This window comes from Lathyrus oleraceus, chromosome 7 (genome assembly GCF_024323335.1).
Source record: "Lathyrus oleraceus cultivar Zhongwan6 chromosome 7, CAAS_Psat_ZW6_1.0, whole genome shotgun sequence".
NCBI classification, from domain to species: Eukaryota; Viridiplantae; Streptophyta; class Magnoliopsida; order Fabales; family Fabaceae; genus Lathyrus; species Lathyrus oleraceus.
The window spans coordinates 316,158,060-316,302,238 of record NC_066585.1 but is presented as its reverse complement, the minus strand read 5'-3'; positions in this window follow the sequence as shown (position 1 = coordinate 316,302,238).

Sequence of the window (144,179 nt, the reverse complement as noted above, 5' to 3'; positions counted from 1 at the left end):
CACACTTTCTATTTGAGTCATGCTCTCCCAGGCCAGGGATAAGAGCTGTGAGGTCTTACCCTCACTTCCTATTTCATCTGCTTCACCCTAACTCTCAATGTTAGGGTTAAGAGCTAAAAACACCCCATTCCAGTTGGCTTGTTTCTACAACCTAGCCTTGTGTGAGCCAATTGTTTGCATATAGTGTGTGTGCTTGCTTTATTGTGCTTGTACTTGTTTGATTGTGCTGTTTAGGATAGCTTGCTTCCTGTGCAAGTTAGGATAGAGACCTCAACATAGGGATCGTATGCATGACAACTTCTAGGCTCGAGTCGTAGTCTCCCTAGTAGCTTGTTATCTCCCTTGTCTCTGGTTAGGATAGAAGTTCTTTCCCTGTTCAGGGGAACTACGTCGCCCTGATCCTCATACCAGATGAGGTACGTAGGCAGGAGATGAGCTGATCTCTCCGGGCGCCCTTTTCTTTTTCAACCCCTTTGTGTGTGTTGGAGTCTGACGTAAGTCCAGTGATTGGCAGTTGGTTTCCTGTGTCTTGTTTGCTTGTTGGAGTCTGACGTAAGCCCAACGATTGGCAGTCGGTTTCCTGTGTGTGTTTGTTGGTTCGGAGTCCGATGTAAGTCCAACGATTGGCATTCGGTTTCCATGTTTGCCTGTTTGTGTGGAGTCTGACGTAAGTCCAGCGATTGGTAGTCGGTTTCCTGTGTTGGTTTTGTTTGGCGTGCGTTAGCCGAGCTACGAGTGCTCTGATTCTTCTCCGGTTAGAGAAGATACGTATGCATAGGATGCGGCATCCTAGCGAGCACGTTTCCCCTGTCCCGAACTACGTCGACTCTGATGTCTGTGCTTGACATACTACGTAGACCCAGGATGCGATATCCTGCCGAGTCCCGTTTCTTCCATCTTTCTGTGTTTGTTTCCAGTGTGTGTGCAGTGTTTGAGCAGTTTTTAGCAACCTTCTTTCTATTCCTTTCGAGCGTGGATCCCGTCGAGTACGACGGATGCGTAGGGGTACTGTCATACCCCAAAATTTGCCGGTTGATATTACGAGGCATTTTTCAAGACACTCCGACTTATTCTGCAAGGCACTGATCTTAAAGGAACAAAAGGCCAGCTCACAACAGACCCACTCCAGAAAAAGGCCCAAACTAGCTTGCTCGCTAGGCGAGCAATTCCTTCGCCTAGCGAACCCTTCGTTATGCGACTCGCCCAGCGAAGCACCCGATCCAGAAAAAAGGCCCAAACTAGCTTGCTCGCTAGGCGAGCAACTCCTTCGCCTAGCGAAGCTTGCGATATATCAGAATTTTCGGGCTCCATTCTGAGCCCATTAGGTCATCACAATCACTATAAATAGCCAAGTTTCAGTCACAAAAGGGGGACGAAAAAACAAACGAAAGGGAGAACGAAAACGGAGAGAGGAGAGCCCTAGCCAGCAAACCCTAACACTCACGGGAGACAAACCCTGAAGGAACTCGGCGGCACCAAGGTCTACCTCTGCCCAATTCAATCTGATTTGCCGATTCGAAGTCGCAATTCAGTTGCCAACAGGTTTACATTGCTATTACTGCCTTATGTTCTTAATTTGCATATGGCTTTATGATTAGATTTATGAAAATAGCTTAAGTTTGGCATGTGAACTTTAGTATGTACCTGAATACCTGAAATGATTAACCATATAATTGCGGTAATGAAAGCCATAAGGCATAAAATTGGTTGACAATGTACTGATATCAAAACCAGAATCCGCAGCCGCTCGCTAGCACATCGCTAAGCGAGCATGCAGCGAGTATTCGCTAAGCCTTCGCTAGGCGAGGCAGGAGCGAACGTGACAGTAGCTGACTTTTCTGTTCTGATTTTTCACTCATGTTTTATCATGCATCATTTATCCGACCTTATTTACTGTTGTGATCTTTTTTTCCTTGTGGTGTAATCCTCGATTGCACCCTGATTTGGTGTTCTGACATGTTTTGTTGAGTTTTGTAAAGGTTCGCATACCCCAGGAAAGGATTGCTTGTTAGGTATCCCACTTTATTTGTGGGGTACCCTTATGGAGATTCACCCTGAATTACTCAATTAATTTTAATGTATTGATTTTATGGCGAAGATCCACCCTAATGGCTTAATTGGTCTTAATGTATTAATTTTAATGTGGACCTAATTACCTACTTGATTACGGCTACCTAATTAATTGTAAAACTTTGCCTTTAAATAAGTGATCTCGGACCTCTCTTTGTTACCCTACGATTATGGTATTACGGTCATGTCCCGCGAATGTGGGGATGCACTTAGCAAAGACCCTTCGGTTAAATCATCATAGTCCCTCGAATGTTGCCTTCGTCCCTCGATGACCCTTCGGTGTAGCCTACGGGTAAATGATGATAGTCCCTTCGAATGCTAAGGTATCCTTACAACTGTTGCCTTCGATGACCAATCAATGATCCTTCGATGACCCTTCTACATCCAAAGGATGAAACTACTTACTTCTCAATAGTAAGGACAGTTTTACCCTCATAAGGATAGGAAATGCCCGTAAAGACCTCGGATAGGTATAACTCTTAATTGCTTATTCATAACCTAAAATATTTTTCGCACGCACCTCACACATTTCAAAACATCCTTTTTAGAAAATCACCACTTGGCATGCATCCATACTAGGATCATTGTCGAGTTATATTTTTCTAAACGACTTTCAAAACTAAACGAGATAACCACTTTGTATACATTCATACGAGAATCATTACAAAGTTAAATTCTCCTTTTCAAAACATTTCCCACACATTTCTCAAACACTTTTTTCAAGCTAGAAAAATATAAATGATTGAGCAATTAAGAGCCCATGGATAACCATGGATACAAAGGGTGCTAACACCTTCCCTTTGTATAATGTACCTCCCGAACCTAAGAATCTAAATTAAGGTCTTTCTTGTTCTTTTCCACCTTTCCTTATTGGATAAAAGAAAAGTCGGTGGCGACTCTTGCTAACCGCGACATTGCGATTAAAAACACATTAAAGTCAGTTCACCGTATGACAGAACTGGCGACTCTGCTGGGGACACAAAGAGAGGTCACCTTAAAAAATCATTTATGTTTTCCTAATTGTTCCTTCTTTTAAGGGAGTTTTTGTGTGAAAGATCCTACACCCGGATCTAGTGTACCTTAGGTAAGTAGCAATAGATCATCGCGACTATCCGGCCTATACTGGAATGGTTAAAATGATGGCTACGGTTAATGTGACACTTTTGATGTCCTGATGTTCCTCATGTTTACTTGAGGAAAAATTTGGCATTCGCGTGGTGTCATCAAAGCATTAACCAGACCTTTAGAACCCTAATTGACTCATCCTAGCCATTAGAAAGTAGTGAGATAACTGGCTTCGGTTCCGACTGAGGTTGGTTGAGACTCGATACTAAACTCTTTGAGATTGGACTTTAGGGAAGCTTCGGTCAACCACCTGATGTTGCACTGAAGTGGACTTAAAGAAAGGTCAATGATTGGAGATCCTTCTAGAACCCGGTTACTATTCTAGGACAGGTTGAACCAACCAAACTTCAGTGGGGAGGGTACTTACCTATGGAACTCATGCAAGCCTTAAAACCTAGGAATGATTGTTGTGTGATTTGCTTGTGCTTGTTATCATCATAACAACATAACATCATAACATCATAACATCATAACATCATGGCATTATACTAACCATTTCAAGGACTTAGGGATTTAACTTTGCTCTATTTTGTAAAAAAAAAAAAAAGTTTCCCTTTTGGTAGTTTATGCAAAGTTAAATTCCAAAAGTCCTTGAAAGCATTTCATACATTGCATAACAGGTACTCTAAAAGCTCAATGTTCTCACGGTCTTCCTTCCGAACAGAAAATGGACCTCGAACAAGCTGTCAAGGATCTCCAGGCTCAGAATGCTCAACTCCAGGAGATGATCTTGAACTTATCCAAGGGGCAGGAGGAACTGAAGGCTCTCTTGCTCGAGAAGAAAAAGGACAAGAAACCGGTGAGTTACATTAACCCAGGAAGAAGGCTTAAAGGGCAGTCTACAGGAGTCAAGATTAGGATTCTGAAGGATCAAGAAGAGGAGAATGTTGATCTCTTCAGCCTGGAGGATGACGATGAAAATGAGCAGTACTCTCCAAAAGGTGATAAGTATAAACTGCTGGAAGAACGTATGCTAGCTATGGAAGGTCAGAAGGTGCCCGGTCTGGACTTCGAAAGCTTGGGTCTAGTCTCTGATGTGGTCATTCCTCGCAAATTCAAGATCCCCACTTTCACTAAGTATGATGGGGCATCTTGTCCTCAGATGCATCTGAGAGCTTATGTGAGAAGGATTCAGCCGCACACCACTGATAGGAAGCTATGGATCCATTTCTTCCAAGAGAGTCTGTTTGGCACCCAGTTGGAATGGTATTATCAGCTCGAGAGCTCTAACATCCACACCTGGACTGATTTAGCGACAACTTTCTACAAGCACTACCAGTATAATTCTGAACTAGCGCCTACTCGGCTACAGCTGCAGAATATGACTATGGGATCTAAAGAAAGCTTCAAAGAGTATGCTCAAAAATGGAGGGATTTGGCTGGCAGAGTCAAACCTCCTATGACTGATCGGGAATTAGTAGACATGTTCGTGGGTACACTGACTGGCCCATTCTACAGCCATCTATTGAGAAGTTCCTCATCGGGTTTCACTGAACTTATATTAACAGGTGAACATGTTGAAAGCGGCATTCGAAGTGGAAAAATACAGGCGGCTACCTCTGATCCTCCGGAGACTCCTAATGACATCACTGCCCCTCTGCCTAACCTTGACGAGACTGTCAATGCGGTGGAAGATGATGATAGCGATTGCGACCTGGATAGCTGGATTTTCCCAACAATTGGTGACGGACTCGACAATTGGAAGGCTGAAGACACTATCCCGATTTCCTTTAGTCAAGAGTAACTGTTATTGCTATTTTAGTGTTTCAAAGCATTGTGTCTATACCCGGGGCACAATAGCTAATTTTTCAAGTGTTTTGTCATTCTCATAAGCATATCTACATTCAATAAATCAATGGACTTTTTGCATTCAAATATTGCGCTCTTTATCTTTCCTGTCATTTTTCAAACAAGCTATGTTTTCTTGCACACACTCACGTAACAATTTTCCGATCCATATCCACTCTGGATCATGTTGATAATAATTCTGCTACTGTTCATTACGACTTCGAAAATCCGATCTACCAAGCCGAGGATGGAAGCGAGGAAGATTGTGAAGTCCCTGGAGAACTTGCCAGACTGGTACTACAAGAAGAAAAGACCATACAGCCGCATGAGGAATCAATTGAAATTGTAAATCTGGGTACTGAAATAGACGAGAAAGAAGTCAGAGGTTTCTTGGGACACTTGAATTACATTGCCCGATTCATCCCACACTTGACTGCTACCTGCAAACCCATCTTCAAATTATTAAAAAAGGAAAAATCAAGAGATGGTATGGAATGATGAATGACAAAATCAAGAAATATCTCCAAGAACCTCCAATTCTGATGCTACCAGTTGAAGGAAGACCTCTAATCATGTATTTGACCGTGTTAGAAAATTCAATAGGGTGTGCTGGGGCAACATGACGAGTCTGGTCGAAAAGAGCATGCCATACACTGCCTTAGCAAAAGGTACCAATTGTGAAACAAGATACTCACAGCTCGAGAAAGCTTGCTGTGCTTTGGCTTGGGCTGCTCGCCGACTAAGACAGTATATGTTGAATCATACCACTTTATTGACTTCTAAGATGGATTCTATCAAATATTGATTTGAGAAACCTGCTGTCTCCTGAGAGAGTTATCACTGACAATGGTACTAATTTGAACAACAAGATGATTACTGAACTCTGCACGCAGTTCAAAATAAAACACCATAACTCTTCTCCGTACCGGCCAAAGATGAACGGCGCCGTGGAGGCTGCTAATAAGAATATCAAGAAGATCATACAAAAGATGACAGTAACGTACAAAGACTGGCATGAGATGTTACCATTCGCTCTCCATGGTTATCGCACTTCAGTGCGCACTTCGACAGGGGCAACTCCGTTCTCTTTAGTCTACGGAACGGAAGCCGTTTTACCAGTGGAAGTTCAGATTCCCTCTCTAAGAATCATGAAAGAGGCAGGCTTAGATGAAGATGAATGGATTCGGGCTCGACTCGACCAAATAAATTTGATTGATGAGAAGAGGTTGGCAGCTGTTTGTCATGGTCAGATGTACCAGAAACGGATGATCAAAGCTTTCAATAAGAAGGTTAAGCCAAAGGTATATCAGGCTGGTAACTTGGTAATCAAGTGTATCATACTACCACAGGGTGATCCTAGGGGCAAGTGGACTCCTACATATGAAGGACCATTTGTGGTCAAAAGAGTATTCTCAGGAGGTGCCATGATGCTCACTACTATGGATGGTGAAGACTTCCCGCATCCTGTGAACGCGGACATAGTTAAAAAATACTACGCATAAAAGAGACCCGCTAGGTCGATGTATCTAGGAAAAAGTAAGGGCATCCCGGCAAACCAAAAAGGTTCGGGCAAAAATTAGGGATAAACATATAAAAATGTACACCCGGCAAGTCGAAAACCTGAAAAGGCGGCTTGGGCAAAAATGGGTATCCTGGTGGACTGAAAACCTGAAAAGGCGGTCCAGGCAAAAATTAGGGATTAAAGCGTATGACTATGCCCCGTTCTCTGTCAGCTTCAACCAAGTTCAAGGGACTGAACAAGCCAATCACTTCTATCCGACAGCAGGAGATGAGATGCTTGAAGACATAATGACAGTAGTGGAATTAGAATCGATAGGACTTTTTCTGCATAGTTTTCTCTTTGTTTGCCTGACAATTTCCTCTTACTAGGATTTCTGTCTCCTTGTACACAAATTGCCTGTTTATAGGCCCTCTTTCAAAATCAGTACAATTTTATCTCCAAAAAAGATGCTTTTGTTTTCACTTTTTCTGTTTTGTTTGCGTAAACGTCCATTGATTTAATTTGAATTGATTTATGCATTTGAATATGATCAATGTTTACAAAAAATTGCATGCCTAGAATAGTAATAGAAATTACTATACGACTTCAGGATCGAGGAGAAGGTCTAACCATGCTTTCCAATGAATCTGTTGCCAATTCTATTCCCCGGCTAAGCCAGTTATTCCCCAGAAGAAATTGGCATCACTAGACGAATTGGTCATCTCTTCTATCCCCAGCCAGGCTCTGTCGAATGTTTCTACCATCAGACAGAAATCAAATACCCCCAGCTGAGACAGGGTCATCAATACAAATATCTCCGACCAGAAGACTAGATTTATTTCCCCAGTAGAGTCCCCTGGAAGAACGTTTCAGACGCATAGTGCATTCATTACATCAATTCACATCACATACCTGCATACAATGTTCACATTTATTTCATTCCGCATCATATACATTACATCGTTTCATAGCATGCACATGCATACCATGTTCGCAGGCATAAAACATCTCATGCACCATGACATTGCATGAAACTAACTTGATCTTTCAGGTTAATTATCCTCCTGATCACATTCAAGATTCGAATACAGCTCTCGGATATAATCCATGTGAAATACAACAAATATTATCAGATACAGCCTAACGTACGGTTCATTCTGATTCAGCCCAACATATGACTCCTTCAACTTGGATACGATCTAACGTACGATCCATTCTGACTTTCAGCAACTCCAATACGGTCTAACGTACGACCCATTTGGACCTTCAAATCCTCAGATACTGCCTAGCGTATGGTACATTCCGGGGTGTAGTCTAGCGTACGACTACTTTCTTCTTCAGATACAGCCTAACGTACGGTTCATTCTGCAACTCCAATACGGTCTAACGTACGACCCATTTGGACCTTCAAATCCTCAGATGCTGCCTAGCGTATGGGACATTCCGGGGTGTAGTCTAGCGTACGACTACTTTCTCCTTCAGATACAGCCTAACGTACGGCTCATTCTGCAACTCCAATACGGTCTAACGTACGACCCATTTGGACCTTCAACTCAGATGCGATCTAGCGTACGATCCATTCTGATTCCACCTTCGTCAGATACAGCCTAACGTACGGCTCATTCTGCAACTCAGATACGATCTAGCGTACGATTCATTCTGATCTTCCATCCCCAGCGAAGTCATCCGCCCAATGAACAACTCACTCTGGGATTCAGATGCAGTCTAGCGTATGATTCATTCTGATCCCTTATCCCCAGCAGCGTATAGCACACCCTGACTCCCCAGCAAAGTAAACAGCCTAATGGATAACTCACTATACGGTCTAGCGTATGACCCGGTATGACATCCATGGCTTCAGATATTGTCTAATGTACGACACACTCTGAAGTTTCCATCATCGAACTTCCCGGATGGCATCTTTAAGCCCATCTCCATCAGGAATAACTTCTGATTAACAAGTGCAAATTTTTGGGGCATTCTAGTGTTTAATATTCTTCCACCTCCAGACCACGAATGGTGTACATACCATCCTAACTCTCTCGGTTCAAGAATATTAAACAGGGGCAGCTGTCATACCCCAAAATTTGCCCGTTGATATTACGAGGCATTTTTCAAGACACTCCGACTTATTCTGCAAGGCAATGATCTTAAAGGAACAAAAGGCCAGCTCACAACAGACCCACTCCAGAAAAAGGCCCAAACTAGCTTGCTCGCTAGGCGAGCAATTCCTTCGCCTAGCGAACCCTTCGTTATGCGACTCGCCCAGCGAAGCACCCGATCCAGAAAAAAGGCCCAAACTAGCTTGCTCGCTAGGCGAGCAACTCCTTCGCCTAGCGAAGCTTGCGATATATCAGAATTTTCGGGCTCCATTCTGAGCCCATTAGGTCATCACAATCACTATAAATAGCCAAGTTTCAGTCACAAAAGGGGGACGAAAAAACAAACGAAAGGGAGAACGAAAACGGAGAGAGGAGAGCCCTAGCCAGCAAACCCTAACACTCACGGGAGACAAACCCTGAAGGAACTCTGCGGCACCAAGGTCTACCTCTGCCCAATTCAATCCGATTTGCCGATTCGAAGTCGCAATTCAGTTGCCAACAGGTTTACATTGCTATTACTGCCTTATGTTCTTAATTTGCATATGGCTTTATGATTAGATTTATGAAAATAGCTTAAGTTTGGCATGTGAACTTTAGTATGTACCTGAATACCTGAAATGATTAACCATATAATTGCGGTAATGAAAGCCATAAGGCATAAAATTGGTTGAAAATGTACTGATATCAAAACCAGAATCCGCAGCCGCTCGCTAGCACATCGCTAAGCGAGCATGCAGCGAGTATTCGCTAAGCCTTCGCTAGGCGAGGCAGGAGCGAACGTGACAGTAGCTGACTTTTCTATTCTGATTTTTCACTCATGTTTTATCATGCATCATTTATCCGACCTTATTTACTGTTGTGATCTTTTTTTCCTTGTGGTGTAATCCTCGATTGCACCCTGATTTGGTGTTCTGACATGTTTTGTTGAGTTTTGTAAAGGTTCGCATACCCCAGGAAAGGATTGCTTGTTAGGTATCCCACTTTATTTGTGGGGTACCCTTATGGAGATTCACCCTGAATTACTCAATTGATTTTAATGTATTGATTTTATGGCGAAGATCCACCCTAATGGCTTAATTGGTCTTAATGTATTAATTTTAATGTGGACCTAATTACCTACTTGATTATGGCTACCTAATTAATTGTAAAACTTTGCCTTTAAATAAGTGATCTCGGACCTCTCTTTGTTACCCTACGATTATGGTATTACGGTCATGTCCCGCGAATGTGGGGATGCACTTAGCAAGACCCTTCGGTTAAATCCTCATAGTCCCTTGAATGTTGCCTTCGTCCCTCGATGACCCTTCGGTGTAGCCTACGGGTAAATGATGATAGTCCCTTCGAATGCTAAGGTATCCTCACAACTGTTGCCTTCGATGACCAATCAATGACCCTTCGATGACCCTTCGACATCCAAAGGATGAAACTACTTACTTCTCAATAGTAAGGACAGTTTTACCCTCATAAGGATAGGAAATGCCCGTAAAGACCTCGGATAGGTATAACTCTTAATTGCTTATTCATAACCTAAAATATTTTTCGCACGCACCTCACACATTTCAAAACATCCTTTTTAGAAAATCACCACTTGGCATGCATCCATACTAGTATCATTGCCGAGTTATATTTTTCTAAACGACTTTCAAAACTAAACGAGATAACCACTTTGTATACATTCATACGAGAATCATTACAAAGTTAAATTCTCCTTTTCAAAACATTTCCCACACATTTCTCAAACACTTTTTTCAAGCTAGAAAAACATAAATGATTGAGCAATTAAGAGCCCATGGATAACCATGGATACAAAGGGTGCTAACACCTTCCCTTTGTATAATGTACCTCCCGAACAGAATCATTACACCTTCCTTATTGGATAAAAGAAAAGTCGGTGGCGACTCTTGCTAACCGCGACATTGCGATTAAAAACACATTATACAAAGGGAAGGTGTTAGCACCCTTTGTATCCATGGTTATCCATGGGCTCTTAATTGCTCAATCATTTATGTTTTTCTAGCTTGAAAAAAGTGTTTGAGAAATGTGTGGGAAATGTTTTGAAAAGGAGAATTTAACTTTGTAATGATTCTCGTATGAATGTATACAAAGTGGTTATCTCGTTTAGTTTTGAAAGTCGTTTAGAAAAATATAACTCGGCAATGATCCTAGTATGGATGCATGCCAAGTGGTGATTTTCTAAAAAGGATGTTTTGAAATGTGTGAGGTGCGTGCGAAAAATATTTTAGGTTATGAATAAGCAATTAAGAGTTATACCTATCCGAGGTCTTTACGGGCATTTCCTATCCTTATGAGGGTAAAACTGTCCTTACTATTGAGAAGTAAGTAGTTTCCTCCTTTGGATGTAGAAGGGTCATCGAAGGGTCATTGATTGGTCATCGAAGGCAACAGTTGTGAGGATACCTTAGCATTCGAAGGGACTATCATCATTTACCCGTAGGCTACACCGAAGGGTCATCGAGGGACGAAGGCAACATTCGAGGGACTATGATGATTTAACCGAAGGGTCTTTGCTAAGTGCATCCCCACATTCGCGGGACATGACCGTAATACCATAATCGTAGGGTAACAAAGAGAGGTCCGAGATCACTTATTTAAAGGCAAAGTTTTACAATTAATTAGGTAGCCGTAATCAAATAGGTAATTAGGTCCACATTAAAATTAATACATTAAGACCAATTAAGCCATTAGGGTGGATCTTCGCCATAAAATCAATACATTAAAATCAATTGAGTAATTCAGGGTGAATCTCCATAAGGGTACCCCACAAATAAAGTGGGATACCTAACAAGCAATCCTTTCCTGGGGTATGCGAACCTTTACAAAACTCAACAAAACATGTCAGAACACCAAATCAGGGTGCAATCGAGGAGTACACCACAAGGAAAAAAAGATCACAACAGTAAATAAGGTCGGATAAATGATGCATGATAAAACATGAGTGAAAAATCAGAACAGAAAAGTCAGCTACTGTCACATTCGCTCCTGCCTCGCCTAGCGAAGGCTTAGCGAATACTCGCTGCATGCTCGCTTAGCGATGTGCTAGCGAGCGGCTGCGGATTCTGGTTTTGATATCAGTACATTTTCAACCAATTTTATGCCTTATGGCTTTCATTACCGCAATTATATGGTTAATCATTTCAGGTATTCAGGTACATACTAAAGTTCACATGCCAAACTTAAGCTATTTTCATAAATCTAATCATAAAGCCATATGCAAATTAAGAACATAAGGCAGTAATAGCAATGTAAACCTGTTGGCAACTGAATTGCGACTTCGAATCGGCAAATCGGATTGAATTGGGCAGAGGTAGACCTTGGTGCCGCCGAGTTCCTTCAGGGTTTGTCTCCCGTGAGTGTTAGGGTTTGCTGGCTAGGGCTCTCCTCTCTCCGTTTTCGTTCTCCCTTTCGTTTGTTTTTTCGTCCCCCTTTTGTGACTGAAACTTGGCTATTTATAGTGACTGTGATGACCTAATGGGCTCAGAATGGAGCCCGAAAATTCTGAAATATCGCAAGCTTCGCTAGGCGAAGGAGTTGCTCGCCTAGCGAGCAAGCTAGTTTGGGCCTTTTTTCTGGATCGGGTGCTTCGCTGGGCAAGTCGCATAACGAAGGGTTCGCGAGGCGAAGGAATTGCTCGCCTAGCGAGCAAGCTAGTTTGGGCATTTTTCTGGAGTGGGTCTGTTGTGAGCTGGCCTTTTGTTCCTTTAAGATCAGTGCCTTGCAGAATAAGTCGGAGTGTCTTGAAAAATGCCTCGTAATATCAACGGGCAAATTTTGGGGTATGACAGCTGCCCCTGTTTAATATTCTTGAACCGAGAGAGTTAGGATGGTATGTACACCATTCGTGGTCTGGAGGTGGAAGAATATTAAACACTAGAATGCCCCAAAAATTTGCACTTGTTAATCAGAAGTTATTCCTGATGTAGATGGGCTTAAAGATGCCATCCGGGAAGTTCGATGATGGAAACTTCAGAGTGCGTCGTACATTAGACGATATCTGAAGCCATGGATGTCATACCGGGTCATACGTTAGACCGTATAGTGAGTTATCCATTAGGCTGTTGACTTCGCTGGGGAGTCAGGGTGTGCTATACGCTGCTGGGGATAAGGGATCAGAATGAATCATACGCTAGACCGCATCTGAATCCCAGAGTGAGTTGTTCATTGGGCGGATGACTTCGCTGGGGATGGAAGATCAGAATGAATCATACGCTAGATCGTATCTGAGTTGCAGAATGAGCCGTACGTTAGGCTGTATCTGACGAAGGTGGAATCAGAATGGATCGTACGCTAGATCGCATCTGAGTTGAAGGTCCAAATGGGTCGTACGTTAGACCGTATTGGAGTTGCAGAATGAGCCGTACGTTAGGCTGTATCTGAAGGAGAAAGTAGTCGTACGCTAGACTACACCCCGGAATGTCCCATACGCTAGGCAGCATCTGAGGATTTGAAGGTCCAAATGGGTCGTACGTTAGACCGTATTGGAGTTGCAGAATGAACCGTACGTTAGGCTGTATCTGAAGAAGAAAGTAGTCGTACGCTAGACTACACCCCGGAATGTACCATACGCTAGGCAGTATCTGAGGATTTGAAGGTCCAAATGGGTCCTACGTTAGACCGTATTGGAGTTGCTGAAAGTCAGAATGGATCGTACGTTAGATCGTATCCGAGTTGAAGGAGTCATATGTTGGGCTGAATCAGAATGAACCGTACGTTAGGCTGTATCTGATAATATTTGTTGTATTTCACATGGATTATATCCGAGAGCTGTATTCGAATCTTGAATGTGATCAGGAGGATAATTAACCTGAAAGATCAAGTTAGTTTCATGCAATGTCATGGTGCATGAGATGTTTTATGCCTGCGAACATGGTATGCATGTGCATGCTATGAAACGATGTAATGTATATGATGCGGAATGAAATAAATGTGAACATTGTATGCAGGTATGTGATGTGAAATGATGTAATGAATGCACTATGCGTCTGAAACGTTCTTCCAGGGGACTCTACTGGGGAAATAAATCTAGTCTTCTGGTCGGAGATATTTGTATTGATGACCCTGTCTCAGCTGGGGGTATTTGATTTCTGTCTGATGGTAGAAACATTCGACAGAGCCTGGCTGGGGATAGAAGAGATGACCAATTCGTCTAGTGATGCCAATTTCTTCTGGGGAATAACTGGCTTAGCCGGGGAATAGAATTGGCAACGGATTCATTGGAAAGCATGGTTAGACCTTCTCCTCGATCCTGAAGTCGTATAGTAATTGCTATTACTATTCTAGGCATGCAATTTTTTGTAAACATTGATCATATTCAAATGCATAAATCAATTCAAATTAAATAAATGGACGTTTACGCAAACAAAACAGAAAAAGTGAAAACAAAAGCATCTTTTTTGGAGATAAAATTGTATTGATTTTGAAAGAGGGCCTATAAACAGGCAATTTGTGTACAAGGAGACAGAAATCCTAGTAAGAGGAAATTGTCAGGCAAACAAAGAGAAAGCTATGCAGAAAAAGTCCTATCGATTCTAATTCCACTACTGTCATTATGTCTTCAAGCATCTCATCTCCTGCTGTCGGATAGAAGTGATTGGCTTGTTCAGTCCCTTGAACTTGGTTGAAGCTGACAGAGAACGGGGCATAGTCATACGCTTTAATCCCTAATTTTTGCCTGGACCGCCTTTTCAGGTTTTCAGTCCACCAGGATACCCATTTTTGCCCAAGCCGCCTTTTTAGGTTTTCGACTTGCCGGGTGTACATTTTTATATGTTTATCCCTAATTTTTGCCCGAACCTTTTTGGTTTGCCGGGATGCCCTTACTTTTGCCTAGATACATCGACCTAGCGGGTCTCTTTTATGCGTAGTATCTTTTAACTATGTCCGCGTTCACAGGATGCGGGAAGTCTTCACCATCCATAGTAGTGAGCATCATGGCACCTCTTGAGAATACTCTTTTGACCACAAATGGTCCTTCATATGTAGGAGTCCACTTGCCCCTAGGATCACCCTGTGGTAGTATGATACGCTTGATTACCAAGTTACCAGCCTGATATACCTTTGGCTTAACCTTCTTATTGAAAGCTTTGATCATCCGTTTCTGGTACATCTGACCATGACAAACAGCTGCCAACCTCTTCTCATCAATCAAATTTATCTGGTCGAGTCGAGCCCGAATCCACTCATCTTCATCTAAGCCTGCCTCTTTCATGATTCTTAGAGAGGGAATCTGAACTTCCACTGGTAAAACGGCTTCCGTTCCGTAGACTAAAGAGAACGGAGTTGCCCCTGTCGAAGTGCGCACTGAAGTGCGATAACCATGGAGAGCGAATGGTAACATCTCATGCCAGTCTTTCACTACGCCAAAAACTGGAATAGACATCGCCCCTTAGAGGGCGCTTTATTACAAAAGCGCACTCTAAAGTGAAGAGAAAAAATAAGGAGCATACTATTGGAATAGACAGCGCACTTTAGAGGGCACTTTTGTAACAAAGCGCATTCTAAAGTGAAGCGAAAAAATAATGAGGAAATGGAGGGACACCAATAGAGGACGCTTTATTGAAAGCGCCCTCTAAGGGTAACCTTAGAGGGCGCTTATAAAAAAGCGCTCTCTATGTCCATGTACATTTCCAGTTTATAAGGCGCTTTTGGAAAGCCTTAGAGAGCGCTTTTAGAAGCGCCCTCTTAGGCCCCCTTTAGAGGGCGCTTTTGTAACAAAGCGCCCTCTAAAGTGAAGCCAAAAAAAAAATGGAGGGACAACAATAGAGGGCGCTTTTGTGAAAGCGCCCTCTAAGGTTACCCTTAGAGGGCGCTTTTGAAAAAGCGCTCTCTAAGTCCATGTACATTTCCAGTTTAGAAGGCGCTTTTGGAAAGCCTTAGAGAGCGCTTTCAGAAGCGCCCTCTTAGGCCCCCTTTAGAGGGCGCTTTTTTTAAAAAAGCGCCCTCTAAGGTCCCCTTTAGTAAACATTAAAATTATAACATATACTGCATGTCTCTTTATTTTCCCTCTCTATAAGCTATTTCGTTTACGTAACTGGGTTTTCTCTTAACCTCGATTACTCTCTACTGCGATTACTCTCGTCCTCCGTTCGTTCTCCCTCCCTCACCGTCATCGTCGTCGTTCGTTCTCCCTCCCTCACCGTTCACGTTCACTGCGTTATCCTCTTCCACCGTCACTGTTCACTTTCTTCTCCATCGTTACCGTCACCTTTAAGGTATTTCTCTTCTCCATCGTTACCGTTCACTTTCTTCATGTGTTTGATTAGGGCATTTTCTAAACTTAGTTTTTCATTTTGTGCATTATGTTGATTAATGTTGTTTAGGGCAAACTGAGTTTTTTATTTCTGATTGAAAACTGATATATTTGAAGTGTGTTTGAGCTTGTGCTTGGAAGTTTGATGATTATGGATGCAAGTTTGTATTGGTCTTTTGCATGCAGTAGGTGTGTGTGAGTTTGTATTGGTCTTTTGCATGCAGTAGGTGTGTGTGAGTTTGTATTCAATAATGATAAAAAAAAAGAGTTTAGATTGTTGTAACATGAGAGAAATGGAAGGTATATGAATGTGTTGACGTATTGAATCATTGTCTTACTTGGGTCTTATTGAATCATTTCTATATTACAGATAAAATGGCTAACCAAGACGATACCCATGCCGCGAATGAATCACGTAATAATGTTGAAAAAGAAATCAAACGAGGATTGACTGTTATGAAGTCAATCATTCGTGCAAGAGACAAGGGTGTAAAATTTGAAGTACATTGGAGTGCTGAAGACCAACTAATTGAGCCTAACGGTTCAATGTTGGCAAGTTACATTGGTTTCCTTGTTCGCCAACATATTCCGATTACATGTGATAATTGGAGAAGTCCGGACTTGAAGGTTGGCAAGGAAAAAATATGGTCGGAGATACAGGTACTTACCATATATTGTTATATGTTTTTTTTGTTGACTATTTGTTAACCATATATTGTTATAATATTACTTTATAATAACACACTCCATTTGTATGTTTTTTAGAGATCCTTTCACATCGATGAAAGCCGGCAAAAATATTGTATTCAATTGGCCGGAAAAAGACTCCGAGGATTTCGATCCTTTTTGTGCAACAAATTTCTCAAGGATGAGGAAGGAAAATTTGTTGAAGGAGAACGGCCAATGAAGTATGCCGAGATTATTTCAGCCGATGAATGGGATAACTTTGTCGCCAAACGAAGAAACGAAAAATTCCATGTAATGTCTATTAATTATGGTATTATACAATTGTTAAGTTACTTGGTTCTAATATGCCTTAAACTTTTTTATCCAGGAAGTAAGCGACATAAATAGGAAAAGGGCATCAAAACCCGCGTATCCGTACAAAAAAGGGCGTACGGGTTATGCACGGTTACAACAAAGAATTGTGAGTATATTCAAATGCTATGAGCTTATACATTGTCACAATATGTTATAATTGATGATCTTATAATCTAATTCAATGTGTAGCTAGCCGAGGAGAAAAGTGACGCAACATCTCTTCCGGAGCACGTATTATGGAAGGCTGCTCGGGTTGGGAAGGATGGGGCTGTCGTTGAAGCGGTCCAAAATGTTTATGACGAATGTGTAAGTATATGTAACATTATTTCTTTAATTATATCGAAAATTTTGTTAGACATATAATTCATTTTTAATCTCCTCTAATAATATTTCAGGAGACTTTATCCCAAACCGTACCTTCAACCGAGGTCCAGGATTGCAGGAGCGTACTTAGTCGAGTACTAAATGTTCCTGAGTATTCCGGTCGTGTGAGGGGTAAGGGTTTTGGTGTGACTCCGTCGTCATTTTATAAAAAAACAAAAACGAAAAATCCTACCAACAAAGAGGTGATGGAGACCTTGGCGGAGTTAAGGGCACAAGTACTCCAACTGCAAAACGAGAATGCAAGGTATAGAGAGGAAAGGTGCGCTTCCGAGGCAAAAGATACTAGTGACCGAGCTAGTATCAATCATCAACCGAAATTTCCCGAGGTAATTATATATGTTATTATGAAATTAAAATAGCACTTTTTTACTTGACACATATACAAGTTAACAATAACATTTATTATTGGTTTAGGGAATTTCACCTTGTCAGCTGTATCTATCGTCACCAACTTATCGCATGGTTGGCAAGGGAAAAGTGCACAATACTTCGGGTGAATTACTTCACCATAATCCCCTCCCGGTGGGATTTATGAAAGTTTCGGTTGACCTCGTATTAGATACGGACGCCCGTCTACCATTACCTGACGTTGTTTCAGAGACAACGTTGATGCGAGATGCAGTCGGATCCTTTGTTGGTTGGCCGTCAGATCTAATTTTCCCTGATGCCGAGGTATATATGTTCTAAATGATTATGAATATTTAGTATTCACATTTCAATTCAGCTACAATTATGATATTTAATCAATTATATGGTAATGTTAGACTCCTACAAGACCCACACATAAAGTTGGTAAAGTTTCAAGACGCATCGAGTCGGTTGCATCTCAAAAAGAGGTACAAATATATATACCCATTGAATTATATACGCAACGATTCTGTTACATTACAAAAAGTCATGATTTATTTTATATGAATTTTTAGGTTCCCGGTCGAGAGTTGAAAAGCGCTGCTAAGGATATTCCAACGACGTCCGGGACAAAATCTCAAATTATGATGCGTCTTGAGAAAATGGTGGAGGAGTCCGATATTATGCATGGGAACATTCGTACTATAGATTTTGATGAAGGTGTTTTCGGAGCTGCTCATTTCGAAATAATTGGAAAGGAGGACTTCCAACAACTTTTTGAACACACCGAATTGGGCATCGCTGTCATTCATACATACATATGGTACTCCGATCAATCTATAATTTACTTAGTTGAACAATTTATTTACACATTTCAATGAGTAGTCTAATGTTTATTATGTTTCTATTTAAGGTATATGTATGTAACATTGATGCGGGGAACTGAATTGTGTAACCGTTTCAATTTTATTGCTGCTTCCCGTATCAATGCAACGTTAATAACGAATAATCCAACATCCGTAAAGAATGATCTAGTCGATAGATTCATGGCGGCCGGCGATAATACTACACCCAGTTTGTATTTTTTACCGTTTAATTCTGGCAACGGGTTAGATTTTCTTTCTAATAATTTCATTCTAATCTATGTATATCTTTTACGTAGAAAATTTTCAATTATCTAAATTTTTGTTTTATTTTACAGTGGTCACTGGGTGTTGGTTGCTATGGATCTTTCGAGACTAATAGTGTATTATCTCGATTCTTTATCGGGTGATTGGACGAAATATCCGAATATGAAGAAGACGGTTGACGCGTAAGTGAAATTCCCCTAAATATTCGTGTCTATTTGTATATTTAATTATGTCTATCAGATTGATCTCAATATACGTTTTTATTCTGTTAGGGCAATAATAAAATTTAGATTGAAAAAGAAATACCGCAATAGGAAGGACATTACCTGGATCAGAGTTCAGGTATATATTAAGTATCTTATTTTTGCTTATAATAGTGTTTGTTTTTTTGCTTATAATAGTGTTTGTAAGAAATTAACTATATATATATTGTTTGTTTTTCTGTGTAGTGTCCTCAGCAAAATAATTCGGTCGATTGCGGATTTTTTGTAATGAGATTTATGAGAGACATCATTGCGTTGAATCGTATAGACATCCCAAAAATGGTATGGAATAATAACTTAGGGTTTATTTTAATATTATCGAATATTTCATCTAATTTGTTACTAAATCATGAATATGTTTTATTCTCTTAATTGTAGTACTTTGAGGAATACAAAACTTACTCAAGAGCAAATTTGGATGAAATCAAGGATGAATTGTGTCAATTCATTGTTGATCAAAGAACCATATAGCTAGGTTGTATATTGTTGTACATATATGTATGGAATGTTGTTGTTGTATGCTGTTGTTGTATATATGTTGTATATTGTTGTTGTAATTTTACTAAATCATGAATATGTTGTTGTATATTGTTGATCAAAGAATCATATATTAATGTTGTATATATGGAGGATTAATGTTGTATATAAATGGATTCATGTTGTATATATCAATGGATTAATGGTGTATAACATTGGATTAAAGGATGAAATCAATATGAATTTTACACTTTTGCAGCATGCGCTTTACAGGTTACAGGTTACCAATATGAATTTTACACTTTTGCGCTTTACAGGTTACCAATTAAATATCCACTGTTTTTCAAACAATTTTTTTTAAAATAACTAACACTTTAGAGGGCGCTTTGTCCAGAAAGCGCCCTCTAAACACTTTACATTGACAACTTTAGAGGGCGCTTTTCCTGAAAGCGCCCTCTAAACACTTTACATTGTCAACTTTAGAGGGCGCTTTGTCTAGAAAGCGCCCTCTAAACACTTTACATTGACAACTTTAGAGGGCGCTTTTTCCTGAAAGCGCCCTCTAAACACTTTACATTGACAACTTTAGAGGGCGCTTTTTCCAGAAAGCGCCCTCTAAACACTTTACATTGACAACTTTAGAGGGCGCTTTTTCCAGAAAGCGCCCTCTAAGGTGTCCCTTTATGGACCACTCCAGAGGGCGCTTTTTTCTTAAAGCGCACTATAATGTGGCCACTTTAGACAGCGCTTTCTCCAGGAAAACAAAGCGCTGTCTTTACCTATGCCAGCGCCAGATTAGAGGGCGCTTAAAAGCGCTGTTATAGGCCAAAATAAGCGCCCTCTTTTCCCTTATTTGGCGTAGTGTTTGTACGTTACTGTCATCTTTTGTATGATCTTCTTGATATTCTTATTAGCAGCCTCCACGGCGCCGTTCATCTTTGGCCGGTATGGAGAAGAGTTATGGTGTTTTATTTTGAACTGCGTGCAGAGTTCAGTAATCATCTTGTTGTTCAAATTAGTACCATTGTCAGTGATAACTCTCTCAGGAGACAGCAGGTTTCTCAAATCAATATTTGATAGAATCCATCTTAGAAGTCAATAAAGTGGTATGATTCAACATATACTGTCTTAGTCGACGAGCAGCCCAAGCCAAAGCACAGCAAGCTTTCTCGAGCTGTGAGTATCTTGTTTCACAATCGGTACCTTTTGCTAAGGCAGTGTATGGCATGCTCTTTTCGACCAGACTCGTCATGTTGCCCCAGCACACCCTATTGAATTTTCTAACACGGTCAAATACATGATTAGAGGTCTTCCTTCAACTGGTAGCATCAGAATTGGAGGTTCTTGGAGATATTTCTTGATTTTGTCATTCATCATTCCATACCATCTCTTGATTTTTTCCTTTTTTAGTAATTTGAAGATGGGTTTGCAGGTAGCAGTCAAGTGTGGGATGAATCGGGCAATGTAATTCAAGTGTCCCAAGAAACCTCTGACTTCTTTCTCGTCTATTTCAGTACCCAGATTTACAATTTCAATTGATTCCTCATGCGGCTGTATGGTCTTTTCTTCTTGTAGTACCAGTCTGGCAAGTTCTCCAGGGACTTCACAATCTTCCTCGCTTCCATCCTCGGCTTGGTAGATCGGATTTTCGAAGTTGTAATGAACAGTAGCAGAATTATTATCAACAGGATCCAGAGTGGATATGGATCGGAAAATTGTTACGTGAGTGTGTGCAAGAAAACATAGCTTGTTTGAAAAATGACAGGAAAGATAAAGAGCGCAATATTTGAATGCAAAAAGTCCATTGATTTATTGAATGTAGATATGCTTATGAGAATGACAAAACCCTTGAAAAATTAGCTATTGTGCCCCGGGTATAGACACAATGCTTTGAAACACTAAAATAGCAATAACAATTACTCTTGACTAAAGGAAATCGGGATAGTTTCTTCAGCCTTCCAATTGTCGAGTCCGTCACCAATTGTTGGGAAAATCCAGCTATCCAGGTCGCAATCGCTATCATCATCTTCCACAGCATTGACAGTCTCGTCAAGGTTAGGCAGAGGGGCAGTGATGTCATTAGGAGTCTCCGGAGGATCAGAGGTAGCCGCCTGTATTTTTCCACTTTGAATGCCGCTTTCAACATGTTCACCTGTTAATATAAGTTCAGTGAAACCCGATGAGGAACTTCTCAATAGATGGCTGTAGAATGGGCCAGTCAGTGTACCCATGAACATGTCTACTAATTCCCGATCAGTCATAGGAGGTTTGACTCTGCCAGCCAAATCCCTCCATTTTTGAGCATACTCTTTGAAGCTTTCTTTAGATCCCATAGTCATATTCTGCAGCTGTAGCCGAGTAGGCGCTAGTTCAGAATTATACTGGTAGTGCTTGTAGAAAGCTGTCGCTAAATCAGTCCAGGTGTGGATGTTAGAGCTCTCGAGCTGATAATACCATTCCAACTGGGTGCCAGACAGACTCTCTTGGAAGAAATGGATCCATAGCTTCCTATCAGTGGTGTGCGGTTGAATCCTTCTCACATAAGCTCTCAGATGCATCTGAGGACAAGATGCCCCATCATACTTAGTGAAAGTGGGGATCTTGAATTTGCGAGGAATGACCACATCAGAGACTAGACCCAAGCTTTCGAAGTCCAGACCGGGCACCTTCTGACCTTCCATAGCTAGCATACGTTCTTCCAGCAGTTTATACTTATCACCTTTTGGAGAGTACTGCTCATTTTCATCGTCATCCTCCTGGCTGAAGAGATCAACATTCTCCTCTTCTTGATCCTTCGGAATCCTAATCTTGACTCCTGCAGACTGCCCTTTAAGCCTTCTTCCTGGGTTAATGTAACTCACCGGTTTCTTGTCCTTTTTCTTCTCGAGCAAGAGAGCCTTCAGTTCCTCCTGCCCCTTGGATAAGTTCAAGATCATCTCCTGGAGTTGAGCATTCTGAGCCTGGAGATCCTTGACAGCTTGTTCGAGGTCCATTTTCTGTTCGGAAGGAAGACCGTGAGAACATTGAGCTTTTAGAGTACCTGTTATGCAATGTATGAAATGCTTTCAAGGACTTTTGGAATTTAACTTTGCATAAACTACCAAAAGGGAAACCTTTTTTTTTTTTTTACAAAATAGAGCAAAGTTAAATCCCTAAGTCCTTGAAATGGTTAGTATAATGCCATGATGTTATGATGTTATGATGTTATGATGTTATGATGTTATGATGTTATGTTGTTATGATGATAACAAGCACAAGCAAATCACACAACAATCATTCCTAGGTTTTAAGGCTTGCATGAGTTCCATAGGTAAGTACCCTCCCCACTGAAGTTTGGTTGGTTCAACCTGTCCTAGAATAGTAACCGGGTTCTAGAAGGATCTCCAATCATTGACCTTTCTTTAAGTCCACTTCAGTGCAACATCAGGTGGTTGACCGAAGCTTCCCTAAAGTCCAATCTCAAAGAGTGTAGTATCGAGTCTCAACCAACCTCAGTCGGAACCGAAGCCAGTTATCTCACTACTTTCTAATGGCTAGGATGAGTCAATTAGGGTTCTAAAGGTCTGGTTAATGCTTTGATGACACCACGCGAATGCCAAATTTTTCCTCAAGTAAACATGAGGAACATCAGGACATCCAAAGTGTCACATTAACCGTAGCCATCATTTTAACCATTCCAGTATACGCCGGATAGTCGCGATGATCTATTGCTACTTACCTAAGGTACACTAGATCCGGGTGTAGGATCTTTCACATAAAAACTCCCTTAAAAGAAGGAACAATTAGGAAAACATAAATGATTTTTTAAGGTGACCTCTCTTTGTGTCCCCAGCAGAGTCGCCAGTTCTGTCATACGGTGAACTGACTTTAATGTGTTTTTAATCGCAATGTCGCGGTTAGCAAGAGTCGCCACCGACTTTTCTTTTATCCAATAAGGAAAGGTGGAAAAGAACAGGAAAGACCTTAATTTAGATTCTTAGGTTCGGGAGGTACATTATACAAAGGGAAGGTGTTAGCACCCTTTGTATCCATGGTTATCCATGGGCTCTTAATTGCTCAATCATTTATGTTTTTCTAGCTTGAAAAAAGTGTTTGAGAAATGTGTGGGAAATGTTTTGAAAAGGAGAATTTAACTTTGTAATGATTCTCGTATGAATGTATACAAAGTGGTTATCTCGTTTAGTTTTGAAAGTCGTTTAGAAAAATATAACTCGGCAATGATCCTAGTATGGATGCATGCCAAGTGGTGATTTTCTAAAAAGGATGTTTTGAAATGTGTGAGGTGCGTGCGAAAAATATTTTAGGTTATGAATAAGCAATTAAGAGTTATACCTATCCGAGGTCTTTACGGGCATTTCCTATCCTTATGAGGGTAAAACTGTCCTTACTATTGAGAAGTAAGTAGTTTCCTCCTTTGGATGTAGAAGGGTCATCGAAGGGTCATTGATTGGTCATCGAAGGCAATAGTTGTGAGGATACCTTAGCATTCGAAGGGACTATCATCATTTACCCGTAGGCTACACCGAAGGGTCATCGAGGGACGAAGGCAACATTCGAGGGACTATGATGATTTAACCGAAGGGTCTTTGCTAAGTGCATCCCCACATTCGCTGGACATGACCGTAATACCATAATCGTAGGGTAACAAAGAGAGGTCCGAGATCACTTATTTAAAGGCAAAGTTTTACAATTAATTAGGTAGCCGTAATCAAATAGGTAATTAGGTCCACATTAAAATTAATACATTAAGACCAATTAAGCCATTAGGGTGGATCTTCGCCATAAAATCAATACATTAAAATCAATTGAGTAATTCAGGGTGAATCTCCATAAGGGTACCCCACAAATAAAGTGGGATACCTAACAAGCAATCCTTTCCTGGGGTATGCGAACCTTTACAAAACTCAACAAAACATGTCAGAACACCAAATCAGGGTGCAATCGAGGAGTACACCACAAGGAAAAAAAGATCACAACAGTAAATAAGGTCGGATAAATGATGCATGATAAAACATGAGTGAAAAATCAGAACAGAAAAGTCAGCTACTGTCACATTCGCTCCTGCCTCGCGTAGCGAAGGCTTAGTGAATACTCGCTGCATGCTCGCTTAGCGATGTGCTAGCGAGCGGCTGCGGATTCTGGTTTTGATATCAGTACATTTTCAACCAATTTTATGCCTTATGGCTTTCATTACCGCAATTATATGGTTAATCATTTCAGGTATTCAGGTACATACTAAAGTTCACATGCCAAACTTAAGCTATTTTCATAAATCTAATCATAAAGCCATATGCAAATTAAGAACATAAGGCAGTAATAGCAATGTAAACCTGTTGGCAACTGAATTGCGACTTCGAATCGGCAAATCGGATTGAATTGGGCAGAGGTAGACCTTGGTGCCGCCGAGTTCCTTCAGGGTTTGTCTCCCGTGAGTGTTAGGGTTTGCTGGCTAGGGCTCTCCTCTCTCCGTTTTCGTTCTCCCTTTCGTTTGTTTTTTCGTCCCCCTTTTGTGACTGAAACTTGGCTATTTATAGTGATTGTGATGACCTAATGGGCTCAGAATGGAGCCCGAAAATTCTGATATATCGCAAGCTTCGCTAGGCGAAGGAGTTGCTCGCCTAGCGAGCAAGCTAGTTTGGGCCTTTTTTCTGGATCGGGTGCTTCGCTGGGCGAGTCGCATAACGAAGGGTTCGCGAGGCGAAGGAATTGCTCGCCTAGCGAGCAAGCTAGTTTGGGCCTTTTTCTGGAGTGGGTCTGTTGTGAGCTGGCCTTTTGTTCCTTTAAGACCAGTGCCTTGCAGAATAAGTCGGAGTGTCTTGAAAAATGCCTCGTAATATCAACGGGCAAATTTTGGGGTATGACAGGTGCTAATACCTTCCCTTCACATAACCGACTCCCGATCCCATCTTTCTCTGGTCGCGAGACCATGTCTTTTCCAGGTTTACTTCGAGCGTTTCCTTTCCCTCTTTTGGGATAAATAACGCACGGTGGCGGCTCTGTTGTTTCGTTTTCCCGCCGGTTTTTCGCGTAATGCGACAAATATCATTCATTCATTTTGGGAGATGGAATGTACATTCCATCAATCCCCTAAATCCGATGATCTTAACCTAACAAAGTCAAATCAACCTTGACCAAGGCCCAACAACACAAGTCAAACACACAAAGTCAATTAAAATGTCTATACATAATTAATTTGACATTTAATCAATTAAAAATATTAAAATAATGCATTAAATTAAATTATGGTTGGTCAATTTCCTAAAACCTCATCAAAACACCAAAGAAATGGCCATGAGATTTATCATAGGTCAAACAAGGTCAAAGGACCTTGGAGAAAAATTCTCATAATTTTTGGAAACTTAAAAGTAATTTTTAAATAATTAAAAATATTTATAAAATCAATTAAATCATGAAAAATATTAATAATGATCCAAAAAATAATTTTAATTCCGAAAATGAAAGAGGAATTTATTTAAAAAAATTTGGTGAGACTCTCATATTTTTTGGATCAATATTATATTTAAGATGAATTAATGAAAATAAAACAAATAAAATGAAAATAAAATAATCAGATAAAATGTGGACCACTTGATCTCCCTCATTAATTGAGTTGGCAGATAAAGTGGACCAAAACACGCGTTCCAAACAGTGAGATTCAAGCTCAATTTTCAAAAAAAAATTCTCAGGTTTTCCTTTCAAATGTGATGGTTAGAGGTTTTGGATTAAAGCTGGCGCGCCAAGGTCCCGAATTCTGATGCTAAAGGCTCTTATTTATAGTTGAAGAAAGTGATATTTGCACCTTCAAAGTTGTTTCCAAATTTAGAAATTGAGTGATGCATGCTTGCATGGGCGTGTACAGGCCCATGAAGCTACTCACTTAAGTACATAGTTACATGTAATTGAGTATGAAAGTGAATTGGAATGCAAGGCAAAAGTGTGCAGATGTTTGAAGTTGATCTTTGCCAAATGATGATACCATATTTAAGCCATGCGCATACCACTCAAACCTTATCCAAAATGAATGAAATTGGACTCTTTGGAAAGGTTAGGTCAAGAGGAACAACTCTTATGTTGAACACTTTTCCATTTGAATCTTGTATCATGATAAATTTTGAGGTGGAATTTTGGGAATTTAAACATATCAAAAAAAATTCTAAGTGTCAAGCCATATGTTCACTTATTCCACCTTGGCTAACTTTTTATGTGAGCTTCAAATGAGAAAAGTGTCTTCATCAAAGTTGTATTTCTTTCAAATACCTTCAAAATGGTCACAAATTTAACCTCATTTGAATTTGGGATGAATGCGTTATGCATTTTTGAAGTTGAGGAAAATCACTTGTTCAATGGTATTGGTCCAAAATGACCTATAATGTATCCTCATATCACATGCTCATAAAAGTTCAATTAGCTATTTCTACATACATAAAAGTTTAATTAGACACCTTGAATTTGATTTTGAAACTTGGAAATATTTCATATCATAAAATTTGAGCAAGTTATGGCCTTGGGAAGTTGACCTCCAAATTAGGGTTATGACAAAATGACCTATAATCTTTCAACATAAAAAAATGACTTTCCAAGCAAAAATAGCTCTAGACCTTAATATGAAAGTTGTTTGTAATGTAATTTAGAGTAACCTTTCTCTTGGAATAACTTTTATATGATGAAAAGTTTAGGAGATAGGGTCTAGGGGACCCCAGTTTTGATCAGATGAATTCCTCTGGTCAACCACCATAAATCAACTTGCTAGCTTGCAATTCTCTTGACTTTTGAGACTAATGGGAGATCATATATGCATAAGATGATGAAATTTGAAGTATCCCTTGAAAATTTTGATCAATTGTTGAATAAGCTTGTTGAAGAAGTTACACAAAGTACCCAGATGAACTAGGGTTTCCAAGGCAGACCAATTCCAAACTCTTGAAGAATTCTTCATCAAAATAACATGTAAAGATCAAAAGCACTCATACATGATTCCTAGAGCCATTGTGGATCATCTCTTGGTTCGAGCTTTTAGCAATGAGGGTCTTAAACCCTATAATGTGTGCTTGATAGATCAAATGTGATCAAATGCCCTACCTACAAAAGAGTTAGACAAATGCAAAGATGATAAATTACAAAGTATGATACAATAACATAGTGCTTGGTGATCTCTCCCAATACAAACCCAACGAATGAAGGGGTAAGGAGGATGCCAAGGTATGATCCCAATGTTAATGCATATGATGAGATAACATGAGGGACCTTAGGGTAAAATATGGGTTCTTACAGGTAGCAAGGATCTCTCTTAGAGGTCCATTATTTTGATTGCCTCTATGGACGACAAGGATCCCACTTAGAAGACCTGCGCTTTGATCATCTCTATGGGCAGAAAGGATTCCACTTAGGGGCCCAACATTTTGATCGCCTCTATGGGTGGCAAGGATCATGCTTAAGGATCAAACATTTCGATCTCCTCTATCAGCGGCTAGGATCCCATCTATGGGTCTAACATTTCAATCACCTCTATGGGCGACAAGGTTACCACTTTGGGATCTAGAATTTTGATAAGCTCTATGGGTGGCAAGGATTCCGCTTAAGGTTCATGTGTTTTGATAGCCTCTAGGGGTGACAAGGATCGTGCTTAGGGATCCAGCATTTTGATCACCTCTATGGGCGGTAAGGATACCACTTAGGGGTCTAGCCTTTTAATCGTCTCTATGGGTAACCTTTTCTCCCCCTCATAGATTTCTTGTAAAAATGTCATGACTAGAAAATATAAATTTACTAGGATGGTAAAATGAGGTGCCTCATTAAAAATCCCCACCCTATAAAAAATCACAGAGGTAAAATAGTACACCCCACGAAATAACTTGTCCTTACAATCGGCATATGTGTAATACTCGCCTATAAAAAATCAATAACAATATAACTAAACAGTTGTAAAGAAAAATGGATGATACAAATGAGGATGGTTCCATATGGAATTCCTTCTGGTCCCTCAACCTTTTATCTTTTCACTAGTTGGAGGGGGGGCATCCTCACCTTTTCAGGTTCCTCCTGGAGGCTTTATTCTTGAGCCCACCTTCTCGGATTTCATGCCTTTAATGCATACCCTTTTCATCTTTAGGCTATCTACGTAACATTTTTTGGAGATCTCTTGATCTCCTTGGATGACTCACACTCACCCATTCAGGAGTGGGTACTTCATGCATAAATAGATAATGGATATGGTGGTGCTCAACTGGTTAAACTTTGGTTTCCCTAAAATCATATTATAAGAAGAGGGGCAGTCAATAACCAAATAATTAACCTACTCTCCACAAGTGGTATTCATCATGATGTATCCCTTTACTTGTACTTGCTCCCCAGAGAATCCATAAGAAAATACTTAAATCCTTTTAGGTCCTCTAGGTTGAGGTGAAGTTTTTAAAATGCCTCTCAATATAGAATGTCTGCAGAATTTCATATGTCTACTAGGACTCTTTTGATCTCTCATTCGTTACATTTGAAACTATTAACCATTGGGGTACTCATGATGAGGGTGGATGTCAACTGCATCTTTCTGATATAATGAGATCGTGGCTTTTGGAAGTCATGCCTCGCCTTCTCCTTTGACATTTGGAAGATTTTTTATATTCAGGATTTGGCGAGCGTACCTTCTGCGGGAGGAGCTAGTCTCCCCACCCCCAGCGAATCCTCATGTTATAGTGTTGAGTGTGTGGTGCACTACTTTACTACCCTCACCCTGGGATCCCTATTTTTCTTTATTGGTCATAGAGCTTCCTACTTCATCTTTCCCTCACAAGTTGGACTTGTCTGACACATGGGAAGAATTGCTCTTTGCATATTTATTGAGGTGTCCCTCCTGGATTAGTCTCTCAATTTCTTTCTTGAGTTGGTAAAAATATTTAGTGTGATTCCCATTGACTCTATGGAACTTTCATAATCTTCCTAATTCAGGGTCCACTACCTTCGCCTTTAGAGCAGGCGGCGTAGGGTTGTTGTGCAGGTTAAGAACCTTGCACTAGATTTGTTCACGGTGAGTGTTTAAGGGTATGAAGTTCTCTTTCGCCTTGCCTACTCTCTTGAACGCACTCTTGTATTTTATGGGAGAGGTATAATTACTATTCCTCTGGTGGTGTGAACCCTCAGTGCTGGGAACACGCTCCTTAACATCACGCGCCTTTTTTTATGTGTTGCTCTCCCTGCCCTTTATGTAGCATTGTACTCTGGTGACCATATCTTCCAACAAAAGTGTTACCTTCTAGGTGAGAAACTCGTTGAGGTGTCCCATCTTGAGTCCATTCTTGAACGCTCTCACATGAAACTGCAGTCACGATATTATCATTTAGTTTTGATGTTTCAGTCAATTTGCATGTATGTGTTATTTAATTTTCCATATTTTTTTAATTTGATCATTTTTTAATTGTATTTTTTTTGCTTTGACTATGTAGTATTGTATCTTTAGTCCCTTCATTTTTCAATTAATTTGAATGTGGATCCATGATATTGTGTGTCTTTTTAGCCTGGCAGGTTGATTTTGTTTTTTTATCAAGTGTTTCTTGAATCACAAGTTAGAACACATGAATCAAAGTGTTAAGTTTCTTGATTCAAATCATGTAGATTGTCGACTCGAATCATACACTTTGTGAAAACTGGATTTTTATGTTGTGTGATATGATTTGAATCATAAGTTTAACTTGACTCAAATCATAACTTTCCATGAAAGCTAGAATTAGGCGTTGCCTGTTTTGATTCGAATCATGGATATCATGTGACTTGAATCACAACATTGAATGACTTGAATCATGGTATCCTTTTTACATAAGTCATGGGTTTGAATAGTGATTCTAATCATAATCTCAAAATTCCAAATTTCCATTTTAGATTTAAATAGTTGTTTCTTTGGTTCAAACACATAAATCTCTCATTATGAATTTTTTTCAAAATGAAAGATTAATGAAACGTTTGTTAGAAAAAATGTCAATTTATCTTTCCTTCTCTAGTGTGTCTATTCCTAGCACACTTTATATCTTTCTCTTGTTTAAAGAATAACTTCTGGAGTATAATTCATGTCAAATTACATACCCTTTTTGTTACACTTTGTGTGAGTAATTTTTTGTTGAGGGAGACAAGATAAAATGATTTGATTAATCTTATAATGATTCAATTTTGATAAATCTCATGATAACCATCAAGAACTAAGATCTATTTTACCCAGAAATTGGAGAGAACCTTTATATGTGCACTTCATTCACCAACTTTTATCTTCTTGTTGATACCTTAAAATTAACATACTAGAATGTGGGTCTTATGAGAATTGGTGTGTGTGTATGTGTGTGTGTGTGTATGTGTGTGTGTGTGTGTGTGTGTGTGTGTGTGTGTGTGTGTGCGTGCATGTGTGTGTGTGTGCATGTGTGTTTGTATCTGTGTGTCTGTGTGTGTGTATGTGTATGTGTATGTGTCGGTTTGAGATTCTTCTATAATTATTCATCACCTTCAACCTTAGTCTTAATGGTACATTAGGGTATCTAATGTTTTTGTGTGAAGTTTATTGTTTGTAACAGGTGCAATGATCGTTTCTTGAATGCAGATTAGACGTTTTGTTATCTATCAAGTAAAGGGTTTCATTTGAAGACTTGAAGCAGGTTAGATACCGGTGGGATCAAGGTGGATTTCCACATAAGAATACTTTGACCAGGTTATTATAGATACCAAGTTTATTGGATCAAGATCATTGAGGATCTTATTTTTTCTAGCAATTTGAGTATCTGCATCCACATATGGAATTATTGTGTGTGATAGTTCATTGTAAAAAAATGCTTGTATCTAAAACTGATGAAATAATGGAAAATAATGATTCTTTTCCAATTTTTTAACACCATTAAAGAGTGGAGTAGGCAAAGAGAGGAGGAACACCAAACCATTATATATCTATGTGTACTCTTCTTTCTTCCCTTATCTCCTTTAATTGTGTGCACTCATTACTGAAGTTATTGTACTAATGCATTGCTTATATGCCATTTATGTTAGATCTTACTTATAGTGATTTAATGTGTAAGCTTAGGTCTACAATGCATCAAGCCTATTGGATCATCATAAATCCAATTATGTTCTGAATGAAATTATATGTAAAAGTTTTTAAATCGCTTTGTTCCAAGCGACTTTTGTTATCTTGTTATCGATTTTCATTAGAAAAGATCATGACTTTAGTGATATCTTATAATACACTTATTAGATTAGTTCATTGAGAAGCTTTCAAGCTCTCTTTGTGTTGTGTTTTGCTTCTGTGTATTTTAAAATCTATGATTTTGTTTTGTGTGACCTAAATTATTTTTTAAATTATCTTTTTTGGGGTCGGTCTATTAACCCCCCTCTAGATCTTTTGACCCATATTCGCACTCAACATCAATAACATCTCTTGGTTTGGTGGGATGACTCTGATGCCGCCCTTGTTAAACAGGGAGAGATAGTACCTCAGCGACTCTGATGGACCTTGACGTATGTTGAATATGCTGGCGGTGGACATTTTTTTGTGGTTGGTTGGCGGCGAGCTTCCCTACCAGCTCCTGATAGCTGGAAATGGAGGTGCGGGGTAGACCCATATACCATCGCAGGGTGGCGTCCCTGAAGGTTCTCGATAGTAGCTTACACTTTAGGGAGTAAGATGCTCCTATGATGCCCATCTATGTCTTGATGGAGGTAGAATGTTCATAGGCATCGTTACAGCCATCAAACTTAGCCAAATAATAAAATGTAAATCGCTCAGGGATTGGTTCCCCCATATCTCGTCTGAGAGTGGATGGGGGTCTAATACAATGAGTAAGGTGATGGTGATGAAAAAGGTGTGGCCCAGGTTAGTTTTACTAGAGCACCATTGTACTGGTAAAAAATTATACATGTGCATGTCTCCCCTACAAAGGGCATGGTTGTTCATAGGCCTTAGTAGGTATATTACGCTATATGATGGTTATGACCTACCCACAATAACGATATTCCCTATACGATGGTGTTTTTGGTGGTTTTGAGGACCATCTCGCGTGAGGTAAGAGGTTTTGTATAGGAGTGGTATGCTTAGGTATAAGTCTATGTATGGTTTTATCTGTATGAGTAAGGATCTGTCTCTATCCCCCCTTGGAGAGAGGTATTTATATATGATCTTTTGGGCTTAGGGTTTCGGAAGCCCTTATGGGAGGCAACCGTTCCTTATGACCAGTGGAAGATATTGACCATTTAATCTTCGGTGAATCATGGTGGACTCCATCCCTTCTGACCAATGAAATTATACACCTCATTAGTTCCAAGGGCGGGCCCCTTTGCTCTGTGATGATATCTCCTAGGTGACATTAATCTTTGGAGAGGACACCCAAGCGGCCCTTGTTTAGCACTCTTACAAGTATAACACTACATGTGGTATCTTCATTTTCTTTACCTCGTGTAGTCATCTTCTTTTGATTGAAACTTGAATAAACGCATATATCATTTCAAGAGTATCCCACATTTCCTTGGCGGTTTTGCAATTCTGAACATAACATAATTTACTATCATCTAGAGACATTACTATAAAACTCTTGGTTTTGAAATCTATTTTCCACTACTCCAGTCTAATGGAAATTAGGTTTTTCCACTACTTCTCCATTTACTTGGTGAGTAAGGATAAACAAACCATTGATTATAGTTTCCAATAATTCATATTTAATACTTTGAATACATATTATAAACCTAATGTGCCATTGTTCAAACATAGTATTATCAAAAGGTGGTAGTGTGTTTAGAAAATATCCTTTTGAAGGTGTGTTCGAATTCATCTTCCTCCTAATATGATTAGTCGTTAAATAATAGTTAGGTTATAATGCCACTTATTGGACATGTGATTCCACACATAAGACATGGATGAATTGTAATTAGTTTGAAAAACTTTTCAGATTATTATCAAAGTTTGAAAATATTTTTAGAAATGGTTTAGAAATAAGTAGTAGAAAATAAAATTCATAAAGTAGAGTGCGGAATATAAAATTTGAATGAAGAGAGAAAAACACCTGAAGTTATAGAGGTTCGATCAAAAGAGAAAAATACCTACTCCTCTCCTCAAGATTTGATTATTAAGAGTATCCTATAATCTTAAGAGTTTTTAGTATGTTGAACTCTCGAACCCCCTTATACAAGAAAAATTAAGTTTATGGCTAACTTCCAACCAAATAGTAGACACAGAGAGAAGTCGTGAGTCTTCCTTCCAAATAATGGTTTGATGCAGTTACTCTCCTTTCCACAAGAAACTTATTGTGATTAGTCTTCAAGCTTCAAACCAATATATTATCACGGGCTAATTTGGAATCTAGGAGAGTTTTTAACACCAGACTAAGCTCACGAACCGTAACTTGGTTTTATATCGGATTAACCAAGAACCTTTGAGATTTTACCATCAGGATGATCTCCAGTATCTTATAAAGGATTTTAACTGCACCCTCTGTATCTCTCACATGGCTAGGTTATTGATATGCATATAGATAATTTTTTTTTTGCAAAGCACTGTAGTTGATATGTTTTTGTAATTTATTTATATGTAAGTTCACAATGTACATTATACCTATATTATTTAGGTAATGGATATTGCTCATAATATTTTAATAGGTACTACATTGTGAAAGATTAATGATAGACGTGTAGGGTATGTTTGTGGCCTATTAAAACATTATATATATATATATATATATATATATATATATTTTGCTTTTTGATATATAATATGTAGTTTAGTGCTTATTAATTTTAACTTTATAATCGATAATCATTGATAATTTTTTATGCTTCAAGTAAATCAATATTTTTGGAACCGAATTAGAGTTTAAAAAATTATTATTGTCTTTGTTTTATTACTCCTTATGACTAAGATGAAATTGATCTTTAAACACCAAAATAGTAACAAAATGGTTGAATGAAAAATTAGTTATGGATTGAAAATGAATATTTTCTTATCGATTGTAAAAAAAAATGTGTTTATTGGGGTTATTTTTTGCTCATGTAGAGAAATCTAGGTTTACGAAAATCATATGTTCTTGTTTAAAGTGTTATTATATAAATGTGAAGGCGAATGTTTTTGAAAGACCATTTAATATGTAATGGAATCAATAAAAACTATAAAAGTTAGATATACCATTGGGTACAAAAAATTTGAATCCACCTATTTTAATAGATATACTTGATATAAGCTTATTGATTTTTATCAGCGGCATTTTCATTGTGTTTCTAGAGTATTTTATCATTGAATCTTAAGTAGTTTGATATCTATTTGGTGCATTTTACTTTTGTATATTTATTTTTCTATGTTTCATATGAAAGAGAATGAGACAGATTAAATTGGAGTTGAATCGGTGATGAATACACGAAGACCGCATAAATAAGAGGTCTCCATTACTGGCCACACACATCAGAGGCCAACCTGGAATTCCATTTTTACCGCTATTGTTTTGATGACCTTTCAATTTATAATTGTTTCAACAGTTTCTCTCCATCATCAAGGTCTCATTTACATGGATTAAGACACTCTTTACGGATTGATGCTTATATAGAGACATGTAACATTGAGAAAAACACTAAGTCAATTTAGATACTAGCACTCTTAAGGTTTACTCAGGTTTTTTTTTGCACTTTATTTTCTGTAAGGTCTAGATTGTTGTTGTTTTATAAAGCCTCACCGGAGCATTTGGTATAATAAGTTTCACTACAATTCTAGACTTTTATTCTCTTTACACATTGTTATTATATTAATGTTTATGTCTATCAATATGTATGCTTTTACCTTTGCTATGCTTGAGTAGTAACTTTAGGACTTAAGACATGAGGATTGTCTAGAAAACATACCCCGTGTAAGTTCCTTGGTTTCAGTTGTATAACGAGAAATACATGTTTTGTTTCGATTTTTGTTTTCAAATGGTTAACTTTTCTACGAAAGTAGGAATGAGTTAGACATTAATTATATACTAAAATGGTATAATTGATGTCCGACTTATAAAATTCAAACAATTGTATCTGAGGTGACGAAAGTGTCTTGGATCAATTGAGATAAGGTTTACCATTTTAAAGAAAAATAATTGTGTATAAAGGATTCTTAACGAACGAGATACATTGCAAAAGCAGGTAACTCGTTAGTTCATTATATAGTAATACACTGACGAAAGTAGGCATTACGAGTAATTTTTGTTTATCTATACAAATTAATGACTCTCGTTATTAGTTGAATTTAAAACTTGCATGAGTAAAATAAATTGACTCATAACTCTATATATCAAATTTGGTTTCACAATTTGATTTTTATGCGCTTAATAGATGTCTTTATGAAAGTATAGAAAATGTCAGATATCAAACGAAAATATCAAACAAATATATTGACGACCATTTTAAGAAATAACATATGAATACAAATAGAAATTCTTAAAATATAGGACAGTGTGATTCAAAAGAAGATACAACCAATATTTTTCTAATATTTCTTTGAAAATTAAATTTCCTAAAACATAGTTAAGAGAATTGATTTATTTGGTCGATGATATAGATAGAATTCATAGTAATAAGTCTTTATTTATAAATTATATTATAATAAAAACCAATCAATTTTTTTCTTAAAATAACTTCAATTGATCATCTTAGATAAACATAGAAATAGTAGAACTCGGTACTCAAATTGGTCTTTGTCGATGATACTTATTTATTATTTCGATATTGTTATAGGCTTGTGGTACTAGATTTTGAAAAACATATGCTTAAATGTGATTGTGTCAAAGTATTTGTAAATGTAATTGAAGAAGATTTCTATGATTATCCTAAAATGTTTGAGAAATTGGCTAGTGATGCAGAGACACCATTGTATAATGGATAAACTATGTTCAAAAAATTGCATGTGGTCTTAAAAATGTATAATGTTAAGTTGACAATGGGTGGTGTGATAAGAGTTTCAAATGATGCTCCTTAGCTGAAGCTATAAGGTTAAGAAAACGGTTTTTTCTATTTGCATAAGTTATGAAAAGATACATGTTTGTCATATTTTATTTCAAAATGATACGCGTTGTTGAATTGTAATTCCTTGTGTCGAAGCAGGTTGTTCGATAGAAGCAAGAAAGTGTCAAATCACCTAGGTGTCGAAATGTCGAAGAGTATTTCGATAATAATGTTAGACTTAGATTTATTTATTTGTTTATCTGAGTTACTTAGGTTAGTTTTGGACCTTGCTTGAGAAGCAAGCAAGTCCAAAATCTATAAATAGGGAGTAACCCCTATTATTGTAAACATTTGAATTTTACAGTTGGAAAAGAAAAAGAATCACAGTTTGTGAGTAGAGAAAAACTATGGAGAATCAATTCATCTTATTCCCTCTCTCGATAAGCCCTAACCCTTTTTCCCCAATTCAATTTTCTTTTCTTGTTTTAATTATCATTGTGCAGCGATACAATCTTACAACCAAAGTTGGTTGATTCACTCGAGTGAATAGTGAAGAACAAAAGAGAATTCAATTGGTTGGTTGAATCTTGTTCATCAAGATTGACTCGGAATTACTCAAAGTTTTTGGTTTTAATTCCAACATCTGGTATCAGAGCACTGGCTGAGCGATTCTTAGAAGCATATCATGATGAATCATCCGAACGGGCATTTTCTGGCGAGTATCCCAATTTTAAAGAATCAGAATTACGAGAATTAGTGCAACTAAATAAAGGTTGTCTTTTGCTATCAAGATGTTTGGGATCTTGTGAAGGAGGGAGTGACAACGCTTGTAGCAAACACGACGAATAAAAAAAGGCTGCATACAAAGAATTGAAGAAGAAAGATTATAAAGCTCTCTTTATAATTCATCAATGTGTGGATTAATTTCGAAAAAGTTAGTGATGTTGAGTCAGCGAAAGAAGCATGAGAAATTATGTAAAATATCATTTGGAGGCGGGGAAAAGGTGAAAGATATGAGGTTACAAACTCACAAAAGAACCTATGAATTACTTCATATGGAAACAATAAAAGCATAACTGATTTTTCACCAGGGTTACAAAATTGGTGAATCAAATCAAGGTATATGGAGAAGTTTTGTCATCAAGATCAGTTGTTTCAAAGATATTAAGGTCATTGGCTCCAAAGTTCGACCACATGGTAGTAGTTATAGAAGATTCAAAATATTTGTCAGTATTGACAATAGAAGAGCTTCAAGGGATCCTTGAATATCATGAGAAAAGAATGACTGAACGAGTTGCAGGAAATTTGAAGAGTGATGTGGCTTTGCTGACGCAATTAGCAAGAGAAAAGAAAGGAAGAGGGAAATGGCTTGACAACAAAGGTAAAAGAGGCTACAACAATTCGACTGGTCGAAATCAGCAAGAAAGAGGTTGGTCGAATCAGAGAAGACCCTCATACTAAAGTAACCAAAGAGGAATTGTTGTAGGTAGAGAAAGAGGTGGTGGTCGAAATCCTGACAAAAGTCACGTTCAGTGTTTCAATTGTCATAAGTATGGTCATTACTCAAGTGATTATCCTGAAAAACAGAAGAATCAGAAAACTGATGCAAAGTTTGAAAAGCATAAAGAATAAGAGATGTTGTTGATGGTCATAACAAGAGATGAATAAAGATTCCATGACCAATGATACTTGGACTCAGGATGCTCATCACACATGACTGGTAGGAAAGATTGGTTTGTCAACATGAAACTCTCAATGAAGAACATGTTAAAATTTTCAAATGACAATACTCTAGACTCTTAAGGTTTTGGTGATGTTCTGATTATGAGAAAAGATAGCAAGAGGTCAATAATTTCCAATGTATTATACACACCAAGCATGAAAAGTAATTTGCTCAACATAAGGCAGTTGGTCGAAAAGAACTACACAATGTCGATCGAAGACAAGATGATGACAGTTCTCGACTCAGGTCGAAGGTTAATCTGGAAGACATCTATGTCTAAGAATAGAACCTTCAGGATTCAACTTATGTGATGGAGCACAAGTGCCTTGTAAGTGAATCTAGTAGGGATGGATGGATATGGCACTATAGACTTGGTCATCTCAATATCAAAGACATCAGAGATCTGAAGAGAAGAAATATGTTTTTAGGGTTACTAGAAATCGACATTCCAAATGAAGTGTGTGAAGAATGTGTGCAGGCGAAGCAGCACAAGAACAACTTCAATAAGGATATAGGAAGCAAGTCGAAAGAAGTTCTTGAAATCATATACTCTGATGTGTGTGGTCCTATACAGGTGGATTCGATTGGAGGTAATAAATACTTTGTCACAATCATAGATGATTTTAGTCGAAAACTATGGACTTACCTGATCCAGAAGAAAAGTGAAGTGATCAAGCTATTTGCCAAGTTTAAATCTATAGTCAAAAGATAAAGTGGTCGAAAGCTCAAGATTCTGAGGACTGATGGTGGTGGAGAGTATGTGTCGAAAGACATCGACAAGTTATGTGAGAAAGAAGGGATTGTGCATGAGGTGGTTCCACCCTACACTCCATAACAGAATAGAACGGAAAAAAGGAAGAATATAACATCATAAAAATGGAATTTTGTTTCCTGCAGCTGATGAAGGAAAATAATGCAAACTAGTGGGATACACCGACTCAATTTGGTGTAGTGATGTTGAGGATAGAAAATCCACAGTTGGATATGTGTTTATGTTAGGTGGTGCATCAGTTGCTTGGAGTTCAAGAAAGGAACCAGTAGTGGCAATGTCGTTGTGTGAAGCAGACTACATAGTTGCTTCTCTTTGTGCATGTCAAGCAATTTGGATGGTGAATTTGGTCGAAGAGATTACAGGGGAGAATCATGGAGTGATTACCAAGAAGATCGACAACATGTCTGCTATCTATCTGGAGAAGAATCTGATAGCGTGTGGACGAAGAAAGCACATCGAAATGAGGTTCCATTATCTTCGAGAGAAGATAGCAAAAGAGAAGATGAACTTGGAACACCACAGAACTGAGAATCAGATTGCAGACATCATGACGAAGGGAGTGCAGGTCAAAGTGTTTAAGAAGTTAAGGTCTATGTGAATGTAGATAGCTTAGACACGATGAATTAGGGGGTGTGTTGAATTATAATTCCTTGTATCGAAGTAGGTTGCTTGACAGAAGCAAGGAAGTATCGAATCACCTAGGTGTCGAAATGTCGAAGAGTATCTCGACAATAATGTTAGACTTAGCTTTATTTGTTTGTTTAGCTGAGTTAGTTAGGTTAGTTTTGGGTCTTGCTTGAGAAGCAAGCATGCCCAAAATCTATAAATAGGGAGTAACCCATATTATTGTAAACACTTGAATTTTGCTGTTGCAAAAGAAAAAGAATCACAGTTTGTGAGCAAAGAGAAACTCTATGGAATCAATTCATCTTCTTCCCTCTCTCAATAAACTCTAATCCTTTTTTCCAATTCAATTTTCTTTTCTTGTTTTAATCATCATTGTGCAACGATACAATCTTGTAATCAATGTTGGTTGATTCACCCGAGTGAATAGTGAAGAAAAAAAAGAATTCGATCAATTGATCGAATCTTGTTCATCAAAATTGATTCGGAATTACTCAAAAATTTTGATTTAATTTCAACACCCCTGATTAACTATGATTCCTATGTTTCCTAGATGTGGATTCCCCCGATAAAAGAAGAAAAAACAACTTCAACCAAAGTGTTATTGCATTTTCTGATAATCTCATTATTTAAGGATGCGGAAGATACACAATATTAGTATGTAGATGAATATTAATATTTGAAGATACAAAATATTTAATGTAGTATGTAGATGAATATTAATATTGAGGATGATCATCTAATTCAGTCCTCATGTTGATCCAAATATAAATTATATAATTAATACGAGAAATGCTGACGATGGTTATTCCAATACCGATTTTGGTTGGTTAATACAACGTAGAGATCATCTTTATTTCTTTAAAGTAGAAACGACAGAGAAACATAAATCAAATTTTAAAGTAAATTATAAACTTACAAACATTATTGGCATACAAATAAAACAAAACCTTTCAGGTAAGAAAAATTACTTTTAAACTTAATTAATGCATTCAAAAGTACACACAAACATATCTAACACACTTTGACAAATAATATAACACCATTGGACAATCCAACACAGTAAAGCAGGGAATCTTTTTTATCTTTTCTGCATTAGAAATTTTTTTAGAATAAATAAAGTTATTAAAATGTGATAAAATATTGTGTATAAGATAAATTGAAAATGGTGCGAAAAATAAAATACCTTCACTGGCTTCATTGGTTTCAGTTACAAATACAAAATGAAAGATGATCAAAGCATAAATAAATATTAGAATTTGAGTCATATTTTTTTTTTTTTTTGTATTATATTTTTTTTTCTCTTTTTGTAGGTAATAAACATAATATTTTGATTGCTTTATACGTAAAATGTACATGCCTTGTTAGCATCAATTAAGTTTTTTTTAACACTTAGGAGTTGCAAGAAGCAAATTATGAAATTTGAACTAATGCTAAATGTCTCGAATCAATCTACCGTGTGTATCCCTTCAGCCCTCTGAATTGATAATCATCAATGTTCATTATTTTTATATTGATTCATATTTTGACATTAATATTTTAGAGTTTTGAATAATAGATGAGAAAGATATGGAAAATGAGAAATATTATTATTGAATGATAAAAAACAATTATTTTTAAAATAATACATATGAAGAGGTGACAACATATTTATTTATAAATTAAATACTATAGGAAAAGAAACTAATAATATATATCAAAATTAATATTAAATGAAAATATTTTACAAAGAATTCAAAGACTCATGCATAGTAATATTATATTTATAATTTAAAAAAAAATTATCATCTAAAAGAATAATGATACACCTAATTTTCGTTTAACTTTTATATATATATATATATATATATATATATATATATATATATATATATATATATATATATATATATATATGGTTTGGGGGATTTAAACAAGGTAATTAAACAAGGTAATTTTCAAATTCCAAATGAATTTTGGCCCAACATAACTTTTATTCCTTATTTCAAGGGCTTTCCAACCATTACTCACGTTACTTTTTTGAACTTTCCATATGTGAGTTTCAAAGAGCTCTTTCTTTATGATCATTTTTGCATTTCATGGTGAAACTTAATGTGCAAGCCATTTCCTTCCAAATTGCATGTCCATTTCCATTTCAATTGATCTCGGCATGGTTTATCACCCATCATTCGGCCTCACATGCGCCTGTACGTGCCCATGCATCAAAGTTCAAATTTGCCATGCACGTGAGGGAATCATGAACTCAGCCCTCTTCAGCTATAAATAAGCATCCAATCTCATTCATTTAGCAACCTTGTGGAGACCTGAAATGCTGCAGCACTAAAATCCCAACCATTACCAAAGGAATTTTCAGATTTTTCTCTCTTTTTCAAGCTTGAAATTCAACATCATTAGTTGATTTTCAAAGCTTAATTCCTTAGCCTCTCATCTCCATTACAGCTCTAGAGCAAAAACAAATCAAGATCTTGAAGAATTTGTGGCCTTAGAAGCTCCATTTCAAAGGTAGAACTTCAAACTTTTTGGATCTAGATCTTGCAATTCAATGTAGTTTTCTTTGGTTTGTGTCGTTTTCTGAAGTCCTCACACTTGAGGCAGGCCAGTGGTGGTCTCAATTCTTCATTTCGTGCATTTGCAGTTAACATACCATGATCTTCCATCTCACATTTCTCTCAAAATAGTAAGAGTGAGGAAGACCCATGGATACAGTGGTCATGTACATCACCCGAGCTTTAATTTGATGTCCTTGTTTTTCATTTTCGTTACAAAAAATTTCTCTGCATGTGGTGGCCGGAGTCTGGTATCTCACCGGAGAAGATGGTGGTTTCCACCACCATCACCACGTGTGCACTTTCCTGATCGTTTGATTGCTTGGCCACGTTATGATCTCATGTGTTCATTATGCTTACTTGATTTAATGCAACATGCCGTGCGTTTGACTCAAGTGTATCATGCGCCCTTGCATCTGAGTCGTTTCTCCTTGCCACGTCAATTAATGAGCTTGATCTGGTGGCTGCGCTTTTTTCTATTATTTCTATTTTCTTTTAATTTCAGTTAATTCCTTTTATTTTCAAAAATTCATAAAAAATTTATTTGAAACCACAAAAATATGAGACCAATTCCAAAAATTTTCTTAAAAAATCTAGTTTCATATTTTGATTTTTAATTATTTTTGTGACTTCATTTAATATTTTTTGTGAATTATTTGGTTTTTAATAGTTTTAATTCATTTTAAAATACTTTCTGATATTTGAAAAATCCAAAAATATTTTCCTAATACTTATGGATCATGATAAGTCAATGAAAAATAGTCTCATCAATTTCTTATTTGATTTGAGATTTATTTGAGATTTTAATTCATATTGTGTTATTTTTTATTGTTTTTTAATTGTTTTTAAATACTTTCTGATTTCCAAAATTGTTGAGAAAATTAGTCAAGTTTTATTTGACCATGTTAGACCTATGAGAATTTAATTGGACTTGTTGAAGTTGATTTGAACTAAATTTGAGGTTTGGCCATATTTTGATTATTTTATTTTAATTCAAAAAATACCAAAAAAATATGGTTGACTTGTTGACTTGTAATCTTCATTTCTTTTCTGTTTGGCATTGATTGATGATGACTTGGTTCATATTTGATCAATTGAATTTGATACTTGAATTCTCTTTTCCCCCCTTTCATCTTCATCCCATTCTTTTCATCATTTGGCCAATGAGTTAATGTCTTATGGTTGGTCTTGACAAATGAGATGTTTAACCTTCTTTGATCCAAACCAAACTCAACTTAATTCATGATCAAGTTAGTTGCTTTGTGTCCAAGATAGGTTGCTTCTTGGTCAAGCAAATAACCTAAAGTCCGTACAAGGCCCTTCCCTTTTTGTTTTGACATGGCAAGTTTGTGAAGCTTGACTTACTAGTCATGATCTCTAACTTGTGTTTATTTGCATATAGTTTTATTGACCGACCTCCGATAGGTATGTCTACTACATTAGTCCACTTATGATTGCTTAACATAGCGCTACATTGTCTTATGACAAACTAACATAACCATACTAATTACTAACTTTAATTTGAGCATTTAATTTCTTACAATTTACTTTAATGTCATTTATTTCTTGCTCATTATTCATATTGATTTTCACTTTGCTCACTTGAGCACATATTTTATGTTTATGTTATTTTCCTTTTTGCTCATTTGAGCTCATTATTGTATATAAATATATTCTTGTCTTGTGATTGCTTTGTCTTTGTTTTATGTGAACCTAATGAAAAAAGGAGAAAGGACTTAGAATTAGGACATACCTATGCTTAAAGGAGTTCAAGAGCAACTAGGCCTCATGCCTTTAGAATGCTAAACTTGTTGAAGAGAAACTAGGCCTCATGCCTTTAGAATGCTAAATTTCAAAGTTGACATTAAAGGACTTCTCATCTAAACTTATTCTTTGTCCATTCCTCTTATTGTGTTGTGAACTTTTGATGTTTGCTCTTGTATGATAGGGATTCCATCTTAAGATAGTAAAAAGGAGGACCTTTGTCATGAGTAGCCAAGTTAAGAGAGACAAGCCAAGTGGAGGTCCTAGGAGCTTGAATCCAAATTGTTTGATTGCTTGATTGTGTGCTAAGTCCAAAGGAAAGGAGCATCTTGAATCATCTTTATGATTTCAAGAAAAGGAACTTCAAGGGTTTATCTTTCCCCTCTTATATTTGTATGCTTTAGGGCTAGCCCTTCTCTTCTTCTCCCCATTCTAACCAAGCCAAAAATTATTTTCTAAACTTTGACTTTGTTTCAAATTAGAAATCTAGGCCTTAAGCCTTTGACTTTTCAAAACCATTTTCATCAATACTCATTGTGAATAAATCTTAATCCAACTTTGACTTCATTTTGTAAGTAAACCTAACTTGTAAATATAACTCACTTCAAGTTGTTTTGTGGTTCCAATGGCCACCTTATTAAAACCTTTTTAAAAACATCAGTCATAGGTTTGAGTTATCATAGTGGTTGATGTAAATCTCACCTCATCCTTAGTGATTGGATTATAAATCTTCCATACTTATTATAGGGTTAACCCCTCACTAGTATTTTGAAGCCCTCCTCACATGGTGGATTGTTGGTTTAGGTTGAGTTTTCTCCCTTTGATAACAAAAGACCTTAAGGCTTTTGGTCAAATCAATTCACCAATCTTTGAGATTTTTACCCCGAACTACGAGGTTTTGATCCTCCTTTGTGATGGTACGTAGGCAATGGGTTCATCCATTCAAACAAATTTGTAAATACAATCTATTCTCTTCTCATCCCCCCAATCTTTTGCACAAATCTTTTCACAAATACCAACCTACAACACATGTTTGCAAAAAGGGTTCCCTTAGAATACTAAGGATGTTTTGGATGCGTAAAACCTTCCCATTTCATAACCAACCCCCTTACCCAGATCTTTGACATTTTTATTAGTTTTTGATTTGATAAAACTTCTTACCTTGGCTTTTGTTCACTTTTTAGCCTTTCCTTTGGACAAATAAAAGTGTGGTGGCGACTCGAATTGTATGTTGACTTTTGGTTTAATCAATAAACCTAAAGGTAACGAAAACCTCGTTACAGAAAAGTGGCGAATCTGCTGGGGAAACCCCTCTAGTGGGTTTAGCCTACTTTTTGCTTATGTGTGTGTTATGGTTATATTTATTTATGGCATATTTTTGTGCAAATTTGGGATGACTGTATTGTTTGTAATATCCCGTGACCTTTGTATGGTGTGACTTGCTTGATCCTTGAGTGTGATTTTTGCATCCATGCATTCATGCATTCATTTGCATCCATATCATCAACAATAAAAGTTTTCAAGGAACTTAAGAGGTCTATTTGCAAATTTTCAGACATGGATAGGCAAAGAAAGAATACGAAGAAGTACAGTTTCAAACAACCCACTTAAAAGAGTTGAGGAGTTTAGCATCTTATGTATTAGAGCCCTTGGAGTTCAAAGCTCGCCATGGAAAGCTCCTGTCTATTCTTTCTACCAAAGTGGATGAAGGTCTGATGAGTGTGTTGGTGTAGCTCTACGATCCTCTGTATCGGTGCTTCACTTTTCCGAATTTCCAGTTATTTCCTACATTATAGGAGTATGCCTATCATGTAGGTATACCTATTCTTGATCAGTTGCCATTCAGTGGCTTGGAGAAGATACCGTCTTCTCAAGAGATTGCTGACATGCTTCATGTGGACGTATCTGACATTGTTGCCCATATGACTACCAAAGGTGGAATTCAAGGTCTCCCATCTGATTTTCTCATTGATAAAGCTACTTTGTTTGGGAAGGCCATGAGTGAGGAATCTTTTGAAGCCATATTTGTACTCCTCATCAATGGGTTAGTGTTATTTCCCAACATCAACAACTTTATGGATATGAACGCTATTAGGATTTTCTCCTCTCTTAATCCTGTTCCAACTCTGTTGGGTGACACTTATTTCTCTTAGCATATGAGGAATGCCAAGGGTGGTAGTTCCATTGTGTGTTGTCTGCCTCTGTTGTACAAGTGGTTTATTTCGCACTTGCCTCAGACGCTTGCCTTCAAGGAGAACAATGGATGTCTAAGGTGGTCCACGAGACTTATGTCTCTCACTAATGATGATATCTCTTGGTATAACCGTGTTTATGATGGCGTTCATATTATTGATTCTTATGGTGAATTCTCCAATGTACCTCTTCTTGGTACATGTGGTGGAATTAACTACAACCCTGCTTTGGCTCGCCGTCAGCTTGGCTTCCCCTTAAAGGATAAACCTAACAACATTTTGTTGGAAGGCTTGTTCTTTCAAGAGGGTAAAGATCCCCATAACTTGAAGGATAGGATGGTCCGCGCCTGGCGCAAAGTTCATCGGAAAGGAAGGAATGAGTTTGGTCCAAAGAATTGTGTCGCTTTGGAACCGTACACCTCTTGGGTGAGGAAGAGAGCTCTTGAGTACCGTATGCCATACGAGTATTCGAGACCTACCCCTATGGTTATGGATGGGCTTTCAACCCTCCCTAATCAAGGAGTAGAGGAGTTGAGAGACGAGGACCGGTCGCGTGCTTGGATCCGTGAGCGTGAGGAGCTTCTTCAGCAACTCAAAGATAAGGATACAGTGATTGAGTTTCTAGAGCATCAGGTTATTAATGAGTCTGATAATGTGGTTACTTCTCTTATTCCTCACTCATCTAGGTTTTGAAGAGGAAGTATGATTAGCTCACCAAGGAGAAGACCGATATGGAAGCAGCTTATGAGAGAGAGGTGAAGAGGCTTCGTGCAACTTACCTCCCGATCTCGAAGGCATTGGATGATTGCTTCTAGGGCTCCATAGGATGTTCATTCTCCTTTTCTCTTGTATTGTATTTGGTTACCAAAACTATATTACTTCCTTGGTGTAAAAAATTTCCAAATATCATTGCTATGAGTATTTCATATATGTCTTAAAGGTTAAATATTTTCAAGTATTTGCAAATAGATCTCTAAAAAGTTCCTCTGATTAAAAACAAATCATATGCACAAACATTGCATGCATCATATGCATAAGTAGGTTTTGTTCCAAGCTCTTGATCAGTGGTCTAACTCTTTGCTCTTCATTTATTTTGAAGACAAGCTGACGCACCGGTAAATACCAGAGCCAATCATCCGAAGATAATGGAACATCTCGAGCAAGACAACAGGAACCTGAAAGAAGAGATTGCTAGGCTGACTGCCATGATGGAGTCAGTTATGGTTGCACAAAGCCAAGCTTCGCCAACTCCTGCAACTCCTCCCGCGAGGACGGTCATATCTGAGTTAGCTACTTCAACTGTGCCTGCTGAAACGGCCCACTTCGCTCCCACTATGCCAGCTGGATTCCCTTGGGGAATGCCTTCCAATTTCATGCCAGAGGGTTTTGCTCTTACTCTCGCTTCTATGCTGGAATCTAGCCCGGTCCAGTCTGTGCCACCTCCCATTGTGCACACCATTCCCCGCGTTGAAGACACCATTTATCATTTCGAGCCATCTGAGGGCCCGAACGTATATGAAAAGATGGACGAAATGAAAGATCAATTCCTTGAGCTACGCAAGAAACTCAAGACTTTGAGGGGTAAGGACCTCTTTGGGAAAAGTCCTGTTGAGTTGTGCCTGGTGCCCAACGTTAAAATCCCTGTTAAATTCAAAGTGTCTGACTTTGAGAAGTATAAGGGAAATACATGCCCGCTCAGCCATCTTGTGATGTATGCTCGCAAGATATCAACACAGACTGACAACGACCAACTGTTGATTCACTACTTTCAGGATAGCCTGACAGGTGCTGCGCTCCGATGGTATATGGGGCTGAAGAGTGCAAGCATCCGCACTTTCAACGATCTAGGCGAGGCCTTTGTGAAGCTGTACAAATATAATGTGGATATGGCTCCAGACAGGGACCAGTTGAGGGCAATGTCCCAGAAGGATAAGGAGACCTTCAAGGAATATGCCCAGAGATGGCGAGAGCTGGCAGCTCAGAAAATGCCACCCTTGGAGGAGAAGGAGATGACAAAGATCTTCCTGAAGACTTTGAGCTCTTTCTATTACGAGAGAATTATTGCTAGTGCACCCTCGGACTTCACTGAAATGGTGAATATGGGGATGAGATTAGAAGAAGGGGTCCGTGAAGGACGTTTATCTCGAGATGATGGTTCCTCAGCAAAGAAGTATGGAGGATTTGCTAGGAAGAAGGAGGGATAGACTCATGTTATGTCCTCTCATGTCAAAAGAAGGCCCTCTGTAAGGAGGAAGGAAGTCCGTCCGACTGTCAACCAACACCAGGTGTCTCATATAGCACATGCTTTCAGAGAAGTTCATCAACAACAACAACAACATCGTCAACAACAACAGGCCTACCAGCCTCGCAACAATAACAACACCAGCACCATCAATTACGAGAGGAAGAGGGTAACTTTTGACCCAATTCCGATGACATATGCTGAGCTTTATCCTTTCTTGATCGATAGGAAGCTGATAACTCCACGAGACCCTCCCGATGTACCAACTAATCCTCAGTGGTGGTACAAGCCCGAACCCCATTGTGTGTATCATTCCGGCGCTCCCGGACATGATGTGAAAAATTTCTATCCATTGAAGACCAAGGTGCAAGACCTTGTGAGAAGTGGGATATTGTTTTTTGAGGACGTAGGTCCAAATGTGAAGAAGAACCCATTGCCCGAGCATGGGAAGGCAGTTGTTAAAATGGTTCAGGGATGCCCTGGCAAGTATAAAGTCCTTTATGTGAATGACATATGGCAATCCTTAGTTGAGATGCATAAGCTGTTGTGTGAACACAACCATTATGAGCATGATCATGATAGGTGCCAGGTGTGCACTATCAATGAGGGAGGATGTCGTCAAGTGAGAAAGGACATCCAAGAAATGTTGGACCAAGGGATGATTGAAATACTTCAGAATCGTAATGAGGACGAAGTCGATGTTATCACTTCCGTGTTTAAAATTCCTGAGCCTGTTGTTATCAGATATGATGGCAGCAAGAAGAAAGTATCGCTAGCTCTTGTGATTAAGCCAGTGGGCCCTGTCCCGTATGTATCAGACAAAGTTGTTCCTTACTGATATAATGCAGTCATGCTGAAGGATGGAAAGGAGGTGTCGTTGCCCTCAACTTATGTGGTGAGTATTTCAGATGTCATTGGAGTGACCCGTAGTGGTTGTGTTTCTCGGCTCAACCGAAATCCCATGAAGACGTTGTGAAGAGGACTGCTGTTAATCCTGCCGGTCCCGTGGGGACTTCTTCTTCAAATAATTCTATTCCTATTGACCCTGTTGCTGTTAAAAATAATAATACTCCTATCCTGGTTGGCCAGTCTGGCATTTTGAAAGAGGATGGTGATGAGATGCTAAGGCTCATCAAAAGGAGTGAATATAATGTTGTTGATCAATTGCTTAAAACTCCATCAAAGATATTTGTCTTATATTTGTTGATGAATTCCAAGCCATACCGCGAAGCTTTGCAGAGGGTGTTGGACGTGGCATACGTGGACCACAATATCACAATTGAGCAGTTTGATAACATTGTTGCAAATATAATCGCTTGCAACAATCTGAGCTTCTGTGATGCTGACCTTCCCGAGGAGGGAAAATACCACAATTTGGCTTTACATATATCCATGAATTGTAAAGACGATGCCCTGCCCAATGTGTTGATGGACATAGGGTCATCACTCAATGTATTGCCAAAGTCCACTCTGGCCAAACTTTCATATCAGGGGCCTCCCATGAGGCAGAGTGGAGTGGTAGTGAAGGCGTTTGATGGATCGCGTAAAACTGTGATTTGCGAATTAAAACTCCCAATCAAGATTGGACCTAGTGATTTCCAGATCACTTTCCAGGTCATGGATATTCATTCATCTTATAGTTGTTTTCTTGGCAGACCCTGGATTCACGAGGCAGGCGTCGTGACATCCACCCTACACCAAAAGTTGAAGTTCGTGAAGAATAAGAAGTTGGTGGTGATAGGGGGAGAGAAGGCTCTCTTGGTCAGCCACTTATCTTCCTTCTCCTATATTGATGTTGAGGATGAGGTTGGGACTCCGTTCTAAGCCTTATCTATTGCTGAGCCTTCGAGGAAAGGACTTTCTTCATTTGTCTCCTACAATGATGTGAAGTTGGCCATTGAGCATGGTGCAACTACTGGTTTGGGGAAAATGATCAAGTTGGAAGATAACAAATCCCGAGCTGGCATAGGGTATTCTTCTGGTGTTTCCAATGATCGCGGGCTATTCCAGAGTGGAGGTTTTATCCACACCGTTGAAGATCAGGAAGCTGCTACCATCGTTGAAGATGATGAAGAGGAAAACCTTGGTAACTTTGTCATACCTGGAGGAATCTGCAATAATTGTGTCGCTGTTGATGTTCCAACAATTATCCATAAGTCAACGTAATATGTTCATTTTGTTTAAAAATAAACAAAAAAAACCCTTCTCCCATGCCAAAAGGAGAAGGGAAGACATTGTTGGCATAATTCGATTAATACAATGATATTCATTCAATAATCCCATGTTAAATGTTTGTTTTTCTCAAATTATTTTTGCTTTTTTGCTTTTTGCATGAAATTGGTGATCACCATAAAACCCTAAAAAAGAGAATAAAATCAACTTTTCATATGCATAATGATTTGCCTTGTTTGAATTCTGAAATCTCTTTTATACTCAAAATCATTATGCAGGTTAATCAAACCCATTGAACATAATGATCCAACGCCATCTCCTAACTTTGAGTTCCCTGTATTTGAGGCAGAAGAAGATGATGTTAAAGAGATTCCTGATGAGATTACCCGTCTGCTTGAGCACAAGAAGAAGATCATTCAGCCGCATCTTGAGAATCTAGAAACAATCAACTTGGGGTCTGAAGATTGCATTCATGAAGTGAAGATTGGGGCACTCCTTGAAGAGTCTGTTAAGAAGGGGTTGATTAAGTTGCTACGAGAATATGTTGACGTCTTTGCCTGGTCGTACAAAGACATGCCTAGTCTAGATACTGATATCGTGCAACATATCTTGCCGTTGAAGCCTGAGTCTGTGCCTGTGAAGTAGAAGCTTAGAAGAACTCATCCTGATATGGTAGTGAAGATTAAAGAAGAAGTTCAAAAGCAAATTGATGCGGGGTTTTTGGTGACTTCAACATATCCTCAATGGGTGGCCAATATTGTGCCCGTGCCTAAGAAAGATAGAAAAGTCCGAATGTGTGTGGACTACCGTGACTTGAATAAAGCTAGTCCAAAAGATGATTTTCCTCTACCACACATTGATATGCTGGTAGACAATACAGCTAAATTCAATGTCTTTTCATTTATGGACGAATTTTCCAGTTATAATCAGATTAAAATGGTACCCGAGGATATGGAGAAGACAACATTCATCACACCTTGGGGAACATTCTGTTATCGAGTGATGCCCTTCGGTTTGAAGAACGCCAGAGCCACGTATCAACGTGTTATGACTACCTTGTTTCATGATATGATGCACAAGGATATTGAGGTGTATGCGGATGATATGATTGAGGTGTATGAGAATGCCCAGTAACCGGCATCCCTGGTGTTCCTTCCCTTCTGCTTCCTATTATGACTTTTGTCCCCTGTGGAGTCAGATTTTTCTGAGTTGAAATATACCTTCTTAGGTCTTCCTCAGATTTTTGGATGATTGGTATCTCTCCCCCTTATACCGGTCTTAGATATTCATTCTCCCCGAGCATGTTGTCCTCTCACCCTTATACCGGTGCTTTAATCACATGTCTCATTGAGCTTATTACCCAGTAACCGGTAATACCTTATTTGTTGTTTCCTCAGCTGAGTCCTTTGTGGACATTCCCAGCTTGAGTCCCTTTGGTGGATTTTTCCCCATCTGAGTCCGAATTTTTATCCGAGGTATCCTTTATGGATAATGTTGTTGTATTGGCATATTCCCTAATACATGCATCTTTGCGTCAACTCGAGTCCTTCCATTGATTTATTTTCATGGAATTCCTTCGTGTCTCTCAGCAAGTTCTAAGTCGTGACCTGCTCACGCGTTTTATCCCTTTACTCCCCAGTGAGTTCCCAGAGTCTCTGTCCCATTTTTGAGTGTATTACTCATATGGATTTTCAGTTTCTCCTGATTTCTTTTTCCTTTGTGGACATATATCCCCACAGAGTATTAACTTTTGCATACATACATTTGCACCATGAGGTCTCTTAGGGACCAAAATTCGTCTCTTTGTTATTATTTAAGCCTATTCTACCTCGTCGAGACGAAGATTTTAACCTTGATATTTCCGGCTAGAATGACATTAAATAGGGGCATCTGTAAGACCCCAATTTTGACCCTAAGATCCCTCATGGCATCATAGCATTGCATTTGCATCTTGCCTCAAGGATCATAGCATCTTGGCTCCTTACCTTTGGGTGGGAACTCTTGTGAGGTGGTTTGAGATCACCAAGCATGCTTGAATTGTATATTATTGCTTTTCTTATTTGTGTTTACTAACCAAAAGCACAAAAATATGTCACTAATATCTTTTGTTTGTAGCTTGAGCAGTCACAAGATTCAAGGCTCATAGAAGCCCCTATGCTCATTGATATGGCTAGGTGAAGATGAAAGCAAGCATGACAATGGTCCCCAAAGCTCTCATCCATCAAATATTCCTCCCAAGTATCTCAATTCATCATTTTGATCAAATCAAACCAAAGGGCTTGAGGATTGTTTCCCAAGGAAACCCTAATTCATTTGTGCATCAACTGTGCCTTGCTCATAAAGCAACCTCAACCCATGATCAAATAAAATCAAGGGAAATTCTTTAATTCATCATTTCATGCATAATTATTTGGGTGTCCTCAATCATCAATTCATCAAGATTTGAGGCATGAACCTGAGAAGTTGATCAGTCAATTCATCTAACTATTTGAAGTACACTAAGACCTAACTTTTAATGTGTTTGTCAAATAGAGATGACCCCAAGAGGAAAAATTGTTCTTAAGAACCATATGAATAACTTTCATGTTCATAAAAAAATTATTTGAAGCTTGTAAGATCATCATCCATTTCAAAACATTATAGCTCATTTTGACTGAAACCCTAATTTTAGGTCAACTTCCCAAGGACATAACTCATTCATTTTTCATGATTTTGAGGTGGGATCAAATTCATTGGAAATTTTAAGATGTCTACTTTAATTTTTATGTTAAACAAATTTTCAAAATCCTAAAATAAATACATGTGATAATGCAAAACATTATAGGTCACTTTGGACCAAAGGCATTGAAATGTGAAAAAGTCCAACTTCAAGTGCCCATAACTTCCTCATAAAAAATACAAATGATGCAAAATTTAAGTTCAAATTGATTTTCTTGAAAAAATATACAACTTTGATGTTGAAGGTTTTGTCATTTGGAGCTTGCATCATTGAAACAGAAGGGTTTGAAGTTTTGCCATTTTTGAAATTTTCACATACACATGTTTTGCACCTTACACTTCATGATCAATTTTCACCAATTTCCAAGTTTTAAATGAAGTTTTTGTCAACATAAAAATTGATTATCATGCCAAGAGCTTTCCAACCATTACCCATAAGGCTATGTTTCACTTTTGGAAATACCATTTTCGAAGGGATGAACAATTTGGTACATTTTTGGAAACCATTTGAAAATGCATGCATGAGTTGATTACACACCATCTGCACGTCCAAAATATATATGCTTATGTTAAGCTTGCAATTCCAAGTGGAATTGGGCCCTCCATGCGCCTGTACAGGCCCATGCATGGAGGCACTTTCCATCCATGCACATGAAATGCTCATGCATTCAGCCCTCATCTACTATAAATAAGTGCTCCATGCTTCTCATTTTCACAACCTAAGGGCACCTGTTATGCTGCACGAATCACACCATAACCATGCTCAAAGGAACTTTCTCTTTCTCTCAAATTTTTCAGATCTAAATTTCAATTTCCTTGATTGATTTTTAGATCTACAGTTCCTAAGCCTTGCTCATCTTGATCCATAGAATATACTATAAGCATTAGCATCAAGAAATCATGCTCTCAAGCTCCTCATTTCAGAGGTTTACATACAAACTTGTTTTCTTCAAATCTCTTTGTATGTAGCTTATTTCTTGTTGTTGCTGGGTTGTCTGAAGTCCTCTCCATAGAGGCATTTGTTTTGTGCTTTGAATTGTTGAATTCCATCAAGTTTCAGTTGAACTCCACAAAATTCAACCTCTGATTTCTCTCTCCATGGAAATCTAGAGTGGAATTGGTTGGCACAGGGGTGATGTACATCACCCCAACTTTCATTTGATACCTGGATCGCTTCATTTGGTGAAGTTTTGATCTCTGCAACTTTTGGCCGGCGCCGGAGGTCGGGCCGGAGAAGATGGTGGTGTACACCACCGTCTGGTTCCCAGATTGAATCACGACCGTGCATTCTTATTTCCAGATTAGATCTAAGCCGTTCCATGTTATGACTTAATTAAAGGTCGTGTGTTATGCATTGACTGAAGTGCATGGTGGATGCGCGCATGTGGTCCAAGGGATTTTCCAGCTCAATTAATGAGCTCTCCATCCAACGCTCCACGTTTTTTTGCCATTTTAATTTCTGATTTCATTTTCTTTTTATTTCTTTAATTCCATTTCATTTCAAAATATCATATCTCCTTCATTATTGGTCCAAAAAATGTGAGACCAATTGCATTTTTCTTTATTTAATTTCTACTTTCTAAAAATGATTTTTAATATTTTTTATTTTATCATCTGATATTTTTTATGAATTTTCTTTTCTGGTTATTTTTAATTCATTTTAAATAGTTTTTGATATTCAAAAAATACAAAAAAAAAATTCCAACCTCTTTGAATGATGATAGATCTATGAAAAATATTCTCATCAATTTATTAATTGATTTGAGATTTATTTGAGATTTTAATTCAATTAGGTTATTTTTTATGCATTTTTAATTGATTAAAAATAGTTTCTAATTTCTAAAAATGCTGAAATTTTTTGTCAAACTTTGTTTGACCTTGTTGGACTTAGGATAATTCACTTAGACTTTTCAAAGTTGATTTGAAGTGAATTTGAAGTTTGACCTTTCTTTATTATTTTAATTCAAGTATTATTTTAATTTGGAAAAATACCAAAAATATTTTATTTGTTTCTTGACTCCTAATCTTCATTTTGCTTCTGTTTACTAATGTTTGACCTTGATCTCATATATCTTTGGTCAATGCTTGTTGATTACCTCATTTCATTTCCATTAATGCACTTTATTATTCATCTTCTTCTTCTTCTTCTTTTCCTTTTTGATCAATGAGTTAAAGATTGGTGGTTAGCCTTAATGTACGAGAGGTTTAACCTTCCTTGATTCAAATCTAATTCAACTTGATCATGGATCAAGTGAATGGCTTTGCATTAAGGATAGGTTGCTTCCTAATCAAGCAAAGAACCTAAATCAATACAAGATCATTTCTCATCTTCTTTTGGCATGGCAAGTTGTAGGAGCTTGATTCACTAATCAAGATCTCTAACTTGTGTTTGTTGCCTATACTTTTATTGACCGGCCTCAGATAGGTGTGACTACTACATTAGTCCACTTACGATTGCTTAACATAGCGCTAAATTGCCTTATGGCACACTAATACTAACCATTAACCATTAACATTTAATTCTTGTATTTTACATTAATGCAATTTAATATTCTTGCACATATTATTCATTTGCTTTTGCCCTTTGCTCATTTGAGCACATGTTTATGTTAATGCAATTTGCCTTTTGCTCACTTGAGCACATAATTGTGTATATACTATTGTGCTTGTGTTTTGTTTTGATTGTTGTGAACCAATTGCAAAATGGACAAAAGGACTTAGATTTTAGGACCTTACCTAAGCTAATGGAGTTTGAAGAGCAGCTAGGCCTTATGCCTTTAGAGTGCTTAAAATGTCAAAGAGCAACTAGGCCTCATGCCTTTAGAATGCTTAAAGCTTGAAAAGTAACATTGAAAGGACCAAATTCTAAACTCCCTCTTTTCCATTCTTTGTTTATAGAACTTTTTGATGTGTGTGTTCTTGTGCTAGGGATTCCAATTTGAGCCTAAGTGGAGAACCATTGTCATGAGCTTCTAAAGAGAGAGATCTAAGAGCCATTGGAGGATTTCTAAGAACTTGCTCGATTGATTGATTGCTTGAGTATACACTTATTTGCTTGCTTATTCCAAGGATGGGAGCTACTTGAATCATCAATATGATCTCAAGAAGGAAACTCCATTTGTGGTCTTGTTTCTTTTCCTTCATCTTTGTATGATTAAGACTTAGTCATTCTTCTTCTTCCCTCCACCCTAACCCAAGTCAAAACTTTTGTGCAAACATTAACATTTGTTTTCAAACATTAGAAACATAAGCATTATGCTTTTGATTTTCAAAACTTCTTTCCATAACACTTATTTGAATTGAATCTTTAACTCAACTTTGACCATATTTTGTAAATATTTTTCATTGGTAAATGTAACTCATTCAAATGTTTTTGTGGTTTCAATGGCCACTTAATTATTAAAACTTTTTCACAACCATTAGCTATTAGGTTTGAGTTATCCTTGAGGTAGATATAATACTCACCTATATCCTTAGTGATGGACAATGAGCATTCCATGCTTATTATAGGGTTAACCCCTCACTAGCATGTTGAAGCTATCCTCAAATGGTGGATTTGTGGTTTTTAAGTTGAGTTTTCTCCCTTAGATAACAAAAGACCTTAACGCTTTTGGACCAATCAATTCACCAACTTTTTTTGAGATTTTTACCCCGAACTACGAGGTTTTGATCCTAATCTTTTTTAAGATGGTACATAGGCCATGGGTTTATCCATTCAAACACAAAATTGTAAATAATTTGTACATTCTTCTCTCATCTCCCCAATCATGTTTGCACAATCAAATTTTCACAAAAAAATACCAACCTTACAACAAATGTGAAAAGGGCTCCCTTAGAGTACTAAGGATGTTTTGGGTGCTTAAAACCTTCCCATTGCATAACCAACCCCCTTACCCAGATCTCTGACATTTTTATAGTTTTTGATTCGATAAAACATCTCGGTTTTTGTTCGCTTTCTAACCTTTCCTTTGGATAAATAGAAGTGTGGTGTCGACTCGAATTGTATGATTTACTTTTGATTTAGTCTATAAATCTAAAGGTAACGAATACTCCGCTACAAGTATCAAAGAGTATCTGTCCGAGCCTCCAATTCTATCTCCGCCTGTTGAAGGGAGACCTTTGATTATGTATTTGACTGTGCTTGATGATTCCATGGGTTGTGTTCTGGGTCAGCAAGATGAATCAGGAAAGAAAGAATATGCAATATACTACTTGAGTAAGAATTTTACTGACTGTGAGTCTCGATACTCAATGCTTGGGAAGACATGTTGTGCTTTGGCTTGGGCTGCTAAACGCTTACGCCAATATATGTTGAATCATACGACTTGGTTGATATCCAAAATCGATCCAATCAAGTATATCTTTGAGAAGCCTGCCTTAACTGGGAGAATTGCCCGTTGGCAGATGTTGTTATCTGAGTATGATATTGAGTATCGAGCTCAAAAAGCTATTAAAGGTAGTATCTTGGCTGACCATTTGGCCCATAAACCAATTGAAGATTATCAGTCTGTACAATATGACTTCCCTGATGAGGAGATTCTGTATTTGAAGATGAAAGATTGTGATGAGCCTACGCTCGATGAAGGGCCAGAGCCTGGTTCCCGATGGGGTATGGTGTTCGATGGTGCTGTCAATCAGTATGGAAATGGTATTGGGGCAGTGATTATTACTCCTCAAGGAACACATTTTCCTTTTATAGCAAGGCTAACTTTCAAATGCACGAATAATATGGCGGAGTATGAGGCTTGTAGTATGGGTTTGGAAGAGTGTATTGATCTTAGGATCAAACATCTTGATGTTTATGGTGATTCGGCCCTTGTTGTTAATCAGGTTAAGGGTGAATGGGAGACGAATCAACCTGGCCTCATCACATACAGAGATTATGCGAGGAGGATTTCAACTTTCTTTACTAAGGTTGACTTCCATCATATTCCTCGAGATGAGAATTGAATGACAGATGCTCTCGCTACGCTTGCTTCAATGATTATAGTGAAGTATTGGAACGAAGTCCCCAATATTACTGTGATGTGTTTGGATAGACCAGCTCATGTGTTTGGAGTTGAAGAAGTAAAGTATGATAAGCCGTGGTATTATGATATCAAGTGTTTTCTTCAGAGTCAGACTTACCCATCTGGGGCATCTGTTAAAGATAAGAAGACTTTGAGGAGATTATCTGGCAGTTTTTACCTTAATGGTGATGTGCCTTACATAAGGAATTTTGACATGGTTCTGCTCAGATGTGTGGATAGACACGAAGAAGACCTGTTGATGATTGAAGTCCATGAGGGTTCATTTGGTACTCATTCCAATGGACATGCTATGGCAAAGAAGATGCTGAGAGCAGGCTACTATTGGCTGACAATGGAGTCTGACTGCTGCAAGTATGTGAAGAAATGCCACAAGTGTCAGATCTATGCAGATAAGATTCATGTTCCCCCGACACTTTTGAATGTTATTTCCTCACCATGGCCTTTCTCCATGTGGGGATTGACATGATTGGCATGATTGAATCTAAGGCTTCGAACGGTGACCGTTTTATTCTCGTAGCCATTGATTACTTCACCAAGTGGGTTGAAGCGACATCGTATGCAAATGTGACAAGGCAGGTGGTTGTGAGGTTTATCAAGAACCAACTCATATACGGATATGGTGTGCCAGACAAGATCATTAATGATAATGGATCTAACTTGAACAATAAGATGATGAAAGAGTTGTGTAGTGAGTTCAAGATTGCGCATCGTAATTCTTCTCCCTATAGACCCAAGATGAATGGAGCTGTTGAAGCTGCTAACAAGAAAATTAAGAAAATTATTCAGAAGATGGTTGTTACATACAAAGATTGGCATGAGATGTTTCCATTTGCTTTGCATGGTTATCGTACATCCGTCCGTACTTCAATAGGGGCAACCCCTTTCTCTCTTGTATATGGCATAGAGGTTGTGCTCCCCGTAGAGGTTGAGATCCCATCAATGAGAGTCTTGATGGAAGCCAAGTTGACTGAGGCTGAATGGGTTCAGAGCCGTTATGACCAATTGAACTTGATTGAAGAGAAGAGATTAACTGCCATGTGCCATGGTCAGTTATATCAGTAGAGGATGAAGAAAGCCTTTGATAAAAAGGTCAAGCCTTGTGTGTTCCGAGAGGGTGACCTCGTGCTCAAGAAAGTCTTGTCTTTCACGCCCGATGCCATGGGCAAGTGGACTCCAAACTATGAAGGTCCATACGTTGTTAAGAGAGCCTTTTCAAGCGGTGCTTTGTTGCTTACAACTATGGATGGGGAGGATTTCACTCGTTCTGTGAATTCGGATGCAGTCAAGAAATACTTCGCCTAAAAATAAAAACAGAATAGCTCGCTAAGTTAAAACCCTCGAAAGGGAGGCTTAGGAAAAAATGAGCATCTTGGTGGATTGAAAACCCGAAAGGGTGGTCCAGGCAAAAGTTAGAGACATAAAAAAAATGAATATACATATCCCGCTAGATTGAGTACCTCACCCTGGGGAAATCTAGGCAAAAATAAAGGATTTCGCAAGTAACTGCATCCTGGCAAGACGTTGTTCTACAACTGTCATCTATCGAAGATTCTCGCTTATTATCGTCAACTAAAGCTTCAAATACAGTGAATTTGGAGTTGGTGGAGAAACGGTCATTATGTTCAATGTAGCCCTTTTTCCATGTATATCACCAATTTCAAATTTGTAAAGATCCATGAAATCTCGCCATTTGCGAATTACCATTCTATTAACTAAATTTGAGCCTTTATCCAATTCTTGACACTCTTACTTGTTTCTGTTTAACAAATATTTGCATGTTTTAATTGATGAGTATCATTTGTTTTAGACAAATAAAGTTTTATAAACTGTTTTAAACAAAATGAACATTTACAAAGACTAAAAGGATAAATGGAATGTCCTAGTGCTTTCCCAAGGATAGTACGATTTCCAAAAAAAGGTAAGACATTTGTTCATATTCTGGCATGTTTATATCCTATTCATCAGCTTTCAATTGTCTTCTCTGCAGGAAGTTGTCTAGAGCAATTGGTGGAGGATCTGTTCCCCTTTTCATCCCCAGCTTGTCACGTGTTGACAAAGGATTCATTGCCGATTCCCTCAGCCAAAGCAGTTCCTTTGAGAATATTGGCAGTTTATCCCCGGTAGGCTTGCCTGATCCGAGCTTGATAATTTGTATCTCCTATAAGTCTGAAGATTTCTTCCAGTATTGAGACATGATGTGGAAGATGTGTTATTTCCTTCCCTAGTGGAGCAAATTGTTCTTTCTCCCCTCAGTAGAGTTTTCTCTCCAGCAGTTAGAAGAGAGTGTTTTGATTGATGTGTATCTGGTTGGCGTTTGTTCCCCATAGAATTTCACATCATTCCTTGATAAGTTCCCCAATGGAGTTTCTCCTACAGCGGCTCTTGTTGATATTCAGACGCCTGTTCCCGAGAACAGATGGAAAGTCCCCGGCAGTTGGCAGCTGTGACTTTGCCTATCCCCAGCTATGGTCAAGCAAATAACCTAAAGTCCATACAAGGCCCTTCCCCTTTTGTTTTGGCATGGCAAGTTTGTAGATCTTGGCTTACTAGTTATGATCTCTAACTTGTGTTAATTTGCCTATAGTTTTATTAACCGGCCTCATATAGGTGTGTCTACTACATTAGTCCACTTACGATTGCTTAACATAACACTACATTATCTTATGACAAACTAACATAACCATACTAATTACTAACTTTAATTTGAGCATTTAATATCTTGCAATTTACTTTAATCTCATTTATTTCTTGCTCATTATTCATATTGATTTTCACTTTGCTCACTTGAGCACATATTTTATGTTTATGTCATTTTCCTTTTTGCCCATTTGAGGTCATTATTGTATATAAATATATTGTTGTCTTGTGATTGCTTTGTCTTTGTTTTGTGTGAACCTAATGCAAAAAGGAGAAAGGACTTAGAATTAGGACATACTGTAGCACCTCAAATTTGCACCTATCATTGTACATACATTCTCATATTAGGTCATAGCATATCATGGTCCATTGCATAACATTGCATTGCCTCTTTTGCCTCAAGTGCAAGCCAATCAAGGAATTAGGTCAAACTGGTCAGGAGATCAGTCAATCAAGCAAGCAAGCACAATTCTCAAGGAGCCAAGGCCCTGGGGTTGGTCCAACATGTTCACATGACTTGGGGATCCATTTGAAATGTTTTGGTCAAGGATTGGATGTTCAGAAGTCATCAGTCAATGCACAGTCAGTCAGAAACCCTAAAAGTCAACTGTTGGTCAACTGTCCATTTAATCAGTGATTTGATGAATGGAATTGGTTTGAGAGAGCTTATTCATGTCCCAATAGGCCTCATATATCATGTCAAACACCATCATGGAAAAATTTGAAGCCAGATCAGAAATTTCCAAAAATGGAAACTGGACCTGTAACTGAAACTTACCAAAAATGGAAAGTCTTGATCCTCAAACTTACATCATGATACAAGCTTCAAATGAATTTTTGCCCAACATGAAAGTTCAAGATCTTGTTCTCCCATTTCCAAAAAGTCCAAGAACTCTCAATTCCCATGTGTGGTTGGCAAGTTATGATCGAATCGATTTCAGAAAATCTTGAACTTCAAAAGGCCGTATCTCCCAAACCATTTGGCCAATTTGGGTGGGGTTTTTTCCTACAAGTCACATTTCATCTCCTCTTTCCAAAAATATAAATTTCATGAACCAAAACCTTGCCAATCAAAATGGCATTTTTTGACTTGTTTCATTAAAATTCAAGTTTGACCAATGGTTGACTTTTGAAAATAATCATTTCTAACCAATTCTACCAATCAAACATGTTCTGAAAATGCATTTAAAACTTGTTGCAAGCCCATTCTTGTGCAGTACATGAAGCCATGCCTAGTTTGCTTGAATTTTGGGAAGAAAGTACAAGTTTCACCAAACCTATCCCACAAATCCATGGACCATGCCTTGTACATCAAAACAGAAGATTTTTACCTCATTTTCTGTCATGGAAAACCAGCTGCAGCCAGCATAACCAACAGAAAAAACATTGGTTCTCTCATTCTCTCAAAATCACACTTTTGCATTTTTCCAAAGTTGTCCAAAACTTCCAAAGAGTTTGACATGGCCTTGCCTAGAGCAACATAAAACAGCAGACTAAAACATGATTTTCTGCTGAATGAAACCTGGAGCAGCTGCCAAAAAACCACAGAAATCACTCATTCTAAAAAACTCATTTCTTTGTGCATTTCCAAAACCAGTCAAGAAACTCTCAAAGAACAAAACCCTGCCTTGCCAAAAACAACATCAACACAACATTTTGGGCCCATTTCAACATCGTTTCTCCACCTGTAGAAGCCCCTTGCCCGACTGTTTTTCCAAGGTGACAGCCATGGCAGAGTTTGTTTGAAGCCAAGCCAAGCCATCTCAAGCCAAACTTTCTTAAGCATCCATCATTTGGAGGGCCATGGAACATCTGTTTCACCACTAAACACACAAACAACAACTGTTTCGTGGATTTCTTCAAAAACAAGTAAGGATTCGAATCATTCTTTTCTCTGAATCATGGTATGTAATGCGTAGATCTCTTTATCCTGATCATTATGAGCCTTGAACCACTAAAAATGGTTGGTTATTTTGGGAGTTATGCCATGTTTAAGTTTGATGATGATTTATGTTTGTGCTCGATTCATGAGTTTGGTGGTGTTTTAATGGAAGTTGCTGTTGGATTCTTGTTTGCCTTGCCGTGCTGGTCATGTCTGTATATTTAATTGCAATTTCTGGAAAGTTTTTGTGGAATCGAATTTGAAGAGGATGAAGCTTCACACTGTACACGAACCCTAGTTCCTCATTTCCCAGTTTTTTTTCCCATTTTGCACGTGCATGAGTTTGTGTACTGTACCATTAACCCAGAGCCAATAGAAACATTTCATTTTTTGGACCAAAACGCCGTGTTTGATTAAGTGGCTCCCATATTTACAAAAATGCCATTCGTGGCATGTGACACATTGATTTAAGTTGTTTCTTTTCCATTTTAATTTCATTTGATCACCAATCTTCCAAAAATCATTGTGCATCCAATTTTAATCCAAATTTCGTGGGATTTTTTGCATCATGTTCATCACAATCTCTAGTTTTTTATCATAATTTTTCCAGAATTTTGTGATCAATGGATTTTAATTTGTATGAGGGTTTGTGACATGTATGCATATTTTGTACACTTTGCCAAAACATTTGTGAAATGGTGATACTTTATCCAATGGCCCCCAAATTTTTTGTGCTCAAACTAGACACATTCATGGTGATTTTGGTGTAGAGTTTGTGAATTTATCTTTGCTGGTTTGTGAGTTATGATTTTTTGAATTAGGGTGTGACAATTTGTGTCACACCATTGATGTCCAACTTGCTAATTTTTGTATCCATGCTTCTTGACCTCCAATTGATCTGATTTTTTTGCATGAACCTACTCTTGTATGTCTAGTTTACATGTGAATTTTCTTGGAATTATTTGTGGCATTTCCTAATTGTTTGAGATTTTTCTCCCATGCTTGGTCATATGTTGACTTTTTGTGACACTTGTTCCCATTTCATTTGTGAAATTCTCATACTTTATTGGATGGACATGAAATTTTACATGAGATAACTAGACATCCTCATCTTTGCCATGGTTTTGACCCCATTCATTTATCATACACCATCTCTGATTTATGATTTTTCTAAGTTGATGCATGTTTGGTTGACTTCATTGAGCATGTTCAAAATTGCTTTGACTTTCTGATTTTTATTGACTGCCTTCCACTTGTCCAAATGAGATGAAATTTGACATGCTTACTTTGCTGTGGGTTGTGATTGATCATGATTTATTTGTTGATTTTTGGAAATGTTTGAGATTGGTTTTGATGCAAGTCTTTCTGTTGACTTCTATGAGCTTCTGTTTGCTATACCTTGACCTAATTTGTTCATGAAATGATGATAGTGATTGATATGAGTGTGAACCCAATTGGGTTTGTTTCTTGAATGTTTGAACTTGATTTTGATTGGGCATCCTTTGCTGTTTTGACTTTTTCATTCTCTTTTGACCCTAGGCTTGTCCTAGTGGTCCTGTTACTCACGTTTGAGCTTGTGTTTTCAGGTTAAACACCAAATGACCAATGAGACCATTTCTTTTTGATTGAGCCTGCTTGGTTATCATTGACTAACTTGTTTGTCTTGTAGGTGGCTTGGCTCACATGCCTTGAGCCTTGTGCCTTGCACATCCATTTGCTGGTGTTGACTGGTTGATATCTGTTTCATTTTGATTTAACTTTGACTTGTATACTAACTGTGCTTGACTGATTTCAGATACTTTAGTTGCTCTTAGTTCCTTGTGAACTTTTTGCTTTGCTTTGCTTGTATAAGCAACTTGCATTGAGGTACATTTCTAATCTTCATGTAGTCTGGAAGACCTGGCCTGTTACTTGGCCAGGCAACTGTCTGAAGTCCTCCTTAAGAGGCAATGTTTGTGATTGTTTACATTTGTCCGTGCATAGAGTCAAAGTCCTCCTAAGTGAAGAGGCAATTGGCAGAACCCAAGGGATATGCAACCTATCCCCTGCTATTCAGTGTGTCATCTGCTTTGCTCACACCACTGTGTTGATGCATTGCAGATACAAACCCAAGATCTTGTACAATTGTACAGTTGAGTCAGTTTTAAGTGTGTAGAAGGGTTCCCACATTCTGAACCCACACATTCTTGTCTTGAGCTCTCCCAGGCCAGGGATAAGAGCTGTGAAGTCTCATCTTCACTCACCTTTCATCTGCTTCACCTTAGCCCCTCAATGGCAAGGTTAAGAGCTAACTTTACCCAGTTCCAGAGGTTTGTTTGTTGAGGTTGATATGACCCCTTGACTAAAACCTAACCCTTGTTTGAGCCACTTGCTTGTGTATAGTGTGTGCTATCTGTGCTTGTAGGATTGTTTGACTTGCTTCCTGTGCAAGTTAGGATTGTTTGACTTGCTTCCTGTGCAAGTTAGGATTGTTTGACTTGCTTCCTGTGCAAGTTAGGTTTTGCTTGGCTTGCTTCCTGTGCAAGTTAAGTGTGTGTGTGGCTTGTTTCCTGTGCAAGTCATGCTTAGGATAGGCTGGCTCCCTGTTCCAGTTAGCTAGAAACCCTAACTTAGGGATGATTTTGCATGATAACATCTAGGCTCGAGTCGTAGTCTCCCTAGTGTTGTGTCTCCCTCTGTTATCTGGTTAGGCTAGTCCTTTATCCCTCTGTAGGGGAACTACATCGCCCTGATCTTCACACCAGATGAAGTATGTAGGCAGGAGATGAGCAGATCTCTCCGGGCGCCCGTGTCTTTGTTTTGTCTTGTTGTGTGCTTGGAAGCTGATGTAAGTCCATCGAGTGGCATTTGGGTTCCAGTGTGCGTGTGTTTTGGTTCGGATGCTGATGTAAGTCCAGCGATTGGCGTTCAGGTTCCATGTTTGCCTTCTTGTGTGTGTTCCGGTTCGGATGCTGATGTAAGTCCAGTGATTGGCATTCAGGCTCCACGTTTGCCTTTGCCCTTGTTTGTTTGTGTGCGTGTCAGACGAGCTACGAATGCTCTGATTCTTCTCTCGTCCGAGAAGATACGTATGCATAGGATGCGACTTCCTAGCGAGCATGTGTCGTTTCCCCAGTCCGAACTACTTCGACTCTGATGTCTATGCCTGATAGGCTAAGTAGGCCCAGGATGCGACATCCTGCCGAGTCAGTTTCAGTCAGTTTCTTGTGTCTCTTTCAGCCAGTGTGTGTGTGTTTGAGCAGTGTTTAGCAACCAATATTCCTTCCTTTTGTGCGTGGATCCCGTCGAGTACGACTGATGCGTAGGGGTGCTAATACCTTCCCTTCGCATAACCGACTCCCGAACCCATTCTCTTTGGTCGCGAGACCATGTCTTTTCCAGGTTTACTCTGAGCGTTTCCTTTCCCTCTTTTGGGATAAATAACGCACGGTGGCGGCTCTGTTGTTCTTGTTTTCCCGCCGGTTTTTCGCGCGATGCGACAGCTGGCGACTCTGCTGGGGACATAAGAGAAGTTGACCTGTGCTGGTCCATCTTCCCTAAGCGAGTCTCTCCTAGCGCTCTCTAGGTTAGGGCTTTGGTTGCTTTATGCTGTTTTATTGCATTCTTTGTATATATTTGCATTTACTGTTTGCATTTATTATTTGCATTAATGTTTGCATTCATTCATATTCATCTGTTCATCTGGCTGTGTTTCTCTGTTTGGGGTGGGAGTTACTCGAGGTAAAAGGCCCAATACCCAGGCTATGAGTGAAATCTAGGAAACCTAGGAATAGAGTGATTCATGGGAAGCGGGTGGTATGGCGCCACTTAGCGGAACATTGATATCACGAGCAGTTCAGACCCTGGTGGGATATTATCGGTGCATACATCGGGTGTGCACAGGATGATATTCTGCGAAGGGTTATTTATGCTGCGTTTCTCTCGACCTTACCCTGGCCTAGATGACACCCGTGAGCGGGGCGGGATTGATCATTTTAACAGGTACAGTTGGTGACTCCTGGTACTGATGGTGACTACGAGTTATATTTCTGGACGCCGGAGGTTTGACCCTGGTTTTGATCAGAGGGTTCCGTTTATTTCGGATCCCTGGGCTGAATTTGAGGGTACTCGCTCAGATGGTGACTCAGTTCTCCAGACATGGGTTCAAATGTCAATTGATCAGATTGACTTTGGGTTTCAGATGAGTGTGGTTCAGAATTCAAGCCGAAGCTTTGACCCTGTGCCTTGGGACGCACAACCTGACCAGTCATGTTGCATTATTTGCATCATAGCATGTTTATTTTCAAAAAATAATAGTGCATGAAAAAAGGAAAAAGTTAACTCGCATACGCATATCCTTTTCAGGATCATTCATGATAAGATAGCATCCGCATCCGCATCATGCATATCATACACATCCTTGCATTGCAGACATGTTTGGAAAGACTCCTCGCTTTGGTTCCCGACTGAGACAGGATTGTTGATCACCGTCCGCACCGCGACCAGACTCAACCATCAGAGAAGTATGGATCAGCTTCAGACTGAGTTGGCTGAGATGAGGGCAAACATGGCCCAGTTCATGACAAAGATGCAAGGAGTTGTTCAGGGGCAAGAGGAGCTGCGTGCCTTAGCCCAGAGACTGGAAGCCGTGATTCCACCGGTCCACCGTGCTCCACCAGTGGATGTACCCGTTCATGAGAATGCTGCTGTCACTATTCTCGTCAATGATTATGCCTTGGGCGATGGATTGAGGGGGATCAGAATCAGTGAACAACCACTTACTGCAGAGACTGTTGATGTCAGAGCAACCCGCGCTCCGGTTCGCCATCCTGGCTCTTCAAGTTCCTCGAGTACTAAGAAGACATACTCTGGGGCACCCAAAAGGGGAGAGATTGAAACAAATGCTGTGCACCGACGGAGGAGTGTGAACAGAGGACAGTATCGTCAGGCTGTTGGTGTGACTATTTCAGCAACTCAACCTCAACAACAGCAGAGAAGACCAGCTCAGCAGCATCAGCGTCAGCAACATCGTCCTCAGCAGCAGGTTTACCAGCCTCCCATTGACAATCAAGCTGTTACAAGTAATGAGAGGAAGAAGATCATTTTTGATCCAATCCCCATGTCCTACGCCGAGCTCTGTCCCTCGTTGATAGAGCGGAACTTGATTACTCCCAGAGACCCGCCACCCATACCCGTCAACCCTCGGTGGTGGTATAGGCCTGAACAGCATTGTGTGTATCACTCGGGTGCTCCTGGTCATGATGTGGACAGTTGCTTCCAGCTGAAGATGAAGGTTCAAGACCTTGTGAGGTCAGGTATTCTGATCTTGGAGGATTTAGGTCCCTGTGTTAATCAAGCTTGAAGATAACAAGTCCCGGGCTGGCGTCGACTTGTCTTCTGAGATCTTCAACAAAGAAGGTTGTTAGCTGCTGATGCAAGAGATACTGACAGTTGTCATCCCCGGTGGGATCTATCACAATCGGGTCACTGTGGGCTTTCCTACAGTTGTTCATAAGTCAGAGCAATAATCACTTTGTTTAAAAACTCTTCTCCCATGCCAAAAGGAGAAGTGATGACATTGTTGGCAACATTTTGTGCAATGATATTTTCATTCAAATAAATTCATGTTAAACATTTGTTTTCCATTTGTTTTCCCTTTTCGCTTTTTACATGAAATTGGTGATCACAAAAAACCCTAAAAACAAGAATAAAAGCAATCTTTTCATCTGCATAATGATTGTCTTGTTTGATTTTCAAAGTGCTTTTTATACTCAAAATCTTTATGCAGGTTGTTTCTCAAACCCATTGAACATAATGATCGGACGTCATCTCCCAATTTTGAATTCCCTGTATTCGAAGCGGAAGAAGATGATGTTGAAGGGATTCCTGACGAGATTTCCCGACTTCTTGAGCAAGAAAAGAAGATCACACTCAGCTGCATCTCGAGAATCAGCAGAACAGCCAACCGGGGCATTAAAAAAAAAGAAAAAAAAGAAAAGAAAAAAGAAAAAGAAAGAGGAGGGTGCAAAATCAAAAAAAAAAAAAAAAAAAAATCAAAAGAAATCCCGATCAAAAGAAAGAAAAAGAAAGAAAGAAACAAAAAAATAGCACCCTCAAAGTCCCAAGTTGGCTGATGCTGAATTCGATCGAAAAGAAGAGATCAACTGCCATGTGTCATGGTCAGTTATATCAGCAGAGAGTGATGAAAGTATTCGACAAGAAGGTCAATCCTCGTGTGTTCCAAGAAGGCGACCTCGTGCTCAGGAAAGTCTTGTCTTTCGCACCCGATTCCAGGGGCAAGTGGACTTCACAAGCTACAAACGTCCGAACGTTGTCAAGAGAGCCTTTTCAGGCAATGTTTTGATACTTACAACAATGGATGAAGAAGTTCACTCGTCCTGTGAATTCCAGATGCAGTCAAGAAATACTTCGCCTAAAACAAAAACAAAAAAAAAGAAGGCAAGAACAGCTCGCTAAGTCGAACACCCCAAAGGGCGACTTAGGCAAAAAAAAAAAAAGAAAGAGCGTCTCGGTGGATTGAAAACCTGAAAGGGCGATCCAGGCAAAAGTTAGAGACATTGAAAAAGAATGTGCATCCCGCTAGATTGAACACCTCACACTGGGGCAATCTAGGCAAAAATTAGGGATTTGGGAAGTAACTGCACCTTGACAAGACTGTGCTCTATATCTGTCATCCGTCAGGAATTCTCGATTCGTCGTCGACTGAAGCTCTGAATACATCGAAAATTCAGAATGGTAGAGGAAAGGTCATTACGTTCAATGTAGCCCTCTCCAATATACATCACCGATTTCAAACTTGCACAGATCTATGGAGTCTCGCCCTTTGCAGACTACCATTCCATCACATCAATTTGAGCTTTTATCCAATTATTTGCACTCTTATTTGTTTCAACTCAACAAACGTTTTGCATGTTTTAATTGATAAAGTATCATTGTTTTTCAAAATAAACAAATTTTTCAAAAAAAAATTTCTTAAACAAAGTGAACATTCACAAAGATGGAAGAATACTTAGGAGACCCACGGTGCTCTCCCGGGGGTGGTATGATTACCAACAGGTAAGACAACTGTTCGTATCTCGAGCATGAATGTATCTTTGTCCTGCAGAACCTCGTATGGTCTCTCCTCAGTGAAGTTGCCCGATGCAGTGTCGTTTGAAGTTATTCATCTTCATGTTCCCGGCAGTACAGATTCTTCCTCCAAGTCCCCGTTAGCCCTACTGTGGGGCATCTCCAGCATAGGTTTGTTTGAGCCCTACCGTGGGGCACTCCCCAGCAAGTTTGCTGTTTCGGACATTATTGTGGGGCAGCTCCCCTAGCAGAGTGTTTACCGAAGACTTCAACCTTCGCCTCTCCAGCAGAGCAGTCTTCATCTCTCCCCAGCATGGGTGCTTTTCTTGGAAGATTCAGTATTTTGCAAATTGACATCCCAGTACTCCATCATGTCCCTCAGATAGATTCCCCAACGGAGTTATTGGCATGAAAAGCTTTCTCAATGCCTATCTATCTTCATCAGAGATCTGATTGCTTCTTGGTATCTCTAGCACAAGTTGTTGTGGCGCATCCGCTTGTATGTTGAACTCTTCTCTCCGGTTGTGACCGACGATCCCTCCGGAAGCCTCGGGTGGCCTTTCTCCCCTGCAGGATGTTGATTGTTTCCTATTGTCCTAGCCTCCAGTGGATTTTCTTGGCTCTCTGGTGACTTTGGTTTTCTCTCCGGATGGTTGATTCCCGGACCGTTGGTTGGAGCATGTCTGTTTGTCAGCATTCATCATACGTTTTAGGTAGAATGCATACATGCATAATCATAGCATTTGGATACTCATGTTGCAGCTGTCGCCGGGTATCTGTTGATTGTTGCCTCCTGCTATTTGGTGATACAGATCTCTCCAGTAGATTTCCCTAGCAGATATGGGTGTGTCTGATCTCTCCATGTAGAGCCAACCCCTTAAGCAGAAAGTGTTTATCCTTTCCTGCCATTTCCCCACTGAGATACATCCTCGTGGATGACGGTTGCTTCCGTTCCCTCCCTAATGGGATGGGTTCTCCCTATTGAGTTCTTTCCTCATTAGGATGAGTCTTGATTCAGTCTGCCTTTTTGGATCGATCCTAAATTGGCTTCTTGTTGACTATCTCTTGTGCTGCCCTGGGGCATAAATGAATAGTCGCTCACTAACCGGCACTCATTCATCTTATCCTCAGCGGAGTTTGTTGGCTTCTACCCACTACCCGGTAGTTGTAAGTCCTATCTTTGTGGTTTTCTACCTACTAGCTGGTAGTTGTAAAATCCCACTTTCATCCCCCTAGTGGAGTTTATCAGTAGACTGTTTGTGTGTCCCCCAACAATTGGGTTTGTGATGCTGTTATCTCCAGTATGGCCGTGAGTATTTATCCCCAGCAGGTTTGTGGGAATTCATCTCCAGTATGATATGACGTGTTATCGTCCTCAACAGAGCTATTACTCTCACCACTATGGTTGTTCTCTCCACTAGGATCGTTCTCCTCAGCAGAATGGTGTGGTTTTTCCTCAGCAAGCTCCCCGAGTGGAGCGGGTCCCATGAGATACATCTCCAGCAGTGATTCTCCTACATATGGATTGGTTGGGTCGTCCCTAGTGGAGTAGCATTTATTTCTCCAGCAGAGTTCATCCTACCAGTGGATTGGACGAGTTTCTGTAGTAGACTGGTATCTGCATCCCCGGCTGAGTTGATTCTACCTATGGATCGCGTGGGTTATCCCCAGCGGAGTAACAGACATTCTCCAAAGCAGGGTTTACCCTATCTGAAGATTGGTTGGGTCTTCCTCCCAGCGAAGTCGCTTCGCCATTCCCCAAGCAGAGCTCCCCGCAGAGTATTCCTCAGTCAGGGTCTCCCCACAGAGTTGGAGTACCTGATCTTTTGGCTCCCTAGCCAGGGTTCATTTGCATTTTGCATGTAGTAATCATTGCATCCTCAAAAATCGCGTAGCATTTCCGTTCATAAATGGAGCATTACGCCATAGAAAAAAATCAAACATATGCATTCATATGTTCGAAACCCCATTAGACCGTATTCCCTGCAGAGACGGATTTTTGTTCAACCTGTACAACGCATTGGCTACAGTGGCTCCAGTCAACATTTGGTGTTTATAATCCCCACAGAGGTTTATTTCCTCACCTGTTGGTGACAGAAAGTTTGTTTCTCCCCAGTGAGACCCCCTGCAAGTGTTCAGCCTAGCCCTGTCATCTTGAGAATGTCAGTATACCCTGTCAGCACCCGTGTGTGTTTGTTTTCCTTGGTGTCGGTAACACCATCTTTCGGTGATTCCCAGTCATGCGTAAGTGTCTGGTCTTCTTTGATGTCGGTAAACATCATCTTTCGATGTTCGTAGCGTCGTCCCTCCCCTAGTGAAGTTTCCTCCTCTCCGTTGGTGTCGATAAACGTCGAGTTTTTCCTAGTCATCCAGTGATGTCTAGTTGTACCCTCCCCATGTGGACTTACCTCTCCGTTGGTTTCGATAAACGACGAGTTTTTCCCATTCGTCCGTTGATGTCTGGTTGTGTTTCTCTTATTCCCATTCATCAGTAAATGTCTGGTCGATCTTTTTGGTGTCTGTAAACATCATCTTTCGATGTCTGTAAACGTCGAGTATTCCCATTCATCAGTAAATGTCTGGTCGATCTTTTTGGTGTCTGTAAACATCATCTTTCGATGTCTGTAAACGTCGAGTTTTCCCATTCATCTGTAAATGTCTGGTCGATCCTTTTGGTGTCTGTAAACATCATCTTTCGATGTTTGTAAACGTCGAGTATTCCCATTCATCTGTAAATGTCTGGTCGATCTTTTGGTGTCTGTAAACATCATCTTTCGATGTCTGTAAACGTCGAGTTTTCCCATTCATCTGTAAATGTCTGGTCGATCTTTTGGTGTCTGTAAACATCATCTTTCGATGTCTGTAAACGTCGAGTTTTCACCAGCAAATGTCTGGTTACCTCTCCGTTGGTTTCAATAAATGTCGAGTTTTTCCCAATCATCCGTTGATGATTTGGTTGTGTTCACTCTCCCCAGTAGAGTTTCCTCCTCTCCGTTGGTGTCGATAAACGTCGAGTTTTTCCTAGTCATCCGATGATGTCTGGTTGTACCCCTCTCCATGCAGAGTTACCTCTCCGTTGGTTTCGATAAACGTCAAGTTTTTCCCGGTCATCCGTTGATGATTTGGTTGTGTCCTTCTTCCCTAGTGAAGTTTTCCTCCTCCCCGTTGGTGTCGATAAACGTCGAGTTTTTCCTATGCGTCCTATGACGTCTAGTTGTACCTGTCCCCATGTGGATTTACCTCTCCGTTGGTCTTGGTAAACGTTGAGTTTTTCCCATTTCGTCTGTTGATGTATGGTTGTATCCCTCCCAGTCATTCATTAATGTCTGGTTACCTCTCCGTTGGTCTTGATAAACGTCGAGTTTTTCCTAGTTGTCCGTTGACATCTAGTTGTGATTTCTTTTCCCATTCATCGTCGTTGCGATGTCTGGATGTGGCCGTACCCTTTGAAAACAAAACCAAAAAATATATATACCCAGCAATAAATATCAAATCCCAGTATTGTGCAAATTCTACGGTTCTTTGGTATTCAATCCCTGTTTACCCTGAAAGTCTGACAGCCGTTGCTCTCATCCATTCGGGTTCCCAGCTGATTGAATAGGGGCAGCTGTAGCACCTCAAATTTGCACCTATCATTGTACATACATTCTCATATTAGGTCATAGCATATCATGGTCCATTGCATAACATTGCATTGCCTCTTTTGCCTCAAGTGCAAGCCAATCAAGGAATTAGGTCAAACTGGTCAGGAGATCAGTCAATCAAGCAAGCAAGCACAATTCTCAAGGAGCCAAGGCCCTGGGGTTGGTCCAACATGTTCACATGACTTGGGGATCCATTTGAAGTGTTTTGGTCAAGGATTGGATGTTCAGAAGTCATCAGTCAATGCACAGTCAGTCAGAAACCCTAAAAGTCAACTGTTGGTCAACTGTCCATTTAATCAGTGATTTGATGAATGGAATTGGTTTGAGAGAGCTTATTCATGTCCCAATAGGCCTCATATATCATGTCAAACACCATCATGGAAAAATTTGAAGCCAGATCAGAAATTTCCAAAAATGGAAACTGGACCTGTAACTGAAACTTACCAAAAATGGAAAGTCTTGATCCTCAAACTTACATCATGATACAAGCTTCAAATGAATTTTTGCCCAACATGAAAGTTCAAGATCTTGTTCTCCCATTTCCAAAAAGTCCAAGAACTCTCAATTCCCATGTGTGGTTGGCAAGTTATGATCGAATCGATTTCAGAAAATCTTGAACTTCAAAAGGCCGTATCTCCCAAACCATTTGGCCAATTTGGGTGGGGTTTTTTCCTACAAGTCACATTTCATATCCTCTTTCCAAAAATATAAATTTCATGAACCAAAACCTTGCCAATCAAAATGGCATTTTTTGACTTGTTTCATTAAAATTCAAGTTTGACCAATGGTTGACTTTTGAAAATAATCATTTCTAACCAATTCTACCAATCAAACATGTTCTGAAAATGCATTTAAAACTTGTTGCAAGCCCATTCTTGTGCAGTACATGAAGCCATGCCTAGTTTGCTTGAATTTTGGGAAGAAAGTACAAGTTTCACCAAACCTATCCCACAAATCCATGGACCATGCCTTGTACATCAAAACAGAAGATTTTTACCTCATTTTCTGTCATGGAAAACCAGCTGCAGCCAGCATAACCAACAGAAAAAACATTGGTTCTCTCATTCTCTCAAAATCACACTTTTGCATTTTTCCAAAGTTGTCCAAAACTTCCAAAGAGTTTGACATGGCCTTGCCTAAAGCAACATAAAACAGCAGACTAAAACATGATTTTCTGCTGAATGAAACCTGGAGCAGCTGCCAAAAAACCACAGAAATCACTCATTCTAAAAAACTCATTTCTTTGTGCATTTCCAAAACCAGTCAAGAAACTCTCAAAGAACAAAACCCTGCCTTGCCAAAAACAACATCAACACAACATTTTGGGCCCATTTCAACATCGTTTCTCCACCTGTAGAAGCCCCTTGCCCGACTGTTTTTCCAAGGTGACAGCCATGGCAGAGTTTGTTTGAAGCCAAGCCAAGCCATCTCAAGCCAAACTTTCTTAAGCATCCATCATTTGGAGGGCCATGGAACATCTGTTTCACCACTAAACACACAAACAACAACTGTTTCGTGGATTTCTTCAAAAACAAGTAAGGATTCGAATCATTCTTTTCTCTGAATCATGGTATGTAATGCGTAGATCTCTTTATCCTGATCATTATGAGCCTTGAACCACTAAAAATGGTTGGTTATTTTGGGAGTTATGCCATGTTTAAGTTTGATGATGATTTATGTTTGTGCTCGATTCATGAGTTTGGTGGTGTTTTAATGGAAGTTGCTGTTGGATTCTTGTTTGCCTTGCCGTGCTGGTCATGTCTGTATATTTAATTGCAATTTCTGGAAAGTTTTTGTGGAATCGAATTTGAAGAGGATGAAGCTTCACACTGTACACGAACCCTAGTTCCTCATTTCCCAGTTTTTTTCCCATTTTGCACGTGCATGAGTTTGTGTACTGTACCATTAACCCAGAGCCAATAGAAACATTTCATTTTTTGGACCAAAACGCCGTGTTTGATTAAGTGGCTCCCATATTTACAAAAATGCCATTCGTGGCATGTGACACATTGATTTAAGTTGTTTCTTTTCCATTTTAATTTCATTTGATCACCAATCTTCCAAAAATCATTGTGCATCCAATTTTAATCCAAATTTCGTGGGATTTTTTGCATCATGTTCATCACAATCTCTAGTTTTTTATCATAATTTTTCCAGAATTTTGTGATCAATGGATTTTAATTTGTATGAGGGTTTGTGACATGTATGCATATTTTGTACATTTTGCCAAAACATTTGTGAAATGGTGATACTTTATCCAATGGCCCCCAAATTTTTTGTGCTCAAACTAGACACATTCATGGTGATTTTGGTGTAGAGTTTGTGAATTTATCTTTGCTGGTTTGTGAGTTATGATTTTTTGAATTAGGGTGTGACAATTTGTGTCACACCATTGATGTCCAACTTGCTGATTTTTGTATCCATGCTTCTTGACCTCCAATTGATCTGATGTTTTTGCATGAACCTACTCTTGTATGTCTAGTTTACATGTGAATTTTCTTGGAATTATTTGTGGCATTTCCTAATTGTTTGAGATTTTTCTCCCATGCTTGGTCATATGTTGACTTTTTGTTACACTTGTTCCCATTTCATTTGTGAAATTCTCATACTTTATTGGATGGACATGAAATTTTACATGAGATAACTAGACATCCTCATCTTTGCCATGGTTTTGACCCCATTCATTTATCATACACCATCTCTGATTTATGATTTTTCTAAGTTGATGCATGTTTGGTTGACTTCATTGAGCATGTTCAAAATTGCTTTGACTTTCTGATTTTTATTGACTGCCTTCCACTTGTCCAAATGAGATGAAATTTGACATGCTTACTTTGCTGTGGGTTGTGATTGATCATGATTTATTTGTTGATTTTTGGAAATGTTTGAGATTGGTTTTGATGCAAGTCTTTCTGTTGACTTCTATGAGCTTCTGTTTGCTATACCTTGACCTAATTTGTTCATGAAATGATGATAGTGATTGATATGAGTGTGAACCCAATTGGGTTTGTTTCTTGAATGTTTGAACTTGATTTTGATTGGGCATCCTTTGCTGTTTTGACTTTTTCATTCTCTTTTGACCCTAGGCTTGTCCTAGTGGTCCTGTTACTCACGTTTGAGCTTGTGTTTTCAGGTTAAACACCAAATGACCAATGAGACCATTTCTTTTTGATTGAGCCTGCTTGGTTATCATTGACTAACTTGTTTGTCTTGTAGGTGGCTTGGCTCACATGCCTTGAGCCTTGTGCCTTGCACATCCATTTGTTGGTGTTGACTGGTTGATATCTGTTTCATTTTGATTTAACTTTGACTTGTATACTAACTGTGCTTGACTGATTTCAGATACTTTAGTTGCTCTTAGTTCCTTGTGAACTTTTTGCTTTGCTTTGCTTGTATAAGCAACTTGCATTGAGGTACATTTCTAATCTTCATGTAGTCTGGAAGACCTGGCCTGTTACTTGGCCAGGCAACTGTCTGAAGTCCTCCTTAAGAGGCAATGTTTGTGATTGTTTACATTTGTCCGTGCATAGAGTCAAAGTCCTCCTAAGTGAAGAGGAAATTGGCAGAACCCAAGGGATATGCAACCTATCCCCTGCTATTCAGTGTGTCATCTGCTTTGCTCACACCACTGTGTTGATGCATTGCAGATACAAACCCAAGATCTTGTACAATTGTACAGTTGAGTCAGTTTTAAGTGTGTAGAAGGGTTCCCACATTCTGAACCCACACATTCTTGTCTTGAGCTCTCCCAGGCCAGGGATAAGAGCTGTGAAGTCTCATCTTCACTCACCTTTCATCTGCTTCACCTTAGCCCCTCAATGGCAAGGTTAAGAGCTAACTTTACCCAGTTCCAGAGGTTTGTTTGTTGAGGTTGATATGACCCCTTGACTAAAACCTAACCCTTGTTTGAGCCACTTGCTTGTGTATAGTGTGTGCTATCTGTGCTTGTAGGATTGTTTGACTTGCTTCCTGTGCAAGTTAGGATTGTTTGACTTGCTTCCTGTGCAAGTTAGGATTGTTTGACTTGCTTCCTGTGCAAGTTAGGTTTTGCTTGGCTTGCTTCCTGTGCAAGTTAAGTGTGTGTGTGGCTTGCTTCCTGTGCAAGTCATGCTTAGGATAGGCTGGCTCCCTGTTCCAGTTAGCTAGAAACCCTAACTTAGGGATGATTTTGCATGATAACATCTAGGCTCGAGTCGTAGTCTCCCTAGTGTTGTGTCTCCCTCTGTTATCTGGTTAGGCTAGTCCTTTATCCCTCTGTAGGGGAACTACATCGCCCTGATCTTCACACCAGATGAAGTATGTAGGCAGGAGATGAGCAGATCTCTCCGGGCGCCCGTGTCTTTGTTTTGTCTTGTTGTGTGCTTGGAAGCTAATGTAAGTCCATCGAGTGGCATTTGGGTTCCAGTGTGCGTGTGTTTTGGTTCGGATGCTGATGTAAGTCCAGCGATTGGCGTTCAGGCTCCATGTTTGCCTTCTTGTGTGTGTTCCGGTTCGGATGCTGATGTAAGTCCAGTGATTGGCATTCAGGCTCCACGTTTGCCTTTGCCCTTGTTTGTTTGTGTGCGTGTCAGCCGAGCTACGAATGCTCTGATTCTTCTCTCGTCCGAGAAGATACGTATGCATAGGATGCGACTTCCTAGCGAGCATGTGTCGTTTCCCTAGTCCGAACTACTTCGACTCTGATGTCTATGCCTGATAGGCTAAGTAGGCCCAGGATGCGACATCCTGCCGAGTCAGTTTCAGTCAGTTTCTTGTGTCTCTTTCAGCCAGTGTGTGTGTGTTTGAGCAGTGTTTAGCAACCAATATTCCTTCCTTTTGTGCGTGGATCCCGTCGAGTACGACTGATGCGTAGGGGTGCTAATACCTTCCCTTCGCATAACCGACTCCCGAACCCATTCTCTTTGGTCGCGAGACCATGTCTTTTCCAGGTTTACTCTGAGCGTTTCCTTTCCCTCTTTTGGGATAAATAACGCACGGTGGCGGCTCTGTTGTTCTTGTTTTCCCGCCGGTTTTTCGCGCGATGCGACACATACTTATACTTAAAGGAGTTCAAGAGCAACTAGGCCTCATGCCTTTAGAATGCTACATTTCAAAGTTGACTTTAAAGGACTTCTCATCTAAACTTATTCTTTGTCCATTCCTCTTATTGTGTTGTGAACTTTTGATGTTTGCTCTTGTATGATAGGGATTCCATCTTGAGATAGTAAAAAGGAGGACCATTGTCATGAGTAGCCAAGTTAAGAGAGACAAGCCAAGTGGAGGTCCTAGGAGCTTGAATCCAAATTGTTTGATTGCTTGATTGTATGCTAAGTCCAAAGGAAAGGAGCATCTTGAATCATCTCTATGATTTCAAGTAAAGGAACTCCAAGGGTTTATCTTTCCCCTCTTATCTTTGTATGCTTTAGGACTAGCCCTTCTCTTATTCTCCCCACTCTAACTAAGCCAAAAATTATTTTCTAAACTTTGACTTTGTTTCAAATTAGAAACCTATGCCTTAAGCCTTTGACTTTTCAAAACCACTTTCATCAATACTCATTGTGAATAAATCTTAATCCAACTTTGACTTCATTTTGTAAGTAAACCTAACTTGTAAATATAACTCACTTCAAGTTGTTTTGTGGTTCCAATAGCCACCTTATTAAAACCTTTTCAAAAACATTAGTTATAGGTTTGAGTTATCATAGTGGTTGATGTGAATCTTACCTCATCCTTAGTGATTGGATTATAATTCTTCCATACTTATTATAGGGTTAACCCCTCACTAGTATGTTGAATCCCTCCTTACATGGTGGATTGTTGGTTTAGGTTGAGTTTTCTCCCTTTGATAACAAAAGACCTTAGGGCTTTTGGTCAAATCAATTCACCAATCTTTGAGATTTTTACCCCGAACTATGAGGTTTTGATCCTTTTTTGTGATGGTACTGTAAGACCCTAATTTTGACCTTAAGATCCCTCATGGCATCATATCATTGCTTAATGTCATGCCTCAAGGATCATAACATGTTTGGCTCCTTAACCCTAAGGGTGGGATTTGTGTGAGTGTTTCGAAACCACCAAGCATGCTTGTATTGTGTATTATTGCTTATTATTTTGATTACTAACAAAAAGCACAAAAATATGTCATTAACTCTTTTTGTTTTGAAGCTCAAGTGATCATGTGCTCCCTTGCTTCTAGGAGGCTCCTAAGCTCAATGAGGTGGCTCGATAAAGGTGAGAAAAAGCATGACAATGATCCACAAAGCTCCTAATCATCATATATGTCTCCCAAGTATCTCAATTTTCCAATTTGATCAAGATAACCCAAAGGGCTTGAGGATTATTTCCCAAGGAAACCCTAATTCAATTGTGCTTTGACTGTGCCTTACTCATGAAGAAACCTCAAACTATGATCAAATTTAATCAAGGGAAGTTCTTTCATTCATTATTTTTTGCATATATGAGCCTATTTGAGGATCCTCAATCATTCATTCATCAAGATTGGAAGTTTGGCCTTGAAAAGTTGACCAGTCAAATCATCTGACTAAACTGAGGATCACTGAGATACAACTTGTGATGTGTTTTTTAAATGAAGATAAACGCAAGAGAAAAACTGTTCTTAAGAACCATATGAACAAATTTCATGTTCATAAAAAATCCATTTGAAACTTGGAAGGTCATCATTCATTTCAAAACATTATAGGTCATTTTGATTGAAACCCTAATTTTGGGTCAACTTCCCAAGGACCTAACTTCCTTAATTTTTATGATTTTGAGGTGAGACAAAATGCATTGGAAATATTAACATTTCTACCTCAAATGTTATGTTGGACAAAATTTCATAATCCTAAAAGAAATACATGTGATAATACAAAACATTATAGGTCACTTTGGACCGAAGTCATTGAATTTGAAAAAGTGCCCAACTTCAAGTGCCCATAAGTTTTTCATGAAAAATAAAAATGATGCAAAATTTGGGTCTAAATTGATCATATTGAAAATATCTACAACTTTGATGTTAGAGGTTTTTCCATTTGAAGCTTGCATCATGGAACAGAGGGGCTTGAAGATGCTTGCTTTTGGTGAAAATTTTCAAAGGGTGACTTAGACATGTTTTGTGCCCAAACTTTCACAGCCAGTTTTCGCTAATTTCCAAATGCCAAATGATTTTTTTCCCAACATGACTTTTGTTCCTTATTTCAAGGTCTTTCCAACCATTACTCACATTACTTTTTTGGACTTTCCATGTGTGAGTTTCGAAGAGCTTTCTATTTATGTTCATTTTGGCATTTCATGTTATAACTTGATGTGCAAGCTTGTGCAATCCATTGTGCACATCCAAATCCATTCCATGAGGTATCAGCAAGAAGTTTCATTCATTTTTGGGCCTTACATGCGCCTGTACAGGCCCATGCAAGGAGAATTCAAATCCCATACACACGAGGGAACCATGCTTCTCATCCCTTTTCAACTATAAATAAGCATCCAATCTCATTCATTTGGCAACCAAGTGGAGACCTGAAGTGCTGCAGAATTGAAATCCCAACCCTCACTAAAGGAATTTTCAGTTTTGTTTCTGTTGTTCAAGCTTGAAATTCAACATCATTAGTTGATTTTCAAAGCTTAATTCCTTAACCTATCATCTCCATCACACTTCCAGAGAAAAAGCAGATCAAGATCTTGAAGAATTTGTGGCATTTGAAGCTTCATTTCAAGGGTAGAACCTCAAACTTTTTTGATCTAGATCTTGCAATTCAATGTGATTTTCTTTGATTTATGAGGTTTTCTGAAGTCCTCTCACTTGAGACAGGCCAATGGTGGTCTTAATTGTTCAAATCGTGTCATTCCAGTTGACATACCATGATCTTCCATCTCACATTTCTCTCTAAATAAGAAGAGTGAGGATGATCCATGGTTACAGTGGTGATGTACATCACCTGAGCTTCATTTTGATGTCCTTACATTTCATTTTCATTACAAACTTTTTCCCTGTGCGTTGTAACACCCCTTTTTCTACCCCAAAATACTTAACATATAATCAGAGTAAATAAGCACGCATATAAACAAAAGGGCGTCACATCGACGTTTTCAAAAACTAAAAGCTTTCAAAAACCAAAGATCATTCATCATCAATATACAATACACCTGGTCATTTAAAATAACACATTTCAATTATCATGAATATTCAAGAATATGCATTCGCAGCGGAAAATAATGAATACTCATGTATTTCATAAAATGATCCATGTCCCATATCATGATCATCTCTCAATAATCTCCTCAAGATAAAATAAAACCATATCCAGAATATTTGGCACTATGGCCTCTCAAACAGGAATTTGCAAATAAGCATGTTCACAAGTAATAGCATAATACTTATCCAAATAGGATACGAGTTCAATACTACCAATCTATCCCGTGTTACATGACCAGAGCATTGACTCACTACCTAGTCTCCAAACTAGAATACGGAAACTCTCCGGCTAAATCTCGAATGAGCTACCTTCCACTTACTTCAGCGATACTACTCCTGAGTATCTTTACGATACCCATATAAAGGTAACATTCAAACAGAAAGGGTGAGAATTCAAATCATTATGAAGAAGTATAATAAGGCACAATGATTAAATCAACAATTAAAGGAATTCATCACACTTCGTATAACCATGTAAATAATATTAATCAACATTTATTTCACATGTTTCAAACATCCATCAAAACTCAAGGAGTACAATATTAAAATCCAATACTATATTCCCAAAAATACACATAACTACAATTATCACATAATCACATAATTTGCCAAGTTATGTATCCAAACATCACCAAATTCAATTACCACATCTCATACACACATCACAATCACAACAATGCATATATTCAATTATCACATAACTCTAATGTGACTCAATGCAAGACATGTGACTCTATGCATGCGGTACCTCAATGTGAACCCAACGTTTCACCGCTTTCCGATTCAATATCTAGAATCCAAGTCACGCTTCCGATCCATACAAGATCAAAGCCACTACATCTATTTCCAATTAAGGATCAACGTCTACTACGCCTATTTCCAATTAAGGATCAACGTACGCTACCATGTGAACCCACAGTTTCACCGCTTCCACCATGAAGCCGACCATGCCATGAATGAATGTACAAATACGAACACATATGCAATTAAGATCATCTCTACCATCTTAACATTCCACATATCACCATAATTCAACTCTATGAATTATCCACCAATGGTACATATACACATTCATAACAAATACAACATTCACATAATATGCAATTAAGATCATCTCTACCATCTTAATCATTCCACATATAACCATAATTCAACTCTATAAATTATCCACCAATGGTACATATACACATTCATAACAATATATCATTCACAAATATAGGCTAATTATCAAATACGCGCACATAGATTTCATTCCAAAACGAATACAGCATTTAAAATCTCAATTTTTCACTTTTCAAACAGTGTTAACCGGTTAACGCATTTGGGTAACCGGTTAACACGACACAGAATGCACTTCCTAGCAAATTTCAACAGTTTTAACCGGTTAACGCCTTTGGTTAACCGGTTAACGCAAAAACAGAATGCTATTCCTGCGTTAACATAAAACAGAATGCAAAGTTTTCTGCGTTTTTCATCGTTGGAGGACTTTCGGACCTCCGATTTCGATTCCGTAAAAAGGCAGACGTTCAGAAAATTATAACTCATACAATACGCTAAGTATATAAGGTTAATTTACAGTTTTAACACAATCAAATCACCATAAATCAAGAATACTCATCAAAATTGTTAGGTTTTAGGAAATTCAACGTAAACATATTTCTACCCATTGACCCAATCATACTAACCCATAATAATAAGAATTCCCCCCTTACCTCTCCAATTTTCTGGAAACCCTAGCTCCTCTCTTGTTCTTCCCCTCTTCTCCTTACTTTTCCTCTTCTCTTTCTCTATTATTGTCAAATGATCAAATGAATCCTAATTCTCACTCTCCTCGCCTCTTATATACTAGTATTATATTTGGGCTTAAAGAGTGATATCTCTAATTTAATTAATAGGCCCAATAAGACCTAATATTTAAATATCTCTAATTAGTTCAATTAAATTAAACTAACATAATATGTCCACCAAGTTAATTAATTCAATTATTCATTATATCTCATATCAACTAAATAATTAATTAACACACCAAATTAATTAATATAATCAATTATTATACTACCTAACAACCAATTAATTAATTAACACTCCCAAATAAATAAAATAAACTATAATAATAAAAATATAAGAAATAATTACTAAAATTGGGTTGTTACACGCGTGGTGGTCGGAACTTGTTGGATCACCGAAGAAGATGGTGGTATCCACCACCATCCCCACGTGTTTGCTGTACAACCCTTGGATCGTGTCTAAATGTTATAATCTTGACCATCCAATGTGATTACTTATTTTAATGTCATGTGTTGCGCGCTTGACTTGAGTTCACCATGCATCCGCGTCTCTGAGCCTTTGATCCCTTGCCACGTCCATTAATGAATTGATCTGATGGCTGCGCATTTTCCTATTATTCTTATTTTCGTTTAATTTCTGTTAATTCCTTTTATTTTCAAAAGTTCATAAATACTTTATTTGAAGTCACAAAAATATGAGACCAATGCCAAAATTTTACTTGAAAAATCTAGTTTCATATTTTGATTTTTAATTATTTTTTGACTTAATTTAATATTTTTTGTGAATTATTTGGTTTTCAATAGTTTTAATTCATTTTGAAATACCTTTTGATATTTAAAAAATCCAAAAATATTTTCCTAACACATATGGATCATGATAAGTCAATGAAAAATAGTCTCATCAATTTCTTATTTGATTTGAGAATTATTTATGATTTTAGTTCATATTGTGTTATTTTTTATTGTTTATAATTGTTTTTAAATAGTTTCTGATTTCAAAAATTATTGAGAAAATTTGTCAAAGTTTGTTTGACCATGTTAGACCTATGAGAATTTAATTTGACTTGTTAAAGTTGATTTGAATTAAATTTGAGGTTTGACCATATTTTGTTTATTTTATTTTGCATTTATTTTTAATTCAAAAAATACCAAAAAAATACGGTTGATTTGTTGACTTGTAATCTTCATTTCTTTTCTGTTTGGCATTGATTGATGATGACTTGGTTCACATTTGATCAATTGAGTTTGATGCTTGAATTCTCCTTTCCTCCATTTCATCTTCATCCCTTTCTTTTCATAATTTGGCCAATGAGCTAATGTCTTATGGTTAGTCTTGACAAATGAGAGGCTTAACCTTCTTTGACCCAAACCAAACTCAACTTGATCCAAGATCAAGTGAGTTGTTTTGTGTCCAAGATAGGTTGCTTCTTGGTCAAGCAAAAAACCTAAAATCCATACAAGGCCCTTCCCCTTTTGTTTTGGCATTGCAAGTTTGTGGAGCTTGGCTTACTAGTCGTGATCTCTAACTTGTGTTTATTTGCCTATAGTTTTATTGACCGGCCTCAGATAGGTGTGACTACTACATTAGTCCACTTACGATTGCTTAACATAGTGCTACATTGTCTTATGACAAACTAACATAACCATACTAATTACTAACTTTAATTTGAGCATTTAATTTCTTGCAATTTACTTTTAATGCCATTTATTAGTTTCTCATTTATTCATATTGCTTTTCATTTTGCTCACTTGAGCACATGTTTTATGTTTATGTCATTTTCCTTTTGCTCATTTGAGCTCATTATTGTATATAAATATATTTTTGTCTTGTGATTGTTTTGTCTTTGTTTTGTGTGAACCTAATGCAAAAAGGAGAAAGGACTTAGAATTAGGACATACCCATGCTTAAAGGAGTTCAAGAGCAACTAAGCCTCATGCCTTTAGAATGCTAAAACTTATTCAAGAGCAACTAGGCCTCATGCCTTTAGAATGCTAAATTTCAAAGTTGACTCTAAAGGACTTCTCATCCAAACCTTTTCTTTGTCCAATCCTCTTATTGTGTTATGAACCTTTTGATGTTTGCTCTTGTTTGATAGGGACTCCATCTTGAGATAGTAAAAAGAGGACCATTGTCATGAGTATCCAAGTTAAGAGAGACAAGCCAAATGGAGATCCTAGGAGCTTGAATCTAAATTGTTTGATTGCTTGATTGTGTGCTAAGTCCAAAGGAAAGGAGCATCTTGAATCATCTCTATGATTTCAAGAAAAGGAACTCCAAGGGTTTTATCTTTCCTCTCTTATTTTTGCATTGCTTTAGGACTAGCCCTTCTCTTATTCTCCTCACCCTAACCAAGCCAAAAATCATTTTCAAAACATAGACTTTGTTTCAAATTAGAAACCTAGGCCTTATGCCTTTGACTTTTAAAAACCATTTTCATTAATACTCATTGTGAATAAATCTTAATCCAACTTTGACTTCATTTTGTAAATAAATTTATCTTATAAATATAACTCATTTCAAGTTGCTTTTCTGGTTCCAATGGCCACCTTATTAAAACCTTTTCATAAACATTAGGCATAGGTTTGAGTTATCATAGTGGTTGATGTGAATCTCACCTTATCCTTGGTGATTGGATTATAAGTCTTCCATACTTATTATAGGGTTAACCCCTCACTAGTATGTTGAAGCTCTCCTCACATGGTGGATTGTTGGTTTAGGTTGAGTTTTCTCCCTTTGATAACAAAAGACCTTAAGGATTTTGATCAAATTAATTCACCAATCTTTGAGATTTCTACCCTGAACTACGAGGTTTTGATCCTCCTTTGTGATGGTACGTAGGCAATGGGTTCATCCATTCAAACAAACTTGTAAATATAATCTATTCTCTTATCATCCCTCCAATATTGTGCACATATTTTCACAAATGCTAACCTACAACACATATTTGCAAAAAGGACTCCCTTAGAAAACTAAGGATGTTTTGGGTGCGTAAAACCTTCCCATTTCATAACCAAACCCCTTACCTAGATCTCTGACATTTTTATTAGTTTTTTATTTTAAAAAACTTCTTACCTTGGCTTTTATTCGCTTTTTAGCCTTTCCTTTGGACAAACAAAAGTACGGTGGCGACTCAAATTGTATGTTTACTTTTGGTTTAGTCAATAAACCTAAAGGTAACGAAAACCCCGCTACAGAAAAGTGGCGACTCTGCTGGGGATGAAAAAGACTAGTGGGTTTAGCCTACTTTTTGCTTGTATGTGTTGTATGTTTATATTTATTGGTGACATATTTTTGTGCAAATTTGGGATAACTGTATTAATTGTAATGTATGAATTTCTTGATATATTAATTTCTTGTATGCTTGGTGGTTTCTTGTGAGATGAGTTCTATACCCGAACTCGAGTGCACTTATGATAGGAGAATGGCATAGTCTTGTTGACTTGTGTGGAGTTATTCCTTAGCAAGTTAACTTGCAAGCCCATTCATTTGGTGGAGGTCTTGTTGGGATCAATAATGTCACACGAGTAGTCGTGGTTAGGCATCACTCTTTCCAATTGAGGAATGCGAAGAGTGGTGGTTCCATTATGTGTTGTCTGCCTCTGTTGTACAAGTGGTTTATTTCGCACTTGCCTCAAACGCTCGCCTTCAAGGAGAACAAGGGATGTCTATGGTTGTCTGCGAGACTCATGTCTCTCACTAATGATGATATCTCTTGGTATAACCATGTTTATGATGGCGTTCAGATTTATGACTCTTGTGGTGAGTTCTCCAATGTGCCTCTTCTTGGTACATGTGGTGGAATTAACTACAATCCTGCTTTGGCTCGCCGTCAGCTTGGGTTCCCCTTAAGGGATAAACCTAACAACATTGTGTTGGAAGGATTATTCTTTCAAGAGGGTAAAAATCCACAAAACTTGAAGGATAGGATGGTCCGCGCCTGACGCAAAGTTCATAAGAAAGGGAGGAATGAGCTTGGTCCAAAGAATTGCATTGCTTTGGAACCTTACACCTCTTGGGTGAGGAAGAGAGCTCTTGAGTACCGCATGCCGTACGATTATCCAAGACCAACCCCTATGGTTATGGTTAGGCCTTCAACCCTCCCTAACCAAGGAGTAGAGGAGTTGAGAGACGAATACCGGTCACGTGCTTAGGTTCGTGAGCGTGAGGAACTTCCTTAGCAGCTCAAAGATAAGGATACAGTGATAGAATTTCTAGAGCATCAGGTTATTGATGAGCTTAATGATGTGGTTACTTCTCTTCTTCCTCACTCGTCTAGGTTTTGGAAGAGGAAGTATGATCAGCTCGCCAAGGAGAAGACTGATATGGAAGCAGCTTATGAGAGAGAGGTGAAGAGGCTTCGTGCAGCTTATCTTCCGATCTCGAAGGCTTTGGACGATTGTTTCTAGGGCTCCATAGGATGTTTATTCTCCTTTTCTCTTGTATTGTATTTGGGTACCAAAACTGTATTACTTCTTTGGTGTAAAAAGTTTCCAAATATTATTACTATGACTATTCCTATATGTCTTAAAAAAGTTAAATATTTTCAAACATTTGCAAATAGATCTCTATAAATTTCCTCTAATAAAAATAAACCATATACACAAACATTGCATGCATCATATGCATAAGCATGTTTTGTCCCAAGCTCTTGATCAGTGGTCTAACTCTTTGCTCTTCATTTATTTTGAAGACAAGCTGACGCACCGGTATAATACCAGAGCCAATCATCCGAAGATAATGGAACATCTAGAGCAAGAGAATAAGGACTTGAAGGAAGAGATTGCTAGGCTGACTTCCATGATGGAGTCAGTTCTGGCTGCACAAAGCCAAACTTCGCCAACTCCTGCAACTCCTCCCGCGAGGACTGTCATATTTGAGGTAGCTACGTCAACCGTGCCCGCTGCAACAACCCACTTTGCTCCGACTATGCCAGCCGGGTTTCCTTGGGGAATGCCTTCTAATTTCATGCCAGAGGGCTTCGCTCCAACTCTCGCTTCTATGTCGGAATCTAGCCCGGTCCTGTCCGTGCCACCTTCCGTTGTGCACACCCTTCCTCGCGTTGAAGACACCATCTATCATTCTGATCCGTCTGACGGCCCAGATGTATATGAGAAGATGGATGAAATGAAAGATCAATTCCTTGAGTTGCGCAAGGAACTGAAGACTTTGAGGGGTAAGGACCTCTTTGGGAAAAGTGTTGCTGAGTTGTGCCTAGTGCCCAACGTGAAGATCCCTGTTAAATTCAAAGTTCATGACTTCGAGAAGTATAAGGGAAACACATGCCCGCTCAGCCATCTTGTGATGTATGCTCGTAAGATGTCAACACAAACTAACAATGACCAACTGCTGATCCACTACTTTCAGGATAGCCTGACAGGTGTTGCGCTCTGGTGGTATATGGGGCTGGAGAGTGTAAGCATCGGATCTTTCAACGATCTAGGCGAGGCCTTCGTTAAGCAGTATAAATATAATGTGGACATGGCTCCGGACAGGGACCAATTTAGGGCAATGTCGCAGAAGGATAAGGAGACCTTCAAGGATTACGCCCAGAGATGGCAAGAACTGGCAACTCAGATAGTGCCACCCTTGGAAGAGAAGGAGATGACAAAGATCTTCTTGAAGACTTTGAGCTCTTTCTATTATGAAACAATGTTTGCCAGTGCTCCCTCAGACTTGTCCGAAATGGTGAATATGGGGATGAGATTAGAATAGGAGGTCCGTGAAGGACGGTTATCTCGAGAAGACGGTTCCTCATCAAAGAAGTATGGAGGCTTTGCTAGGAAGAAGGAGGGAGAGACTCATGTTGTGTCCTCTCACGTTAAAAGAAGGCCCTATGTAAGGCGGAAGGATGTACGTCCAACTGTCAACCAACACCAGGTGGCTCATATAGCACCTGCTTTCCGAGAAGTTCATCAACAACAACAACAACATCGTCCACAACAACAGGCCTACCAGCCTTGTAACAATAATAACACCAACACCAGCAACTACGAGAGGAAAAGGGTAACTTTTGACCCAATTCCGATGACATATGCTGAGCTTTATCCTTCCTTGATTGATAGGAAGCTGATAACTCCACGAGACCCTCCCGCTGTACCAGCCAATCCTCAGTGGTGGTATAAGCCTGAGCTTCATTGCGTGTATCGTTCCGGTGCTCCCGAACATGATGTGGAGAACTGTTACCCATTGAAGACCAAGGTGCAAGACCTTGTGAGAAATGGGATTTTGTTTTTTGAGGACGTAGGTCCAAATGTAAAGAAGAACCCATTGCCCGAGCATGGGAATGCAGCTGTCAATATGGTCCAGGGATGCCCTGGCAAATATAAAGTCCTTTATGTGAATGACATAAGGCATTCCTTGGTCGAGATGCATAAGCTGTTGTGTGAACACAGCCACTACGAGCACGACCATGATTGGTGCCAGGTGTGCACTATCAATGAGAGAGGATGTCGTCAAGTGAGAAAGGACATCCAAGAGATTATTGATCAAGGGATGATTGAAATACTTCAGAATCGTAATAAGGACAAAGTCGATGTTATCACCTCTGTGTTTAAAATTCCTGAGCCTATTGTCATCAAGTATGATGGCAGCAAGAAAAAGGTATCACCAGCTTTTATGATTAAGCCAGTGGGTCCTGTCCCGTATGTATCAGACAAAGTTGTTCCTTACCGATATAACACAGTTATGCTGGAGGATGGAAAGGAGGTGTCGTTGCCCTCAACTTCTGTTGTAAGCATTTCAGATATCAGTGGTGTGACCCATAATGGTCGTGTTTTCTCGGCTCAGCCGAAATCCCATGAAGATATTGTGAAGAGAACTGTTGTTAATCCTGCTGGTCCCGTGGGGACTTATTCTTCAAATAATTCAGTTCCTGTTGTGAAGGGTGTTGACCCTGTTGCTATTAAGAATAATAATACTCCTATCCTGGTTACCCAGTCTGGCATTTTGAAAGAGGATGGTGATGAGATGCTGAGGCTCATCAAAAGGAGTGAGTATAATGTTGTTGATCAGTTGCTACAAACTCCATCAAAGATATCTGTGTTATCTTTGTTGATGAATTCAGAGCCACACCGTGAAGCTTTACAAAGGGTGTTGGATGTGGCATACGTGGATCACGATGTCACAATAGAGCAGTTTGATAGCATTATTGCAAATATAACCGCTTGCAACAATTTGAGCTTCTGTGATGCTGATCTTCCCGAGGAGGGAAAAGACCATAATTTGGCTTTACACATATCTATGAACTTTAAGGATGATGCCTTGTCCAATGTGTTGGTGGACACATGATCATCACTTAATATGTTGCTAAAATCCACTCTCGCTAAGCTTTCATATCAGGGGCCTCCCATGAGGCAGAGTGGAGTGGTTATAAAGGCGTTTGATGGATCGCGCAAAACCGTGATCGGTGAATTAGAACTCCCGATTAAGATTGGCCCTAGTGATTTCCAGATCACTTTCCAGGTCATGGATATTCATCTGTCTTATAGTTGTTTGCTTGACAGACCATGGATTCACAAGGCAGACACCATGACATCCACCCTGTACCAAAAGTTGAAGTTCGTGAATAACAAGAAGTTGGTGGTGATAGGGGGAGAGAAGGCTCTCTTGGTCAGCCATTTATCTTCCTTTTCCTATATTGATGCTGAGGATGAGGTTGAGACTCCGTTCCAAGCCTTATCTATTGCTGAGCCTTCAAGGAAACGACTTTCTTCATTTGTCTCCTATAATGATGCAAAGTTGGCCATCGAGCATGGTGCAACTACTGGTTTGGGGAAAATGATCAAGTTGGAAGATAACAAGTCCCGAGCTGGCATAGGGTACTCTTCTGGTGTTTCAAATGATCAAGGGTTGTTCCAGAGTGGAGGTTTCATCCACACCGTTGAAGAACAGGAAACTGCTGCCATTGTGGAAGATGATGAAGAGGAAAGCCTTGACAACTTTGTCATACCCGGAGGAATCTACAATAATTGGGTCACTGTTGATGTTCCAACAACTATCCATAAGTCAACGTCATGTGTTCATTTTGTTCATAAACCATTCTCCCATGCCAAAAGGAGAAGTGAAGACATTGTTGGCATAATTTAATTAATACAATGATATTCATTCAACAATCACATGTTAAATTTTTGTTTTTTCAAATTGTTTTTGCTTTTTGCTTTTTGCATGAAATTGGTGATCACCATAAAACCCTAAAAAAAAGAGAATAAAATCAATCTTTTCATCTGCATAATGATTTGCCTTGCTTGAATTCTGAAATCTCTTTTATACTCAAAATCATTATGTAGGTTAATCAAACCCATTGAACATAATGATCCAACACCATCTCCCACTTTGAGTTCCCTGTATCTGAGGCAGAAGAAGATGATGTTGAAGAGATTCCTGATGAGATTACCCGTCTGCTTGAGCACGAGGAGAAGATCATTCAGCCGCATCTCGAGAATCTGGAAACAGTCAACTTGGGGACTGAAGACTGCATTCGTGAAGTGAAGATTGGGGCACTCCTTGAAGGGTCTGTTAAGAAGGGGTTGATCGAGTTGCTACGAGAATATATCGACGTCTTTTCCTGGTCGTATGAAGATATGCCTGGTTTAGATACTGATATCGTGCAACATTTCTTGCCATTAAAGCCTGTGTATGTACCTGTGAAGCAGAAGCTCAGAAGAACTCATCCTGATATGGCAGTGAAGATTAAAGAAGAAGTTCAAAAGTAAATTGATGCGGGGTTTCTGGTGACTTCTACATATCCTCAATGGGTGGCCAATATTGTGCCTATGCCTAATAAAGATGGAAAAGTCTGAATGTGTGTGGATTACCGTGACTTGAATAAAGCTAGTCCAAAAGATGATTTTCCTCTACCACACATTGATATGTTGGTAGACAATACAGCTAAATTCAATGTCTTCTCATTTATGGACAGATTTTCCGGTTATGATCAGATTAAAATGGCACCCGCGGATATGGAGAAGACAATATTCATCACACCTTAGGGAACATTCTATTATCGAGTGATGCCTTTCGGTTTGAAGAACGCCGGAGCCACGTATCAACGCGCTATAACTACCTTGTTTCATGATATGATGCACAAGGAGATTGAGGTATATGTTGATGATATGATTGCAAATTCAAAAACGAAAGTTGAACATGTAGAACACTTGTTGAAGCTTTTCCAACGTTTGAGGAAGTATAAGCTCCGCCTGAATCCGAACAGGTGTACATTTGGAGTATGTTCCGGCAAGTTATTAGGCTTTATTGTCAGCGAAAGAGGTATTAAAGTTGATCCTGCCAAGGTCAAAGCAATACAAGAGATGCCTGCGCCTAAAATTGAGAAGCAAGTCCGAGGTTTTCTTGGCCGCTTGAATTATATTTTGAGATTTATATCCCACATGACTGCCACATGTGCGCCTATATTCAAGCTCCTCCGGAAAGATCAGCGTCGTGATTGGACCGAGGATTGCCAAAAGGCCTTTGATAGTATCAAAGAGTATTTGTCCGAGCCTCCGATTCTGTCTCCGCCTGTTGAAGGGAGACCATTGATTATGTACTTGACCGTGCTTGATAATTTCGTGGGTTGTGTACTGGGTCAGCAAGATGAATCAGGAAAGAAAGAATATGCAATATACTACTTGAGTAAGAAGTTTACTGATTGTGAGTCTCAGTACTCAATGCTTGAGAAGACATGTTGTGCTTTGGCTTGGGCTGCTAAGCGCTTACGCTGGTATATGTTAAATCACACGACTTGGTTGATATCTAAAATGGATCCAATCAAGTATATTTTTGAGAAGCCTGCTTTAACTGGGAGAATTGCTCGTTGGCAGATGTTGTTATCTGAGTATGATATTGAATATCGAGCTCAAAAGGCTATTAAAGGTAATATCCTGGATGACCATCTGGCACATCAACCAATTGAAGATTATCCGTCTGTGCAGTATGACTTCCCTGATGAGGAGATTCTGTATTTGAAGATGAAAGATTGTGATGAGCCTACGCTCGATGAAGGGCCAGAGCCTGGTTCCCGATGGGGTATGGTGTTCGATGGCGCTGTTAATCAGTATGGAAATGGTATTGGGGCAATGATTATTACTCCTCAAGGCACACATTTTCCTTTTACAGCAAGGCTAACTTTCAAATGCACGAATAATATGGCAGAGTATGAGGCTTGTATTATGGGTTTGGAAGAATGTATCGATCTTAGGATCAAATATCTTGATGTTTATGGTGATTCGGCACTTGTTGTTAATCAGATTAAGCGTGAATGGGAGACGAATCAGCCTGGCCTCATCCCATATAGAGATTATGCGAGGAGGATTTCAACTTTCTTTGCTGAGGTTGACTTCCATCATATTCCTCGAGATGAGAATCGGATGGCGGATGCTCTTGCTACGCTTGCTTCAATGATTGTAGTGAAGTATTGGAATGAAGTCCCCAATATTACTGTGACGTGCTTGGATAGACCAGCTCATGTGTTTGCAGTTGAAGAAGTAAAAGATGATAAGCCGCGGTATTATGATATCAAGTGTTTTCTTCAGAGTCAGACTTACCCGCCTGGGGCATCTGTTAAAGATAAGAAGACTTTAAGGAGATTATCTGGAAATTTCTACCTAAACGGTGATGTGCTTTACAAGAGGAATTTTGACATGGTTCTGCTCAGATGTGTGGATTGACACGAAGCAGACCTGTTGATGACTGAAGTCCATGAGGGTTCATTTGGTACTCATTCCAATGGACATGCTATGGTTAAGAAGATGTTGAGAGCAGGCTACTATTGGCTGACAATGGAGTCTGACTGCTGCAAATATGTGAAGAAATGCCACAAGTGTCAGATTTATGCGGATAAGATTCATGTTCCCCCCACACTTCTAAATGTTATTTCCTCACCATGGCCTTTCTCCATGTTAGGAATTTACATGATTGGCATGATTGAGCCAAAGGCGTCTAACGGTCACCGTTTTATTCTCGTAGTTATTGATTACTTCACCAAGTGGGTAGAAGCGGCATTGTATGCGAATGTGACCAGGCAGGTGGTTGTGAAGTTTATCAAGAACCAACTCATATGCCGATACGGTGTGCCAGACAAGATCATTACTGATAATGGATCTAACTTGAACAACAAGATGATGAAAGAGCTGTGTAGCGAGTTCAAGATTGTACATCATAATTCTTCTCCCTATAGACCCAAGATGAATGGGGATGTTGAAGCTGCTAACAATAACATTAAGAAGATTATTCAGAAGATGGTTGTTACGTATAAAGATTGGCACGAGATGTTTCCATTTACTTTGCATGGTTATCGTACCTCCGTCCGTATTTCAATAGTGGCAACTCCTTTCTCCCTTGTATATGGCATGGAGGTTGTGCTCCCCGTAGAGGTTGAAATCCCATCAATGAGAGTCTTGATGGAAGCCAAGTTGACTGAGGCTGAGTGGGTTCAGAGTCGTTATGACCTACTGAATTTGATTGAAGAGAAGAGATTAACTGCCATGTGCCATGGTCAGTTGTATCAGCAAAGGATGAAGAAAGCCTTTGATAAAAAGGTCAAACCTCGTGTGTTCCGAGAAGGTGACCTCTTGCTCAAGATAGCCTTGTCTTTTGCGCCCGATTCCAGGGGCAAGTGGACTCCAAACTATGAAGGCCCATATGTTGTTAAGAGAGCCTTTTCATGCGGTGCTTTGTTGCTTATAACTATGGATGGGGAGGATGTCACTCGTCCTGTGAATTCAGATGCAGTCAAGAAATACTTCGCCTAAAAATAAAAACAAAATAGCTCGCTAAGTTGAAAACCCGAAAGGGCGGCTTAGGCAAAAATGAGCGTCTCGGTGGATCGAAAACCCGAAAGGGAGGTCCAGGCAAAAATTAGAGACATAAAAAAATGATGAATATACATATCCCGCTAGATTGAGTACCTCACCCTGGGGAAATCTAGGCAAAAATTAGGGATTTGGCAAGTAACTGCATCCTGACAAGACTTTGCTCTACAGTTGTCACCTGTCAAATATTCTCGCTCAATTGTCGTCAACCGAAGCGTCAAATACAGTGAATTCAGAGGTTGTGGAGAAACGATCATTATGTTTAATGTAGCCCTTTTTCCATGTATATCACCAATTTCAAATTTGTAAAGATCCATGAAATCTCGCCATTTGCGGATTACCATTCTATTAACTAAATTTGAGCCTTTATCCAATTCTTGACACTCTTACTTGTTTCTGTTTAACAAATATTTGCATGTTTTAATTGATGAGTATCATTTGTTTTAAACGAATAAAGTTTTTATAAACTGTTTTTTTTAAACAAAGTGAACATTCACAATGACTAAAAGGATAGATGGAATGTCCTCAGTGCTTTCCTAAGGGTAGTACGATTTCCAAAAAGGTAAGATTCTGGCATGTTTATATCCTCTTCATCAGCTTTCAGTTGTTTCCTTAGCAAGAAGTTATCTAGAGCAGTCGGTGAAGGGCTTGTTTCCCTTTTCATCCCCAGCATGACACGTGTTGACGAAGGATTTTCGATCCCCTCAGCCAAGGAAGTATCCTTCGAGGGTTACCTACAGTTCATCCCCTGCAGGTTTTCCTGACCCGAGTTTGATAATTTGTATCCCCTCTGTGTTTGAATATTTCTTCTAAGTATTGAGAAATGATGAGGAAGATGTGTTGTTTCCTTCCCCAGCGGAGCAAATTATTCTTTCTCCCCTTAGCAGAGTTGGTCTCTCCAGCAGTTAGAAAGATTTGTTTTAATGGATGGGTATCTATTTGGCGTTGGTTCCCCAGTAGAGTTTTCTTCTATGATAGATCTTATTGATATTCAGATACCTGTTCCCAAGAACTGATGAGAAGTCTCTGGCGGTTGGCAACTGTGACTTTGCCTATCCCCAGCTGTGATCGGTGTCTTCCAGTGTTTGATGCATCCTCACCGGAACTGAATTCTCTTGTAGGCCTTGCCCTACTTTTTGAGATGTTGCGCCGGATGCCCGTTCGTGGCTCTTAAGCCTGTTTGTGTTAGATATGTTTGTCTATCAGCATTAATCATACATAAATCATGTGTATACATGCATAATCATAGCCTTCAGATATTCATGATTGCATTCTTTGCTATATATCTTTGTTTGTTATCTTCTGCTGTCGGTGAAATGTTCTTCCCCAAACAGATGCTCGTGTCTGATCTCTCCATATAGAGTCGGCCCCGTAAGCAGAAAGTGTCTATCTTTCCTTCTTCTTTCCCCACTGAGTTATGTCCTCGTGGATGATTACTGTTTCAGTTTCCTCCCCAGTTGTATATTGGGATGGAATTACTCCCCTGAGTTATATCCCCTTCGGGTTGAGTCTTATTTAATTGTGTCTTTCTAGTTTGTTCCTAGACTGACTCCTTTCTTGTTATACCATGCAGTTCCCTGTGGTTCAGTTGTTCAATTGCTCAGTAACCAGTAATTGTTCACCTTCTTCCCCAGTGGATTTCTGTGGTTTTCTACCCAGTAACCGATAGATGTAATCCCCTCTTTGTTGGTTATCTTTACCCAGTAGTCGGTATTGATGTTCCTTCATTTTGAGTATACCACCCAGTAACCGGTGATATATCTCCTGGATGATTGCTTTTGTCTGATTGGTCATCATTTTATACCTAGTAATCAGTATCCCGATGTCCTTTCTTTTTGGTCGATTTATCCGTCATTAACCCAATAACCGGTTGTGGATAATCTTCCATGTGAGTATGTTATCTATGTTATGACGGTAATAGATAATATATCTCATGCGCTCTTCATCCGAAGTCTTCTTCTTCCTCAATTGAGTAAGATTCGTATTTCCTTGTGGAGTCGAATGCCCATCCTGTAAGTCGAGTTTGCTTTTTCAGCCCTTCTTTCGGATGATGAGTGTCTTGGATATGTTCCCAATTCACGCCTGGTTGGTCACCTATTATATGCCCAATAACCGGTATCCCTGGTGTTCCTTCCTTCTGCTCCCTATTATGACTTTTGTCCCCTGTGGAGTCAGATTTTCCTGAGTTGAGATGTGCCTTTTGGGTCCTCCTCAGATATTTTGGATGATTGATATCTCTCACCCTTATACCGGTCTTAGATATTCTTTCTCCCTGAGCATGTTGTTCTCCCACCCAGTAACCAGTGTTTTGATAACATGTCTCTCCCTGAGTTTATTACCCAGTAACGGGTAATATCTCGTTGTTTCTTCCTCAGTTGAGTCCTTAGTGGACATCCCCGTCTGAGTCCGGATTTTTATCCGATGTATCCTTTGTGGATAGTTTTGATGTATTTGCATATTCCCGAATACGTGCATCTTTGCGTCAGCTTGAGTCTTTCCATCGATTTATTTTCGTGGAATCCCTTCGTGTCTCCCAGTAAGTTTACAAGTCGTGACCTGCTCACGCGTTTTTACCTTAATTTCCCCCTAGAGTCTATGTTTCCCTAGTGAGTGTGTTACTCCTATGGATTTTTCAGTCTCTTGTTATTTCTTTTCCTTTGTGGAAATCATTCACCATGAAGATTTTATTTTGCATGCATACATTTGCATCATGAGGTCTCTTAGGGACCAAAATTCGTCTCTTTGTTATTATTTAAGCCCATTCTACCGCGTCGAGACGAATATTTTAACCTTCATATCTCCGGCTAGAATGACCTTAAATAGGGTCATCTGTAAGACCCTAATTTTGACCCTAAGATCCCTCATGGCATCATATCATTGCTCAATGCATTGCCTCAAGGATCATAACATGTTTGGCTCCTTAACCCTAGGGTGGGACTTGGGTGAGTGTTTTGAGACCACCAAGCATGCTTGTATTGTATATTATTGCTTTTATTATTTTGATTACTAACCAAAAGCACAAAAATATGTCATTAACTCTTTTTGTGTTGAAGCTCAAGTGATCATGTGCTCCCATGCTCCTAGGAGGCTCCTAAGCTCAATGAAGGTGAGAAAAAGCATGACAGTGGTCCACAAAGCTCCTAATCATCATATATGTCTCCCAAGTATCTCAATTTTCCAATTTGATCAAGATAATCCAAAGGGCTTGAGGATGGTTTCCCAAGGAAACCCTAATTCAATTGTGCTTTGACTATGGCTTGCTCATGAAGGAACCTCAACCTATGATCAAATTTAATCAAGGGAAGTTCTTTAATTCATTATTTTATGCATATATGAGCCTATTTGAGGATCCTCAATCATTCATTCATCAAGATTGGATGTTTGGCCTTGAAAAGTTGACCAGTCAAATCATCTGACTAAAATGAGGATCACTGAGATACAACTTGTGATCTGTTTGTCAAATGAAGATGACCCCAAGAGAAACAATATTCTTAAGAACCATATGAACAACTTTCATGTTCATCAAAAATCCATTTGAAACTTGTAAGGTCATCATTTATTTCAAAACATTATAGGTCATTTAGACTGATACCCTAATGTTGGGTCAACTTCCCAAGGACCTAACTTCCTTAAGTTTTATGATTTTGAGGTGAGACCGAATGCATCAGAAATATTAATATGTATACTTCAAATGTTATGTTGGACAAAATTTCATAATCCTAAAATAAATACATGTGATAATACAAAGCATTATAGGTCACTTTGGACCTAAGTCATTGAATTTGAAAAAGTACCCAACTTCAAGTGCCCATAACGTTTTCATGAAAAATCCAAATTATGTAAAATTTGGGTCTAAATTGGTCATCTTGAAAAGATCGACAACTTTGATGTTGGAGGTTTTTCTATTGGAAGCCTGCATCATGGAAACATAGGGGCTTAAAGAGGCTTACTTTTGGTGAAAATTTTCAAAGGGTGACTTAGACATGTTTTGTGCCCAAACTTTCACAGCCAGTTTTAACTAATTTCCAAATGCCAAATGAATTTTGGCCCAAAATGACTTTTGATCCTTATTTCAAGGGCTTTCCAACCATTACTCACATTACTTTTTTGGACTTTCCATGTGTGAGTTTCGAAGAGCTTTCTATTTATGTTCATTTTGGCATTTCATGTTATAACTTGATGTGCAAGCTTGTGCAATCCATTGTGAACGTCCAAATCCATTCCATGAGGTATCAGCAAGAAGTTTCATTCATTTTTGGGCCTCACATGCGCCTGTACATGCCCATGTAAGGAGAATTCAAATCCCATGCACACGAGGGAACCATGCTTCTCATCCCTTTTCAGCTATAAATAAGCATCCAATCTCATTCATTTGGTAACCAAGTGGAGACCTAAAGTGATGCAGAATTGAAATCCCAACCCTCACTAAAGGAATTTTCAGTTTTCTTTCTCTTGTTCAAGCTTGAAATTCAACATCATTAGTTGACTTTCAAAGCTCAATTCCTTAACCTATCATCTCCATCACACTTCTAGAGCAAAAGCAGATCAAGATCTTGAAGAATTCGTGGCATTTGAAGCTTCATTTCAGAGGTAGAACCTCAAACTTTTTTGATCTAGATCTTGCAATTCAATGTGATTTTCTTTGGCTTATGAGGTTTTCTGAAGTCCTCTCACTTGAGACAGGCCAATGGTGATCTTAATTGTTCAAATCGTGCCATTCCAGTTGACATACCATGATCTTCCATCTCACATTTCTCTCTAAATAGGAAGAGTGAGGATGATCCATGGTTACAGTGGTGATGTACATCACCTGAGCTTCATTTTGATGTCCTTACATTTCATTTTCATTACAAACTTTTTCCCTGCGCGTGGTGGTTGGCACTTGTTGGATCGCCGGAGAAGATGGTGGTTTCCACCACCATCCCCACGTGTTTGTTGTACAACCCTTGGATCGTGTCTAAATGTTATAATCTTGACCATCCAATGTGATTACTTGTTTTAATGCCATGTGATGCGCGCTTGATTTGAGTTCACCATGCATCCGCGCCTCTGAGCCTTTGATCCCTTGCCACGTCAATTAATGAATTGATCTGATGGCTGCACATTTTCCTATTATTCTTATTTTCTTTTAATTTCTGTTAATTCCTTTTATTTACAAAAATACATAAATATTTTATTTGAAGTCACAAAAATATGAGACCAATGCCAAAAAAAATCTTGAAAAATCTAGTTTCATATTTTGATTTTTAATTATTTTTGTGACTTAATTTAATATTTTTTGTGAATTATTTGGTTTTCAATAGTTTTAATTCATTTTGAAATACCTTTTGATATTTAAAAAACTCCAAAAATATTTTCCTAACACCTATGGATCATGATAAGTCAATGAAAAATAGTCTCATCAATTTCTTATTTGATTTAAGATTTATTTGAGATTTTAGTTCATATTGTGTTATTTTTTATTGTTTTTAATTGTTTTTAAATAGTTTCTGATTTCAAAAATTATTGAGAAAATTTGTCAAAGTCTGTTTGACCATGTTAGACCTATGAGAATTTAATTGGACTTGTTGAAGTTGATTTGAATAAAAAATTTAGGTTTGACCATATTTTGTTTATTTTATTTTGTATTTATTTTTAATTCAAAAAATACCAAAAAAATATGTTTGACTTGTAATCTTCATTTCTTTTCTGTTTGGCATTGATTGATGATGACTTGGTTCATATTTAATCAATTGAGTTTGATGCTTGAATTCTCCTTTCCTCCATTTCATCTTCATCCCTTTCTTTTCATAATTTGACCAATGAGTTAATGTCTTATGGTTAGTCTTGACAAATGAGAGGCTTAACCTTCTTTGATCCAAACCAAACTCAACTTCATCCAAGATCAAGTGAGTTATTTTGTGTCCAAGATAGGTTGCTTCTTGGTCAAGCAAAAACCCTAAAGTCCATACAAGGCACTTCCCCTTTTGTTTTGGCATGGAAAGTTTGTGGAGCTTGGCTTACTAGTCATGATCTCTAACTTGTATTTATTTGCCTATAGTTTTATTGACCGGCCTCAGATAGGTATGACTACTATATTAGTTCACTTACGATTGCTTAACATAGCGCTACATTGTCTTATGACAAACTAACATAACCATACTAATTACTAACTTTAATTTGAGCATTTAATTTCTTGCAATTTACTTTTAATGCTAGTTATTTCTTGCTCATTTATTGATATTGCTTTTCATTTTGCTCACTTGAGCACATGTTTTATGTTTATGTCATTTTCCTTTTGCTCATTTGAGCTCATTATTGTATATAAATATATTGTTGTCTTGTGATTGTTTTGTCTTTGTTTTGTGTGAACCTAATGCAAAAAGGAGAAAGGACTTAGAATTAGGACATACCCATGCTTAAAGGAGTTCAAGAGCAACTAGGCCTTATGCCTTTAGAATGCTAAAACTTATTCAAGAGCAACTAGGCTTCATGCCTTTAGAATGCTAAATTTTAAAGTTGACTTTAAAGGACTTCTCATCCAAACCTTTTCTTTGTCCATTCCTCTTATTGTGTTGTGAACCTTTTGATGTTTGCTCTTGTGTGATAGGGACTCCATCTTGAGATAGTAAAAAGAGGAGCATTGCGATGAGTAGCCAAGTTAAGAGAGACAAGCCAAATGGAGATCCTAGGAGCTTGAATCTAAATTGTTTGATTTCTTGATTGTGTGCTAAGTCCAAAGGAAAGGAGCATCTTGAATCATCTCTATGATTTCAAGAAAAGGAACTCCAAGGGTTTTATCTTTCCCCTCTTATTTTTGCATTACTTTAGGACTATCCCTTCTCTTCTTCTCCTCACTCTAACCAAGCCAAAAATCATTTTCAAAACTTTGACTTTGTTTCAAATTAGAAACCTAGGCCTTATGCCTTTGACTTTTAAAAACCATTTTCATTAATACTCATTGTGAATAAATCTTAATCCAACTTTGACTTCATTTTGTAAATAAATCTATCTTGTAAATATAACTTATTTCAAGTTGTTTTTGTGGTTCCAATGGCCACCTTATTAAAACCTTTTCATAAACATTAGTCATAGGTTTGAGTTATCATAGTGGTTGATGTGAATCTCACCTTATCCTTCGTGATTGGACTATAAGTCTTCCATACTTATTATAGGGTTAACCCCTCATTAGTATGTTGAAGCTCTCCTCACATGGTGGATTGTTGGTTTATGTTGAGTTTTCTCCCTTGATAACAAAAGACCTTAAGGCTTTTGATCAAATTAATTCACCAATCTTTGTGATTTCTACCCCGAACTACGAGGTTTTGATCCTCCTATGTGATGGTACGTAGGCAATGGGTTCATCCATTCAAACAAACTTGTAAATATAATATATTCTCTTCTCATCCCTCCAATCTTTTGCACGTATTTTCACAAATACCAACCTACAACACATATTTACAAAAAGGGTTCCCTTAGAGTACTTAGGATGTTTTGGGTGCGTAAAACCTTCCCATTTCATAACCAACCCCCTTCCCCAGATCTCTGACATTTTTATTAGTTTTTGATTTGAAAAACTTCTTACCTTGGCTTTTGTTCGCTTTTTAGCCTTTCCTTTGGACAAATAAAAGTGCGGTGGCGACTCGAATTATATGTTTACTTTTGGTTTAGTCAATAAATCTAAAGGTAACGTAAACTCCGCTACAGAAAAGTGGCGACTTTGCTGGGGATGAAAAAGCCTAGTGGGTTTAGCCTACTTTTTGCTTGTATGTGTTGTATGTTTATATTTATTGGTGACATATTTTTGTGTAAATTTGGGATGACTGTATTGATTGTAATGTATGAATTGCTTGATATATTAATTTCTTGTATGCTTGGTGGTTTCTTGTGAGATGAGTTATATACCCGAACTCGAGTGCACTTATGATAGGAGAATGGCATAGTCTTGTTGACTTGTGTGGAGTTATTCTATAGCAAGTTAACTTGCAAGCCCATTCACTTGGTGGAGGTCTTGTTGGGATCAATAATGTCACACGAGTAGTCGTGGTTAGGCATTACTCTTTCCAATATAAACCTTATAAGCCAAGGACCTTAGATACCTATCCCATCTTGGCATATTTTAGGATGTAGTGCGAAGGTCGTTCAAGTGTAAGATTTGATACGATTGTTACACGATAATACACTCATAAGAGTCCCTCTTGAGAATATTTTTGGAGAACGAGTAGTCGTTTTATCTGATAATATCCGAAAGATGAGATGATGACTATGGGGACATTTTTAGAACATGATTGTCAGGTTTAACCATAGCACACTCCCATTGGGTGGTTCTTAACCGAAACTCCATGCTCGTGACTTGCAACAAACCCGTGATTCGCGGTTGATCCGTTCTCGTATATTCTCTATATCAATGGAACTTGGGTGTTGATAAGGTGTAAACCATAATCCACCAAAATGGATGATTGATATTGATGATGACTTGAGCCATCCCGTGACCTTTGTGTGGTGTGACTTGCTTGATCCTTGAGTGTATTTGTTGCATCCATGCATTCATGCACTCATTCGCATCCATATCATGAACAATAAAAAAATTTCAAGTAACTTAAGAGGTCTATTTGCAAATTTTCAGACATGGATAAGCTAGGAAGAAATACGAAGAAGTACAGTTTCAGACAACCCGACTTGAAAGAGTTAAGGAGTTTGACATCTTATGTATTAGAGCCTTTAGAGTTCAAAGCTTGCCATGGGAAGCTTCTGTCTATTCTTTCTACCAAGGTGGATGAGGGTCTGATGAGTGTGTTGGTACAGTTCTACGATCCTCTGTATCAATGCTTCACTTTTCTAAACTTCTAGCTTTTCCCTAAACTTGAGGAGTACGCCTATCATATGGGTATACCTATTCTTGATCAGTTGTCGTTTAGTGGTTTGGAGAAGGTTCCATCTTCTCAAGAGATTGCTGACATGCTTCATGTAGATGTATCTGACATTGTTGCTAATATGACTACCAAAGATGGAATTCAAGGTCTCTCATCTGATTTTCTGTTTGCCAAAGCTACTTTGTTTGGGAAGGCCATGAGTAAGGAAGATTTTGAAGCCATGTTTGTACTCCTCATCTATGGGCTAGTGTTATTTCCCAACATCGACAATTTTGTGGATGTGAACGCTATTAGGATTTTCTCTTCTCTTAAATCCCGTTCCGACTCTGTTGGGTGACACTTATTTCTCTTTGCATTTGAGGAATGCAAAGGGTGGTGGTTCCATTGTGTGTTGTCTGCCTCTGTTGTACAAGTGGTTTATTTCGCACTTGCCTCTGACGCTCTCCTTCAAGGAGAACAAGGGATGTCTACGGTGATCTGCGAGACTCATGTCTCTAACTAATGATGATATCTCTTAGTATAACCGTGTTTATGATGGTGTTCAGATTATTGACTCTTGTGGTGAGTTCTCCAATGTGCCTCTTCTTGGTACATGTGGTGGAATTAACTACAATCCTGCTATGGCTCGCCGTCAGCTTGGGTTCCCCTTAAGGGATAAACCTAACAACATTGTGTTGGAAGGCTTATTATTTTAAGAGGGTAAAGATACCCAGAACTTGAAGGATAGGATGGTCCGCGCCTGGTGCAAAGTTCACACGAAAGGGAGGAATGATCTTGGTCCGAAGAATTGCATTGCTTTGGAACCTTACACCTCTTGGGTGAGGAAGAGAGCTCTTGAGTACCGCATGTCATACGATTATCCAAGACCTACCCCTATGGTTATGGTTAGGCCTTCACCCCCCCCCCCTAACCAAGGAGTAGAGGAGCTGAGAGATGCAGACGGGTCGCATGCTTGGGTTCGTGAGCGTGAGGAACTTCTTCAGCAACTCAAAGATAAGGATGAAGTGATAGAATTTCTAGAGCATCAGGTTATTGATGAGCCTGATGATATGGTTACTTCTCTTCTTCCTCACTCATCTAGGTTTTGGAAGAGGAAGTATGATCAGCTCGCCAAGGAGAAGGCCGATATGGAAGCAGCTTATGAGAGAGAGGTGAAGAGGCTTCGTGCAGCTTATCTTCCGACCTCGAAGGCTTTGGACGATTGTTTCTAGGGCTCCATAGGATGTTTATTCTCTTTTTCTCTTGTATTGTATTTGGTTACCAAAACTGTATTACTTCTTTGGTGTAAAAAGTTTCCAAATATTATTACTATGAATATTCCATATATGTCTTAAAAAAGTTAAATATTTTCAAACATTTGCAAATAGATCTCTATAAATTTCCTCTAATAAAAACAAATCATATGCACAAACATTGCATGCATCATATGCATAAGTAGGATTTGTCCCAAGCTCTTGATCAGTGGTCTAACTCTTTGCTCTTCATTTCTTTTGAAGACAAGCTGACGCACCAATATAATACCAGAGCCAATCATCCGAAGATAATGGAACATCTAAAGCAAGAGAACAGGGACTTGAAGGAAGAGATCGCTAGGTTGACTGCGATGATGGAGTCAGTTCTGGCCGCACAAAGCCAAGCTTCGCCAACTCCTGCAACTCCTCCCGCGAGGACTGTCATATATGAGGTAGCCTCGTCAACCGTGCCTGCTGCAACAACCCACTTTGCTCCGACTATGCCAGCCGGGTTCCCTTGGGGAATGCCTTCTAATTTCATGCCAGAGGGCTTCGCTCCTACTCTCGCTTCTATGTCGGCATCTAGCCCGGTCCTGTCCGTGCCACCTTCCGTTGTGCACACCCTTCCTTGCGTTAAAGACACCATCTATCATTCTGAGGCGTATGAGGGCCCAAATGTATATGAGAAGATGGATGAAATGAAAGATCAATTCTTTGAGCTGCGCATGGAACTGAAGACTTTGAGGGGTAAGGATCTCTTTGGGAAAAGTGCTGTTGAGTTGTGCCTAGTGCCCAACGTGAAGATCCCTATTAAATTCAAAGTGCCTGAGTTTGAGAAGTATAAGGGAAACACATGCCCGCTCAGTCATCTTGTGATGTATGCTCACAAGATGTCAACACAGACTGACAACGACCAACTGATGATCCACTACTTTCAGGATAACCTGACAGGTGATGCGCTCCGGTGATATATGGGGCTGGAGATTGCAAGCATCCGCTCTTTCAATGATCTAGGAGAGGCCTTCGTTAAGCAGTATAAATATAATATGGATATGGCTCCGGACAGGGACCAATTGAGGGCAATGTCGTAGAAGGATAAGAAGACCTTCAAGGAGTACGCCCAGAGATGGCGAGAACTGGCAGCTCAGATAGTGCCACCCTTGGAAGAAAAGGAGATGACAAAGATCTTCTTGAAGACTTTGAGCTCTTTCTATTATGAAAGAATGATTGCCAGTGCACCCTCAGACTTCACCGAAATGGTGAATATGGGGATGAGATTAGAAGAGGGCGTCCGTGAAGGACGGTTATCTCGAGATGAGGGTTCCTCAGCAAAGAAATATGGAGGCTTTGCTAGGAAGAAGGAGGGAGAGACTCATGATGTGTCCTCTCACATTAAAAGAAGGCCCTCTGTAAGGAGGAAGGATGTGCGTCCAGCTGTCAACCAACACCAGGTGGCTCATATAGCACCTGCTTTCCGAGAAGTTCATCATCAACAACAACAACAGGCCTACCAGCCTCGTAACAATAATAACACCAACACCAGCAACTACGAGAGGAAAAGGGTAACTTTTGACCCAATTACGATGACGTATGCTGAGCTTTATCCTTCCTTGATTGATAGGAAGCTGATAACTCCACAAGACTCTCCCGCTGTACCAGCCAATCCTCAGTGGTGGTATAAGCCTGAGCTTCATTTCGTGTACCATTCCGGTGCTCCCGGACATGATGTGGAGAACTGTTACCCATTGAAGACCAAGGTGCAAGACCTTGTGAGAAGTGGGATTTTGTTTTTGAGGACGTAGGTCCAAATGCAAAAAACTCATTGCCCGAGCATGGCAAGGCAGTTGTCAATATGGTCCAGGGATGCCCTGGCAAATATAAAGTCCTTTATGTGAATTACATAAGGCAATGCTTGGTCGAGATGCATAAGTTGTTGTGTGAACACAGCCACTACGAGCACGACCATGATAGGTGCCAGGTGTGCACTATCAATGAGAGAGGATTTCGTCAAGTGAGAAAGGACATCCAAGAGATGATTGATCAAGGGATGATTGAAATACTTCTTAATCGTAATGAGGACGAAGTAGATGTTATCACCCCCGTGTTTAAAATTCCTAAGCCTATTGTCATCAAGTATGATGGAAGCAAGAAGAAGGTATCACCAACTCTTGTTATTAAGCCAGCGGGTCATGTCCCGTATGTATCAGACAAAGTTGTTCCTTACCGATATAACGCAGTCATGCTGGAGGATGGAAAGGAGGTGTCGTTGCCCTTAACTTCTGTTGTAATCATTTCAGATATCAATGGTGTGACCCGTAGTGGTTGTGTTTTCTCGGCTCAACCAAAATCCCATGAAGATATTGTGAAGAGAACTGTTGTTAATCCTGCTGGTCTCATGGGGACCTCTTCTTCAAATAATTATGTTCCTGCTGTGAAGGGTGTTGACCCTATTGCTGTTAAGAATAATAATACTCCTATCCTGGATGGCCAGTCTGGTATTTTGAAAGAGGATGGTGATGAGATGCTGAGGCTCATCAAAAGGAGTGAGTATAATATTATTGATCAGCTGCTACAAACTCCATCAAAGATATTTGTGTTATCTTTATTAATGAATTCAGAGCCACACCACGAAGCTTTGCAAAGGGTGTTGGACGTGGCATACGTGGATCACGATGTCACAATAGAGCAGTTTGATAGCATTGTTGTAAATATAGTCGCTTGCAACAATTTGAGCTTCTGTGAATTTGTAAATATAATATATTCTCTTCTCATCCCCCAATCTTTTGCACAAATCTTTTCACAAATACCAACCTACAACACATGTTTGCAAAAAGGGTTTCCTTAGAATACTAAGGATGTTTTGGGTGCGTGAAACCTTCCCATTTCATAACCAACCCCCTTACCCATATCTCTGACATTTTTATTAGTTTTTGATTTGATAAAACTTCTTACCTTGGCTTTTGTTCGCTTTTTAGCCTTTCCTTTGGACAAATAAAAGTGTGGTGGCGACTCGAATTGTATGTTGACTTTTGGTTTAATCAATAAACCTAATGGTAACGAAAACCCCGCTACAATATGCACATACATGTAAAGTCACATATATTCATGTTTTAACCACCTTAAACTTCCACAAACTAATTTTTAACCACTTTGAACAATTGCCCAAAGTGTCTAAAACAACTCAAACTAACTTCTAACTCATTCTCAACCTCTAATCATTCTCACCTAGCTCTATATAATCACTCACCATTCACCCATGAAAAGATGATTCTTCTTCACTTTTTGATTTCACTCATTCTTCACTTTTTGATTTCACTCATTCTTCACTTTCTCTCAAGTTCTCACTCTTCATTCTCTAACCTTCTCTCACTAGAGCTCAAATTCATGGTTGTTGAATCTTCTCATTGAAACTTCAATCAACTTAAGCATAAAACTTCTCCATATTTCACATAAGAGTTTTTCATGATTCAAGCATTGAAAAGTGACAAAAGAATCAACAACAACAAGAAAACAAAGGGGAGAAAAGAAGAGAGTAAGAAGAATTGAATCAGAAGAATTAACAAGTGAGCGCAAAGAATTGCTTACCGTAGTGAATTTGCGTCGCCATTGAAGAACCATTGGAGGGTCTCCGATCGGTAAGCCTCAAACTTTTTTTATTGTTCCATGAATGCTTGTTTGCTTCTATGTTTATTTATGTATTTTCCTTACTTTTCATCTTGAGTGGACGATCATCGTGAGAATCCAAACCTTGCCATAAACATAAATCATAGAAAATTCAGCATCTTGTTAATACCTGAACTTGACCTCTTTCATCACCAATTTCAACCTTCATCACTAATTCACCATAAACCGCAAGAAATTCCACCATGAATCATTACCGCAACTGTTACCAATACCAAATCAAAATCCAATTGAAAAATCATAACCATTAGAGAAATCAATCCAAAATCCAAAAACAATGAGAAAAAGAATTAGTAAGAGAACCGAAACAAGTCAAAATTAAAGCAAAAGTCGGTTACAAAAATTTCATCAAACACTTAATGTACGAGTTACGGAACCGGAACCGCAATTGAAACTTAACAATTCAAGTTACCCTTCCCGAAACAAACAAATTCCAAATTGAAACCACTGTTGAAACGGAAATTAGAACCGCAACCAATTTCAAACAGTTGCGAAAGTCAAAAACTGAGTCAAAACATGAGGGAATGAAATACCGAATCGAAACCGTACGCTTAACTCCGAGCGACTGGTTGTTGTTTGAGAATATCGCTTATCGCAAAATCACGTCGAAGAATCTCGTTCAAAGAATTCTGAACCCAGTTTTCCTCATGCGTTTCCGCGGTCATGTCACTGCACTTTTCTTCTTTTGTTTCATACTGTTATTTCTTTTCTTTTTTTTTCATTTCAATTACTTATATTAATAGTATTTTATTCAATTTAACTTAACCCCAAGCATTTCAAACCAAATTCAGTTTTTACTGTATAAAACAAAAGTTACACCGATGGTATGCGAGGGAAGCTACTTTATGATGGATGGTTAGCTTATTGATGCATCACGTTTTATTAAATTCATATTTTATTCAAAATTTAGAACAACTATGATACAAGTGAGAACATTTATGATACAAGTTACTGCTGCGATCCACATTGTATTACATCAGCCTTCTTTTTTTAATCCATTAGCTTACTTGGTTAGAATAATACTTTAGCTGTAGTTATATACATTCAGTAGCTTTAATTAAGAAACTATTATCATAATTTTAGTTTTGAAAATATATTAAGTAGCTTTAGTTAAGAAACTATATACATTCAATAGTTTTAGTTTAGAAACTATTACATCAGTCTTTTTCAACACTGTTAAATTATGATCTAATTGCACGGCATGAGTCTAAGTAGTGGAGAAAGAATAAGAGAGTATTCCCATCGTCATTCTAAATATCTTTCGATATCGAATATCTATTCTTGTTGTTCAAAGTATTCACACTCATTCATAGATTTTAATGTGATTCAAATCGAATGATTATCAAACTTCTTTCCCACATACAACACAGCAAACAATTAACATCTACAATACTTGTCTCTTTGAACCAAACAAACATTCTCTTTAACATCCATACATTATTTGCGTTATTATGGTTAAACACTCATCTTTGAACCAATAACATTTTCATGCATTGTCCTCTAGAGCTTCATGCTCTAGAAAAAATGTTACAACTCTGCATTGGTCAAACCATTTATTGGTTAACGCCATACTTTTTGACTCAGAAACACTTACCTTATGGATTCAAACAACGCAATCCTGTTTCAAGCAATACTTTCACAACAAACAAACAACTCATTTCTCAAAACACTTTCCCCATTTCACAACACTTTTACAATACAAGCAACTCTTTCCTTTTTTCTTCAATTCAAGCAACTTTTTCTTTTTCTTTTTATTACACAAACCTTTTTTCAAAACAATTTTCTTTTCTTTTCATAAAAGAACTTTTATAATTTATTCTTTAGCAGTCAGACTAAAAGCTTAGAGCACCCGAAGGAGGATCAGAATCAGCTAACGTCTACACACTTCTAGGATACAATTATAAATGTTCCCTAAAAGCAACCAAGAAATCTGCATTTTCTACCATAAACTACAGAGCTCTGATTTTCTCATTGCACTATGAGAATACGTAGGCACGAGGGTTCGAATCCTTGGTGAACACATTAATTAATAAACTTATTTTTTCCTTTTCATGAGTAACCGTTAGATAATAACACTCATTCGGGCAAAGAACAATCAAAATGATTTTCGTTGAGTACAATGGATGTGAGGGATGCTAATACATTCCCCTTGCATAACCAACTTCCTTACCCTTTTTCTATTCCCCTTGAGTTTTATCGATATTTTCCCTTTCCTTCTGGAATAAATAAATTTTAGTGGCAACTCTGTTGTATCTTCGAGCGTGCGATGCACTCAAGTATCTTTCGCGGTGCGACAGTGTTAGCCAGTAAATTTCGACTATGCAGAAGAGAAAACTTGTAGCAAGGGGTATGGAATCATAAGGTGAAGTATCGAGAAAAGTGAACATGTTTGAAGCGGTTCGAAAGTCAAGAAGGACATATGTCATGTCGAAAGGAGGTCAATGGGGGATGAGCTTGTCGAAGTCGAAGCCAAACAAGTAAAAATGATATAATCAGTTGAGCAGGACGTGGGGGAAGTTGCAAAAGACGTGGGATTGTAGGTTCAGACGCGTGGCACGTTGTAGATGGCCAACGACCATGTAGCCGTTTTTTTTTATTACTATTTAAGTAGATTTGATTTCTAGTTCAAGGGAGATGTTTTTTAACATTGCAAAGGGAAAACACTCAAAGTATCAAACGTCTAGAGAAAAGAGTTCATTCCTACAAAATGTATACTTTCTTCCACATTTACCTTCAAGCAATTTAAATTACCAAGTATTTTTATCTGCTTTGCCATTTATGTTTTTATCTTGCCTTTTGTTCATTTATTTTAACTGCAACTTTTACAAGCATTTTTTCCTATAGTTTTCTTAATCCAAACATTTCAACAAAACACCCCATATACTTAACACTTAGTCTAGGATTTTGTAGCCGATCCAGCAAGAAAACCCCAATAGGAGGCTAGAGATTGTTCGCGTGAAAACCATGTATGAACAAATTGGCACACCTGGTAGGACCAATTGTGTTCAGTATATGCAATTACGTAGTGGTAAAATGGTATCACCACATCCAAATCCAAACGAAGAACCATCTTCGGGAGGAAATACAGTTATGTCGCAAACAACCGATGTTGGTTCTAGCACTGTATCTACGGTTTCGACTATAAATAGTGGACTAATATTGACACCGCATCAGCCTGAGACTCCAAGGCCGACGATGATGGGGACTTCAGGGAAATATATGTCAAGTTTCACAACACTTATGTATCAAACCCTAAGAATGCCAACTGAATTTATGGCAAGTATACATAATAGCAGTTCGACATTTGGTGAAAATCCATCGTCTTTGTTCCCACCCTACTACGGGTTATGACCTTTCGTAAACCAATTCGGTCGGCCCCCAGGTTTAGGGTTTTCATCTCAGTTGATCCCAACTTTCACATCAAGCTCTACCGCAGTCATGAGACAACAGATGGACGAAAGCAATTAAGAAATGGTCCATATGCTGACTCAGCAAATGGGTACCATACTTAGACCATTAATTCAAGATTCGACTCAGAGTTACCAACAGCTGACAACTCATACACAACCATATAACCTCTAGGTTTGACACTGCAAATTGCACAACCATCATGGTCATGCTCACAATCGCATACCAAATATATATCCTTGTGCATCGCCACTAAGGACCTTCTAATAAAGCGGACATCAAATACCTTGAACTCCCTAAGACAGTCGTCCACAATATTGACAGAAGGGTTACCATGAGCAGGAAGTGGATTAGCTTTGACATTAGGCGCACGGTCCTCAAAGGACACCATCCCACTCTTTACCAGCTTTTGGACTTCATACTTCAGGGGGTAACAATTCTCAATATCGTGACCGGGAGCTCCTTGGTGAAAGGCACAGCGAAGTTCCGGTTTATACCACCATGGAAGTGGTTCAGGGATCTGAGGCAGATTTCTCGGTTGCAAAAGGTTCTTGAGAACCAATGATGGATACAATTCAGCATAAGTCATAGGAGTCGGGTCGAAAGAGACCTTATTCCTCTCAAAATTTTGTGGTTGTTGATGATTGTTGGTATTATTGTTGTTGTAGGTGTTTGTTCGTTGTGGTGGTTGTTGACGTTGTTGTTAAATTGGTGTTGATTGATTGTTAGAAAATACCAGAATTATATATGATACTTGATGATGGTGTTGACAGGATGGTTGACTTCTTCTTACATTAGGCCTTCTCTGCCTCCCAACAGATACTGTATTGGTCTCGTTCTCTTTTTTCTTGGCAAACCCACTGCCATACTTCTTGCTAGACGAAACTTCCTCTTTAGATAATCGTCCCTCTCGGACACCTTCTTCTAGTCTCATCCCTATGTTTACCATCTCGGTAAAATCACTAGGGGCACTGGAAATCATGTGCTCATAGTAAAACGAGCTTAGGGTCTTGAGGAAAATCTTGGTCATCTTTTTTTTTCCAAAGGAGGGGTAATCTGAGCGGCAAGTTCTCTCCATTGTTGAGCATATTCTTTAAACGTCTCCTTATCCTTCTGAGACAATGACCTCAACTGATCCCTATCTGGCGCCATATCCATATTATACTTGTACTACTTCACAAATGCTTCACCCAAATCGTCGAACGTGAGGACACTCGCACTATCCAAACCCATGTACCACCTCAAAGCGGCACCAGTCCGACTCTCTTGAAAATAATGAATCATTAATTGATCATTATCAGTTTACGTCGACATCTTTCTAGCATACATGACGAGATGACTGAGCGGACATGTATTCCCCTTATACTTTTCAAAGTCAGGGACTTTGAACTTCATCGGGATCTTAACATTAGGAACCAAACAAAGTTCCGCAGGACTCTTACTGAACAGATCTTTTCCCCTCAAGGTCTTCAACTCCTTTCGCAGCTCAAGGAAATGGTCTTTCATCTCATCCATCTTCTCATAAACATTCGGTCCCTCATACGGCTCGGAATGATAGATGGTGTCCTCAACACGGGGTAAAGTGTGAACAACCGGTGGTGGCATAAACATGACCGGGCTAGATGACGGCATGGAAGCAAAGGTACGTGCGAAAGCCTCAGGCACAAAGTTGGAAGGCATTCCCCACGGGAATCCGGCAGGCATGGCAAGTCCAAAATGATCGGCAGCAACTGGAATGGAAGAGGTAACAACCTCTAAAATGACATTCCTCTGAGGAGGAGGAGTTGCAGGAATTGGATAAGATTGGCTCTGAGCAGCTAACACTGACTCCATCATGGCATTCAGATGGGCGATATCGTCCTTCAAATCTCTGTTCTCTTGCTCTAGATGTTCCATGATTCTTGAGAGATTGGCGTGGGTATTATATCGATGAGTCAGCTTGGCTGAAGCACAGAAGAAATACCAATAAGACATATGGCGAAAGAGAAACCTGTTATGCAAATGATGCATGAAATGCAATGCTTGATTTATTTTTAAGAAAGTTACTATTTTATTTTCAAAAATAATAATAACAATTATAACAATTTGATATGACCATAAAGAATCTCTTTTATTTATATAATTGGAAGGATTACACTGAGTATAATTTCAGAAACCAAAATACAGAATACAAGAGGAAAGGAGACTATTCATCCTAAGGATCCCTAATAACAATATCGGAAGATTTGGATGCAGGCGCGTATTTCCTTCGAATGCGTCGGATCTCGGACTCAAAAGAAGTCTTCATCTGAGTCTTCTCAAGGACAAGTTGATCAACAATCTTCTTCCAAGCAATGGAAGGCTGAGGCATACTAGAGGAAGATAAAACATCTGGTTCTCTCTGTCTCTTCATTACTCGATCTTCAAGAAGCTCGATAAGTCCATCTTTGTCCTTAGACTCAAGTTGCAACTCCTCATGCTTTCTGCTCAAAGCATGGAAACGTTCTTCCCACATATCCTTTTCTTGCTTCATCTTGGCGAGTGTGTCTTCCAACTCCTTTACATCTTGGTTAGGGAGAGTTGATAGCTCAACCACAACCATAGACATAGGTATCTCACAAGCATAAGGCATCTTCAATTCCAAAGCTCTCTTCTTCACCCAAAGAGGGTAAGCTTCCAAAGCTACACAATTGCACGGACTAAGCTCGGATCTTCCTTTCCTATGCACATTATACCAAGCGTGCACAATCTTCTACTTCAAACATTGGGGATCTTTACCCTCTTGATATAAAAGACCTTCTAACAAAGTGTTATTAGGTTTATCTTTCAAGGGGAACCCAAGTTGACGATGAGCTAAAGAAGGGTTGTAGTTGATTCCTCCTTGTGTACCAATGAGGGGCAAATTAGAGAATTCACCACAACAATCAATAATCTCCAAGCTACTTAATGAAGAGTCATACTAACCTATATTATCATTAGTGAGATACATAAGTCTCTGAGACCACCTTAGACATTGTTTATTCTCCACAAAAGCAGACGTCTAAGGCAAGTGTGAAATAAGCCACTTGTACAGAAGAGGAACATAGCATACAATAGTTCCACCAGCTTTAGAACTCCTTAGATGCAAAGAGAAATACATATCACCCAATAAAGTAGGCATAGGATTTCCAATCAAGAAGATTCTAATGGCGTTAACATCAACAAAACTACCAATGTTAGGGAACAAAGCTAAACCATAGATGAGCAACACAAAGATAGCTTCAAAATCATCCACACTACCAGCTTGAGCAAAGGAAGTAGCTTCCTTGAAGAGGAACTCAGAAGTCAATCCAAAAAATCCATATTTCTTCACCCAATGAGCCTCTATCTCAGACTTTTTCAAGTGAACGGCTTCAGCTATAATATAAGATCTGGGAATCTTCCAATCCACTAAGGGGCACTTTGCGGGAAATAGGTATTCCCAAGAGATGGGCATACTCCTCCAACGTAGGCACTAGCTGATAATCAGGAAAAGTGAAGCAATGGTAGAGAGGATCATAAAACTGAACCAACACACTCAGAAGTCCTTCAACCACATCAGCAACAAGATAGACAGAAGCTTCCCATGACATTGCTTGAAGTCTAAGGGATCTAATACAAAGGATGATAACTTCCTTAACTCTTTCAAATTCGGACGTCTGAAACTGTACTTCTTAGTGTTCCGTTGTCCACAATCCATGGTCTGAAAATATTTGCAAATAAGACCTCAGTTCCTTGAAACTTTTGGTGTGGTGAATGTTATGATGCAAATGAATGCATGAATGCAACAATCACAAATAAGGGATCACACACAAGGAAAACAATTAAAGGTCAAGGGGTGAATCAAGTCATTGCCAAGATCAATCATCCATTTTGGTGGATTATGGTTTACATCTTATCAACACCCAAGTTCCATTGATATTGACAAGACTTGATTAGATCAACCAAGAATCAAGGGTTTGTTGTGAGTCACGAGCATGGAGTCTGGGTAAGAACCATCCCAAAAGAGTGTACTAAGGATAAAACATGTAGATCATGTTCAAAAAAGTTCCCAGAGTGTTAATTCCATCTATCGAATATTACAGGTTAGGATGAATGACTCATCAACCCATAATATTCTCAAGAGTAACTCGTCTGAGTGTAGTATCACGTAACAACTGTTATCAAATCTACACTTGAACAGCCTCCGCACTACGTCCTAAATAGGCCAAAAGGGGTTAAATGTTCTACGGTCCTCAGCTTCTCGGACCCTAAATCAGAGAGAGTAATGCCTAACTACAAATAACTTGTGTGGCATTAATAACTCCAAAAGGGTCTCCACTGAGTAGATGGGTCTCAAGCCAACTTGTTAAGGACTACTCCACACAAGTCGAACATGACTATACCATCCTCCTATCTTAACTGCACTCAAGTTTGGGTTAAAACATATCTCACCACTCAGAGATCACCAAGCGCAACAAGAAGATTGTATTACACAAACAAATATACATACATCAAATATACAATTATATATATACAAAAAAGTAGGCTAAACCCAATGGAGACTACACCCCAGCAGAGTCGCCACTTAATTCCTGTAGCAGTAAATTCATGATCATCAAGCTATGGATAAGTTAGAGGACTTCAGAAAACCACCACTGGCCTTCCTCAAGCATGAGGACTTCAGAAAACCACACAAACCAAAGAGATTCACATTATATTGCAACATCTAGATCAATAAAGTTTGGTGTTCTACATCTGAAATGAAGCTTCAAACAGCACGAATTCTCCAAACTCTTGATCTGCTTTTGCCCTGGAAGTGTGATGGTGATGCTAGGTTAAGGAATTGAGCTTTGAAGATCAACTAATGGTGTTGAAATTCAAGCTTGAAAGAGAAATAGAAAACTGAAAATTACTTTAGTGAGGGTTTGGATTTCAATTCATCAGCAATTCAGATCTCCATTTGGTTCCATTTGAATGATAATGCACACTTATTTATAGCTGGAATGTGATTTGAAGCATGGTTCCCTCGTGTGCATGAAGTTTGAATCCTCCTTGCATGGGCCTGTACAGGCGCATGTGAGGCCCAAGAATGAATGAAAATCCATGCTGAGATCAAATGGAATTGAATTGGACGTGCACAATGGACTGCACAAACTTGCACATCAAGTTTTAATGTGAAATGCAAAAATGAACATAAACATGAAGCTCTTCGAAACTCCCACATGGAAAGTCCAAAAAATTAATGTAATGGTTGGAAAGCTCTTCAAATAAGGAACGAAAGTCATGTTGGGGAATAATTCATTTGGAGTTTGGAAATTTATGAAAACTGGCTGTGAAAGTTTGGGCACAAAACATGTTTAAGTTCCTCTTTGAAAATTTCACCAAAAGCAAGCATCTTCAAGCCCTTCTATTTCAATGATTCAAGCCTCAAATGGAAGCACCTACAACATAAAAGTTGTACATATTTTCAAGATGATAAATTTAGGCTCAAATTTTGCATCATTTGGATTTTTAATGAGAAAGTTATGGGCACTTGAAGTTGGGCATTTTTCGAATTCAATGACTTAGGTCCAAAGTGACCTATAATGTTTTGTATTATCACATATATTTATTTTAGGATTATGAAATTTTTTCTAACATAACATTTGAATTAGACATCCTAATATTTCCAATGAATTTGGTCGCACCTCAAAATCATAAAAATTAAAGAAGTTAGGTCCTTGGGAATTTGACCTAAAATACGAGTTTCAGTCAAAATGACCTATAATGTTTTCAAATGAATGATGACCTTACAAGTTTAAAATGGGTTTTTGATGAACATGAAAGTTGTTCATATGGTTCTTAAGAACATTTGTTCTCTTGGGGTCATCTTCATTTGACAAACACATCAAAAGTTGTATCTTAGTGATCCTCAGTTTAGTCAGATGACTTGACTGGTCAACTTCTCAAGGTCAAACTTCCAATCTTGATGAATGAATGATTGAGGATCCTTAAATAGGCTCATATATGCATAAAATAGTGAATGAAATAACTTACCTTAATTTAATTTGATCACAGGTTGAGGTTGCTTCATGAGCAAGGCACAGTCAAAACACAGTTGAATTAGGGTTTCCTTGGGAAACAATCCTCAAGCCCTTTGGGTTATCTTGATCAAATTGACAAATTGAGATACTTGGGAGACATATATGATGATTAGGAGATTTGTGGACCATTGTCATGCCTTTTCTCATCTTCATCTAGCCACTTCATAGAGCTTAGGAGCCTTCTAGGAGAATGGGAGCACATGATCACTTGAGCTTCAAAACCAAAAAGAGTTAGTGACATATTTTTGTGCTTTTGGTTAGTAATAAAAATAAGAAAAGCAATAATATACAATACAAGCATGCTTGGTGGTCTCAAAACACTCACCCAAGTCCCACCCTAGGGTTAAGGAGCCAAAGATGTTATGATCCTTGAGGCAATGCACTTGAACAATGATATGATGCCATGAGGGATCTTAGGGTCAAAATTAGGGTCTTACAAATGCCCCTATTTAAGGTCATTCTAGCTGGAGATATGAAGGTTAAATCTTCGTCTCGACGAGGTGGAATGGGCTTAAATAATAACAAAGAGACAAATTTTGGTCCCTAAGAGACCTCATGATGCAAAATGTATGCATGCAAAATAAAATCTTCATGGTGAATAATTTCCATGAAAGGAAAAGAAATTGGGAGAAATTGAAGATCCATAGGAGTAACACACTCACTAAGGAGAGAGCGACTCTGAGGAAAAGTGAAAATGCATGAGCAGGTCACGACGTGAAAAACTTGCGGGGAGACACGAAGGGATTCCACGAAAATAAATTGGTGGAAAGACTCGTGCCGACGCAAAGATGCATGTATTGGGGAATATGCCAATACAACAAAACTATCCACAAAGGATACTTCGGATAAAAGTACGGACTCAGACGGGGAAATCCATAAAGGACTCAGCTAAGGAAGAAACAACGAGATATTACTAGTTACTGGGTAATAAACTCAAAGGGAGACATGTCATCAAAACACCGGTTACTGGGTGAGAGAACAACATGCTCAGAGAGAAATAATATCTAAGACCGGCATAAGGGTGAAAGATATCAATCAACCACAACATCTGAGGAGGATCTAAAAGGCACATCTCAGCTCAGGAAGAATCTGACTCCACAGGGGACAAAGAAGTCATAATAAGGAGCAGAAGGAAGGAACACCATGAAGGTGAGAAAAACAAGAAAGGGGGGTTTGAATTGTTTTGGAAAATAAGCGCTTTTTCAAAATGAAAATCACACAAGGATTTTATACTGGTTCGCTTATAACACAAAGCTACTCCAGTCCACTTGGCCAAGGTGATTTCGCCTTCAACAAGGACTTAATCCACTAATCTTGAAAGATTGTTTACAAACAACGTCTAAGAGAAAGATCTCTTAGTCCTCTCAAGTATACAGACTACGCAGAGTCACTTGAGGAAAATAAAACAATAGATGAAAGCTTATGTAATCTAGAGTGCTTCTAAGATAAGCAAATATTACAACAGTAAGAACAAAGTGTTTCACGTACTAAGCAAAAGCTTCGTGAAGATTGAGAGAGTAAAATGTGTTTATGTGTGTTGATGTTTCAGTAAAATCTTGTAGTACCCTCAATGTTGATTTGCAGTCCTTTATATAGAAGAGAAGGATCCGTTGAAAAATCATAGCAGATAATAACTCTTGAATAATAATTAGTGCCATAACTTATGTTGCTTGTTGCCAAAGCAACTTTCTCTTCTTGAATGACTACTTTCCAAAAATAGTTCCTTTTCATTTGAATTTTGGAGTTAACGTCTCTTTCTGTATTAGGAAATCCATTTCCATAACTTTATTTGAAGTTAACGTTACTCTTCCTTATTTAGCAATTCCATAATCAGAGTCTTCGTGTTTCTGGAGATCTTGGAATCTTGCTATCTAACTTCTGATGTTGATCTCTTTTGAGTTCTGATAGTCTCTTCAGATAGTGCTGAGAGTTTCTGGAGTTTGACATACCGTTGTTCAGAGTCAGAACTTCTAGAGCGTACTTCTTGTTCAGATGCTTCTGATATTTTGCTGTTTTGCTCAGAGTTAGATTTTCTTGAACGTGTTTCTACTTCAGATGCTTCTGGTCTTCTGATAATTTGTATCTGATATGATTATGTATCTGATGAATTCTTCCTTCTTTCCTTAGAACCCTGCACACTTAGAAACTTTTCGTTAGGGTGCCATTTTTGGTTTCATCCTTTGTTATCATCAAAATCATGGAATCTGTTGTAGAACAATTTTTGTTCTTACAATCTCCCCCTTTTTGATGATGACAAAACAAACTTAATTAGCAGATGAAACATAAACAATATCAGATCAGATAGACAAGAGCTCCCCCTGAGATAGGCTAGGGAGTTCAGAAGTTCTTACCAGAGCTTCCAAGCAATGAGGTTTCTTGATACCTTCTGCAATTTCTTAAGTCTAGAGTTAGATAAATTAATTTTTAAGAAAAATATGTTGCAGAGTGCTTAAGGTATTTAGACATTATTTTCATCAGAGCTATTAATGACTTCTCCCCCTTTTTGTCAAAATAAAAAAGACATAGCAAAAATAATAATTCAAGAGAAAAACATTGCATTCAGATAAAAAAAAGCAACAGAGGCAAAAGGAATAAGTAAACATCAGAAACAGGGAAAGCAAAGCAACAAAATCCTAAGTGCCTAAGGGTTTGGAGGCGGAGGCATTCTCTGAAGCAATAGAGCTAGCATGTTCTGAATGTTGTCGTTGACAGAGTCTTGTTTATCCATTCTGGCACGGAGTTCCTTCTGATCGTTTTTGAGTTATTCAAGCGTCTGGAGAACCATAGGGATAACAGATGAGGACTCCCCCTGAGTCAGAGCCTGCTGTGCTTCAGCATCAGCAGCAGCATCGGCCAGAGCTTTAGCTTCAGCTTCCTTTGCCCTTTCTTCCTCTAGCCTTCTGGCTTCTTCTTCAGCTTCTCTTGCTAGTCTCTCTTCCTCCAGCCTTCTGGCTTCAGCTTCTCTTGCAAGTCTTTCCTGGAGTCTTGCCTCAGCATCTCTGATGTAGCCATTTCTGACTTGTTCAGAGATGTTCTTCAGTTTAAAAGCCTCAGAGGTCATCCAGCCAATGACTCTGTTCCAGTGTGTCCTTACAGAGTCAGGATCATCACTGACTTCAGAGTTAATGGTCAGAGACTTGACCTTTTGTACTGAAGCCCCTGCGAACAGCATTATGGCTTCCTCAAGGGTAGGTATAGAAAGGTCAGTTTCAGAGGTATGAGGTGGAGAGGTTGGAGGGCTGAGGTTTAGTGTTAGAGGTTCAGGTTCAGTTTCTGGTTCAGGTTCAGCTTCAGGTTCAGCGGAGGTGTTTGGAGGGGTGATATCAGAGGTGTGGAGGTCAGAGGGTTGAGTTTCAGAAGGTTGGTCTTCAGAAGGAATGTTGGTTGTTTGTTCTGGGGGAGGTGAAGTTGCTTCAGTTTGTGTTGGTTGTTGTGAAGCAAGGTTTTGAGCCTGAATTTGGGCTAGGGTTGGAGAGTTAGGGTCAGAGTATTCTGGGTCAGAGGAGAGTTCAAGGTATGGAGGTGATTCTGGGTCTGAAGATGATGAAGAGGAAGTGGTAGTGTGAGCAGGATTAACATTTGGTGGAGGTTGTAAAGTTCTGGTTGTAGAATGTGGGGTTTCAGAGGATGTGTATATAGGTGGTGTTGGGAGAGGATTAGAAGAAGCCATAAGTTGTTCAGAGGGAATAGAAAGAGCAGACGTACCAGTAGTTACTTGCAGAGGCGCTGGAGATCTGGTTCCAGAAGTTTCCCCTATCCTTGCTCTCTTTGCCTTTGAAGACTTATTCTTAGAGGGACCTCTTTTGAATCTGACAAAGTCTTCTTCTGAATCTAGACAATCGTCCAATCTGAACTCAGATATGTCAACTCCTTCATCCTTCAGACGTTCCATGTAGAAGAGGATAGCGTCTCTGGGTTCATTCTTGAAGAACCTTGCAAGACCATGGGGCAGCTTCCTCTGATCTTTCAAGGAGTCCCAGGAGGTGTCCAGCGTGGGTCTGACTTGAATCTCTTTCAAGATTCCCATACTCTTGAGATTTCTGGCATTCAGAGGTCTCCCAGTATCTATCGCCAGATCTTCCATCAGCTTGTTCTTCTCCAGATGATCTACCAGCCCATTTTCGATGAAAACATCAGACAGAAGTCTTCCCAGAGGGATGTAGGATCTGGGTTTCATGTTGTTTCTTGTCTCCCTTACAGAGTCTCTGAGATATCTGAAGAGAAGTGCAGGAAGGCAGAGCTTCACACCTTTGTGAATGCAATACAGAATGCACTTCTGATCTGCATTGATGTAGTCAGAGGAGTTTGATGCTGGGCGATGATGAATGGTTCCCAGAATGATCTTGAGCCATACTCGGAGGTTCTGATGAAGTTGTTTGTTCTTTGATGGATTGCCTTCAGTGTTTTGTTTGAAAATGGTTGGGTTGATTTCTTCAGCAATGCGCCTTGACCTAGGGTTGATGTTGTAAATCCTTTTTCCTCCATCTTTCTCCATGTTCAGTAAAGAAGCAATTGACTTTTCAGTAATCACTATCTTTACCCCCAATACGTAGGAGACGATGAAATGGTCATCAGCGTCTGCAAATCTCCAGAATTCTTTGATGAGATTTGGGTAAACAGGGCCATAAAGCCTTTGGAAGTAGTTTTCCCACCCTTGTTTACGGAGTTCTTGAGTAAGATCTACTCCATTTCTCTTCATGTTGTTGAAGTCAACAAGAGATTCACACAAAACTTCCAGTCCTTCAAAGGGAGTTGCTAGGTTTATATGGGGTTCACGGTCAAGAACATGGGGTTCCTTGTACACTGGAGTAATGGAGACTCCTGTAACCGTTGGAGTTGGAATGCTAGAACTTTCGGCAGTGGTGTTGGATTCCATTTGTTGAGAAAAGTTGAAAACTTGTTGTTGTTGAGCATCCATAGTTGATGAAGAAGGAGATGAAGATGAAGAGTTTGTAGAAATGCTTCAGAGAGGGTTTGAGAGTGAGTGAGAGTGATAAGTGTGTGAAATGTGAGAAAAGGGTTTAAATACCCTAAATGAAAACACATGCAAAACGACACTCAATTCAGCGTTGGCACAAAACACAAGTTAGCACGCTTGGGGAAAAAATGATTAAAGCTCATTAATGAATGTCTAATCCCAACAGTATGCACACTGCTCGAGGAGATCTTAAACGTTTGCCCTTTGATTTTCTTCTGGACAGCTGTCTAGAAGTTCTAGGGTTAGACGCTAAGTGCTCCACGTGTTTTGATGTATCTGATCTTCAGGAATACCAAAGGATTGGTTCCTGGAGATTTCTAACTCAGATATCTTCTTAACTGGTAGAAGTATCAGAGTCAGAGGCAGAAGCACATTTGTTTATGTCAGAGTCTCATTTTACATCTTCAGAGCCACATTTCAATCAGGGCAATTTTGAATGTTCAGATTTTCTAAGATAAAAAGAAATCTATCTTCAGCTAGAGGCTTAGTAAAGATATCTGCCCATTGATGATCTGTATCAATGAACTTCAATGTTACTATCCCTTTCTGAACATAGTCTCTGATAAAATGATGTTTTATTTCAATGTGTTTAGCTCTGGAATGTAGAATGGGATTCTTACTTAGACAAATGGCAGCAGTATTATCACAGAAGATAGGAATGTTACTCTCAAAGATTTGCAGATCTTCTAACTGATTCTTCATCCAGAGCATCTGAGTTGTGCACAGTGATGCTGAGATATATTCTGCTTCTACAGTAGATAGAGCAATAGTTGACTGTCTCTTGCTAGCCCAGGATATCAAATTGTTTCCCAGAAGCTGGCAATTTCCAGATGTGCTTTTTCGTTCTAGTCTATCTCCTGCATAATCTGCATCACAGTAACCAGAAAGTCTATACTCTGATGTTTTCTCATACATCAGGCCCAGGTTAGGAGTTCCTTTCAGATACTTGAGAATTCTCTTAACTGCTGTTAAATGAGATTCTCTAGGATCTGATTGGAATCTGGCACAGAGACAGACACTAAAGAGAATATCAGGACGAGTAGCAGTCAGATAGAGAAGAGAGCCTATCATACCTCGATAGAGCTTCTGACAAACCTTTTTGATTACTTCTTCCTTTTCAAGAATGCATGTTGGATGCATGGGAGTTTTTGCAGAGTTGCAGTCTGCCATGTCAAATTTCTTCAGAACATCTTTAATGTATTTGCTTTGATGAACGTATGTGACTTCTGAAGTTTGGTTAATTTGAATTCCCAGAAAGAACTTTAGTTCTTGCATTAAGCTCATTTCAAATTTTGCCTGCATTAACTCAGAGAATTCTTGACAAACAGAGGCGTTAACTGAACCAAAAATAATATCATCAACGTATATCTGGCATATCATGAGATCATTGTTAAGGTTCTTACAGAAGAGTGTGGAGTCAACTTTCCCTCTGATAAAATTGTGTTCCAGAAGAAAATTGCTTAAACGTTCATACCAAGCTCTGGGAGCTTGTTTAAGTCCATATAAAGATTTTTTAAGTTTAAAGACATGTTCTGGAAAATTTGGATTTTCAAAACCTGGAGGTTGGTTGACATACACTTCTTCTGAAATATAACCATTAAGAAATGCGCTCTTGACATCCATTTGATATAATTTAATAGAATGATTAATAGCAAAAGATACAAGAAGACGAATAGATTCTAACCTTGCGACTGGAGCAAAGGTTTCATTATAGTCAATACCTTCTTGTTGACTGTAACCTTGAGCTACCAGTCGAGCTTTATTTCTGACGACTTCTCCTTTCTCATTCAGTTTGTTTCTGAATACCCATCTGGTTCCAATAACATGAGTGCCTCTGGGCTTTGGAACAAGATCCCAGACATCATTCTTTGTGAATTGATCTAATTCTTCTTGCATGGCTGAAACCCAGTCATTATCTTGAAGTGCTTCATCACAGGACGTAGGCTCAATCAGAGATACTAGTCCCAGAGGAGTATCTTCAGAAGTCCTGAAGGTAGATCTGATTCTAACAGGTTCGTCCTTGTTTCCCATAATCAAATCTTCAGAAACGTTGATACGACTTTTAACTTTCTTTGGGATTTCTGGGGATTTAATTTCTTCAGAGTTCTGAGTGACAGTTGCTTCTGGAGCTTTATCAGAACCTGCAAGGGTGATTTCTAAATCTGCAAAATCTTCAACTAGCTTTGAGTTTTCAGGGTCAAGCTTATCATCAAATCTGACATGAATTGATTCTTCCACAATTTTGGTTTCTGTGTTGTATACTCTATAGCCTTTAGAGCGTTCTGAGTATCCTAACATAATACCTTTCTGTGCTTTGGAATCAAACTTGTTCAGATGTTCTTTAGTGTTTAAGATAAAGCAAGAGCATCCAAAAGGATGAAAATATGAAATGTTTGGTTTTCTTCCTTTACACAGTTCATAGGGAGTCTTTTCCAGAATAGGTCTTATAGAGATTCTATTCTGAATGTAACACGCTGTATTTACAGCTTCTGCCCAAAAATGCTTTGCCACATTAGTTTCATTGATCATGGTTCTGGCCATCTCTTGGAGTGTCCTATTCTTCCTCTCTACAACTCCATTTTGTTGTGGAGTTCTAGGGCAGGAGAAATCATGGGATATTCCATTAGAGTCAAATAATTCCTCAAAATCTTTGTTTTCAAATTCACCATCATGATCACTTCTGACTCTAATAATTCTAGAGTCAAATTCTTTTTGCACTTTGGAGCAGAAACTGGTGAATACAGAGTGAGACTCACTCTTGTGCTTTAGGAATTTCACCCATGTCCAGCGACTGTAATCATCAACAATGACTAGTCCGTACTTCTTTCCATTGACTGATGCTGTTTTCACAGGACCAAATAAGTCAATGTGGAGAAGTTCCAGAGGCTTAGAGGTAGAAACAACATTTTTCTTTTTAAAAGACGTTTTTGAAAATTTTCCTTTCTGACATGCCTCACATAGAGCATCTGAAGAAAACTTCAGTTTAGGTAGGCCTCTGACTAACTCGAGTTTATTTAGCTGAGAAAGTTTCCTCATGCTAATGTGGCCCAAGCGTCTATGCCACACCCATTGCTCTTCGTGAACAGTCATCAGACATTTAACATTTTGTTCTTTTAAATCAGAAAGATTGATTTTATAAATGTTGTTTTCCCTCTTGCCTGTGAATAGGACTGAACCATTGTTTTGATTAATGGCTTTACATGTCTTTTGATTAAAGATCACGTCATAACCGTTATCACTTAATTGACTTATGGATAACAAGTTATGCATTAATCCTTCTACGTAAAGAACATCAGATATAGAGGGAAGAGTGCCATTACCAATAGTTCCGGAGCCTCTGATCCTTCCTTTCTGATCTCCTCCGAAGCCTACGAATCCAGCATCTTTAAGTTCCAGGCTTTGGAACATAGACTTTCTTCCCGTCATGTGTCGCGAGCATCCAGAGTCCAGGTACCATGACTGGTGTCTGAACTTTGCTGCATAGGATATCTGCAACATAAACAATCTTATCTTTTGGTACCCAGAATCTCTTGGGTCCTCTTAGATTAGTTTTCCCAGAGTTTCTTATAACTTTGGGTTTTCTAGCATTTTCAAATTTTTGTTCTTGTGTGTGCGTATAGTGATATGAAAACGGAGATTTAAGTTGGTCACCAGTAGAAATTTTATCTTCCTTAGACTCATACCCAATTCCCTTTTTATTGTTCTGACTGACTCCATAAATCATGGATGCCATGACACTTCTTCCTATCCCATTTTTCAGAAATTCTTGAAAGGCTTCTTCGTATTTATAAATTATTGCATTTGAAGTCTGTGGAGTTTGAGATAACGCTTCTTCCAGTTCTAAACATTTTTTATTCGCTACATCTCTTTGTAATGTTAAGGATCTGATTTCATCCTCTCGTTTTAGAGTTGTTATCTCAAGTTTGCCACATTCTTCAAATTTTGCTTCAAGACAGCCTTTTATATTTTTAAACTTTTGTTTTAATTTCTGATATGAGCTAAGAGTTTCTGACAAGCATGATTCTAGATCAGATCGAGAGAATTCAGAAAATACCTCTTCAGATTCTTCATCTGAGCTGCTCCTGGATGTGGTAGCCATAAATGCCACATTTGCCTGTTCATCAGAGTCAGATTCTGATGAGCCATATTCACTATCATCCCAGGTAGCCATTAATCCTTTCTTTGTCCTGAAGGTATTTTTCTTGAAGCTTTCTTTTCTAGAATTGTCTTTATTTAGCTTGGGGCATTCATTCCTGTAGTGACCTGTTTCTTTACATTCATAACAAGTAATATCTTTGTTAGTTTTACCTTTTGAGGTTGATTCTGATCGATCCCCTCTGGGTCTTGGTCTTCTGAAGTTGTTGTTCCTCTTTTTCCAGAGTTGTTTAACTCTTCTGGTCAGGAGGGACAATTCTTCTTCATCATCAGAATCTTCTGGTTCAGAGTCATCAGCATCTTCAGTTTCTGCCTGGAAGGCTTTGGTTCTGTCAGATTTGCGTCTTTCAGATCTAGACTTTAATGCTACAGACTTGTTCTTCTTCTGAGGTTCATCTTCCTCTAGTTCTATCTCATGGCTTCTGAGAGAACTAACAAGCTCTTCAAGACTAATATTGTTCAGATCCTTAGACAGCTTCAGAGCAGTAACCATGGGTCTCCACTTCTTTGGCAAGCTTCTGACTATCTTTTTGACATGGTCTGCAGTTGTGTATCCTTTGTCTAGAACCTTGAGACCTGCAATCAGAGTTTGGAATCTAGAGAACATTGCCTCTATAGCTTCATCATCTTCCATTTTGAAAGCTTCATATTTCTGGATAAGCGCCAGAGCCTTTGTCTCTTTGACCTGAGAGTTTCCTTCATGAGTCATCCTCAGAGAGTCAAGTATGTCTTTGGCTGTTTCTCTATTGGTGATCTTTTCATACTCGTTGTAAGATACAGCATTGAGGAGTATGGTTCTGGCCTTGTGATGATTTTTGAAAACTCGCTTCTGATCATCTGACATCTTACTTATGGGAACTTCAGCTCCATCCTCTGTGACAGGAGGTTTGTATCCATCTGTGACAATGTCCCAGAGATCAGCATCATAGCCTAGAAAGAAACTTTCGATTCTATCTTTCCAGTAATCGAATTTCTCTCCATCAAAGACAGAAGGCTTAGCATTGTAACTATCCTTTTCATTTGTGTGGGCCATAGTTTTTCTCGTTCTGGATCTCTCTACACTGTTAAGTGTTTGATTAGAGAATCAATAACAGAGCCGGAGCTCTGATACCAATTGAAGGTGAGAAAAACAAGAAAGGGGGGTTTGAATTGTTTTGGAAAATAAGCGCTTTTTCAAAATGAAAATCACAAAAGGATTTTATACTGGTTCGCTTATAACACAAAGCTACTCCAGTCCACCCGGCCAAGGTGATTTCGCCTTCAACAAGGACTTAATCCACTAATCTTGAAAGATTGTTTACAAATAACGTCTAAGAGAAAGATCTCTTAGTCCTCTCAAGTATACAGACTACGCAGAGTCACTTGAGGAAAATAAAACAATAGATGAAAGCTTATGTAATCTAGAGTGCTTCTAAGATAAGCAAATATTACAACAGTAAGAACAAAGTGTTTCACGTACTAAGCAAAAGCTTCGTGAAGATTGAGAGAGTAAAACGTGTTTATGTGTGTTGATGTTTCAGTAAAATCTTGTAGTACCCTCAATGTTGATTTGCAGTCCTTTATATAGAAGAGAAGGATCCGTTGAAAAATCATAGCAGATAATAACTCTTGAATAATAATTAGTGCCATAACTTATGTTGCTTGTTGCCAAAGCAACTTTCTCTTCTTGAATGACTACTTTCCAAAAATAGTTCCTTTTCATTTGAATTTTGGAGTTAACGTCTCTTTCTGTATTAGGAAATCCATTTCCATAACTTTATTTGAAGTTAACGTTACTCTTCCTTATTTAGCAATTCCATAATCAGAGTCTTCGTGTTTCTGGAGATCTTGGAATCTTGCTATCTAACTTCTGATGTTGATCTCTTTTGAGTTCTGATAGTCTCTTCAGATAGTGCTGAGAGTTTCTGGAGTTTGACATACCGTTGTTCAGAGTCAGAACTTCTAGAGCGTACTTCTTGTTCAGATGCTTCTGATATTTTGCTGTTTTGCTCAGAGTTAGATTTTCTTGAACGTGTTTCTACTTCAGATGCTTCTGGTCTTCTGATAATTTGTATCTGATATGAGTATGTATCTGATGAATTCTTCCTTCTTTCCTTAGAACCCTGCACACTTAGAAACTTTTCGTTAGGGTGCCATTTTTGGTTTCATCCTTTGTTATCATCAAAATCATGGAATCTGTTGTAGAAAATTTTTTGTTCTTACACACCAGGGATACCGGTTGTTGGGCATATAATAGGTGACCAACCAGGCGTGAATCGGGAACATATCCAAGACACTCATCATCTGAAAGGAGGGATGAAAAAAGCCAACTCGACTTACAGGATGGACATTCGATTCCACAAGGAAATACGAATCTTACTCGAATGGGGAAGAAAAAGACTTCGACTGAAGAGCGCATGATATATATTATCTATTACCGTCATAACATAGATAACATACTCACATGGAAGATTATCCACAACCGGTTACTGGGTTAATGAAGGATAAATCGAACGAAAAGAAAGGACATCGGGATACCAGTTACTAGGTATAAAATGATGACCAGTCAGAAAGAGAAACAATCATTACCAGACAAGGGTAAATGAAAGATGACTCATAGGGGATAAATTTCCTAACAAATGAAATTATCCAAGAGATATATTACCGGTTACCAGGTGGTATACTCAAAGATGAAAGAATATCAATACCAGTTACTGGGTAAAGATAACCAACAAAGAGGGGATTACATCTACCGGTTACTAGGTAGAAAACCACAGAAATAGGACTTAAAACTATCGGTTACTGGGTAGAAGGCCGCAAGATTCATTGGCGAAAAGGATGAACAGTTACTGGTTACTGAGCAATTGAACAACTGAACCATAGGGAACTACAAGGGATAACAAGAAAGAAGTCAATCTAGGAACAAACTAGAAAGACACAATTAAACAAGACTCAACCCAATGAGGATATAACTCAGGGGAGTGATTCCATCCTGACACATAATTGGGGAAGAAACTGAAACAATAATCATCCACGAGGACATAACTCAATGGGGAAGAAAGACGGAAAGATAGACATTTTCTGCCTATGGGGCTGACTTTATATGGGGAGATCAAATACAAACATCCGCTTGGGGAAGAACATTTCACCAATAGCAGGAGATAACAAGCAAAGATATATGGCAAAGAATGCAATCATGAATATCTGAATGCTATGACAATGCATGTATATGCATGATTTACGTATGATTAATGCTGACAGATAGACATATCTAACACAAACAGGTCCGAGAATTAATGGACGGACATCCAACACAACATCTCAGCAAGAAAGGCAAAGTCTACAGGAGAATTCAGTTCGGGTGAGGATGCATCAAATACGGGAAGACATCGATCACCGCCGGGGATAGGCAAAGTTACAACTTCCAATCATCAGGGACTTCTCGTCCATTCTCGGGAACAAGTGGCTGAAAATCGATAAGATCCGCAATAGAAGAAACTCTACTGGGGAACTCATCAAGGCAAGATATAAAATTCTGTGGGGGCTCAACACTGAGCAGACACCCGTCAATCAAAATATTCCCTTCTAACTGTTGGAGAGACAATTCTGCAAAGGGGAGAAAGAAAAATTTGCTCCGCTAGGAAAGGAGTAACACATCTTCCTCAGCATCTCTCAATTAGAAGAAATCTTCAACCATAGAGGGGATACAACTTATCAAACTCGGGCCAGGCAATCCTGTCAGGTATAAACTGTGGACAACTCTCAAAGGACACCGCCTTGGCTGAGGGAATTAGAAATGTATCTTTCGTCAATACGTGACATGCTAGGGATGAAAAGGGAAACAAGCTTTTCGCCAATTGTTCTAAACGGCTTTCTGCTGAGGAGACAACCTGAGAGCTGATGAAGAGGACATGAACATGCCAGAATATGAACAAATGTCTTTCTTTTTGGGAAATCATACTATCCTTGGGAGAGCACAGAAGACGTTTCGACTATCCTTTCAGACATTGTGAATGTTCATTTTGTTTAAAACAGTTTATAAAACTTTATTTGTTTAAGACAATGATATTTATCAATTAAAACCTGCAAACATTTGTTAAACAGAAACAAATAAGAGTGCCAAGAATTGGATAAAAGCCCAAATTAATTTAATGGACTGGTAGTCCGCAAATGGCGAGACTCCATGGATCTTTACAAATTTGAAATTGGTGATATACATGGAAATAGGGCTACATTGAACATAATGACCGTTTCTCCACCAACTCTGAATTCGTTGTATTTGACGCTTCAGTTGATGATAACTAAAAGAGAATCTTTGACAGATGATAGTTGTAGAGCAAGGTCTTGTCAGGATGTAGTTACTTGCCAAATCCCTAATTTTTGCCTAGATTCCCCCAGGGTGAGGTACTCAATCTAGCGGGATATATATATATATATATATATATATATATATATATATATATATATATTCATTTTTTTATATGTCTCTAACTTTTGCCTGGATCGCCCTTTCAGGTTTTCAATCCACCGAGACTCTCATTTTTGCCTAAGTCGCCCTTTAGGGTTTTCAACTTAGCGAGCTATTCTGTTTTTATTTTAGGCGAAGTATTTCTTGACTGCATCTGAATTCACATGACGAGTGAAATCCTCCCCATCCATAGTTGTAAGCAACAAAGCGCCGTCTGAAAAGGCTCTCTTAACAACATATGGACCTTCATAGTTTGGAGTCCACTTGGCCCTGGAATCGGGCGCGAAAGACAAGACCTTCTTGAGCACGAGGTCACCTTCTCGAAACACACGAGGCTTGACCTTCTTATGAAAGGCTTTCTTCATCCTTTGCTGATACAACTGACCGTGACACATGGCAGTTAATCTCTTTTCTTCAATCAACTTCAGCTGGTCATAACGACTCTGAACCCATTCAGCCTCAGTCAACTTGGCTTCCATCAAAACTCTCATTTATGGGATCTCGACCTCTACGGGGAGCACAACCTCCATGCCATATACAAGGGAGAAAGGGGTTGCCCCTATTGAAGTGCGGACAGATGTACGATAACCATGCAAAGCAAATGGCAGCATCTCATGCCAATCTTTGTACGTAACAACCATCTTCTGGATAATCTTCTTGATGTTCTTGTTAGCAGCTTCAACAACCCCATTCATCTTGGGTCAATAGGGAGAAGAATTATGATGTGCATTCTTGAACTCGCTACATAGCTCTTTCATCATCTTGTTGTTCAAGTTAGATCCATTATTATTAATGATCTTGCCTGGCACACCATATCGGTATATAAGTTGATTCTTGATAAACTTCACGACCACCTGCCTGGTCACATTCGCATATGATGCCGCTTCAACCCACTTGGTGAAGTAATCAATCGCTACCAGAATAAAACGGTGACCGTTTGACGCCTTAGGTTCAATCATGCCAATCATGTCAATTTCCCACATAGAGAAAGCCCATGGCGAGGAAATAACATTCAGAAGTGTCGGGGGAATATGAATCTTATCCGCATAAATCTGACACTTGTGGCATTTCTTCACATATTTGCAGCAATCAGACTCCATTGTCAGCCAATAGTAGCCTGCTCTTAACATCTTCTTTGTCATGGCATGTCCATTGGAATGAGTACCAAATGAACCCTCATGAACTTCAGCCATCAAAAGGTCTGCTTCGTGTGTATCCACGCATCTTAGGAGAACCATGTCAAAATTCCTCTTGTAAAGCACATCACCATTAAGGTAGAAATTTCCAGATAATCTCTGAAATTCTGGTATCAGATATAAGATGTCGAAGATGATGTTACGACACTAATATCTGTTAATACACAATGGAAATATAAACAGGATTGTAAAGCAAATCACACAAGCAATTGTTAACCCAGTTCGGTGCAACTCACCTACGTCTAGGGGCAACCAAGCCAGGAAGGAAATTCACTATAATAGAATTAGTTCAAAGAATATCCGTACACTTTAACAAGTTACAGTCTTTCTCACCTAATCTCTACCCGTGCAACTTCTACCTAAGCACTCTTAGATATGAGAACCCACTCATTTCCCTTACAATCACACACCCGTGATTTTAAACAACAATCCTTGTGAAAAGAAAATACTTTTCAATTATAAAACTCTTGATTTTACTTCACAGTTTCAATCAAGAAGACACACTCTTGATCTTGCTTCACAACTTTGATCAAGAAGACAAATCAGTCCAATTCAATCATCAATGGATGACTTGAATGACCTACAGACACAAACCCTAGCTCTCTCTCTAAATTTCGCTCAGTCTTGGTTGTGTGTTCAAACAGGTTTTCTAAGCCCCTTTTTATAGAACCAATCTGCTGGGCTTGGATATCTTGAAAACCCTAAATATATTTTCCAATCAAATCTTTTTATAACAGCTGTAAAGATCTCTTTGGAAAATAATCAAATCTGGTTGAAATCCCTGATTGAATGCGCCAGCTAGCCATATCTTCAATCAACCAATGATTGCCAATACTTGTGCAATCACAAAACACCAAACATTCATACTGAATATTCTGTGTACAGGATGTCATGACATCGGGTCTGACATCCTATAAAAATCCTGCATAATCCAATTTCCTTTTATAGCAGGTACAGCCATATCAGATACCATGACATTGTGTATGTCATCTGAAACAATCCTGCATGCACATGTCTTCCATATAAGCTCCAGCAGGTACAACCAATATCAGAAGCCTTGTCTTTGTATGTGGCATTCTGAAACAATCCTGCTTGCACATGTTCTTTAACTCCAACAGGTACATAGGATATCTCATGTTAAGACATCACACATGACATCTTGTGAACACTCTTTGTTTTACCAAAATTGCTACCAACACTTAGAATCAACAAACCCCCCTTTGGCAAATTTTGGCTAAAACATATATCTGTCGTTTTTGTTCACAAGGAAAACTATCAGGAGTTTAAACAACTTAACAGTAGTTTAATCAGCAGCAGAAGCAAAAGAATTACTAGCTATGGCTACTAGTAATACACACATGCACAAGGGTACTTCTCCTCCCACTAAATCTATGCAACAATCAACAGAATTACTAGTTATAGATGCAACTAGTAAGACACACAAATGCACAATGCACCAGGGTACTTCTTTTCCCCCTAAATCTGTGCATGCATCAAATATAACAGCTACTGTAACTCCAGCACCTGTACCAGCCAGAATGTCATACTGACATCTGCTTCAACATTAGCACCTGTGCACCTCTTTCAAAAATAGTTGTACTTCTGACTAGCCATATACATCTTAGCCAGTACCCTGCTCCAACCAACTCCACCAGCTCCACATACTTCTCCCCCTTTTTAGTCAAAATTGACCAAAGGTAAATAAATCTCAGAGAATCTTTACACCCATCACATCTTTCACTACACCATACCTCACAAAACTCCATACTCTTTTTGTGAGAACTATCCCCAGACTCCTTTGATTGCTATAGATTCTTATACACACAGATCCCCAATTTTCCTCTTAAACATTCAAATTGATTGGCATCCAAGGCTTTTGTGAATATGTCAGCTAATTGCCTCTCTGTAGGAACATGCTCCAGTGCTATGATCTTTTCTTCCACAAGTTCTCTAATGAAGTGATGCCTGATATCAATGTGCTTTGTCCTGCTGTGCTGAATAGGATTCTTGGAAATATTTATAGCACTCAGGTTATCACAGTATAATGTCATGACTTCTTGTGTGACATTGTATTCAGACAGTATTTATTTCATCCAGACTAGTTGAGAACAACTACTTCCAGCTGCTATGTACTCAGCTTCAGTAGTGGATAGAGATACACAGTTTTGTTTCTTGCTGAACCATGAAATCAGATTGTTCCCTAAGAAGAAACATCCTCCTGATGTGCTCTTCCTATCATCAGCACTTCCAGCCCAGTCTGCATCACAGTATCCAGTCAACATAGATCCAGATCCATGAGTATATAACATCCCATAGTCACTGGTGCCATTGACATATTTTAGTATTCTCTTCACTTGGTTTATGTGACTGACTTTTGGTTCAACTTAATATCTAGCACACACACCAACAGCAAATGCAATGTCAAGTCTGCTTGCTGTGAGATATAGTAGACTGCCTATCATGCTTCTGTATAGACTTTGATCTACACTGACACCATTTTGATCTTTGGAGATTTTTACATGTGTAGGAGCAGGAGTTCTTTTATGACTTGCATTCTCCATGCCAAACTTCTTCGCAGTGTTCTTGGCATACATGCTTTGAGATAAAAAGATAAAGTCTTCCATCTGTTTGACTTGTAGCCCAAGAAAGTAAGTCAGTTCTCCAACAAGGCTCATCTCAAACTCAGATTGCATTTGTCTAACAAAGTGTTCAACCATCTGCTCTGACATTCCACCAAATACTATGTCATCTACATATATTTGTGCCACCATGAGCTTCCCTCCTTCATTCTTCACAAATAGAGTTTTGTCAATACCTCCTTTCCTGTATCCATTTTCAGTGAGGAACACTGTGAGCCTCTCATACCAAGCCCTGGGAGCTTGTTTTAACCCATAGAGGGCTTTCTTCAATCTGTACACATGTTTTGGAAGGTTTGGATCTGTGAAGCCTTTAGGCTGTTCAACATATACTTCTTCATTTAGGTAGCCATTTAGAAAGGAACTTTTTACATCCATTTGAAACAGTTTGAATTTCAGAATACATGCCACTCAAAGCAGTAATCTAATGGACTCAAGGCGAGCTACAGGAGCAAACGTTTCATCAAAGTCAACTCCTTCAACTTGAGTATATCCTTGAGCTACCAATCTAGCTTTGTTTTTAGTAACAACCCTTTGTTCATCAGATTTATTCTTATATGCGCACTTTGTACCTATGACATTTACTCCTTCAGGTCTAGGAACCAATTCCCATACTTCATTCCTTTTGAATTGACCTAACTCTTCTTGCATGGCATTGATGCAGAACTCATCAGTCAAGGCCTCCTTGATATTTCTAGGTTCAATCTTTGACATAAAGCCGCCATGTGAGATTACTTCTCTTGATCTAGTAGTGATTCCTTTATCTGGGTCTCCTATGATAAGGTCTTTGGGATGATCCTTCTGAATTCTGAGAGAGGGTCCCTTGTTGATTTTGTCATCTTCAGGTTCAGCTTGAGGTGGTTCATCTTCCTTATTCTTGTCTGAGGAGTCAGCTGGAGAATCATTCAGAGATGTCTCGACATCGTCTGTGACATCAATCTGTTGATCATCAACCACTACATTAATGATTTCCATCAACACATTGGTTCTGGAATTGAAGACCCTGTAGGCTCTGCTGTTTGTTGAGTAGCCCAAAAATATTCCTTCATCACTTTTGGGATCCATCTTCCTTCTTTGCTCACGATCAGCCAAGATATAACATTTTCTACCAAATACATGGAAGTATTTTACTGTAGGTTTTCTTCCTTTCCAGACTTCATACAGAGTTGTGGGAGTCCCTTTCTTTAATGTCACTCTGTTGTGGACATAGCAGGCTGTGTTCATGGCCTCAGCCCAAAAATGATAGGGTAACTTCTTAGCATGAATCATAGCTTTGGCTGATTCTTGCAGAGTTCTATTTTTTCTTTCCACCACACCATTTTGCTGGGGAGTGATGGGATATGAGAACTCATGATGAATTCCTTCTGACGAACAGAATTAAGCAAATTTGCTGTTTTCAAACTCCTTTCCATGATCACTTCTAATTTTGATAACAGGACTTTCTTTTTCCCTTTGAAGTTTCAGACACAGCTCCTTAAAGACTTCAAACACATCAGATTTTTCTCTTATAAAATTGATCCAGGTGTATCTGGAGAAATCATCTACCACCACATATGCATATTTCTTCCCACCAAGGCTTTCTACCTGCATGGGTCCCATCAAGTCCATATGAAGTAGTTCCAGGACTTTGGTAGTTGTGTCATGTCTGAGCTTCTGGTGTGACATCCTTGTTTGTTTTCCAATCTGACATTCTCCACAGATTTTTCCCTCATCAATCTTTAAGTTGGGAATCCCTTTAACTGCTTCTACTGATATGATTCTCTTCATACCTTTCAGGTGCAGATGCCTTAATCTTTGATGCCATATATTCACTTCTTCTTCTTTAGCTAAGGTACACATTGAAGAGTATCCAGTTTCTTGAGAGCTCCACATGTAGCAGTTGTCTTTGGACCTAACTCCCTTCATGATTACTTTATTTTCTTTGTTAGTAATCAGACATTCAGTTTTTATGAAGTTTACATTCAGACCTTGACCACATAGTTGATTGATGCTTATAAAATTAGTTGTTAATCCCTTAACAAGAAGAACATCATCATGGTCAGGAACTCCAGGGCAATCCAACCTACCCATTCCCTTAATTTCACCTTTTGCACCATCACCAAAGGTAACATAACTCATAGCATGAGGATGAAGTTCAGTCAACAGGTTTTTGTTCCCAGTCATATGTCTGGAGCAACCACTGTCAAAATACCAATCTTCTTTGGCTGAGACTCTGAGGGAAGTGTGGGCTATTAGACTTGTGCCCTTTGTCTTAAGAGCCCATTGCTTTCTGCTGTCAGTCTTGTGATGTTTGGACCTAGATTGGTGTTGAGGCTGAACAGGACCAGGATACCCATATAGCTTATAACAGAAGGGCTTCAGGTGGCCAAATTTTCCACAGTATTGGCATTTCCATCTTTGATGGTTCCCTTTCTGCTGTTGTGACATCTGATGTGACATCTCAGGTTTGCTTTTAACATGGCAGCTCTTAGGTTTGGATTTTGATTTGCATCTGCACTCAGCCTTGAATCCAATGCCAAATTTGTTTCCAGTTATTTGCCCAGTCTGGAGAATCTTGTCTAGGGTGGCAGATCCATTGTTAAGCATTTTTACATACTTAGTCATCTCATCTAGTTTGGAATTCAAGAATACAGCCTCAGTTTCCAATTTTGAGATGGTTTCCATATACTCTTTCTTCTCATTTTTTAGCTGAGCTATCACTTGCTTCTGTCTTTCAACTTGTCTGCACACTCCTGCCCTTCTGTGGCGCCACTCTTTGTAGTTAGTATCCAACTCTTCAAATGTTCTTTCATCATCAATTGACTCTTCCTCAGACCCCCATCTTCCTGTCAAAGCATTCACATGATTTGTAGCTTCTTCAGTTTCACTTCCATCAGACCAAGAGGCTACAAGGCTCCTCTTTTGTTTCTTGAGGTAGGTCCCACATTCAGTTTTAATATGACCATATCCATTACACTCATAGCACTTAACTTCTTTGGGCTTTTCTTCAGACTTTGTGTTCTTACCAAAGCTGTTGGATTTATTGATGTCAGATGTGATGTTTTTGACATCGCCCTTAGCTCTGACATCTACCATTTTCATTAGTCTTTTAAACTGTCTTCCCAGCATTACTATCTCATTTTCCAGGTCTCCATCAATGTCGTGACCACCTTCCTCATCTTCCTCTTCGGTGTTTGACATAAATGCTATGCTCTTGGCCTTCTTTTCAGCTCCATCACTTATTCCCATCTCAAATGTTTGGAGGGATCCAATTAGCTCATCCACTCTCATATTTGAGATGTCTTGAGATTCTTCTATGGCTGTGACTTTCATAGCAAATCTCTTGGGGAGTGATCTTAGTATTTTTCTTACCAGCTTTTCATCTGACATCTTCTCGCCCAAAGCTCCAAAGGCATTGGCAATTTCAAGAATGCTCATGTAAAATTCATGAATATTTTCATCTTCTTTCATTCTTAAGTTTTCAAACTTGGAGGTGAGCAGCTGAAGTCTAGAAATCTTTACCCTAGATGTGCCTTCATGAGTGGTCTTGAGAATGTCCCAAGCCTCTTTGGCTACTTCACAGTTATTTATCGGCCTGAAAATATTCTTGTCCATTCCATTGAAGATGGCATTCAAAGCTTTAGAATTCCCAAGGGCTAGGTCATCCTCCTCCTTGGACCATTGTTCTTCAGGCTTTTTCTCAGTAGAGACTTCTCCTTCTTTAGTAACTACAGGATGCACCCAGCCTATCAAGACAGCTTTCCAAGCTTTGTTATCAAGGGATTTTAAAAAAGCTACCATTCTTGGTTTCTAATAGTCATAGTTAGAACCATCCAAAATTGGTGGCCTATGAACAGATCCTCCATCCCTCTCCATTGTACCAGAAAGTATTCTCCCTAGATCTCACCCAGAGCCAGAGTAGGATGCCTGCTCTGATACCAATTGAAATTCTGGTATCAGATATAAGATATCAAAGGTGATGTTACGACACTAATATCTGTTAATACACAATGGAAATATAAACAGGATTGTAAAGCAAATCACACAAGCAATTGTTAACCCAGTTCGGTGCAACTCACCTACGACTGGGGGCTACCAAGCCAGGAAGGAAATTCACTATAATAGAATTAGTTCAAAGACTACCCGTACACTTCAACAAGTTACAGTCTTTCTCACCTACTCTCTACCCGTGCAACTTCTACCTAAGCACTCTTAGATATGAGAACCCACTCACTTCCCTTACAATCACACACCCATGATTCAACAATCCTTGTGAAAAGAAAATACTTTTCAATTATAAAACTCTTGATTTTACTTCACAGTTTCAATCAAGAAGACACACTCTTGATCTTGCTTCACAGCTTTGATCAAGAAGACAAATCAGTCCAATTCAATCACCAATGGATGACTTGAATGACCTACAAACACAAACCCTAGCTCTCTCTCTAAATTTTGCTCAGTCTTGGTTGTGTGTTCAAACAGGTTTTCTAAGCCCCTTTTTATAGAACCAATCTGCTGGGCTTGGATATCTTGAAAACCCTAAATATATTTTCCAATCAAATCTTTTTATAACAGCTGTAAAGATCTCTTTGGAAAATAATCAAATCTGGTTGAAATCCCTGATTGAATGCGCCAGCTAGCCATATCTTCAATCAACCAATGATTGCCAATACTTGTGCAATCACAAAACACCAGACATTCATACTGAATGTTCTGTGTACAGGATGTCATGACATCGGGTCTGACATCCTATAAAAATCCTGCATAATCCAATTTCCTTTTATAGCAGGTACATCCATATCAGATACCATGACATTGTGTATGTCATCCGAAACAATCCTGCATGAACATGTCTTCCATATAAGCTCCAGTAGGTACAACCAATATCAGAAGCCTTGTCATTGTATGTGGCATTCTGAAACAATCCTGCTTGCACATGTTCTTTAACTCCAGCAGGTACATAGGATATCTCATGTTAAGACATCACACATGACATCTTGTGAACACTCTTTGTTTTACCAAAATTGCTGCCAACACTTAGAATCAACAATCTCCTCAAAGTCTTCTTATCTTTAACAAATGCCCTAGGCGGGTAAATCTGACTTTGAAGAAAACACTTGATATCATAGTACCATGGCTTATCATCTTTTACCTCCTCAACTGCAAACATGTGAGCTGGTCTATCCAAGCGCATCACAGTAATGTTGGGGACTTCATTCCAATACTTCACCATAATCATTGAAGCAAGCGTAGCAAGAGCATCCGCCATCCGATTCTCATCTTTAGGAATATGATGAAAGTCAACTTTAATAAATAAAGTTGAAATCCTCCTCGCGTAGTCTCTGTATGGGATGAGGCCAGGCTGATTCGTCTCCCATTCACCTTTAATAGGCGGAGACAGAATCGGAGGCTTAGACAAATACTCTTTGATACTGTCAAAAGCTTTCTGGCAATCCTCGGTCCAATCATGACGTTGATCTTTCCACAGAAGCTTGAATATTGGCGCACATGTGGCAGTCATGTGGGATATAAATCTCGAAATGTAATTCAAGCGGCCAAGAAAACCTCGGACTTGCTTCTCAGTTTTGGGCGCAGGCATTTCTTGTATTGCTTTAACCTTGGTAGGATCAACCTCAATACCTCTCTCGCTAACAATAAAGCCCAATAACTTTCCGAAACGGGCTCCAAATGTACACTTGTTCGGATTCAGGCGGAGTTTGTACTTCCTCAAACGCTGGAAAAGCTTCAACAAGTGTTCTACATGTTCAACTTCCGTTTTCGACTTCGCAATCATATCATCGACATATACCTCAATCTCCTTGTGCATCATATCATGAAACAAGGTAGTCATAACTCGTTGATACGTGGCTCCGACGTTCTTCAAACCGAAGGGCATCACTCGATAACAAAATGTTCCCCAAGGTGTGATGAATGTTGTTTTCTCCATATCCTCGGGTGCCATTTTAATCTGATTATAACCGGAAAATACGTCCATAAATGAAAAGACATTGAATTTAGCTGTATTGTCTACCAACATATCAATGTGTGGTAGAGGAAAATCATCTTTTGGACTAGCTTTATTCAAGTCATAGTAATCCACACACATTCGGACTTTTCCATCTTTCTTAGGCACATGCACAATATTGGCCACCCATTGAGGATATGTAGAAGTCACCAGAAACCCCGCATCAATTTTCTTCTGAACTTCTTCTTTAATCTTTACTGCCATATAAGGATGATTTCTTCTGAGCTTCTGCTTCACAGGCACACACTCCGGCTTCAACGGCAAAAAATGCTGCACAATATCAGTATCTAGACCAGGCATGTCTTCATATGACCAGGCAAAGACGTCGACATATTCTCGTAGCAATTCAATCAACCCCTTCTTAACAGACTCTTCAAGGAGTGCCCCAATCTTTACTTTAAGAATGCAATCTTCAGATCCCAAGTTGACTGTTTCCAGATTCTCAAGATGTGGTTGAATGATCTTTTCCTCGTGCTCAAGCAGATGGGTAATCTCATCAGGAATCTCTTCAACATCATCTTCTTCTGCCTCAAATACAGGGAACTCAAAGTTGGGAGATGGTGTTGGATCATTATGTTTAATGGGTTTGATTAACCTAGATAATGATTTTGAGTATAAAAGAGATTTCAGAATTTAAACAAGGCAAATCATTATATAGATGAAGAGATTGACTTTATTCTCTTTTTTAGGGTTTTATGGTGATCACCAATTTCATGCAAAAAGAAAAAAGGAAAAATAATTTGGAAAAACAAACATTTAACATGTGATTACTGAATGAATATCATTGTATTAATCAAATTGTGCCAACAATGTCTTCACCTCTCCTTTTGGCATGGGAGAAGGGTTTTTTAAGCAAAATGAACATATTACGTTGACTTGCGGATAACTGTTGGAACATCAACAGCGTCCCAATTATTGCAGATCCCGCCAGGTATGACAAAGTTGCCAAGGTCTTCCTCTTCATCATCTTCCATAATGGCAGCAGCTTCCTGATCTTCCACGGTTTGGATGAAACCTCCGCTTTGGAACAGCCCACGATCATTGGAAACACCATAAGAATACCCTATGCCAGCTCGGGACTTGTTATCTTCCAACTTTATCATTTTTCCCCAAACCAGTAGTTGCACCTTGCTCAATGGCCAACTTTGCATCATTATAGGACACAAATGAAGAAAGTCCTTTCCTCGAAGGCTCAGCAATAGATAAGGATTGGAACGGAGTCCCAACCTCATCTTCAGCATCAATATAGGAGAAGGAAGATAAATGACTGACCAAGAGAGCCTTCTCTCCCCCTATCACCACCAACTTCTTGTTCTTCATGAACTTCAACTTTTGGTGCAGAGTGGATGTCACGGCGCCTGCCTCGTGAATCCATGGTCTGCCAAGCAAACAACTATAAGACAGATGAATATCCATGACCTGGAAAGTGATCTGGAAATCACTAGGTCCAATCTTGATCGGGAGTTCTAATTCGCCGATCACGATTTTACGTGATCCATCAAACGCCTTCACAACTACTCCACTCTGCCTCATGGGAGGCTCCTGATAAGAAAGTTTAGCGAGAGTGGATTTTGGCAACACATTAAGTGATGATCATGTGTCCACCAACACATTGGACAAGGCATCATCCTTACAGTTCATTGATATGTGTAAAGCCAAATTGTGGCCTTTTCCCTCCTCGGGAAGATCAGCATCACAGAAGCTCAAATTGTTGCAAGCGGTTATATTTGCAACAATGCTATCAAACTGCTCTATTGTGACATCGTGGTCCACGTATGCCACGTCCAACACCTTCTGCAAAGCTTCACGGTGTACTCAGAATTCATCAACAAAGATAAGACATATATCTTTGATGGAGTTTGTAGCAGCTGATCAACAACATTATATTCACTCCTTTTGATGAGCCTCGGCATCTCATCACCATCCTCTTTCAAAATTCCAGACTGGCAAACCAGGATAGGAGTGTTATTGCTCTTGACCGTAACAGGGTCAACAACAGGAACATGATTAATTGAAGAAGAAGTCCCCATGGGACTGGCAGGATTAACAACAGTTCTCTTCACGACATCTTCATGGGATTTTGGCTGCGCCGAGAAAACACGGCCACTACGGGTCACACAAATGACATCTGAAATACTTAGAACAAAATTTGAGGGTAATGACACCTCCTTTCCATCTTCCAGCATAATTGTGTTATATCGGTAGGGAACAGCTTTGTCTAACACATACGGGACAGGACCCGCTGGCTAGATCACAAGAGCTGGAGATACCTTCTTCTTGCTGCCATCATATTTGATGACAACAGGCTCAGGAATTTTAAACACTAGGGTGATAACATT